The 144,179-nt window shown below is 51.3% G+C and overlaps 1 protein-coding gene across 1 annotated transcript; it reads right to left on the bottom strand.

Moving 5' to 3' along the window:
- Nucleotides 1-33,041: 33,041 nt before the first annotated feature.
- Nucleotides 33,042-136,066, bottom strand: LOC141107346 (uncharacterized). The gene is made up of 7 exons (XM_073598034.1): nucleotides 135,825-136,066; nucleotides 117,087-118,083; nucleotides 115,281-116,840; nucleotides 114,276-114,794; nucleotides 110,588-111,279; nucleotides 37,606-39,025; nucleotides 33,042-33,098 (listed from the first exon to the last, which is right to left on the bottom strand). Exons 1-7 carry the CDS (start codon nucleotides 136,064-136,066, stop codon nucleotides 33,042-33,044), a joined length of 5,487 nt encoding a protein of 1,828 aa, XP_073454135.1.
- Between the last annotated feature and the right edge of the window lie 8,113 nt (nucleotides 136,067-144,179).

The raw sequence follows: 144,179 nt of genomic DNA, 5'->3' as shown, positions 1-144,179 counted from the left end.
AGGAAGAGGACGAGGAGGAAGAGGAGGAGGAGGAAGATTGTGTCAGTATGGAGGTGGAGCCTGGCACTCAGCATCAGCAGCAGTCTTTAAGGGATCAGTCCCAAGAAACACATGGACTTGTACGTGGCTGGGAGGAGGTGGCTGCGGACCATGTCGTTCTTAGTGACCCAGAGGACTCCGGACCGAATGCCTCAGCAAACCTACGCTGCATGGCCTCCCTGATCCTGCAAAGCCTGCGTAAGGATCCTCGTATTCGTGGTATCAAGGAGAAGGACCAATACTGGCTGGCAACCCTCCTTGATCCACGTTACAAGGGTAAGGTTGCGGACCTTATCTTGCCATCGCAGAGGGAACAGAGGATGAAACATCTTCGGGAGGCCTTGCAGAAAGGTCTGTGCAACGCGTTCCCAGAGACTGGGAGGTTACAAACTCCTGTTTCTGGACAACGTGTTGCTGAGGCTTCGGTCAGTCAAAGAAGGAGCGGTGGAGAAGGTGGCCGTCTGACCGATGCGTTCAGACAATTTTTTGGTCCGCAGCCCCAAGGTATGATCGGTTCCAGCAACCATCGCCAGCGTCTGTTTTACATGGTGCAGGAATACCTAGGGGCAAGATCAGACTTGGACACCTTTCCCACCGAAAATCCTCTGGGTTACTGGGTCTTGAGGATGGATCACTGGCCAGAGCTTGCACAGTATGCAATTGAGCTACTGGCCTGTCCTGCATCCAGCGTTCTTTCGGAACGCACATTCAGTGCTGCTGGAGGCGTGGTAACCGATCACAGGGTGCGTCTGTCCACCGACTCGGTCGATCGGCTGACCTTCATAAAAATGAATGAGTCTTGGATCACCACCAGCTACCAAGCACCTGATGCTGATGTAACCGAATAATTTTTTTTGAAATCTCAGATCCCTTCAAAGACTGCCTATGCTGATGCTGAGTGACTATCCCTGAGTAATTATCCTCTTCCTCCTCAATCATCACGCTGATAGCTTGTAAGAACATTTTTGGTTCTGGGCGCCACCACCAGTGCCTAAGGCACAATTTTTCAGCCCCTGTTTAACAGGGGCGTGTAATTACAATTTTTGATGTAATACTTTGCAGCAGGGCTCGTTCCTGCATTCCAACTAGAGTGTCTGTGAGGGGTTGCAGTGTTGTGGCACCAGCACCAGTGCCTAGGGCCCAATTTTTCTGCCCCTGTCTAACAGGGGCGTGTAATTACAATTTTTGATGCAATACTTTGCAGCAGGGCTCGTTCCTGCGTTCCAACTAGAGTGTCTGTGAGGGGTTGCAGTGTTGTGGCACCAGCACCAGTGCCTAAGGCCTAATTTTTCAGCTCCTGTTCAACAGGGGCATGTAATTACAATTCTTGATCTAATATTTCACAGCAGGGCCCTGTGAGGGCTTACAGTGTTGTGGCCACAGCAACACCTAAGGCCCAAATTTCTGCAGAGTATATAGGGCAGGACCCTACTTTCAAACATCTAACTTACAAACGACTCCTACTTGCAAACGGAAGGAGACAACAGGAAGTGAGATGAAATCTACCCCTAGGAAGGGAAATTCTCTCCTGTAAGAGTTAATATGGGAAAACAATTTCTCCTTTCCACTGATGCTTTCCAATCCTTGTTCCACAAAAAAACCCAAATTTTCAAAAAACATTTTTCATTGGGACAAAAAAGTGAGGTGAAATCTTCTGAAGAGGAGGAAAGACAGCAAAACAAATGTCACAGGGGTGATAACCCTTCCCTATGTTTTCCAAAAAGCTTAGAAAAGATTTTTTGGCTGGAGCTAAACACGTTAAAAATGTTCAAAATTACAAACAGATTCTACTTCACAACAAACCTACAGTCCCTGTCTTGTTTGCACCGCCTGTATACTGCTGTTCAGAGTATATAGGGCCTGGTGGCCCCACACCTTTCCTTATTTTAATTTGGGTGCGGGGTTCCCCTTAATATCCATACAAGACCCAAAGGGCCTGGTAATGGACTGGGGGGTACCCATGCCGTTTGTCTCACTGATTTTCATCCATATTGCCAGGACCCGACATGACATTAAACCCGCAAGCAGTTTTAAATGAGATTTTTTCCTTTAAAAATGTCATTTTGTGCAGGGACTGTTCTAAACACGGGAAACACGCGCCACTTTACAGGCATACTATAGACACCCCTCAGGTACGATATTTAAAGGAATATTTCACTTTTTTTTTTTACTTTAAGCATCATTAAAATCACTGCTCCCGAAAAAACGGCCGTTTTTAAAAGTTTTTTTTGCATTGATACATGTCCCCTGGGGTAGGACCCGGGTCCCCAAACCCTTTTTAGGACAATACCATGCAAATTAGTCTTTAAAATGAGCACTTTTGATTTCGAACGTTCGAGTCCCATAGACGTCAATGGGGTTCTAACGTTCGTGCGAACTTTCGGTCCGTTCGCGGGTTCTGGTGCGAACCGAACCGGGGGGTGTTCGGCTCATCCCTAGTGGGCACTGATTACATGGCTGGATGTCCCCTGTGAGGAGATGCCACTGATCGACTCTCCTCTCACTTTGTCAGTGTGAGGCGATGAGAGACGATTACCGGTACTCGCGTGTTTACATGTGACCGGCTGTGATTGGACATAGAAGATCACATGAGCTGAGCTCTTTACAAAGATCTGGGTCGCGCCGAGATTGGGGTCTTAACAACACGGCACCGGCGGCAGCGGTGGGCACACAAGAGTGGTCGTTTTGGGATGACATCATATGATGGCGGGCGGCAAGCGGTTAAAAATCTACATTTAATGCAAGTTCTCACACCTTATACAAGTAGCTGTGACATCATCACTGAACTGTACATGGCCTGTGCAGAGAGCCGAGCTGTGGGAGGGGCTCAGAAGGCTCCACCCACTGAAGAAAACTACAGGAGGGGGCAGAGACAAGACCAGTCCCCCTTCACAAGGAGAGAGATCAGCAGTGGGCGGTCTTTGTTCCAGGAAGTCTCACCCGAGATGACAGCACAGATCTGGAAGGAACACACAACATGCCAATGACATTTTTAACTTCATTTTTTATTTTCATTACATTGGCATCACCGGGTCTCTGTGCTTCTCTATGCAATGCAGGCAGATCATGGCTGGTGGGAGGAGCCATCAGGGGGCTGTACATCGCTTCCTGATAACATCCCAGCCCCCGGCCTCACTACTCTCAGGAGCCCTCAGTCCTGATGAAAAAAGTGGGAGGAGTTATGCAAATATCAAAATGCCTTGATGGGTGGGTGTCAGTCTGGAGGAGTGGGCATTCCCAGACAGGGTGTATTCGCATAGGTAACGCCCACATGTGATGCTGAACCTCCATGATTGACAGAACTGAAATCCAATGAATGAAAGGGGCGTGGCGAGGGACACTCAGGGTGAGGAGGAAAGCGCTAGATGATGCTGGACGTCCTCCAGCCAAGAAATGAGGTGGGCTCTATCTTCTAATGTACATGGTGAAAAGCTCACAGTGTGCAGTGAAATCAGAGGGAGGTGTTACATTCCAGGAAGGGGCGGTACTCCTGTGTAAGACTGAAGGGGGAGGAGCCGATACTGAAGGGGAGGCCGGGGGATAATTTGGCGGCGCTGCACTCTAGTCATATATTTTTCTCCAGTTGTGACTTGGAGTTCACAATGAGGATGAGACCCAGGTACCCCCATCTACTGTCCAGAGAAGTCTGGAGAAAACCAGTGGGACCCAGGTACCCCCATCTACTGTCTGGAGAAGTCTGGAGGAAACCAGTGGGACCCAGGTACCCCCATCTACTGTCCAGAGAAGTCTGGAGGAAACCAGTGGGACCCAGGTACCCCATCTACTGTCCAGAGAAGTCTGGAGGAAACCAGTGGGACCCAGGTACCCCCATCTATTGTCCAGAGAAGTCTGGAGGAAACCAGGGGGACCCAGGTACCCCCATCTACTGTCCAGAGAAGTCTGGAGGAAACCAGTGGGACCCAGGTACCCCCATCTACTGTCCAGAGAAGTCTGGAGGAAACCAGTGGGACCCAGGTACCCCCATCTACTGTCCAGAGAAGTCTGGAGGAAACCAGTGGGGCCCAGGTACCCCCATCTACTGTCCGGAGAAGTCTGGAGGAAACCAGTGGGACCCAGGTACCTCCATCTACTGTCCGGAGAAGTCTGGAGGAAACCAGTGGGACCCAGGTACCTCCATCTACTGTCCAGAGAAGTCTGGAGGAAACCAGTGGGACCCAGGTACCCCCATCTACTGTCCAGAGAAGTCTGGAGAAAACCAGTGGGACCCAGGTACCCCCATCTACTGTCCAGAGAAGTCTGGAGAAAACCAGTGGGACCCAGGTACCCCCATTTACTGTCCTGAGAAGTCTGGAGGAGACCAGTGGGACCCAGGTACCCCCATCTACTGTCCAGAGAAGTCTGGAGGAAACCAGTGGAACCCAGGTACCCCCATCTACTGTCCAGAGAAGTCTGGAGGAAACCAGTGGGACCCAGGTACCCCCATCTATTGTCTCTATTGTCCAGAGAAGTCTGGAGGAAACCAGTGGGACCCAGGTACCCCCATCTACTGTCCGGAGAAGTCTGGAGGAAACCAGTGGGACCCAGGTACCCCCATCTACTGTCTGGAGAAGTCTGGAGGAAACCAGTGGGACCCAGGTACCCCCATATACTGTCTGGAGAAGTCTGGAGGAAACCAGTGGGACCCAGGTACCCCATCTACTGTCCAGAGAAGTCTGGAGGAAACCAGTGGGACCCAGGTACCCCCATCTACTGTCCAGAGAAGTCTGGAGGAGACCAGTGGGACCCATGTACCCCCATCTACTGTCCAGAGAAGTCTGGAGGAAACCAGTGGGACCCAGGTACCCCCATCTATTGTCTGGAGAAGTCTGGAGGAGACCAGTGGGACCCAGGTACCCCATCTACTGTCCAGAGAAGTCTGGAGGAAACCAGTGGGACCCAGGTACCCCCATCTATTGTCTCTATTGTCCAGAGAAGTCTGGAGGAAACCAGTGGGACCCAGGTACCCCCATCTACTGTCCGGAGAAGTCTGGAGGAAACCAGTGGGACCCAGGTACCCCCATCTACTGTCTGGAGAAGTCTGGAGGAAACCAGTGGGACCCAGGTACCCCCATATACTGTCTGGAGAAGTCTGGAGGAAACCAGTGGGACCCAGGTACCCCATCTACTGTCCGGAGAAGTCTGGAGGAAACCAGTGGGACCCAGGTACCCCCATCTACTGTCCAGAGAAGTCTGGAGGAGACCAGTGGGACCCAGGTACCCCCATCTACTGTCCAGAGAAGTCTGGAGGAAACCAGTGGGACCCAGGTACCCCCATCTATTGTCTGGAGAAGTCTGGAGGAGACCAGTGGGACCCAGGTACCCCATCTACTGTCCAGAGAAGTCTGGAGGAAACCAGTGGGACCCAGGTACCCCCATCTACTGTCCAGAGAAATCTGGAGGAGACCAGTGGGACCCAAGTACCTCCATCTACTGTCTGGAGAAGTCTGGAGGAAACCAGTGGGGCCCAGGTACCCCCATCTATTGTCCAGATAAGTCTGAAGGAGACCATTGGGACCCAGGTACCTCCATCTACTGTCCAGAGAAGTCTGGAGGAAACCAGTGGGGCCCAGGTACCCCTATCTATTGTCTGGAGAAGTCTGGAGGAGACCAGTGGGACCCAAATACCCCCATCTACTGTCTGGAGAAGTCTGGAGGAAACCAGTGGGGCCCAGGTACCCCCATCTATTGTCCAGATAAGTCTGAAGGAGACCATTGGGACCCAGGTACCTCCATCTACTGTCTGGAGAAGTCTGGAGGAGACCAGTGGGACCCAAGTACCCCCATCTACTGTCTGGAGAAGTCTGGAGGAAACCAGTGGGGCCCAGGTACCCCCATCTATTGTCCAGATAAGTCTGAAGGAGACCATTGGGACCCAGGTACCTCCATCTACTGTCTGGAGAAGTCTGGAGGAGACCAGTGGGACCCAAGTACCCCCATCTACTGTCTGGAGAAGTCTGGAGGAAACCAGTGGGGCCCAGGTACCCCCATCTACTGTCTGGAGAAGTCTGGAGGAAACCAGTGGGACCCAAGTACCCCCATCTACTGTCTGGAGAAGTCTGGAGGAAACCAGTGGGGCCCAGGTACCCCCATCTATTGTCCAGATAAGTCTGAAGGAGACCATTGGGACCCAGGTACCTCTATCTACTGTCTGGAGAAGTCTGGAGGAGACCAGTGGGACCCAGGTACCCCCATCTACTGTCTGGAGATATCTAACCAGAAGAGTTACCACCAAAAAGCCTCCGATGTGGAAACAAGGCTAAGCGACTCAACTATGCAGGAAAACATAGGAACTGGGGAGCAGAAAAGTGGCAGCAGGTGCTCCGGACTGAAGAAATGAATTATTCCCGTGCTACCTGTGGCTATAGGGATGAGGATACTAGTTGCCAGTGATGTATAGAAGGTGATGTAAGAACCAAAATAAATAGAAAGTGGACACATATATAAGATCAAGTCCTAAATTCTAATCAAACAACCACTAAAGATGAATACATTCTAATGTATAAAGTGATAAAAGTGACATTTAATCCTAATAAAATCCACGTAATTAAAAATGTCCAAACATAAAACTCTTCAAATAGATATAAAAGAATATTGTCCATAGAGGCGAGTGAACTGAAGCTGTGAAGTTCTGCTCTCTGTGCAGAGAACGGTGACGGTGGATTTCTTCAGTGCAATTATTACACCTTTATGTGGATTGGCCCCTCACCTTACCCCTGTAAGGTAACAGCGTGAGGAATTAACATAACAAGGTGCTCTGTACTGAGGAGTCACAATGTGAAGTATTTAGCTGTAGCAGGAGGTAGTTTGTTGGGGAAATGGCTGGAGAACGGTACAATAATTTGTTTCTGCAGGCAACTGTGAAGCATGGTGGAGGTTACTTGCAAGTTTGGGGCTGAATTTCTGTGAAGGGAGTTTGAGATCTGATCAGGGTCAATGGTGTTCTCAATGCTGAAAAATCCAGACAGATACTTCTCCATCATGCCATACTATCAGGGAGGCGTATGATTGGCCCCAAATTTATTCTGCAGCAGGACAACCCCCCGAAACATCCAGCCAATGTCATTAAGAACTATCTTCAGTGTAAAGAAGAAGAAGCAGTCATGGAAGTGATGGTTTGGCCCTGACAGAGCCCTGATCTTCCAATCATGGAGTCTGTCTGGGATGAATGATTGCAGGCAGCCGACATCCACAGAAGATCTGTACTTAGTTCTCCAAGATGTACAACCTACCTGCTATAGAACAACCTACCTGCTATAGAACAACCTACCTGCTATAGAACAGCCTACCTGCTATAGAACAACATACCTGCCATAGAACAACCTACCTGCCATAGAACAACCTACCTGCCATAGAACAGCCTACCTGCCATAGAACAGCCTACCTGCCACAAAACAACCTACCTGCCATAGAACAGCCTAGAGCCCAGAGGACTGTGGGGACAGTTCTCCTCTGAGGTTAGGACTGTGGAGAGGATATTGGGGTGTGCATTTTTATGGCACTCGGCTGAAGTTGTTATGAGAATGTGACTATATTACCTGCCATAGAACAACCTACCTGCCATAGAACAGCCTACCTGCCATAGAACAACCTACCTGCCATAGAACAACCTACCTGCCATAGAACAGCCTACCTGCCATAGAACAACCTACCTGACATAGAACAACCTACCTGCCATAGAACAGCCTACCTGCCATAGAACAACCTACCTGCCATAGAACAACCTACCTGCCATAGAACAGCCTACCTGCCATAGAACAACCTACCTGCCATAGAACAACCTACCTGTCATAGAACAGCCTTCCTGCCATAGAACAACCTACCTGCCATAGAACAGCCTACCTGCCATAGAACAACCTACCTGTCATAGAACAACCTACCTGCCATAGAACAGCCTACCTGCCATAGAACAACCTACCTGCCATTGAACATCCAACCTGTCATAGAACAACCTACCTGTCATAGAACAGCCTTCCTGCCATAGAACAACCTACCTGACATAGAACAACCTACCTGCCATAGAACAGCCTACCTGCTATAGAACAACCTACCTGCCATAGAACAACCTACCTGTCATAGAACAGCCTTCCTGCCATAGAACAACCTACCTGCCATAGAACAGCCTACCTGCTATAGAACAACCTACCTGACATAGAACAACCTACCTGCCATAGAACAGCCTACCTGCCATAGAACAACCTACCTGACATAGAACAACCTACCTGCCATAGAACAGCCTACCTGCTATAGAACAACCTACCTGCCATAGAACAACCTACCTGACATAGAACAACCTACCTGCCATAGAACAGCCTACCTGCTATAGAACAACCTACCTGCCATAGAACAACCTACCTGCTATAGAACAACCTACCTGCCGTAGAACAACCTACCTGCCATAGAACAACCTACCTGCTATAGAACAGCCTACCTGTTATAGAACAACCTACCTGCTATAGAACAACCTACCTGCCATAGAACAACCTACCTGCTATAGAACAGCCTACCTGTTATAGAACAACCTACCTGCCATAGAACAGCCTACCTGCCATAGAACAACCTACCTGCCATAGAACAGCCTACCTGCCATAGAACAGCCTACCTGCCATAGAACAACCTACCTGCCATAGAACAACCTACCTGCCATAGAACAGCCTACCTACTGAGTTCCTTTGAAAACAATTCTTAATTTACAGCATCTTTTCACACCTGCCTATAACTTTTGCACAGTAGTGTACAATCTGCGGTCAGGTGACCATGTCCTGCATTCACCTCTCACGTATGATCAGCTGTACAGCCTCGTGCCCCTTTGTCCTTGTGTCCCCTTTAGCACTTTGTACGCAGGGCAGAGCTGGCACAGGGCTCTGGCACGGTACAGTGACGGTTTTGGCCGGTCATACAATCACCGGGACTCTATTAAATTATCCCCCGCACTTTGTGAACCTCTCAGGTTGGATTATAGAGACAATCCCGCTCAGATGGCGTCAAGCTGAGCGACAAGAAACGCGTGGAGGGCCGCCGTACACCACAATATGGTTCTTATTACTCCTCTACAGCTGCATTTTTATGGCGCTCGGCTGAAGTTGTTATGAGAATGTGACTATATTACTTCCAATAAATCTCAGACTCACACTTTATATTTCATGGATAGAAAAGATTTACCTCTGGGATTACCGAAGACAAGACAATCTCATCTGCCGGAGGAGTCGTTACGGGGCGAGTGTAGACAATGGCTGGGGGGGTTGTACTATATGTGCATCACCTTCACCGATATCCCACCTCCACCACCACACATCAGACCAATCACCAGACCTGCAGATCACTGGAGGGCGATAATCAGATCTTAGAATTCCCTATGGTGGAGGAGTTGGAGGGGGAAAGTACACTGGCACCACCCTATATATAAGATAAAGGATATATGTTATCAATGGGTGAAGGGAGGGAATCCTAAAACCCATAAACATGCTGGAAGGAAAATGGCCCTGGTGTTTTAGATATTAGAGCATGCACTTCTCTGAGGTTAGGACTGTGGAGAAGATATTGGAGTGTGCACTCCTCTGGGGTGGGGACTGTGGAGAGGATATTGGAGTGTGCATTCCTCTGGGGTGGGGACTGTGGAGAGGATATTGGAGTGTGCACTCCTCTGGGGTTAGGACTTTGGAGAGGATATTGAAGTGTGCACTCCTCTGAGGTTAGGACTGTGGAGAGGATATTGGAGTGTGCACTTCTCTGGGGTGGGGACTGTAGGGAGGATATTGGAGTGTGCACTCCTCTGAGGTTAGGACTGTGGAGAGGATATTAGAGTGTGCACTTCTCTGAGGTTAGGACTGTGGGGAGGATATTGGAGTGTGCACTTCTCTGAGGTTAGGACTGTGGAGAGGATATTGGAGTATGCACTCCTCTGGGGTGGGGACTGTGGAGAGGATATTGGAGTGTGCACTTCTCTGAGGTTAGGACTGTGGAGAAGATATTGGAGTGTGCACTTCTCTGAGGTTAGGACTGTGGAGAAGATATTGGAGTGTGCACTCCTCTGGGGTGGGGACTGTGGAGAGGATATTGGAGTGTGCACTCCTCTGAGGTTAGGACTGTGGAGAGGATATTGGAGTGTGCACTTCTCTGAGGTTAGGACTGTGGAGAGGATCTTGGAGTGTGCACTTCTCTGGGTGGGGACTGTGGAGAGGATATTGAAGTGTGCACTCCTCTGAGGTTAGGACTGTGGAGAGGATATTGGAGTGTGCACTCCTCTGAGGTTAGGACTGTGGAGAGGATATTGGAGTGTGCACTCCTCTGAGGTTAGGACTGTGGAGAGGATATTGGAGTGTGCACTTCTCTGAGGTTAGGACTGTGGAGAGGATATTGGAGTGTGCACTCCTCTGGGGTGGGGACTGTGGAGAGGATATTGGAGTGTGCACTTCTCTGAGGTTAGGACTGTGGAGAGGATATTGGAGTGTGCACTTCTCTGAGGTTAGGACTGTGGAGAGGATATTGGAGTGTGCACTCCTTTGGGGTGGGGACTGTGGAGAAGATATTGGAGTGTGCACTTCTCTGGGGGGGGGGACTGTGGAGAGGATATTGGAGTGTGCACTCCTCTGGGGTGGGGACTGTGGAGAGGATATTGGAGTGTGCACTTCTCTGGGGTTGGGACTGAGGAGAGGATATTGAAGTGTGCACTCCTCTGAGGTTAGGACTGTGGAGAGGATATTGGAGTGTGCACTTCTCTGGGGTGGAGACTGTGGAGAGGATATTGGAGTGTGCACTTCTCTGGGGTGGGGACTGTGGAGAGGATATTGGAGTGTGCATTCCTCTGAGGTTGGGACTGTGGAGAGGATATTGGAGTGTGCAGTTCTCTGGGGTGGGGACTGTGGAGAGGATATTGGAGTGGGCACTCCTCTGGGGTGGGGACTGTGGAAAAGATATTGCAGTGTGCACTTCTCGGGGGTGGGGACTGTGGAGAGGATATTGGAGTGTGCACTCCTCTGGGGTGGGGACTGTGGAGAGGATATTGGAGTGTGCACTCCTCTGAGGTTAGGACTGTGGAGAGGATATTGGAGTGTGCACTTCTCTGGGGTGGGGACTGTGGAGAGGATATTGGAGTGTGCACTCCTCTGGGGTGGGGACTGTGGAGAGGATATTGGAGTGTGCACTCCTCTGGGGTGGGGACTGTGGAGAGGATATTGGAGTGTGCACTCCTCTGAGGTTAGGACTGTGGAGAGGATACTGGAGTGTGCACTCCTCTGAGGTTAGGACTGTGGAGAGGATATTGAAGTGTGCACTCCTCTGAGGTTAGGACTGTGGAGAGGATATTGGAGTGTGCACTCCTCTGAGGTTAGGACTGTGGAGAGGATATTGGAGTGTGCACTCCTCTGAGGTTAGGACTGTGGAGAGGATATTGGAGTGTGCACTTCTCTGAGGTTAGGACTGTGGAGAGGATATTGGAGTGTGCACTCCTCTGGGGTGGGGACTGTGGAGAGGATATTGGAGTGTGCACTTCTCTGAGGTTAGGACTGTGGAGAGGATATTGGAGTGTGCACTTCTCTGAGGTTAGGACTGTGGAGAGGATATTGGAGTGTGCACTCCTTTGGGGTGGGGACTGTGGAGAAGATATTGGAGTGTGCACTTCTCTGGGGGGGGGGACTGTGGAGAGGATATTGGAGTGTGCACTCCTCTGGGGTGGGGACTGTGGAGAGGATATTGGAGTGTGCACTTCTCTGGGGTTGGGACTGAGGAGAGGATATTGAAGTGTGCACTCCTCTGAGGTTAGGACTGTGGAGAGGATATTGGAGTGTGCACTTCTCTGGGGTGGGGACTGTGGAGAGGATATTGGAGTGTGCACTTCTCTGGGGTGGGGACTGTGGAGAGGATATTGGAGTGTGCATTCCTCTGAGGTTGGGACTGTGGAGAGGATATTGGAGTGTGCAGTTCTCTGGGGTGGGGACTGTGGAGAGGATATTGGAGTGGGCACTCCTCTGGGGTGGGGACTGTGGAAAAGATATTGCAGTGTGCACTTCTCGGGGGTGGGGACTGTGGAGAGGATATTGGAGTGTGCACTCCTCTGGGGTGGGGACTGTGGAGAGGATATTGGAGTGTGCACTCCTCTGAGGTTAGGACTGTGGAGAGGATATTGGAGTGTGCACTTCTCTGGGGTGGGGACTGTGGAGAGGATATTGGAGTGTGCACTCCTCTGGGGTGGGGACTGTGGAGAGGATATTGGAGTGTGCACTCCTCTGGGGTGGGGACTGTGGAGAGGATATTGGAGTGTGCACTCCTCTGAGGTTAGGACTGTGGAGAGGATACTGGAGTGTGCACTTCTCCGAGGTTAGGACTGTGGAGAGGATATTGGAGTGTGCAGTTCTCTGGGGTGGGGACTGTGGGGAGGATATTGGAGTATGCACTCCTCTGGGGTGGGGACTGTGGAGAGGATATTGGAGTGTGCACTTCTCTGAGGTTAGGACTGTGCAGAGGATATTGGAGTGTGCACTCCTCTGGGTGGGGACTGTGGAGAGGATATTGGAGTGTGCACTCCTCTGAGGTTAGGACTGTGGAGAGGATATTGGAGTGTGCACTCCTCTGAGGTTAGGACTGTGGAGAGGATATTGGAGTGTGCACTTCTCTGGGGTGGGGACTGTGGAGAGGATATTGGAGTGTGCACTCCTCTGGGGTGGGGACTGTGGAGAGGATATTGGAGTGTGCATTCCTCTGAGGTTAGGACTGTGGAGAGGATATTGGAGTGTGCACTTCTCTGAGGTTAGGACTGCGGAGAGGATATTGGAGTGTGCACTTCTCTGAGGTTAGGACTGTGGAGAGGATATTGGAGTGTGCACTTCTCTGGGGTGGGGACTGTGGAGAGGATATTGGAGTGTGCACTTCTCTGGGGTGGGGACTGTGGAGAGGATATTGGAGTGTGCATTCCTCTGAGGTTGGGACTGTGGAGAGGATATTGGAGTGTGCAGTTCTCTGGGGTGGGGACTGTGGAGAGGATATTGGAGTGTGCACTCCTCCGGGGTGGGGACTGTGGAAAAGATATTGCAGTGTGCACTTCTCGGGGGTGGGGACTGTGGAGAGGATATTGGAGTGTGCACTCCTCTGGGGTGGGGACTGTGGAGAGGATATTGGAGTGTGCACTCCTCTGAGGTTAGGACTGTGGAGAGGATATTGGAGTGTGCACTTCTCTGGGGTGGGGACTGTGGAGAGGATATTGGAGTGTGCACTCCTCTGGGGTGGGGACTGTGGAGAGGATATTGGAGTGTGCACTCCTCTGGGGTGGGGACTGTGGAGAGGATATTGGAGTGTGCACTCCTCTGAGGTTAGGACTGTGGAGAGGATACTGGAGTGTGCACTTCTCTGAGGTTAGGACTATGGAGAGGATATGGGAGTGTGCAGTTCTCTGGGGTGGGGACTGTGGGGAGGATATTGGAGTATGCACTCCTCTGGGGTGGGGACTGTGGAGAGGATATTGGAGTGTGCACTTCTCTGAGGTTAGGACTGTGCAGAGGATATTGGAGTGTGCACTCCTCTGGGTGGGGACTGTGGAGAGGATATTGGAGTGTGCACTTCTCTGAGTTTAGGACTGTGGAGAGGATATTGGAGTGTGCACTTCTCTGGGGTGGGGACTGTGGAGAGGATATTGGAGTGTGCACTCCTCTGGGGTGGGGACTGTGGAGAGGATATTGGAGTGTGCATTCCTCTGAGGTTAGGACTGTGGAGAGGATATTGGAGTGTGCACTTCTCTGAGGTTAGGACTGCGGAGAGGATATTGGAGTGTGCACTTCTCTGAGGTTAGGACTGTGGAGAGGATATTGGAGTGTGCACTTCTCTGGGGTGGGGACTGTGGGGAGGATATTGGAGTGTGCACTCCTCTGAGGTTAGGACTGTGGAGAGGATATTGGAGTGTGCACTCCTCTGAGGTTAGGACTGTGGAGAGGATATTGGAGTGTGCACTCCTCTGGGGTGGGGACTGTGGAGAAGATATTGGAGTGTGCACTTCTCTGGGGTGGGGACTGTGGAGAGCATATTGGAGTGTGCACTTCTCTGGGGTGGGGACTGTGGGGAGGATATTGGAGTGTGCACTCCTCTGAGGTTGGGACTGTGGAGAGGATATTGGAGTGTGCACTCCTCTGGGGTGCGGGCTGTGGAGAAGATATTGGAGTGTGCACTTCTCTGGGGTGGGGACTGTGGAGAGGATATTGGAGTGTGCACTCCTCTGAGGTTAGGACTGTGGAGAGGATATTGGAGTGTGCACTTCTCTGGGGTGGGGACTGTGGAGAGGATATTGGAGTGTGCATTCCTCTGAGGTTGGGACTGTGGAGAGGATATTGGAGTGTGCAGTTCTCTGGGGTGGGGACTGTGGGGAGGATATTGGAGTGTGCACTCCTCTGGGGTGGGGACTGTGGAGAAGATATTGGAGTGTGCACTTCTCTGGGGTGGGGACTGTGGAGAGGATATTGGAGTGTGCACTCCTCTGGGGTGGGGACTGTGGAGAGGATATTGGAGTGTGCAGTTCTCTGGGGTGGGGACTGTGGGGAGGATATTGGAGTGTGCAGTTCTCTGGGGTGGGGACTGTGGAGAAGATATTGGAGTGTCCACTTCTCTGGGGTGGGGACTGTGGAGAGGATATTGGAGTGTGCACTTCTCTGGGGTGGGGACTGTGGAGAGGATACTGGAGTGTGCATTCCTCTGGGGTGGGGACTGTGGAGAGGATATTGGAATGTGCACTCTTCTGGGGTGGGGACTGTGGAGAGGATATTGGAGTGTGCACTTCTCTGGGGTTGGGACTGTGAAGAGGATATTGGAGTGTGCAGTTCTCTCGGATGGGGACTGTGGAGAGGATATTGGAGTGTGCACTCCTCTGGGGTTGGGACTGTGGAGAGGATATTGGAGTGTGCATTCCTCTGAGGTTAGGACTGTGGAGAAGATATTGGAGTGTGCACTCCTCTGGGTGGGAACTGTGGAGAGGATATTGGAGTGTGCACTCCTCTGGGGCGGGGACTGTGGAGAGGATATTGGAGTGTGCACTCCTCTGAGATTGGGACAGTGGAGAGGATATTGGAGTGTGCACTGCTCTGGGTGGGGACTGTGGAGAGGATATTGGAGTGTGCACTCCTCTGGGGTGGGGACTGTGGAGAGGATATTGGAGTGTTCATTCCTCTGTGGTGGGGACAGTGGAGAAGATATTGGAGTGTGCACTCCTCTGAGGTTGGGACAGAGGAGAGGATATTGGAGTGTGCACTGCTCTGGGTGGGGACTGTGGAGAGGATATTGGAGTGTGCATTCTTCTGGGGTGGGGACTGTGGAGAGGAAATTGGAGTGTGCACTCCTCTGAGGTTGGGACTGTGGAGAGGATATTGGAGTGTGCACTCCTCTGGGGTGGGGACTGTGGAGAGGATATTGGAGTGTGCACTCCTCTGGGGTGGGGACTGTGGAGAGGATATTGGAGTGTTCATTCCTCTGGGGTGGGGACAGTGGAGAAGATATTGGAGTGTGCACTCCTCTGAGGTTGGGACAGTGGAGAGGATATTGGAGTGTGCACTCCTCTGGGTGGGGACTGTGGAGAGAATATTGGAGTGTGCATTTTTCTGGGGTGGGGACTGTGGAGAGGATATTGAAGTGTGCACTCCTCTGGGGTTGGGACTGTGGAGAGGATATTGGAGTGTGCATTCCTCTGGGGTGGGGACTGTGGAGAGGATATTGGAGTGTGCACTCCTGTGGGTGGAGACTGTGGGTAGGATATTGGAGTGTGCACTCCTCTGAGGTAGGGACTGTGGAGAGGATATTGAAGTGTGGACTCCTCTGGTGTGGGGACTGTGGAGAGGACATTGAAGTGTGCACTCCTCTGGGGTGGGGACTGTGGAGAGGATATTGAAGTGTGCACTCCTCTGGGGTGGGGACTGTGAAGAGGATATTGAAGTGTGCACTCCTCTGGGGTGGGGACTGTGGAGAGGATATTGGAGTGTGCACTCCTCTGGGGTGGGGACTGTGGAGAGGATATTGAAGTGTGCATTCCTCTGGGTGGAGACTGTGGAGAGGATATTGGAGTGTGCACTGCTCTGGGGTGGGGACTGTGGAGAGGATATTGAAGTGTGCATTTCTCTGAGGTTAGGACTGTGGAGAGGATATTGGAGTGTGCACTCCTCTGGGTGGGGACTGTGGAGAGGATATTGCAGTGTGCATTCCTCTGGGGTGGGGACTGTGGAGAGGATATTGGAGTGTGCATTCCTCTGGGTGGGGACTGTGGAGAGGATATTGGAGTGTGCATTCCTCAGGGGTGGGGACTGTGGAGAGGATATTTGAGTGTGCATTCCTGTGGGGTGGAGACTGTGGAGAGGATATTGGAGTGTGCATTCCTCAGGGGTGGGGACTGTGGAGAGGATATTGGAGTGTGCACTCCTCTGGGTGGGGACTGTGGAGAGGATATTGGAGTGTGCACTCCTCTGAGGTTGGGACTGTGGAGAGGATATTGGAGTGTGCACTCCTCTGAGGTTGGGACTGTGGAGAGGATATTGGAGTGTGCACTCCTCTGAGGTTGGGACTGTGGAGAGGATATTGGAGTGTGCACTCCTCTGGGTGGGGTCTGTGGAGAGGATATTGGAGTGTGCACTCCTCTGAGGTTGGGACTGTGGAGAGGATATTGGAGTGTGCACTCCTCTGAGGTTGGGACTGTGGAGAGGATATTGGAGTGTGCACTCCTCTGAGGTTGGGACTGTAAAGAGGATATTGGAGTGTGCACTCCTCTGGGTGGGGACTGTGGAGAGGATATTGTAGTGTGCACTCCTCTGAGGTTGGGACTGTGGAGAGGATATTGGAATGTGCACTCCTCTGAGGTTGGGACTGTGGAGAGGATATTGGAGTGTGCACTCCTCTGAGGTTGGGACTGTGGAGAGGATATTGGAGTGTGCACTCCTCTGGGTGGGGACTGTGGAGAGGATATTGGAGTGTGCACTCCTCTGGGGTGGGGACTGTGGAGAGAATATTGGAGTGTGCACTCCTCTGGGTGGGGACTGTGGAGAGGATATTGGAGTGTGCACTCCTCTGGGTGGGGACTGTGGAGACGATATTGAAGTGTGCATTCCTCTGAGGTTAGGACTGTGGAGAGGATATTGGAGTGTGCACTCATCTGGGGTGGGGACTGTGGAGAGGATATTGGAGTGTGCACTTCTCTGGGTTGGGATTGTGGAGAGGATATTTGAGTGTGCATTCCTCTGGGGTGGGGACGGTGGAGAGGATATTGGAGTGTGCACTCTTCTGGGGTGGGGACTGTGGAGAGGGTATTGGAGTGTGCACTTCTCTGGGGTTGGGACTGTGGGGAGGATATTGGAGTGTACATTCCTCTGAGGTTGGGACTGTGGAGAGGATATTGGAGTGTGCACTCTTCTGGGGTGGGGACTGTGGAGAGGATATTGGAGTGTGCACTTCTCTGGGTTGGGACTGTGGAGAGGATATTGGAGTGTGCATTCCTCTGGGGTGGGGACGGTGGAGAGGATATTGGAGTGTGCACTCTTCTGGGGTGGGGACTGAGGAGAGGGTATTGGAGTGTGCACTTCTCTGGGGTTGGGACTGTGGAGAGGATATTGGAGTGTGCACTCCTCTGGGTGGGGACTGTGCAGAAGATATTGGAGTGTGCATTCCTCTGAGGTTGGGACTGTGGAGAGGATATTGGAGTGTGCACTCCTCTGGGTGGGGACTGTGGAGAGGATATTGGAGAGTGCATTCCTCTGAGGTTGGGACTGTGGAGAGGATATTGGAGTGTGTACTCCTCTGGGGTGGGGACTGTGGAGAGGATATTGGAGTGTGCACTTCTCTGGGGTTGGGACTGTGGAGAGGATATTGGAGTGTGCACTCCTCTGGGTGGGGACTGTGGAGAGGATATTGGAGTGTGCATTCCTCTGAGGTTGGGACTGTGGAGAGGATATTGGAGTGTGTACTCCTCTGGGGTGGGGACTGTGGAGAGGATATGGGAGTGTGCATTCCTTTCGGGAGGGGTCTGTAGAGAGGATAGTGGGATGTGCACTCCTCTGGGGTGGGAACTGTGTAGAGGATAGTGTCATGTGTACTCCTCTGGGGTGGGGACTGTGTAGAGGATAGTGGAGTGTGCACTCCTCTAAGGTTGGGACTGTGGAGAGGATATTGGAGTGTGCACTCCTCTGAGGTTGGGACTGTGGAGAGGATATTGGAGTGTGCACTTCTCTGGGGTGGGCACTGTGGGGAGGATATTGGAGTGTGCACTCCTCTGAGGTGGGGACTGTGGAGAGGATATTGGAGTGTGCATTCCTCTGAGGTGGGGACTGTGGAGAGGATATTGGAGTGTGCATTCCTTTGGGGAGGGGACTGTGGAGAGGATAGTGGGATGTGCGCTCCTCTGGGGTGGGAACTGTGTAGAGGATAGTGTCATGTGTGCTCTTCTGGGGTGGGGACTGTGTAGAGGATAGTGGAATATGCACTCTTTTGGGGTGGGGACTGTGTAGAGGATAGTGGAATATGCACTCTTTTGGGGTGGGCACTGTGTAGAGGATAGTGAAATATGCACTCTTTTGGGGTGGGGACTGGGTAGAGCATAGTGGAATGTTTGCTCCTCTGGGGTGGGGACTGTGGAGAGGATATTGGAGTGTGCACTCTTCTGGGTGGGGACTGTGGAGAGGATATTGAAGTGTGCATTCCTCTGAGGTTAGGACTGTGGAGAGGATATTGGAGTGTGCACTCATCTGGGGTGGGGACTGTGGAGAGGATATTGGAGTGTGCACTTCTCTGGGTTGGGATTGTGGAGAGGATATTTGAGTGTGCATTCCTCTGGGGTGGGGACGGTGGAGAGGATATTGGAGTGTGCACTCTTCTGGGGTGGGGACTGTGGAGAGGGTATTGGAGTGTGCACTTCTCTGGGGTTGGGACTGTGGGGAGGATATTGGAGTGTGCACTCCTCTGGGTGGGGACTGTGGAGAGGATATTGGAGTGTGCATTCCTCTGAGGTTGGGACTGTGGAGAGGATATTGGAGTGTGCACTCTTCTGGGGTGGGGACTGTGGAGAGGATATTGGAGTGTGCACTTCTCTGGGTTGGGACTGTGGAGAGGATATTGGAGTGTGCATTCCTCTGGGGTGGGGACGGTGGAGAGGATATTGGAGTGTGCACTCTTCTGGGGTGGGGACTGTGGAGAGGGTTTTGGAGTGTGCACTTCTCTGGGGTTGGGACTGTGGAGAGGATATTGGAGTGTGCACTCCTCTGGGTGGGGACTGTGGAGAGGATATTGGAGTGTGCACTCCTCTGGGGTGGGGATGGTGGAGAGGATATTGGAGTGTGCACTCTTCTGTGGTGGGGACTGTGTAGAGGGTATTGGAGTGTGCACTTCTCTGGGGTTGGGACTGTGGAGAGTATATTGGAGTGTGCACTCCTCTGGGTGGGGACTGTGGAGAGGATATTGAAGTGTGCACTCCTCTGGGTGGGGACTGTGGAGAGGATATTGGAGTGTGCATTCCTCTGAGGTTGGGACTGTGGAGAGGATATTGGAGTGTGCACTCCTCTGGGTGGGGACTGTGGAGAGGATATTGGAGTGTGCATTCCTCTGAGGTTGGGACTGTGGAGAGGATATTGGAGTGTGTACTCCTCTGGGGTGGGTACTGTGGAGAGGATATTGGAGTGTGCACTTCTCTGGGGTTGGGATTGTGGAGAGGATATTGGAGTGTGCACTCCTCTGGGTGGGGACTGTGGAGAGGATATTGGAGTGTGCATTCCTCTGAGGTTGGGACTGTGGAGAGGATATTGGAGTGTGTACTCCTCATGGGTGGGGACTGTGGAGAGGATATTGGAGTGTGCATTCCTTTCGGGAGGGGAATGTAGAGAGGATAGTGGGATGTGCACTCCTCTGGGGTGGGAACTGTGTAGAGGATAGTGTCATGTGTACTCCTCTGGGGTGGGGACTGTGTAGAGGATAGTGGAGTGTGCACTCCTCTAAGGTTGGGACTGTGGAGAGGATATTGGAGTGTGCACTTCTCTGGGGTGGGCACTGTGGGGAGGATATTGGAGTGTGCACTCCTCTGAGGTGGGGACTGTGGAGAGGATATTGGAGTGTGCATTCCTCTGAGGTGGGGACTGTGGAGAGGATATTGGAGTGTGCACTTCTCTAGGTTGGGGACTGTGTAGGGGATGGTGGAGTGTGCGCTCCTCTTAGATGGGGACTGGGTAGAGGATAGTGGAATGTGTGCTCCTCTGGGATGGGGACTGTTTAGAGGATATTGTAATGAACGCTCCTCTGGGGTGGGGACTGCGTGGAAGATATTGTAATGTACGCTCCTGTGGGGTGGGGATCGTGTAGAGGATAGTGGAATGTGCGCTCCTCTGGGATGGGGACTGTGTAGATGATATTGTAATGTGCGCTCCTCTGGGGCAGGGACTGTGTAGAGGATATTGTAATGTGCGATCCTCTGGGGCAGGGATTGTGTAGAAGATATTGTAACGTGCACTCGCCTGGTGTGGGAACTGTGTGGAGGATATTGTAATGTACGCAACTCTGGGGTGGGGACTGGGTAGAGGATAGTGGAATGTGCTCTCCCCTGGGGTGGGGACCATGTAGAGTATAGTGGAATGTGCACCCCTCTGGGGTGGGGACTGTGTGGAGGATATTGTAATGTGCACTCCTCTGGGGTGGGGACTGTGTAAAGGATATAGTAATGTATGCTCCTGTGGGGTGGGGATGGTGTAGAGGATAGTGGAATGTGCGCTCCTCTGGGGTGTGGACTGGGTTGAGGATAGTGGAATGTGCACTCGTCTGGGGTGGGGATTGTGTAGAGGATATTGTAATGTGTGCTACTCTGGAGCAGGGACTGTGTAGAGTATAGTGCAATGTGTGCTCCTCTGTGGTGGGGACTGTGTAGAGGATAGTGGAATGTTTGCTCCTCTGGGGTGGGGATTGTGTAGAGAATATTGTAATGTGCACTCATCTGGGGCGGGGACTGTGTAGAGGATAGTGCAATGTGTGCTCCTCTGGTGCGGGGACTGTGTAGAGGATATTGTAACGTGCGCTCCTCTGGAGTGGGGACTGTGTGGAGGATATTGTGATGTGCACTCCTCTGGGATGGGGACTGTGTAGAGGATAGTGGAAAGTTCGCTCCTCTGTGGTGGGGACTGTGTTGAGGATAGTGGAATGTTTGCTCCTCTGGGGCGGGGACTGTGTAGAGGATAGTGGAATGTGCGCTCCTCTGTGGTGGGGACTGTGTAGAGGATATTGTAATGTGCGCTCCTCTGGGTCGGGGACTGTGTAGAGGATAGTGGAATGTGCGCTCCTCTGGAGTGGGGACTGTATAGATGATATTGTAATGTGCGCTCCTCTGGGGTGGGGACTATGTGGAGGATATTTAAATGTGCGCTCCTCTGGGTCGAGGACTGTGTAGAGGATAGTGTAATGTGTGCCCCTCGGGGTGGGAACTGTGTAGAGGATATTGTAATGTGAGGTCCTCGTGGGTGGGGACTGTGTAGAGGATATTGTAATGTGCGCTCCTCTGGGTTGGGGACTGTGTAGAGGATAGTGTAATGTGCGCTCCTCTGGGGTGGGGACTGTGTAGAGGATAGTGGAATGTTTGCTCCTCTGGGGCGGGGACTGTGTAGAGGATAGTGGAATTTGCGTTCCTCTAGGGTGGGGACTGTGTAGAGGATAGTGTAATGTGTGCTCCTCTAGGGCAGGAACTCTGTAGAGGATATTGGAATGTGCGTTCCTCTGGGGTGGAGACTTTGTAGAGGCTAGTGTAAAGTGCGCTCCTCTGGTGAGGGGACTGTGTAGAGGATATTGTAATGTACGCTCCTCTGGGGTGGGGACTGTGTAGATGATATTGTAATGTGCGATCCTCTGGGGTGGGGACTGTGTAGAGGATAGTGGAAAGTTTGCTCCTCTGGGGCGGGGACTGTGTAGAGGATATTGTAACGTGCGCTCCTCTGGAGTGGGGACTGTGTGGAGGATATTGTGATGTGTGCTCCTCTGGGATGGGGACTGTGTAGAGGATAGTGGAAAGTTCGCTCCTCTGTGGTGGGGACTGTGTTGAGGATAGTGGAATGTTTGCTCCTCTGGGGCGGGGACTGTGTAGAGGATAGTGGAATGTGCGCTCCTCTGTGGTGGGGACTGTGTAGAGGATATTGTAATGTGCGCTCCTCTGGGTCGGGGACTGTGTAGAGGATAGTGGAATGTGCGCTCCTCTGGAGTGGGGACTGTATAGATGATATTGTAATGTGCGCTCCTGTGGGGTGGGAACTGTGTGGAGGATATTTAAATGTGCGCTCCTCTGGGTCGAGGACTGTGTAGAGGATAGTGTAATGTGTGCCCCTCGGGGTGGGAACTGTGTAGAGGATATTGTAATGTGAGGTCCTCGTGGGTGGGGACTGTGTAGAGGATATTGTAATATGCGCTCCTCTGGGTTGGAGACTGTGTAGAGGATAGTGTAATGTGCGCTCCTCTGGGGTGGGGACTGTGTAGAGGATAGTGGAATGTTTGCTCCTCTGGGGCGGGGACTGTGTAGAGGATAGTGGAATGTGCGTTCCTCTAGGGTGGGGACTGTGTAGAGGATAGTGTAATGTGTGCTCCTCTGGGGCAGGAACTGTGTAGAGGATATTGGAATGTGCGTTCCTCTGGGGTGGAGACTGTGTAGAGGCTAGTGTAAAGTGCGCTCCTCTGGGGAGGGGACTGTGTAGAGGATATTGTAATGTACGCTCCTCTGGGTTGGGGACTGTGTAGAGGATATTGTAATGTGCGATCCTCTGGGGTGGGGACTGTGTAGAGGATAGTGGAAAGTTCGCTCCTCTGTGGTGGGGACTGTGTTGAGGATAGTGGAATGTTTGCTCCTCTGGGGCGGGGACTGTGTAGAGGATAGTGGAATGTGCGCTCCTCTGTGGTGGGGACTGTGTAGAGGATATTGTAATGTGCGCTCCTCTGGGTCGGGGACTGTGTAGAGGATAGTGGAATGTGCGCTCCTCTGGAGTGGGGACTGTATAGATGATATTGTAATGTGCGCTCCTGTGGGGTGGGAACTGTGTGGAGGATATTTAAATGTGCGCTCCTCTGGGTCGAGGACTGTGTAGAGGATAGTGTAATGTGTGCCCCTCGGGGTGGGAACTGTGTAGAGGATATTGTAATGTGAGGTCCTCGTGGGTGGGGACTGTGTAGAGGATATTGTAATATGCGCTCCTCTGGGTTGGAGACTGTGTAGAGGATAGTGTAATGTGCGCTCCTCTGGGGTGGGGACTGTGTAGAGGATAGTGGAATGTTTGCTCCTCTGGGGCGGGGACTGTGTAGAGGATAGTGGAATGTGCGTTCCTCTAGGGTGGGGACTGTGTAGAGGATAGTGTAATGTGTGCTCCTCTGGGGCAGGAACTGTGTAGAGGATATTGGAATGTGCGTTCCTCTGGGGTGGAGACTGTGTAGAGGCTAGTGTAAAGTGCGCTCCTCTGGGGAGGGGACTGTGTAGAGGATATTGTAATGTACGCTCCTCTGGGTTGGGGACTGTGTAGAGGATATTGTAATGTGCGATCCTCTGGGGTGGGGACTGTGTAGAGGATAGTGGAATGTTTGCTCCTCTGGGGTGGGGACTGTGTAGAGGATAGTGGAATGTTTGCTCCTCTGGGGCGGGGACTGTGTAGAGGATATTGTAATGTATGCTCCTCTGGGGTGGGGACTGTGTAGAGGATATTGTAATGTGCGATCCTCTGGGGTGGGGACTGGGTAGAGGATAGTGGAATGTTTGCTCCTCTGGGGCAGGGACTGTGTAGAGGATAGTGGAATGTGCGTTCCTCTGTGGTGGGGACTGTGTAGAGGATAGTGGAATGTGTGCTCCTCTGGGGTGGGGACTGTGTAGAGTATAGTAGAATGTGTGCTTCTATGGAGCGGGGACTGTGTAGAGGATAGTGGAAAGTTCGCTCCTCTGTGGTGGGGACTGTGTTGAGGATAGTGGAATGTTTGCTGCTCTGGGGCGGGGACTGTGTAGAGGATAGTGGAATGTGCGCTCCTCTGGGATGGGGACTGTGTGGAGGATATTGTAATGTGTGCTCCTCTGGGTCGGGGACTGTGTAGAGGATAGTGTAATGTGGGTTCCTCTGGGATGGGGACTGTGTAGAGGATAGTGTAATGTGCGTTCCTCTGGGGTGGGGACTGTGTAGAGGATAGTAGAATGTGCGTTCCTCTAGGGTGGGGACTGTGTAGAGGATATTGTAATGTGAGCTCCTCGTGGGTGGGGACTGTGTAGAGGATATTATAATGTGCGCTCCTCTGGGGTGGGGACTGTGTAGAGGATATTGTAATGTGCGCTCCTCTGGGTCGGGGACTTTGTAGAGGATATTGTAATGTGCGCTCCTCTGGGGTGGGGACTGTGTGGAGGATATTGTAATGTGTGCTCCTCTGGGGCAGGGACTGTGTAGAGGATAGTGTAATGTGCGTTCCTCTGGGGTGGGGACTGTGTAGAAGATAGTGGAATGTGCGTTCCTCTAGGGTGGGGACTGTGTAGAGGATAGTGTAATGTGTGCTCCTCTGTGGCAGGAACTGTGTAGAGGATATTGGAATGTGTGTTCCTCTGGGGTGGAGACTGTGTAGAGGCTAGTTTAAAGTGCACTCCTCTGGGGAGGGGACTGTGTAGAGGATATTGTAATGTGCGTTCCTCTGGGATGGGGACTGTGTAGAGGATATTGTAATGTGCGCTCCTCTGGGGTGGGGACTGTGTAGAGGATAGTGGAATGTTTGCTCCTCTGGGACGGGGACTGTGTAGAGGATAGTGGAATGTGTGTTCCTCTGTGGTAGGGACTGTGTAGAGGATAGTGGAATGTTTGCTCCTCTGGAGCGGGGACTGTGTAGAGGATATTGTAATGTGCAATCCTCTGGGATGGGGACTGTGTAGAGGATAGTGGAATGTTTGCTCCTATGGCGTGGGGACTGTGTAGAGGATAGTGGAATGTGCGTTCCTCTGTGGTGGGGACTGTGTAAAGGATAGTGGAATGTGTGCTCCTCTGTGGTGGGGACTGTGTAGAGGATATTGTAATGTGCGCTCCTCTGGGGTGGGGACTGTGTGGAGGATATTGTAATGTGCGCTCCTCTGGGTCGGGGACTGTGTAGAGGATAGTGTAATGTGCGCTCCTCTGGGATGGGGACTGTGTAGAGGATAGTGGAATGTTTGCTCCTCTGGAGCGGGGACTGTGTAGAGGATATTGTAATGTGCAATCCTCTGGGGTAGGGACTGTATAGAGGATAGTGGAATGTTTGCTCCTCTTGGGTTGGGACTGTGTAGAGGATAGTGGAATGTGCGTTCCTCTGGGGTGGGGACTGTGTAGAGGATAGTAGAATGTGCGTTCCTCTAGGGTGGGGCTTATGTAGAGGATATTGTAATGTGAGCTCCTCGCGGGTGGGGACTGTGTAGAGGATATTATAATGTGAGCTCCTCTGTGGTGGGGACTGTGTAGAGGATAGTGGAATGTGTACTCCTCTTGGGCTGGGATTGTGTAGAGGATATTGTAATGTGAGCTCCTCTGGGTCGGGGACTGTGTAGAGGATATTGTAATGTGCGCTCCTCTTGGATGGGGACTGTGTAGAGGATATTGTAATGTGAGCTCCTCTGGGTCGTGGACAGTGTAGAGGATATTGTAATGTGAGCTCCTCTGGGGAGGGGACTGTGTAGAGGATATTGTAATGTGCGCTCCTCTGGGATGGGGACTGTGTGGAGGATATTGTAATGTGCGCTCCTCTGGGTCAGGGACTGTGAAGAGGATAGTGTAATGTGCGCTCCTCTGGGATGGGGACTGTGTAGAGGATAGTGTAATGTGCGTTCCTCTGGGGTGGGGACTGTGCAGAGGATAGTAGAATGTGCGTTCCTCTAGGGTGGGGACTGTGTAGAGGATATTGTAATGTGAGCTCCTCGTGGGTGGGGACTGTGTAGAGGATATTGTAATGTGCGCTCCTCTGGGATGGGGACTGTGTGGAGGATATTGTAATGTGCGCTCCTCTGGGTCAGGGACTGTGAAGAGGATAGTGTAATGTGCGCTCCTCTGGGATGGGGACTGTGTAGAAGATAGTGTAATGTGCGTTCCTCTGGGGTGGGGACTGTGCAGAGGATAGTAGAATGTGCGTTCCTCTAGGGTGGGGACTGTGTAGAGGATATTGTAATGTGAGCTCCTCGTGGGTGGGGACTGTGTAGAGGATATTATAATGTGCGCTCCTCTGGGGTGGGGACTGTGTAGAGGATATTGTAATGTGCGCTCCTCTGGGTCAGGGACTTTGTAGAGGATATTGTAATGTGCGCTCCTCTGGGGCAGTGACTGTGTAGAGGATAGTGTAATGTGCGTTCCTCTGGGGTGGGGACTGTGTACAGGATAGTGGAATGTGCGTTCCTCTAGGGTGGGGACTGTGTAGAGGATAGTGTAATGTGTGCTCCTCTGTGGCAGGAACTGTGTAGAGGAAGTTGGAATGTGCGTTCTTCTGGGGTGGGGACTGTGTGGAGGATATTGTAATGTGCGCTCCTCTGGGCCGGGGACTGTGTAAAGGATAGTGTAATGTGCACTCCTCTGGGATGGGGACTGTGTAGAGGATAGTGGAATATTGCTCCTCTGGAGCGGGGACTGTGTAGAGGATATTGTAATGTGCAATCCTCTGGGGTGGGGACTGTGTAGAGGATAGTGGAATGTTTGCCCCTCTGGGGTTGGGACTGTGTAGAGGATAGTGGAATGTGCGTTCCTCTGGGGTGGGGACTGTGTAGAGGATAGTAGAATGTGCGTTCCTCTAGGGTGGGGCTTGTGTAGAGGATATTGTAATGTGAGCTCCTCGCGGGTGGGGACTGTGTAGAGGATATTATAATGTGAGCTCCTCTGTGGTGGGGACTGTGTAGAGGATAGTGGAATGTGTACTCCTCTGGGGCGGGGACTGTGTAGAGGATATTGTAATGTGAGCTCCTCTGGGGAGGGGACTGTGTAGAGGATATTGTAATGTGCACTCCTCTGTGATGGGGACTGTGTAGAGGATATTGTAATGTGAGCTAATCTGGGTCGGGGACTGAGTAGAGGATATTGTAATGTGAGCTCCTCTGGGGAGGGGACTGTGTAGAGGATATTGTAATGTGCGCTCCTCTGGGATGGGGACTGTGTGGAGGATATTGTAATGTGCGCTCCTCTGGGTCGGGGACTGTGTAGAGGATAGTGTAATGTGCGTTCCTCTGGGGTGGGGACTGTGGAGAGGATATTGGAGTGTGCACTCCTCTGGGTGGGGACTGTAGAGAGGATATTGGAGTGTGAACTCCTCTGGGGTGGGTACTGTGGAGAGGATATTGGAGTGTGCACACCTCTGGGTGGGGACTGTGGAGAGGATATTGGAGTGTGCACTCCTCTGGGTGGGGAATGTGGAAAGCATATTGGAGTGTGCACTCCTCTGGGGTGAGGACTGTGGAGAGGATATCGAAGTGTGCACTCCGCTGGGGTGTGGACTGTGGAGAGGATATTGAAGTGTGCACTTCTCTGGGGTGGGGACTGTGGAGAGGATATTGAAGTGTGCACTCCTCCGGGGTGGGGACTGTGGAGAGATTATTTGAGTGTGCACTCCTCTGAGTGGGGACTGTGGAGAGAATATAGAAGTGTGCACTCCTCTGGGGTGGGGACTGTGGAGAGGATATTGTAATGTGCGCTCCTCTGGGCCGGGGACTGTGTAAAGGATAGTGTAATGTGCACTCCTCTGGGATGGGGACTGTGTAGAGGATAGTGGAATATTGCTCCTCTGGAGCGGGGACTGTGTAGAGGATATTGTAATGTGCAATCCTCTGGGGTGGGGACTGTGTAGAGGATAGTGGAATGTTTGCCCCTCTGGGGTTGGGACTGTGTAGAGGATAGTGGAATGTGCGTTCCTCTGGGGTGGGGACTGTGTAGAGGATAGTAGAATGTGCGTTCCTCTAGGGTGGGGCTTGTGTAGAGGATATTGTAATGTGAGCTCCTCGCGGGTGGGGACTGTGTAGAGGATATTATAATGTGAGCTCCTCTGTGGTGGGGACTGTGTAGAGGATAGTGGAATGTGTACTCCTCTGGGGCGGGGACTGTGTAGAGGATATTGTAATGTGAGCTCCTCTGGGGAGGGGACTGTGTAGAGGATATTGTAATGTGCACTCCTCTGTGATGGGGACTGTGTAGAGGATATTGTAATGTGAGCTAATCTGGGTCGGGGACTGAGTAGAGGATATTGTAATGTGAGCTCCTCTGGGGAGGGGACTGTGTAGAGGATATTGTAATGTGCGCTCCTCTGGGATGGGGACTGTGTGGAGGATATTGTAATGTGCGCTCCTCTGGGTCGGGGACTGTGTAGAGGATAGTGTAATGTGCGCTCCTCTGGGATGGGGACTGTGTAGAGGATAGTGTAATGTGCGTTCCTCTGGGGTGGGGACTGTGGAGAGGATATTGGAGTGTGCACTCCTCTGGGTGGGGACTGTAGAGAGGATATTGGAGTGTGAACTCCTCTGGGGTGGGTACTGTGGAGAGGATATTGGAGTGTGCACACCTCTGGGTGGGGACTGTGGAGAGGATATTGGAGTGTGCACTCCTCTGGGTGGGGAATGTGGAAAGCATATTGGAGTGTGCACTCCTCTGGGGTGAGGACTGTGGAGAGGATATCGAAGTGTGCACTCCGCTGGGGTGTGGACTGTGGAGAGGATATTGAAGTGTGCACTTCTCTGGGGTGGGGACTGTGGAGAGGATATTGAAGTGTGCACTCCTCTGGGGTGGGGACTGTGGAGAGATTATTTGAGTGTGCACTCCTCTGAGTGGGGACTGTGGAGAGAATATAGAAGTGTGCACTCCTCTGGGGTGGGGACTGTGGAGAGGATATTGGAGTGTGCACTCCTCTGGGTGGGGACTGTGGAGAGGATATTGGAGTGTGCACTCCTCTGAGGTTGGGACTGTGGAGAGGATATTGGAGTGTGCATTCCTCTGAGGTTGGGACTGTGGAGAAGATATTGGAGTGTGCATTCCTCTGAGGTTGGGACTGAGAGAGGATATTGGAGTGTTCATTTCTCTGAGGTTGGGACTGTGGAGAGGATATTGGAGTGTGCACTCCTCTGGGTGGGGACTGTGGAGAGAATATAGAAGTGTGCACTCCTCTGGGGTGGGGACTGTGGAGAGGATATTGGAGTGTGCATTCCTCTGGGGTGGGGACTGTGGAGAGGATATTGGAGTGTGCACTCCTCTGAGGTAGGGACTGTGGAGAGGATATTGGAGTATGCACTCCTCTGAGGTTGGGACTGTGGAGAGGATATTGGAGTGTGCACTCCTCTGGAGTGGGGACTGTGGAGAGGATATTGGAGTGTGCACTCCTCTGGGGTGGGGACTGTGGAGAGGATATTGGAGTGTGCACACCTCTGGGGTGGGGACTGTGGAGAGGATATTGGAGTGTTCATTCCTCTGTGGTGGGGACAGTGGAGAGGATATTGGAGTGTGCACTCCTCTGAGGTTGGGACAGTGGAGAGGATATTGGAGTGTGCACTGCTCTAGGTGGGGACTGTGGAGAGGATATTGGAGTGTGCATTCTTCTGGGGTGGGGACTGTGGAGAGGATATTGGAGTGTGCACTCCTCTGAGGTTTGGACTGTGGAGAGGATATTGGAGTGTGCACTCCTCTGGGGTGGAGACTGTGGAGAGGATATTGGAGTGTGCACTCCTCTGGGGTGGGGACTGTGGAGAGGATATTGTAGTGTTCATTCCTCTGGGGTGGGGCCTGTGGAGAGGATATTGGAGTGTGCATTCCTCTGAGGTTGGGACTGTGGAGAGGATATTGGAGTGTGTACTCCTCTGGGGTGGGGACTGTGGAGAGGATATTGGAGTGTGCATTCCTTTCAGGAGGGGTCTGTAGAGAGGATAGTGGGATGTGCACTCCTCTGGGGTGGGAACTGTGTAGAGGATAGTGTCATGTGTACTCCTCTGGGGTGGGGACTGTGTAGAGGATAGTGGAGTGTGCACTCCTCTAAGGTTGGGACTGTGGAGAGCATATTGGAGTGTGCACTCCTCTGAGGTTGGGACTGTGGAGAGGATATTGGAGTGTGCACTTCTCTGGGGTGGGCACTGTGGGGAGGATATTGGAGTGTGCACTCCTCTGAGGTGGGGACTGTGGAGAGGATATTGGAGTGTGCATTCCTCTGAGGTGGGGACTGTGGAGAGGATATTGGAGTGTGCATTCCTTTGGGGAGGGGACAGTGGAGAGGATAGTGGGATGTGCGCTCCTCTGGGGTGGGAACTGCGTAGAGGATAGTGTCATGTGTGCTCTTCTGGGGTGGGGACTGTGTAGAGGATAGTGGAATATGCACTCTTTTGGGGTGGGGACTGTGTAGAGGATAGTGGAATATGCACTCTTTTGGGGTGGGGACTGTGTAGAGGATAGTGAAATATGCAATCTTTTGGGGTGGGGACTGGGTAGAGCATAGTGGAATGTTTGCTCCTCTGGGGTGGGGACTGTGGAGAGGATATTGGAGTGTGCACTCTTCTGGGTGGGGACTGTGGAGAGGATATTGAAGTGTGCATTCCTCTGAGGTTAGGACTGTGGAGAGGATATTGGAGTGTGCACTCATCTGGGGTGGGGACTGTGGAGAGGATATTGGAGTGTGCACTCCTCTGGGGTGGGGACTGTGGAGAGGATATTGGAGTGTGCACTCCTCTGGGTGGGGACTGTGGAGAGGATATTGGAGTGTGCACTCCTCTGAGGTTGGGACTGTGGAGAGGATATTGGAGTGTGCATTCCTCTGAGGTTGGGACTGAGAGAGGATATTGGAGTGTTCATTCCTCTGAGGTTGGGACTGTGGAGAGGATATTGGAGTGTGCACTCCTCTGGGTGGGGACTGTGGAGAGAATATAGAAGTGTGCACTCCTCTGGGGTGGGGACTGTGGAGAGGATATTGGAGTGTGCATTCCTCTGGGGTGGGGACTGTGGAGAGGATATTGGAGTGTGCACTCCTCTGAGGTAGGGACTGTGGAGAGGATATTGGAGTGTGCACTCCTCTGAGGTTGGGACTGTGGAGAGGATATTGGAGTGTGCACTCCTCTGGAGTGGGGACTGTGGAGAGGATATTGGAGTGTGCACTCCTCTGGGGTGGGGACTGTGGAGAGGATATTGGAGTGTGCACTCCTCTGGGGTGGGGACTGTGGAGAGGATATTGGAGTGTTCATTCCTCTGTGGTGGGGACAGTGGAGAGGATATTGGAGTGTGCACTCCTCTGAGGTTGGGACAGTGGAGAGGATATTGGAGTGTGCACTGCTCTAGGTGGGGACTGTGGAGAGGATATTGGAGTGTGCATTCTTCTGGGGTGGGGACTGTGGAGAGGATATTGGAGTGTGCACTCCTCTGAGGTTGGGACTGTGGAGAGGATATTGGAGTGTGCACTCCTCTGGGGTGGAGACTGTGGAGAGGATATTGGAGTGTGCACTCCTCTGGGGTGGGGACTGTGGAGAGGATATTGGAGTGTTCATTCCTCTGGGGTGGGGACTGTGGAGAGGATATTGGAGTGTGCATTCCTCTGAGGTTGGGACTGTGGAGAGGATATTGGAGTGTGTACTCCTCTGGGGTGGGGACTGTGGAGAGGATATTGGAGTGTGCATTCCTTTCGGGAGGGGTCTGTAGAGAGGATAGTGGGATGTGCACTCCTCTGGGGTGGGAACTGTGTAGAGGATAGTGTCATGTGTACTCCTCTGGGGTGGGGACTGTGTAGAGGATAGTGGAGTGTGCACTCCTCTAAGGTTGGGACTGTGGAGAGGATATTGGAGTGTGCACTCCTCTGAGGTTGGGACTGTGGAGAGGATATTGGAGTGTGCACTTCTCTGGGGTGGGCACTGTGGGGAGGATATTGGAGTGTGCACTCCTCTGAGGTGGGGACTGTGGAGAGGATATTGGAGTGTGAATTCCTCTGAGGTGGGGACTATGGAGAGGATATTGGAGTGTGCATTCCTTTGGGGAGGGGACAGTGGAGAGGATAGTGGAATGTTTGCCCCTCTGGGGTTGGGACTGTGTAGAGGATAGTGGAATGTGCGTTCCTCTGGGGTGGGGACTGTGTAGAGGATAGTAGAATGTGCGTTCCTCTAGGGTGGGGCTTGTGTAGAGGATATTGTAATGTGAGCTCCTCGCGGGTGGGGACTGTGTAGAGGATATTATAATGTGAGCTCTTCTGTGGTGGGGACTGTGTAGAGGATAGTGGAATGTGTACTCCTCTGGGGCGGGGACTGTGTAGAGGATATTGTAATGTGCGCTCCTCTGGGATGGGGACTGTGTAGAGGATATTGTAATGTGAGCTCCTCTGGGTTGGGGACTGTGTAGAGAATATTGTAATGTGAGCTCCTCTGGGGAGGGGACTGTGTAGAGGATAGTGGAATGTGAGCTCCTCTGGGTCGGGGACTGTGTAGAGGATATTGTAATGTGCGCTCCTCTGGGATGGGGACTGTGTAGAGGATGTTGTAATGTGAGCTCCTCTGGGTCAGGGACTGTGTAGAGGATATTGTAATGTGAGCTCCTCTGGGGAGGGGACTGTGTAGAGGATATTGTAATGTGAGCTCCTCTGGGACGGGGACTGTGTAGAGGATATTGTAATGTGCGCTCCTCTGTGGTGGGGACTGTGTAGAGCATATTGTAATGTGAGCTCCTCTGGGATGGGGACTGTGTAGAGGATATTGTAATGTGCACTCCTCTGTGGTGGGGACTGTGTAGAGGATAGTGGAATGTGTGCTCCTCTGGGGCGGGGACTGTGTAGAGGATATATCTCAGGATGTTATCTTGCTCACTTGATGTGTCAGTTTATCACAATAACTCTCATCACTCAGCTCTTATGTGTAAGGCCCCTGCATTGTGCTCTCTGGGTGCGTCACATGGCGGTGTCAGGCAGGATCACTCTCCGGTGTTCTCTGCCATTGTCCTGCATTTCCTTGTTTGGTGTAACCGGAGCCGCTGGCTGACATTTGTTGTGAATTAGCGTCCAGGTGATTTTTGGCTCCGCCACCCTGACACACAGAATGGGCCAATTAAAGGGGATTGATTTTTATTCTTGGCTAAACTTCACACATCATCGGCGGCATTAGAATTCTCCCCGGGTGGACGATGCGGGGCCGGAGCCTACAATGGAGGGAATTCGGATCAGATGTGAATTACAATCACCGGAGAAACGTCATTAATCTCTCTAAGCCGTGTTTGTATTCTGTGTAGACGCAGCGCTCTGCGGGGGTGTGTGGGGGTCATCATCTACCAGCTGGGGGGGAGGTGTGTGGAGTGTGGGGGTGTGTGTGGAAGGTGTGTGTAGGGGGGTGGGGGTGAGGTGTGGGGGGTGTGGGGGAGGTGTGTGGGTGGTGGGGGTGATGTGTGTGGGGGAGGTGTGTTGGGATGGTGTGGGGGAGGTGTGTGGGGGAGGTGTGTTGGGATGGTGTGGGGTGAGGTGTGTAGGGGGTGGGGGGAGGTGTGTGGGGGGGTGGGGGAGGTGTGGGGGGAAGTGTGTGGGGGGGTGGGGGAGGTGTGGGGGAAGGTGTGTGGGGGTGTGTGGGGGGAGGTTTTTGAATTGTGGGGGGGTGGGGGAGGTGTGTGGGGGGTATGGGAGGTATGTGGAGGGGTAGGGGTGAGGTATGGGGGGTGTGAGGGAGGTGTGTGGGGGTGTGGTGGAGGTGTGTGGGGGGAGGAGTGTGGGGGGTGGTGGAGGTGTGTGGGGGGTGGGGGGAGGTGTGTGTGGGGGGTGTGGGGGGAGGTGTTTGAATTGTGGGGGGTGTGGGGGAGGTATGTGGGGGGTGGGGGGGAGGTGTGTAGGGGTGGGGGTGATGTGTGTGGGGGGATGTGTGTGTGTTGGGTGTGTGGGGGGTGGGGGGAGGTGTTTGAATTGTGGGGGGGTGGGGGAGGTGTGTGGGGAAGTTATGTGGGGGTGTAGGGGTGATGTGTGTGGGGGGTGGGGGATGTGGTGGAGGTGTGGGGGGTGTGGGGGAGGTGTGGGGGATGAGGGAAGGTGTGTGGGGGGAGGTGTGGGGGTGTGGGGGAGGTGTGGGGGAGGTGTGGGGGATGAGGGAAAGTGTGTGGGGGGAGGTGTGGGGTTTGTGGGGGGGTGGTGTGTGGGGGGGTGGTGTGTGGGGGTGGGGGAGGTGTGTGGGGGGTGGGGGAAGGTGTTTGAATTGTGGGGGGTGGGGGAGGTGTGTGGGGGAGGTCTGTGAGGGGTAGGGGTGATGTCCGTAGGGGATGGGGGGAGGTATGTAGGGGGTGGTGTGTGGGGGGTGGGGGAGGTGTGTGGGGGGATGTGGTGGAGGTGTTTGAATTGTGGGGGGGTGGTGGAGGTGTGTGGGAGGGTGGGGGGAGGTGTGTGAGGGGTGGGGGATGGGGGAGGTGTGGAGGGGTGGGGGAGGTGTGTGGGGGGAGGTGTGGGGGGGTGGGGGAGGTGTGTGGGGGTGGGGGACGTCATCTCTTAAGGGAGGACTCTGCAGACTCTGATATAAGGGAGGACTCTGCAGACTCTGATATAAGGGGGGACTCTGCAGACTCTGATATAAGGGAGGACTCTGCAGACTCTGATATAAGGGAGGACTCTGCAGACTCTGATATAAGGGAGGACTCTGCAGACTCTGATATAAGGGAGGACTCTGCAGACTCTGATATAAGGGAGGACTCTGCAGACTCTGATATAAGGGAGGACTCTGCAGACTCTGATATAAGGGAGGACTCTGCAGACTCTGATATAAGGGAGGACTCTGCAGACTCTGATATAAGGGGGACTCAGGACTCTGATATAAGGGAGGACTCTGCAGACTCTGATATAAGGGAGGACTCTGCAGACTCTGATATAAGGGAGGACTCTGCAGACTCTGATATAAGGGGGACTCAGGACTCTGATATAAGGGAGGACTCTGCAGACTCTGATATAAGGGAGGATTCTGCAGACTCTGATATAAGGGAGGACTCTGCAGACTCTGATATAAGGGGGGACTCTGAGGACTCTGATATAAGGGGGGACTCTGAGGACTCTGATATAAGGGAGGACTCTGCAGACTCTGATATAAGGGGGGACTCTGCAGACTCTGATATAAGGGAGGACTCTGCAGACTCTGATATAAGGGGGGACTCTGAGGACTCTGATATAAGGGAGGACTCTGAGGACTCTGATATAAGGGAGGACTCTGCAGACTCTGATATAAGGGGGGACTCTGAGGACTCTGACATAAGGGAGGACTCTGCAGACTCTGATATAAGGGAGGACTCTGCAGACTCTGATATAAGGGAGGACTCTGCAGACTCAGATATAAGGGGGGACTCTGAGGACTCTGATATAAGGGAGGACTCTGCAGACTCTGATATAAGGGAGGACTCTGCAGACTCTGATATAAGGGGGGACTCTGCAGACTCCGATATTAGGGGGGACTCTGCAGACTCTGATATTAGGGGGGACTCTGAAGACTCTGATATAAGGGGGGACTCTGCAGACTCTGATATTAGGGGGGACTCTGAAGACTCTGATATAAGGGAGGACTCTGCAGACTCTGATATAAGGAAGGACTCTGCAGACTCTGATATAAGGGAGGACTCTGAGGACTCTGATATAAGGGAGGACTCTGTAGACTCTGATATAAGGGAAGACTCTGCAGACTCTGATATAAGGGAGGACTCTGAGGACTCTGATATAAGGGGGACTCTGCAGACTCTGATATAAGGGAGGACTCTGAGGACTCTGATATAAGGGAAGACTCTGCAGACTCTGATATAAGGGAGGACTCTGCAGACTCTGATATAAGGGAAGACTCTGCAGACTCTGATATAAGGGAGGACTCTGAGGACTCTGATATAAGGGAAGACTCTGCAGACTCTGATATAAGGGAGGACTCTGAGGACTCTGATATAAGGGAAGACTCTGCAGACTCTGATATAAGGGAGGACTCTGCAGACTCTGATATAAGGGAGGACTCTGAGGACTCTGATATAAGGGAAGACTCTGCAGACTCTGACATAAGGGAGGACTCTGCAGACTCTGATATAAGGGAAGAGTCTGCAGACTCTGATATAAGGGAGGACTCTGCAGACTCTGATATAAGGGAGGACTCTGCAGACTCTGATATAAGGAAGGACTCTGCAGACTCTGATATAAGGGAGGACTCTGAGGACTCTGATATAAGGGGGGACTCTGCAGACTCTGATATAAGGGGGGACTCTGCAGACTGATATAAGGGGGGACTCTGCAGACTCTGATATAAGGGAGGACTCTGCAGACTCTGATATAAGGGGGGACTCTGCAGACTCTGATATAAGGGGGGACTCTGCAGACTCTGATATAAGGGGGGACTCTGCAGACTCTGATATAAGGGAGGACTCTGCAGACTCTGATATAAGGGAGGACTCTGATATAAGGGAGGACTCTGCAGACTGATATAAGGGAGGACTCTGCAGACTCTGATATAAGGGAGGACTCTGCAGACTCTGATATAAGGGAGGACTCTGCAGACTCTGATATAAGGGGGGACTCTGCAGACTCTGATATAAGGGGGGACTCTGCAGACTCTGATATAAGGGGGGACTCTGCAGACTCTGATATAAGGGAGGACTCTGATATAAGGGAGGACTCTGCAGACTCTGATATAAGGGAGGACTCTGCAGACTCTGATATAAGGGAGGACTCTGATATAAGGGAGGACTCTGCAGACTCTGATATAAGGGAGGACTCTGCAGACTCTGATATAAGGGAGGACTCTGCAGACTCAGATATAAGGGGGGACTCTGAGGACTCTGATATAAGGGAGGACTCTGAAGACTCTGGTATAAGGGGGGACTCTGCAGACTCTGATATTAGGGGGGACTCTGAAGACTCTGATATAAGGGAGGACTCTGCAGACTCTGATATAAGGAAGGACTCTGCAGACTCTGATATAAGGGAGGACTCTGAGGACTCTGATATAAGGGAGGACTCTGTAGACTCTGATATAAGGGAAGACTCTGCAGACTCTGATATAAGGGAGGACTCTGAGGACTCTGATATAAGGGGGACTCTGCAGACTCTGATATAAGGGAGGACTCTGAGGACTCTGATATAAGGGAAGACTCTGCAGACTCTGATATAAGGGAGGACTCTGCAGACTCTGATATAAGGGAGGACTCTGATATAAGGGAAGACTCTGCAGACTCTGATATAAGGGAGGACTCTGCAGACTCTGATATAAGGGAGGACTCTGAGGACTCTGATATAAGGGAAGAGTCTGCAGACTCTGATATAAGGGAGGACTCTGCAGACTCTGATATAAGGGAGGACTCTGCAGACTCTGATATAAGGAAGGACTCTGCAGACTCTGATATAAGGGAGGACTCTGAGGACTCTGATATAAGGGGGGACTCTGCAGACTCTGATATAAGGGGGGACTCTGCAGACTGATATAAGGGGGGACTCTGCAGACTCTGATATAAGGGGGGACTCTGCAGACTGATATAAGGGGGGACTCTGCAGACTCTGATATAAGGGAGGACTCTGATATAAGGGAGGACTCTGCAGACTCTGATATAAGGGAGGACTCTGCAGACTCTGATATAAGGGAGGACTCTGATATAAGGGAGGACTCTGCAGACTCTGATTCCCTTTAGGGTCGGTTCACACTGGGACGACTTGGGATCCGACTTGGAGGACGAGGATGAAGGAGGCCGAGGATGAAGCAGGCCGAGGATGAAGGAAGCCGAGGATGAAGGATGACGAGGATGAAGCAGGCCGAGGATGAAGGAAGCCGAGGATGAAGGAGGCCGAGGATGAAGGAGGAGGAGGATGAAGGAGGCCGAGGATGAAGGAGGACGAGGATGAAGGAAGCCGAGGATGAAGGATGACGAGGATGAAGGAGGCCGAGGATGAAGGAGGACGAGGATGAAGGAAGCCGAGGATGAAGGATGACGAGGATGAAGGAGCCCGAGGATGAAGGAGGAGGAGGATGAAGGAGGCCGAGGATGAAGGAGGCCGAGGATGAAGGACGAGGATGAAGGACGAGGATGAAGGAGGCCGAGGATGAAGGAGGCCGTGGATGAAGGACGAGGATGAAGGAGGCCATGGATGAAGGAGGCCGAGGATGAAGGAGGCCGAGGATGAAGGAGGCCGAGGATGAAGGACGAGGATGAAGGAGGCCGAGGATGAAGGAGGCCGAGGATGAAGGAGGCCGAGGATGAAGGACGAGGATGAAGGAGGCCGAGGATGAAGGAGGCCGAGGAAGAAGGAGGCCATGGATGGCGGATGAAGGAGGCCGAGGATGAAGGAGGCCATGGATGGAGGATGAAGGAGGCCGAGGATGAAGGAGGATGAAGGAGGCCGAGGATGAAGGAGGCCATGGACGGAGGATGAAGGAGGCCGAGGATGAAGGAGGATGAAGGAGGATGAAGGAGGCCGAGGATGAAGGAGGCCGAGGAAGAAGGAGGCCATGGATGGCGGATGAAGGAGGCCGAGGATGAAGGAGGCCATGGATGGAGGATGAAGGAGGCCATGGATGGCGGATGAAGGAGGCCGAGGATGAAGGAGGCCATGGATGGAGGATGAAGGAGGCCGAGGATGAAGGAGGCCGAGGATGAAGGAGGCCGAGGATGAAGGACGAGGATGAAGGAGGCCGAGGATGAAGGAGGCCGAGGAAGAAGGAGGCCATGGATGGCGGATGAAGGAGGCCGAGGATGAAGGAGGCCATGGATGGAGGATGAAGGAGGCCGAGGATGAAGGAGGATGAAGGAGGCCGAGGATGAAGGAGGCCATGGACGGAGGATGAAGGAGGCCGAGGATGAAGGAGGATGAAGGAGGATGAAGGAGGCCGAGGATGAAGGAGGCCGAGGAAGAAGGAGGCCATGGATGGCGGATGAAGGAGGCCGAGGATGAAGGAGGCCATGGATGGAGGATGAAGGAGGCCATGGATGGCGGATGAAGGAGGCCGAGGATGAAGGAGGCCATGGATGGAGGATGAAGGAGGCCGAGGATGAAGGAGGATGAAGGAGGCCATGGCCCAGTGATTGAGAATCCATCAATAAATGAACCTCGAATAAAGAGGGGGAGGGGAGTTTTGGGATTGTCCCAGCTGTCAACATTATTCAAAGCTTCAGCTTAATATTCGGTGGGAGTGTTTTGGGGGATTTATGCCCCTCCCCCCGTGCCGCCATTTTGGATCCCCTCTGCATTCATTTATCTTTTCATAGATATTTATAACTTTGTGTTTCTCCTGATGAACTAGACGAAACGCGTCGAGACGTCATATAATACAATTTACAATCATATGTTTGAGATTCTCCCGGATTACACATTTTATTCACAATGTTTTATTCTTCAATCAATGAACTTCATATCGATATGTCGATCGGTATTGTGGATGGTGGTGAGACGTTCGTTCTCAATCTTCCATCATTTTCCGTTCTTCATACAAAGTCCCACCAAACCCTCCTTATTGTCAATGTGATCAAATCATTTCTAATGACTCCGCCCATTGGGGGCGTGTCCAGGAAGGGCGCACTTCGCTGGTTTATATGTAGATTTGGGCGGAGTTGGTGGACTTCCTCCCGGTGGTCTCCATCTTTGACTTCTCCTCACAACATAAGACAATGAGAAGTTCATAAATCGGAGAAATCCGGCAATCCCCCCACTCGGGAAATCTCCGGCTAGAAGAGCGGGGGAGGGGCGGTCTGATGGACGGACGCTTCCAGAACATTTTCTATAAATAGACCCCAAATCCAGATTGATTCACTTTATTCCCGATCGTCTCTCCGTCTGAATATCATTAAATTCCTTATCAAGATAGAAAGTCTTTGGTGGTAATCGGATCCACATCACACGGAATGAGTCACCTCCCCCGCCGGCCCCCCGAAATCCCCATCATTTCTAGGTCTGGGGACCATGGTGGAGTCACCTGAGGCCAAAACCCACCCCTCCCCCATAGGTTGCACCTTATAGCGCCCCCTCCTGCTAAAGTTCCTATGGTGGCCGCCTCTTCTGCCTACCTCCCGGCCCAGTCCAGTATGGAGTGTTTTATTGTGGCAGCCCATAGGACCCCAAAGGACCCCATAGTACCCCAAAGGACCAAAGAGACCCCATAGGATCCCAAAGGACCCCATAGTACCCCAAAGGACCAAAGAGACCCCATAGGATTCCAAAGGGCCCCATAGTACCCCAAAGGACCCCATGGTACCCCAAAGGACCAAAGGGACCCCAAAAGACCCCATAGTACCCCAAAGGACCCCATAGGACCCCAAAGGACCCCATAGTACCCCAAAGGACCAAAGAGACCCCATAGGATCCCAAAGGACCCCATAGTACCCCAAAGGACCCCATGGTACCCCAAAGGACCAAAGGGACCCCAAAAGACCCCATAGTACCCCAAAGGACCCCATAGGACCCCAAAGGACCCCATAGTACCCCAAAGGACCTCAAAGGACCAAAGGGGCCCCATAGGACCCCCCCAAAGGACCCCATGGTACCCCAAAGGACCAAAGGGACCCCAAAAGACCCCATAGTACCCCAAAGGATCCCATAGTACCTCATGGCACCCCAAAGGACCCCATAGTACCCCAAAGGACCAAAGGGACCCCATGGTACCCCAAAGGATCCCATAGTACCCCAAAGGACCCCAAAGGACCAAAAGGACCCCATAGGACCCCATAGTACCCCAAAGGACCAAAAAGACCCCATAGAACCCCAAAGGACCCCATAGTACCCCAAAGGACCTCAAAGGACTAAAGGGACCCCATAGGACCCCCCCAAAGGACCCCATGGTACCCCAAAGGACCAAAGGGACCCCAAAAGACCCCATAGTACCCCAAAGGACCCCATAGTACCCCAAAGGACCAAAGGGACCCCATAGTACCCCAAAGGATCCCATAGTACCTCATGGCACCCCAAAGGACCCCATAGTACCCCAAAGGACCAAAGGGACCCCATGGGACCCCAAAGGATCCCATAGTACCCCAAAGGACCCCAAAGGACCAAAAGGACCCCATATGACCCCATAGTACCCCAAAGGACCAAAAAGACCCCATAGAACCCCCAAAAACATTGGACTCCATAGGACCCCAAAGGACCAAAAGGACCCCATAGCACCCCAAAGGACCAAAAAGACCCCATAGATCCCCCCAAAAAACAGGACCCAATGGGACTCCAAATGACTCCAAAGGACCCCATAGGACCCCAAAGGACTAAAAAGACCCCATGGGACCCCAAAAAACTCCATAGGACTCCAAAGGACCCCATAGGACCCAATAGGACCCCAAAGAACCAAAAGGACCCAAAAGGACCCCAAAGCACCCCATAGGACTCCATAGGACTTCAAAGGACCCCATAGGACCCCAAAGGAACAAAGGGACCCAAAAGGCCCCCAAAGCACCCCATAGGACTCCAAAGGACCAAAAGAACCCCAAAGGATCCAAAAGGACCAAAAAGACCCCATAGGACTAAAAAAAACCCATAGGACCCCATAGGACTTCAAAGGACCCCATAGGACCCAATAGAACCCCATAGGACCCAATAGGATCCAATAGGACCCCAAAGGACCCCATAGGTCCCCAAAGGACCCTGCACATAACAAGGGGCCTATTTATAAAGAGATACAAAATAATTATTTGATTTTCTACGTTCTCGTCTGTTAGATATTTTTTTTCAATTTAGAAAAGCTCATGATGGACGGAGGAGACCTCCGATGGTGGAGATTGGGCGGACTGAAATAAACACGGCGTTCCAATGACGCCATCTTTAGGGTTGATGCTTCTCCTTCCCTCCAATGAAGAGAATCGGATAATAAATGAATTTGTAGACAACCGAAAATAATGTGAAAAAAGTTCAATGTCTTTGCGGTCCAATTATAGAAAACTTGCAGGACGAATGTTACAACCATCACAAATTCTGACCACGCGTTTCAGAATCCATCGATTTTCTGTGATCGTCAGCTCCACCTGGTGGATAGAATGTGGTATTTTCTTTGATTGAGGTATTTCAGGAAATAATACCGCGTTATGGCCACTAGATGGAGCTCATGGGAAATCAACGTATTAAGCAAAATATGGTCAGAATTTGTGACGACGACTGAACAAATCTCGTCGTTTGTCCATTGAATTCTTTATAAAGGGACTTAATTATTAGGGATTGTCTGTGCCCAACTGCAGTGTGATGGTGACCGATCGTGTCATGTGATCGCTCAAAGCCAATGTACAGGAAGCTGGAAGAGTGGTGATTATTCACAGCCAATGTGGTGAAAGGATAATGAGGCCATGTGATCTCGGTAGAGCGAGGATCGATCACTCAATCTATTATTCTCAGTGGCGGGGGAAGGCGGAGGGGGCGAGCGAAGTCACCCGGGTGTGGACCGAGTACCCGCTCCCTCCCGAAAGGAGCCAAATGTGGCAGTGGAGGGGGAGGGGGGCAAACATCTGCAATTCTTTTCATTCCAAATTCATTTTTTTAAACAAATTTCAACAAATTCAGACATTCGGAAATATCCGAATGAATGAAAACTCGCTTAACGAATTTTTCCAAATATTTGTAAATGCAAATATTCGAAAATTCCGAATTTATGAATTTTCAAATATTCGAATTTTTGATCATAATGAATGGCCCAAAAAAACAAAAACAAAAAACGAATGAAACGAAAGTGGCCATGATGCAGTATTTTCACGGATTATAATTACAGAGAATATATCCTGAGAACGTTCGATTTTGCCCGGTTCGCACAGAACAAATTCCAGATACACCATGACATACACCATGCTAAGCAAGCATTCATTAGTATATCGACCCCGCGGTATACGATCGATTTATAAAGAAGAACATCATTAGAACCACCTGAACTACACTGAGGAATAAGGCAGAGATATGACGATCCTCTTTATTGGTCTCTGGACAGGATTAGATGCATCGCCTCCGACTTCATAGAATGGGATCTCATTAGCGCCGATCGTTCACTCAATGAGGGCGAGTCGATGAAAAGCTGATTGGGTTTTATGAAGACATCGGCCTGCCAGAGCTGCACATGGCGGAGGATTTCATTAATAGCGTTGATCCCCCTGACCGATCGGACGCGGCGTGGAGTGAGCTCAGACTATGAGACTCAGCAGCCCAGCGGTGACCTCACAGAGCTGCAATGTGGAGAGTGATTAATTCCATCAACATGGAGGAGAAACGACAACATCAGAGGACGCAGCTCCGAGGCGCAGATCCAGAGCTAATGAAATCATTATCCCGCGGGTTTCACACATCCACAACATACTGGCGTCCCTTCTAAGCGGGAATTATCGCCAAATTTTATACGTTGCACGTGAACCTTCGTAATATGAACGAGTCACACGGCCTGCAGCTATGAAAGACCTTCCTTTACCCCCCGAGCCCCACCACCCCACCATAATGAGAAGACCTTTCTGTACCCCCCACCGCCGTGCCACCATAATGAGAAGATCTTCCTGTACCCCCCACCATAATGAGAAGACCTTCCTGTACCCCCCACCGCCATCCCACCATAATGAGAATACCTTCCTGTACCCCCCATCGCCACCCCACCATAATGAGAAGACCTTCCTGTACCCCCCACCGCCGTCCCACCATAATGAGAAGATCTTCCTGTACCCCCCACCATAATGAGAAGACCTTCCTGTACCCCCCACCGCCGCCCCACCATAATGAGAAGACCATCCTATACCCCCCACTGCTGCCCCACCATAATGAGAAGACCATCCTATACCCCCCACAGCTGCCCCACCATAATGAGAACACCATCCTATACCCGCCACCCCACCATAATGAGAAGACCATCCTATACCCTCCACCGCCGCCCCACCATAATGAGAAGACCTTCCTGTACCCCCCACCACCACCCCACCATAATGAGAAGACCATCCTATACCCCCCACCGCTGCCCCACCATAATGAGAAGACCTTCCTGTACCCCCATCGCCACCCAACCGTAATGAGATCTTCCTGTACCCCCCATCGCCACCCCACCATAATGAGAAGACCTTCCTGTACCTCCCACCACCACCCCACCATAATGAGAAGACCATCCTTCACCTTCCCGCTCCGCCACCCCACCATAATGAGAAGACCTTCCTGTACCCCCATCGCCACCCAAACGTAATGAGAAGACCGCCTGTACCCCCCACCACCAACCCACCATAATGAAAAGACTGCCTGTACCCCCCACCACCATGCCACCATAATGAGAAAACCTTCCTGTGCCCCCCACTGCCACCCCACCATAATGAGAAGACCCTTCTGTACCCCACACCTCCGTCCCACCATAATGAGAAGACTTTCCTGTACCTCCCACCGCCATCCCACCATAATGTGAAGACCTTCCTGTACCCCACACCCCCACCCCACCATAATGAGAAGACCTTCCTGTACCCCCCATCGCCACCCAACCATAATGAGAAGACCTTCCTGTACCCCACACCACCACCCCACCATAATGAGAAGATGTTCTTGTACCCCCATCGCCACCCCACCATAATGAGAAGACCCTCCTGTACCCCACACCTCCGCCCCACCATAATGAGAAGACTTTCCTGTACCTCCCACCGTCATCCCACCATAATGTGAAGACCTTCCTGTACCCCACACCCCCACCCCACCATAATGAGAAGACCTTCCTGTACCCCCCATCTCCACCCAACCGTAATGAGAAGACCTTCCTGTACCCCACACCCCCACCCCACCATAATGAGAAGACCTTCCTGTACCCCCCATCGCCACCCAACCGTAATGAGAAGACCTTCCTGTACCCCACACCACCACCCCACCATAATGAGAAGATGTTCCTGTAACCCCATCGCCACCCCACCATAATGATAAGACCTTCCTGTACCCCCCATCGCCACCCCACCATGAGAAAAACTTCCTGTACCCCCCACTGCCACCCCACCATAATGAGAAGACCCTCCTGTACCCCACATCTCCGCCCCACCATAATGAGAAGACCTTCCTGTACCCCCATCGCCACCCAAACGTAATGAGAAGACCACCTGTACCCCCCACCACCACCCCACCATAATGAGAAGACTGCCTGTACCCCCCACCACCATGCCGCCATAATGAGAAAACCTTCTCGTACCCCCCATCGCCACCCCACCATAATGAGAAAACCTTCCTGTACCCCCCACTGCCACCCCACCATAATGAGAAGACCCTCCTGTACCCCACACCTCCACCCCACCATAATGAGAAGACCTTCCTGTACCCCCACCATAATGAGAAGACCTTCCTGTACCCCCCACCGCCATCCCACCATAATGTGAAGACCTTCCTGTACCCCACACCCCCACCCCACCATAATGAGAAGACCTTCCTGTACCCCCCATCGCCACCCAACTGTAATGAGAAGACCTTCCTGTACCCCAAACCACCACCCCACCACAATGAGAAGATCTTCCTGTACCCCCCATCGCCACCCCAACATAATGATAAGACCTTCCTGTACCCCCCATCGCCACCCCACCATAATGAGAAGACCCTCCTGTACCCCACACCACCACCCCACCATAATGAGAAGACATTCCTGTACCCCCCACCGCCATCCCACCATAATGTGAAGACCTTCCTGTACCCCACACCCCCACCCCACCGTAATGAAAAGACCTTCCTGTACCCCCCATCGCCACCCCACCATAATGAGAAGACCCTCCTGTACCCCACACCACCACCCCACCATAATGAGAAGACCTTCCTGTACCCCCCACCACCATCCCACCATAATGTGAAGACCTTCCTGTACCCCACACCCCCACCCCACCGTAATGAGAAGACCTTCCTGTACCCCCATCGCCACCCAACCGTAATGAGTAGACCTTCCTGTACCCCACACCACCACCCCACCATAATGAGAAGACCTTCCTGTACCTCCCACCACCACCCTACCATAATGAGAAAACGTTCTGGTACTCCCCACTGCCACCCCACCATAATGAGAAGACCTTCCTTTACCCCCCCGCCACCCCAAGATAATGAGAAGACCTTCCTGTACCCCCATCCCCACCCAAACGTAATGAGAAGACTGCCTGTACCCCACCACCACCCCACCATAATGAGAAGACCGCCTGTACCCCCCACCACCACCCCATCATAATGAGAAGACCTTCCTGTACCTCCCACCACCACCCCACCATAATGAGAAAACCTTCTTGTACTCCCCACTGCCACCCCACCATAATGAGAAGACCTTCCTTTACCCCCCCGCCACCCCAAGATAATGAGAAGACCTTCTTGTACCCCCATCCCCACCCAAACGTAATGAGAAGACTGCCTGTACCCCCCACCACCCCACCATAATGAGAAGACCGCCTGTACCCCCCACCACCACCCCACCATAATGAGAAAACCTTCCTGTACCCCCCATGGCCACCCCACCATAATGAGAAAACCTTCCTGTACCCCCCACTGCCACCCCACCATAATGAGAAGACCCTCCTGTACCCCACACCTCCGCCCCACCATAATGAGAAGACCTTCCTGTACCCCCCCACCCCGTCATAATGAGAGACCTTCCTGTACCCCCATCGCCACCCAACCATAATGAGAAGACCTCCTGTACCCCCCACTGCCACCCCACCATAATGAGAAGACCTTCCTGTACCCCCCACCGCCGCCCCACCATAATGAGAAGACCTTCCTGTACCCCCCCACCGCCACCACACCATAATGAGAAGACCTTCCTATACCCCCCACCGCCACCCCACCATAATGAGAAGACCTTCCTGTACCCCACACCGTTATCCCACCATAATGAGAAGACCTTCCTGTACCCCCCACCACCCCACCGTAATGAGAAGACCTTCCTGTACCCCCATCGCCACCCAACTGTAATGAGAAGACCTCCTGTACCCCCACTGCTACCCCACCATAATGAGAAGACCTTCCTGTACCCCCCACTGCAGCCCCACCATAATGAGAAGACCTGCCTGTATCCCCCCACCGCCACCCCACCATAATGAGAAGACCTTCCTGTACCCCCCACCGCCGCCCCACCATGATGAGAAGACCTTCCTGTACCCCCCCACCGCCGCCCCACCATAATGAGAAGACCTTCCTGTACCCCCCCACCACCGCCACACCATAATGAGAAGACCTTTCTGTACCACCCATCACCACCCAACCGTAATGAGAAGACCTTCCTGTACCACACACCACTGCCGCCCCACCATAATGAGAAGACCTTCCTATACCCCCCCACCCCGCCATAATGAGAAGACCTTCCTGTACCCCCATCGCCACCCAACTGTAATGAGAAGAGCTCCTGTACCCCCCACTGCCCCCCACCATAATGAGAAGACCTTCCTGTACCCCCCCACTGCCACCCCACCATAATGAGAAGACTTGCCTGTACCCCCCCACCGCCACCCCACCATAATGAGAAGACCTTCTTGTACCCCCTCACCGCCGCCCCTCCATAATGAGAAGACCTTCCTGTACCCCCCACCGCCACCCCACCATAATGAGAAGACCTTCCTGTACCCCCCATCACCACCCCATCATAATGAGAAGACCTTCCTGTACCCCCCCACCGCCGCCCCACCATAATGAGAAGACCTTCCTGTAACCCCCCACCGCCACCCCACCATAATGAGAAGACCTTCCTATACATCCCACCGCCACCCCACCATAATGAGAAGACCTTCCTGTAACCTCCCACCGCCACCCCACCATAATGAGAAGACCTTCCTATACCCCCCACCACCACCCCACCGTAATGAGAAGACCTTCCTGTACCGCCCATCACCACCCCACCGTAATGAGAAGACCTTCCTGTACCACACACCACTGCCGCCCCACCAAAATGAGAAGACCTTCCTATACCCCCCACCCCACCATAATGAGAAGACCTTCCTCGCCACCCAACCGTAATGAGAAGACCTCCTGTACCCCCCACTGCCATCCCACCATAATGAGAAGACTTTCCTGTACCCCCCACCGCCGCCCCACCACAATGAGAAGACCTGCCTGTACCCCCCCACCGCCGCCCCACCATAATGAGAAGACCTTCCTGTACCCCCCATCGCCACCCAACCGTAATGAGAAGACCTTCCTGTACCCCCCACCGCCGCCCCACCATAACGAAAAGACCTTCCTGTACCCCCATTACCACCCCACCATAATGAGAAGACCTTCCTGTACCCCCCCACCGCCGCCCCACCATAATGAGAAGACCTTCCTGTACCCCCCCACCGCCGCCCCACCATAATGAGAAGACCTTCCTGTACCCCCCCACCGCCACCCCAGCATAATGAGAAGACCTTCTTATAACCCCCCACCGCCACCCCACCACAATGAGAAGACCTTCGTGTACCTCACACCGGCATCCCACCATAATGAGAAGACCTTCCTGTACCCCCCCACCACCACCCCACCGTAATGAGAAGACCTTCCTGTACCACACAACACTGCCACCCCACCAAAATGAAAAGACCTTCCTGTAACCCCCACCACCACCCCACCGTAATGAGAAGACCTTCCTGTACCACACACCACCACCACCCCACCATAATGAGAAGACCTTCCTGTACCCCCCACCGCCACCCCACCATAATGAGAAGACCTTCCTGTACCCCCCCACCACCACCCCACCATAATGAGAGGACTGCCTGTACCCCCCACCACCACCCCACCATAATGAGAAAACCTTCCTGTACCCCCCATCGCCACCCCACCATAATGAGACCTTCCTGTACCCCCCACCCTGCCATAATGAGAAGACCTTCCTGTACCCCCCATCGCCACCCAACCGTAATGAGAAGACAGCCTGTACCCCCAACTGCCACCCCACCATTATGAGAAGACCTTCCTGTACCCCCCACCGCTGCCCCACCATAATGAGAAAACCTTCTTGTACCCCTCAAAGGCCACCCCACCGTAATGAGAAGACCTTCCTGTACCCCCCCACCGCCGCCCCACCATAATGAGAAGACCTTCCTGTACCCCACACCGCCATCCCACCATAATGAGAAGACCTTCCTGTACCCCCCACCACCCCACCGTATTGAGAAGACCTTCCTGTACCACACACCACTGCTGCCCCACCAAAATGAGAAGACCTTCCTGTACCCCCCACCACCACCCCACCGTAATGAGAAGACCTTCCTGTACCACACACCATTGCCGCCCCACCAAAATGAAAAGACCTTCCTGTACCCCCCATAACCACCCCATCATAGTGAGAAGAACTTCCTGTACCCCCCATCGCCACCCCACCATAATGAAAAGACCTTCCTGTACCCCCCACCACCACCCCACCGTAATGAGAAGACCTTCCTGTACCACACACCACTGCCTCCGCACCAAAATGAGAAGATCTTCCTGTACCCCCCTACAACCACCCACCATAGTGAGAAGAACTTCCTGTACCCCCCACTGCCATCCCACCATAATGAGAAGACCTTGCTGTACCCCACACCACCACCGCCCCACCATAATGAGAAGACCTTCCTGTACCCCACACCGCCACCCCACCATAATGAGAAGAAGACCTTCCTGTACCCCCCACTGCCATCCCATCATAATGAGAAGACCACCTGTACCCCCCACTACCACCCCACCATAATGAGAAGACCCCCCTACCGCCGCCCCACCATAATGAGAAGACCTTCCTGTACCCCCCACCGCCACCCCACCGTAATGAGAAGACCTTCCTGTACCCCCCCACCACCATAATGAGAAGACCATCCTGTACCCTCCACCGCCGCCCCACCATAATGAGAAGACCTTCCTGTACCCCACACCGCCATCCCACCATAATGATAAGATCTTCCTGTACCCACCACCCCACCTTAATGAGAAGACCTTCCTGTACCCCCCACCACCCCACCGTAATGTGAAGACCTTCCTGTACCCCCCACCACCACCCCACCGTAATGAGAAGACCTTCCTGTACCCCCCACCACCACCCCACCGTAATGAGAAGACCTTCCTGTACCACACACCACTGCTGCCCCACCAAAATGAGAAGACCTTCCTGTACCCCCCACCACCACCCACCGTAATGAGAAGACCTTCCTGTACCACACACCACTGCCGCCCCACCAAAATGAAAAGACCTTCCTGTACCCCCCCACCGCCGCCCCACCATAATGAGAAGACCTTCCTGTACCCCCCCCACAACCACCGCACCATAGTGAGAAGAACTTCCTGTACCTCCCACTGCCATCCCACTATAATGAGAAGACCTTCCTGTACCCCCCCCACAACCACCGCACCATAGCGAGAAGAACTTCCTGTACCTCCCACTGCCATCCCACCATAAAGAGAAGACCTTCCTGTACCCCCCATCGCCACCCCTCCAAAGTGAGAAAAACTTCCTGTACCCCCTCTCTTGTCACCCATCAGTAATCAGAGTGAAGGAAAATTATCATTTTTGTTTTTGACAAAATTTGGCCAAATATTGAGAATTTTGATTTTACATGAAAGCAGCAAAAATCTGGAGCTCCGCCCCCCAGGAAGTGGTTATAGACGAGAGCGTCAACTTTTAAAAAAGTTTGATGTCGTCCTCAGGAAGCCGAATATAGAAATCTATGGAGACTATTGGAGGATCCCACAGGCTGGAGCCGGGTCTTCATTCCGGCCCATAAACCACAGAAGATTCACATTGTCAGCGGGGTTCAAATCTCCTCATTTCTTTTTGTGAATGTTTTTCATTTTTTGGGTGTATTTTATTTCTATAAGATTTTTTCTCCACAATAAATTACACATAAAATAAGGAAACCGCAAATGGATTATCCTGTTTATTTTTGTAGATTTTTTGTCTTACTGTAAAAAAAAGCCAAATAATGAAATAAACTCAAAAAAGCAAAAACACAGAAAAGAACAAAGATTTTTATTTGAATATTTTTTGCGTTATTTATTTTGTTATTATAAAATATTTTAGTGACAAATCCATCTGACCTCCATGTCCTCGTCCTGCAGCGCGGCACGCAGTGGGCGGGTTTAAAGAGGAATCATTTTTATAAAATGAAATTTGTCCCAAAATAATCCCAAAATAATCTCAGCAAAGACAAAAACAGAAAAATCAAGTTTTCTGAATTTACTCATCACTCATGGTGAAGACCCACCTGCCCCCCACCACCCAACAGCAATAGGAAGACCCACCTGCCCACCACCAAACAAGGACAATGGGAAAACCAACCTGCCCCCCACCACCCAAGTGCAATAGGAAGACCCACCTGCCCCCCACCACCCAACAGCAATAGGAAGACCCACCTGCTCCCCACTACCCAAGAACAATAGGAAGACCCACCTTCCCACCACCAACCAAGGGCATTAGGAAGACCCACCTGCCCCCCACCACCCAAGGGCAATAGGAAGACCCACCTGCCCCCCACCACCCAAGAACAATAGGAAGACCCACGTGCCCCCCACCACCCAAGGGCAATAGGAAGACCCACCTTCCCCCTATCACCCAAGGGCAATAGGAAGACCCACCTGCCCCCCACCACCCAAGGGCAATAGGAAGACCCACCACCAACCAAGGGCATTAGGAAGACCCACCTGCCCCCCACCACCCAAGGGCAATAGGAAGACCCACCTGCCAGCCACCACCCAAGGGCAATAAGAAGACCCACCTGCCCCCCACCACCCAATGGCAATACAAAGGCCCACCTGCCCCCTACCAGGAATGGGAAGACCCACTTGCCTCCCTACCACCCAATGGCAATAGGAAGACCCACCTGCCCACCACCAAACAAGGACAATGGGAAAACCAACCTGCCCCCCACCACCCAACAGCAATAAGAAGATCCACCTTCCCCCCACCACCCAACAGCAATAAGAAGACTCACCTGCCCCCACCACTCAACAGCATTAGGAAGACCCACCTGCCCACCACCAAACAAGGGCAATGGGAAAACCAACCTGCCCCCCACCACCCAAGTGCAATAGGAAGACCCACCTGCCCCCCACCACCCAAGTGCAATAGGAAGACACACCTGCCCCCCACCACCCAACAGCAATAAGAAGACCCACCTTCCCCCCACCACCCAAGGGCAATAGGAAGACCCACCTTCCCCCACCACCCAAGGGCAATAGGAAGACCCACCTGCCCCCGACCACCCAAGAGCAATAGGAAGACCCACCTGCCCCCGACCACCCAACAGCAATAGGAAGACCCACCTGCCCCCCACCACCCAAGGGCAATAGGAAGACCCACCTGCCCCCCACCACCCAAGGGCAATAGGAAGACCCACCTGCCCCCGACCACCCAAGAGCAATAGGAAGACCCACCTGCCCCCGACCACCCAACAGCAATAGGAAGACCCACCTGCCCCCCACCACCCAAGGGCAATAGGAAGACTCACCTGCCCCCCCACCGAATGGCAATACAAAGACCCACCTGCCCCCTACCAGGGATAGGAAGACCCACTTGCCTCCCTACCACCCAATGGCAATACAAAGACCCACCTGCCCCCCACCACCCAAGGGCAGTAGGAAGACCCACCTGCCCCCCACCACCCAAGGGCAATAGGAAGACCCACCTGCTCCCCACCACCCAAGAACAATAGGAAGACCCACCTTCCCACCACCAACCAAGGGCATTAGGAAGACCCACCTGCCCCCCACCACCCAAGGGCAATAGGAAGACCCACCTGCCCCCCACCACCCAAGAACAATAGGAAGACCCACGTGCCCCCCACCACCCAAGGACAATAGGAAGACCCACCTTCCCCCTACCACCCAAGGGCAATAGGAAGACCCACCTGCCCCCCACCACCCAAGGGCAATAGGAAGACTCACCTGCCCCCCCACCGAATGGCAATACAAAGACCCACCTGCCCCCTACTAGGGATAGGAAGACCCACTTGCCTCCCTACCACCCAATGGCAATACAAAGACCCGCCTGCCCCCCACCACCCAAGGGCAGTAGGAAGACCCACCTGCCCCCCACCACCCAAGGGCAATAGGAAGACCCACCTGCTCCCCACTACCCAAGAACAATAGGAAGACCCACCTTCCCACCACCAACCAAGGGCATTAGGAAGACCCACCTCCCCCCCACCACCCAAGGGCAATAGGAAGACCCACCTGCCCCCCACCACCCAAGAACAATAGGAAGACCCACGTGCCCCCCACCACCCAAGGGCAATAGGAAGACCCACCTTCCCCCTACCACCCAAGGGCAATAGGAAGACCCACCTGCCCCCCACCACCCAAGGGCAATAGGAAGACCCACCACCAACCAAGGGCATTAGGAAGACCCACCTGCCCCCCACCACCCAAGGGCAATAGGAAGACCCACCTGCCAGCAACCACCCAAGGGCAATAAGAAGACCCACCTGCCCCCCACCACCCAATGGCAATACAAAGGCCCACCTGCCCCCTACCAGGAATGGGAAGACCCACTTGCCTCCCTACCACCCAATGGCAATACAAAAAACCATCTGCCCCCCACCACCCAATGGCAATAGGAAAAACCATCTGCCCCCCCACCACCCAATGGCAATAGGAAAACCCACCTGCCCTCCACCACCCAATGGCAATAGGAAGACCCATCTGCCCCCCACCACCATACAATGGCAATAGGAAGACCCACCTGCCCCCACACCCAATGGCAATACAAAGACCCACCTGCCTCCCACCACCCAATGGCAATAGGAAGACCCACTTGTCCCCCACCACCCAATGGCAATACAAAGACCCACCTGCCCCCCACCACCCAATGGCAATAGGAAGACCCACTTGTCCCCCACCACCCAATGGCAATACAAAGACCCACCTGCCCCCCTATCACCTAAAAGCAATGGAAGGACCTTCCTGCCTTCCTACCACCCAGCAGTAATGGGAAGACCCACCTGACTTCCTACCACCCAACAGGGATGGGTGGACCTTCCTGCCTTCCTGCCAGCCAACAGTATTGGGAAGACCCAACTGCCTTCCTACCACCCAACAGTAATGGGAAGACCTTCCTGACTTCCTACCAACCAACAGTAATGGGCAGATCTTCCTGCCTTCCTACCACCCAACAGTAATGGGAGGACCTTCTTGCCTTCCTACCACCCAACAGCAATGGGAGGTCTTTCCGGCCTTCCTACCACCCAACAGTAATGGGAGGCCCTTCCTGCCTTCCTGCCAGCCAACAGTATTGGGAAGAACCAACTGCCTTCCTACCACCCAACAGTAATGGGAAGACCTTCCTGACTTCCTACCAACCAACAGTAATGGGCAGATCTCCCTGCCTTCCTACCACCCAACAGTAATGGGAGGCCCTTCCTGCCTTCCTGCCAGCCAACAGTATTGGGAAGAACCAACTGCCTTCCTACCACACAACAGTAATGGGAAGACCTTCCTGACTTCCTACCACCCAACAACAATGGGAGGTCCTTCCTGCCTTCCTACCACCCAACAGTAATGGGGGGATCTTCCTGCCTTCCAACCACCCAACAGTAATGGGGGGGATCTTCCTGCCTTCCAACCACCCAACAGTAATGGGAGGACCTGTGATCGGTGTGTCCCTGTGATCGGTGTGTTCCTGTGATCGGTGTATTCCTGTGATCGGTGTGTCCCTGTGATCGGAGTGTCCCTGTGATCGGTGTGTTCCTGTGATCGGTTGGTGTGTTCCTGTGATCGGTGTGTCCCTGTGATCGGTCAGTGTGTTCCTTAGATCGGTGTGTCCCTGTGATCGGTGTGTTCCTGTGATCGGTGTGTCCCTGTGATCGGTGTGTCCCTGTGATCGGTGTGTCCCTGTGATCGGTGTGTCCCTGTGATCGGTGTGTCCCTGTGATCGGTGTGTTCCTGTGATCGGTGTGTTCCTGTGATCGGTGTGTCCCTGTGATCGGTGTGTTCCTGTGATCGGTGTGTCCCTGTGATCGGTGTGTTCCTGTGATCGGTGTGTTCCTGTGATCGGTGTGTCCCTGTGATCGGAGTGTCCCTGTGATCGGTGTGTTCCTGTGATCGGTTGGTGTGTTCCTGTGATCGGTGTGTCCCTGTGATTGGTCAGTGTGTTCCTGTGATCGGTGTGTCCCTGTGATCGGTGTGTCCCTGTGATCGGTGTGTTCCTGTGATCGGTGTGTCCCTGTGATTGGTCAGTGTGTTCCTGTGATCGGTGTGTCCCTGTGATCGGTGTGTCCCTGTGATCGGTGTGTTCCTGTGATCGGTGTGTTCCTGTGATCGGTGTGTTCCTGTGATCGGAGTGTCCCTGTGATCGGTGTGTCCTTGTGATCGGTGTGTTCCTGTGATCGGTGTGTCCCTGTGATCGGTTGGGGTGTCCCTGTGATCGGTGTGTTCCTGTGATCGGTGTGTTCCTGTGATCGGAGTGTCCCTGTGATCGGTGTGTCCCTGTGATCGGTGTGTCCCTGTGATCGGTGTGTTCCTGTGATTGGTGTGTCCCTGTGATCGGTGTGTTCCTGTGATCGGTGTGTCCCTGTGATCGGTGTGTCCCTGTGATCGGTGTGTTCCTGTGATCGGTGTGTCCCTGTGATCGGTGTGTCCCTGTGATCGGTGTGTTCCTGTGATCGGTGTGTCCCTGTGATCGGTGTGTCCCTGTGATCGGTGTGTTCCTGTGATCGGTGTGTTCCTGTGATCGGTGTGTCCCTGTGATCGGTGTGTTCCTGTGATCGGTGTGTCCCTGTGATCGGTGTGTCCCTGTGATCGGTGTGTTCCTGTGATCGGTGTGTTCCTGTGATCGGTGTGTCCCTGTGATCGGTGTGTTCCTGTGATCGGTGTGTTCCTGTGATCGGTGTGTTCCTGTGATCGGTTGGTGTGTCCCTGTGATCGGTGTGTCCCTGTGATCGGTTGGTGTGTCCCTGTGATCGGTGTGTTCCTGTGATCGGTGTGTCCCTGTGATCGGTGTGTCCCTGTGATCGGTGTGTCCCTGTGATCGGTGTGTTCCTGTGACCGGTGTGTCCCTGTGATCGGTCGGTGTGTTCCTGTGATCGGTGTGTCCCTGTGATCGGTGTGTCCCTGTGATCGGTGTGTTCCTGTGATCGGTGTGTCCCTGTGATCGGTGTGTCCCTGTGATCGGTGTGTTCCTGTGATCGGTGTGTTCCTGTGATCGGTGTGTTCCTGTGATCGGTGTGTCCCTGTGATCGGTGTGTTCCTGTGATCGGTGTGTGGGGGGGTACAGGAAGGTCTTTTCATTTTGGTGGGGCGGCAGTGGTGTGTGGTACAGGAAGGTCTTCTCATTACGGTGGGTGGTGGTGGGGGGTACAGGAAGGTCTTCTCATTTTGGTGGGGCAGCAGTGGTGTGTGGTACAGGAAGGTCTTCTCACCTGCCCCCTACCAGGAATGGGAAGACCCACTTGCCTCCCTACCACCCAATGGCAATAGGAAGACCCACCTGCCCCCCACCACCCAACAGCAATAAGAAGATCCACCTTCCCCCCACCACCCAACAGCAATAAGAAGACTCACCTGCCCCCACCACTCAACAGCATTAGGAAGACCCACCTGCCCACCACCAAACAAGGGCAATGGGAAAACCAACCTGCCCCCCACCACCCAAGTGCAATAGGAAGACCCACCTGCCCCCCACCACCCAAGTGCAATAGGAAGACACACCTGCCCCCCACCACCCAACAGCAATAAGAAGACCCACCTTCCCCCCACCACCCAAGGGCAATAGGAAGACCCACCTTCCCCCACCACCCAAGGGCAATAGGAAGACCCACCTGCCCCCGACCACCCAAGAGCAATAGGAAGACCCACCTGCCCCCGACCACCCAACAGCAATAGGAAGACCCACCTGCCCCCCACCACCCAAGGGCAATAGGAAGACCCACCTGCCCCCCACCACCCAAGGGCAATAGGAAGACTCACCTGCTCCCCCACCGAATGGCAATACAAAGACCCACCTGCCCCCTACCAGGGATAGGAAGACCCGCTTGCCTCCCTACCACCCAATGGCAATACAAAGACCCACCTGCCCCCCCACCACCCAAGGGCATTAGGAAGACCCACCTGCCCCCCACCACCCAAGGGCAATAGGAAGACTCACCTGCCCCCCCACCGAATGGCAATACAAAGACCCACCTGCCCCCTACCAGGGATAGGAAGACCCACTTGCCTCCCTACCACCCAATGGCAATACAAAGACCCACCTGCCCCCCACCACCCAAGGGCAGTAGGAAGACCCACCTGCCCCCCACCACCCAAGGGCAATAGGAAGACCCACCTGCTCCCCACCACCCAAGAACAATAGGAAGACCCACCTTCCCACCACCAACCAAGGGCATTAGGAAGACCCACCTGCCCCCCACCACCCAAGGGCAATAGGAAGACCCACCTGCCCCCCACCACCCAAGAACAATAGGAAGACCCACGTGCCCCCCACCACCCAAGGACAATAGGAAGACCCACCTTCCCCCTACCACCCAAGGGCAATAGGAAGACCCACCTGCCCCCCACCACCCAAGGGCAATAGGAAGACTCACCTGCCCCCCCACCGAATGGCAATACAAAGACCCACCTGCCCCCTACTAGGGATAGGAAGACCCACTTGCCTCCCTACCACCCAATGGCAATACAAAGACCCGCCTGCCCCCCACCACCCAAGGGCAGTAGGAAGACCCACCTGCCCCCCACCACCCAAGGGCAATAGGAAGACCCACCTGCTCCCCACTACCCAAGAACAATAGGAAGACCCACCTTCCCACCACCAACCAAGGGCATTAGGAAGACCCACCTCCCCCCCACCACCCAAGGGCAATAGGAAGACCCACCTGCCCCCCACCACCCAAGAACAATAGGAAGACCCACGTGCCCCCCACCACCCAAGGGCAATAGGAAGACCCACCTTCCCCCTACCACCCAAGGGCAATAGGAAGACCCACCTGCCCCCCACCACCCAAGGGCAATAGGAAGACCCACCACCAACCAAGGGCATTAGGAAGACCCACCTGCCCCCCACCACCCAAGGGCAATAGGAAGACCCACCTGCCAGCAACCACCCAAGGGCAATAAGAAGACCCACCTGCCCCCCACCACCCAATGGCAATACAAAGGCCCACCTGCCCCCTACCAGGAATGGGAAGACCCACTTGCCTCCCTACCACCCAATGGCAATACAAAAAACCATCTGCCCCCCACCACCCAATGGCAATAGGAAAAACCATCTGCCCCCCCACCACCCAATGGCAATAGGAAAACCCACCTGCCCTCCACCACCCAATGGCAATAGGAAGACCCATCTGCCCCCCACCACCATACAATGGCAATAGGAAGACCCACCTGCCCCCACACCCAATGGCAATACAAAGACCCACCTGCCTCCCACCACCCAATGGCAATAGGAAGACCCACTTGTCCCCCACCACCCAATGGCAATACAAAGACCCACCTGCCCCCCACCACCCAATGGCAATAGGAAGACCCACTTGTCCCCCACCACCCAATGGCAATACAAAGACCCACCTGCCCCCCTATCACCTAAAAGCAATGGAAGGACCTTCCTGCCTTCCTACCACCCAGCAGTAATGGGAAGACCCACCTGACTTCCTACCACCCAACAGGGATGGGTGGACCTTCCTGCCTTCCTGCCAGCCAACAGTATTGGGAAGACCCAACTGCCTTCCTACCACCCAACAGTAATGGGAAGACCTTCCTGACTTCCTACCAACCAACAGTAATGGGCAGATCTTCCTGCCTTCCTACCACCCAACAGTAATGGGAGGACCTTCTTGCCTTCCTACCACCCAACAGCAATGGGAGGTCTTTCCGGCCTTCCTACCACCCAACAGTAATGGGAGGCCCTTCCTGCCTTCCTGCCAGCCAACAGTATTGGGAAGAACCAACTGCCTTCCTACCACCCAACAGTAATGGGAAGACCTTCCTGACTTCCTACCAACCAACAGTAATGGGCAGATCTCCCTGCCTTCCTACCACCCAACAGTAATGGGAGGCCCTTCCTGCCTTCCTGCCAGCCAACAGTATTGGGAAGAACCAACTGCCTTCCTACCACACAACAGTAATGGGAAGACCTTCCTGACTTCCTACCACCCAACAACAATGGGAGGTCCTTCCTGCCTTCCTACCACCCAACAGTAATGGGGGGATCTTCCTGCCTTCCAACCACCCAACAGTAATGGGGGGGATCTTCCTGCCTTCCAACCACCCAACAGTAATGGGAGGACCTGTGATCGGTGTGTCCCTGTGATCGGTGTGTTCCTGTGATCGGTGTATTCCTGTGATCGGTGTGTCCCTGTGATCGGAGTGTCCCTGTGATCGGTGTGTTCCTGTGATCGGTTGGTGTGTTCCTGTGATCGGTGTGTCCCTGTGATCGGTCAGTGTGTTCCTTAGATCGGTGTGTCCCTGTGATCGGTGTGTCCCTGTGATCGGTGTGTTCCTGTGATCGGTGTGTCCCTGTGATCGGTGTGTCCCTGTGATCGGTGTGTCCCTGTGATCGGTGTGTCCCTGTGATCGGTGTGTTCCTGTGATCGGTGTGTCCCTGTGATCGGTGTGTCCCTGTGATCGGTGTGTTCCTGTGATCGGTGTGTTCCTGTGATCGGTGTGTCCCTGTGATCGGTGTGTCCCTGTGATCGGAGTGTCCCTGTGATCGGTGTGTTCCTGTGATCGGTGTGTCCCTGTGATTGGTCAGTGTGTTCCTGTGATCGGTGTGTCCCTGTGATCGGTGTGTCCCTGTGATCGGTGTGTTCCTGTGATCGGTGTGTCCCTGTGATTGGTCAGTGTGTTCCTGTGATCGGTGTGTCCCTGTGATCGGTGTGTCCCTGTGATCGGTGTGTTCCTGTGATCGGTGTGTTCCTGTGATCGGAGTGTCCCTGTGATCGGTGTGTCCTTGTGATCGGTGTGTCCCTGTGATCGGTGTGTCCCTGTGATCGGTGTGTCCCTGTGATCGGTCGGTGTGTTCCTGTGATCGGTGTGTCCCTGTGATCGGTGTGTCCCTGTGATCGGTGTGTTCCTGTGATCGGTGTGTCCCTGTGATCGGTTGGGGTGTCCCTGTGATCGGTGTGTTCCTGTGATCGGTGTGTCCCTGTGATCGGTGTGTCCTGTGATCGGTGTGTCCCTGTGATCGGTGTGTTCCTGTGATCGGTGTGTCCCTGTGATCGGTGTGTCCCTGTGATCGGTGTGTTCCTGTGATCGGTGTGTCCCTGTGATCGGTGTGTCCCTGTGATCGGTGTGTCCTGTGATCGGTGTGTTCCTGTGATCGGTGTGTTCCTGTGATCGGTGTGTCCCTGTGATCGGTGTGTCCCTGTGATCGGTGTGTCCTGTGATCGGTGTGTTCCTGTGATCGGTGTATTCCTGTGATCGGTGTGTTCCTGTGATCGGTGTGTCCCTGTGATCGGTGTCTTCCTGTGATCGGTGTCTTCCTGTGATCGGTGTCTTCCTGTGATCGGTGTCTTCCTGTGATCGGTGTCTTCCTGTGATCGGTGTCTTCCTGTGATCGGTGTGTCCCTGTGATCGGTGTGTCCCTGTGATCGGTGTGTTCCTGTGATCGGTGTGTTCCTGTGATCGGTGTGTTCCTGTGATCGGTGTGTCCCTGTGATCGGTGTGTTCCTGTGATCGGTGTGTTCCTGTGATCGGTGTGTCCCTGTGATCGGTGTGTTCCTGTGATCGGTGTGTTCCTGTGATCGGTGTGTTCCTGTGATCGGTGTGTTCCTGTGATCGGTGTGTCCTTGTGATCGGTGTGTCCCTGTGATCGGTGTGTCCTTGTGATCGGTGTGTTCCTGTGATCGGTGTGTCCCTGTGATCGGTGTGTCCCTGTGATCGGTGTGTTCCTGTGATCGGTGTGTTCCTGTGATCGGTGTGTTCCTGTGATCGGTGTGTTCCTGTGATCGGTGTGTCCCTGTGATCGGTGTGTTCCTGTGATCGGTGTGTCCCTGTGATCGGTGTGTCCCTGTGATCGGTGTGTTCCTGTGATCGGTGTGTTCCTGTGATCGGTGTGTCCCTGTGATCGGTGTGTCCCTGTGATCGGTCGGTGTGTCCCTGTGATCGGTGTGTCCCTGTGATCGGTGTGTTCCTGTGATCGGTGTGTCCCTGTGATCGGTGTGTTCCTGTGATCGGTGTGTCCCTGTGATCGGTGTGTCCCTGTGATCGGTGTGTTCCTGTGATCGGTGTGTTCCTGTGATCGGTGTGTTCCTGTGATCGGTGTGTTCCTGTGATCGGTGTGTTCCTGTGATCGGTGTGTTCCTGTGATCGGTGTGTCCCTGTGATCGGTGTGTTCCTGTGATCGGTGTGTTCCTGTGATCGGTGTGTTCCTGTGATCGGTGTGTTCCTGTGATCGGTGTGTCCCTGTGATCGGTGTGTTCCTGTGATCGGTGTGTTCCTGTGATCGGTGTGTTCCTGTGATCGGTGTATTCCTGTGATCGGTGTGTTCCTGTGATCGGTGTGTTCCTGTGATCGGTGTGTTCCTGTGATCGGTGTGTCCCTGTGATCGGTGTGTCCCTGTGATCGGTGTGTCCCTGTGATCGGTGTGTCCCTGTGATCGGTGTGTTCCTGTGATCGGTGTGTTCCTGTGATCGGTGTGTTCCTGTGATCGGTGTATTCCTGTGATCGGTGTGTTCCTGTGATCGGTGTGTTCCTGTGATCGGTGTGTCCCTGTGATCGGTGTGTCCCTGTGATCGGTGTGTCCCTGTGATCAGTCGGTGACGGCGATCGATGTGAAGGAATGATGAAGAATGACATAAAGTTACAGAAATCGGTGGATCGATCTGACCGCCAAGCGCGGTGATTCCCTCCGGTGACACCAAATACCGGTGTGGTAGAAATGTGAGTGAAGAGGAAAGGTCGGGATCCTGGGCGGCGCCCCCACCTGATCGTTCGGCGTATGTTCCCGATAATCACAGCTGACATTTGGGGGTTAATCGCATTGACCTCCAATTTCCATTCCAGGCGTATCTCCCCCGGCGATGGGAAGACATCTGTTCTCCGATCGGCAGACGTTCGGGGGTGGGGGGGCAGATCTACACAAAGAGAACCCATCATGGTCGAGACTTCCACCCAAAGCTGACATCATGGATGGGGCGGATTCAGGGGCGTGCCCAACCAGCTCTCTATTATTTTATATGAAAAGGAAAGCTCCGCCCACTGTAGGGTGCAGGGCGGGGCCGAGGGGTGGCAGAAGAGGCAGCCGCCTGGGGCGCTCAGCAGCAGAAGAATGCAAAAAGGGCGGGACCTGCAACCCAGCACATGGGGCGGGGCGCACTGCCGGTCCTCTCATTGGCTGTTTATAAACACATGGATACATTGTATCATCTTTTGAAAGGAAGGGGAGGGGCTACATGTCATGATGTTAGTAGAGGAGGAGCTCAGCTGATTCCCCTTTCTGTATTAGGACCGCCCATTTACTTTAGGGTGGTCACTCTGCACACACCACAGCCCATTCATTAAATGCTGCCCCAGCTCCTCCCTCTTTTTACGTCGTAGCCCTCTCCTCTTCTGGGAGTGACTTATTACTGTCTGTGCTGCCCAAGCTCCTCCCTCTTTGTATACGTTGTAACCCTCTCCTCTTCTGGGAGTGACTTATTACTGTCTGTGCTGCCCCAGCTCCTCCCTCTTTTTACGTCGTAGCCCTCTCCTCTTCTGGGAGTGACTTATTACTGTCTGTGCTGCCCCAGCTCCTCCCTCTTTTTACGTCGTAGCCCTCTTCTCTTCTGGGAGTGAATTATTACTGTCTGTGCTGCCCCAGCTCCTCCCTCTTTTTACGTCGTAGCCCTCTCCTCTTCTGGGAGTGAATTATTACTGTCTGTGCTGCCCCAGCTCCTCCCTCTTTTTACGTCGTAGCCCTCTTCTCTTCTGGGAGTGACTTATTACTGTCTGTGCTGCCCCAGCTCCTCCCTCTTTTTACGTCGTAGCCCTCTCCTCTTCTGGGAGTGACTTATTACTGTCTGTGCTGCCCTAGCTCCTCCCTCTTTTTATGTCATAGCCCTCTCCTCTTCTGGGAGTGGCTCATTACTGTCTGTGCTGCCCCAGCTCCTCCCTCTTTGTACCTCACAGCCCTCTCCTCTTCTGGGAGTGGCTTATTACTTTCTGTGCTGCCCCAGCTCCTCCCTCTTTGTACATCATAGCCCTCTCCTCTTGTGGGAGTGGCTTATTACTCTCTGTGCTGCCCCAGCTCCTCCCTCTCTCAGTAGAGGATTGGAGTTTGGTGTGCAAGGAGGGAGGAGCTAGGTCAGCACAGACAGTAGGAAGATATTTGGATTGAATGGTCTGATGATGGGGTCACTTTAATGCAGAAAAGAGCCCTGTGATTGGAGGAGAGCCGTGTCAGTTGTGTGTATTGGGGGACACAGCGCCTCCTGGTGGTCATTTCCAGAAGTAGTCCAGTGATGACGCCCCGTATTCCTCTTATATTTATTACTATATAAGGGGTCACGGCTTTTATCATCGGACATACGTTCTCATGTGAGGTGCCGAGTCATGTGACCCCCTCCGGGGATTTATTTCCTCTCACAGAGATCACAGGACTCCCCTCGACAAGGACTTCATCTCATCTCCTCTCCAGAAGGACGACGCCATCTTTTTTCAGGTGTCACAACCTACTACCAGGACTGAGGTGTCGGCTCAGAGATGACACACTGATGTAAATCCCAGGTCCTGTGCAGTTCCTGGTTGTGTTCACAAATGTCTGACACAGATCAGCCCCCCGCTGTAGCTTCTCACCTTGTTATAAATGTAAAATGTTAATTGTTAAAAAGTTACAATGTACAGTCTGATCACTGGGGGAGGGGAGACTGAGAAAATGCTCTCTGCTGCCTGCAGCAGACTGATGACATCATCTCAACCTAGACAAAGTCGCTAACTGGAGGTCAAGAAATACCAAATGTCTAATCTAAGTGTCCCCCCACCACCACCAACCCCCCCAGTAATCTTCTGGTACTGCGGGGGTTAATACGAGTGCTATCACTAAAGCTTCCATCCATGAATGGAGGAGGGGCAGATGAATGAAAGGTCCCCCTCCTCCATTCATAGAATTCTGATTGTGGGGAGTATGAATGGAGGGGGGGTATAGTCAGAATGTATTACCCCTCACAGCGCTGTAAGATTATCACTGCGGGGTAAAGGGGGATGTGGGGGGTCTCAGGACTTCAGATTTCAACTACGCCAGCCGGCATAAGGGACCTTTCCCATAACACCTAGGGACCGTCCCTTATCCAGATTTTTTATTTGTTTTAAAGTTTACCTAAGTGTAAGTTTTACCCCCCCCGGTTCCTTTCTGCTCCCTAATTACAACCCCGGTCACCAGTAAGAAGCCTCCTCTGAGGGTCAAGGACAGAGGAGAGGCTGAGGAGAGGCTGAAGAGAGGCTATGGAGGGGCTGAGGAGAGGCTATGGAGGGGCTGAGGAAAGGCTATGGAGAGGCTGAAGAGAGGCTATGGAGGGGCTGAGGAGAGGCTGAGGAGAGGCAATGGAGGGGCTGAGGAGAGGTTATGGAGGGGCTGAAGAGAGGCTATGGTGGGGCTGAGGAGAGGCTGAGGAGAGGCTATGGAGGGGCTGAGGAAAGGCTATGGAGGGGCTGAGGTGAGGATATGGATGGGCTGAAGAGAGTCTATGGAGAGGCTGAGGAGAGGCTATGGAGAGGCTGAAGAGAGGCTATGGAGGGGATGAGGAGAGGCTGAGGAGAGGCTATGGAGGGGCTGAGGAAAGGCTATGGAGGGGCTGAGGTGAGGATATGGATGGGCTGAAGAGAGTCTATGGAGAGGCTGAGGAGAGGCTATGGAGAGGCTGAAGAGAGGCTATGGAGGGGCTGAGGAGAGGCTGAGGAGAGGCTATGGAGGGGCTGAGGAGAGGCTATGGAGGGGCTGAAGAGAGTCTATGGAGGGGCTGAGGAAAGGCTATGGAGGGGCTGAGGAAAGGCTATGGAGGGGCTGAGGAAAGGCTATGGAGGGGCTGAGGAGAGGCTATGGAGGGGCTGAGGAAAGGCTATGGAGGGGCTGAGGAAAGGCTATGGAGGGGCTGAGGAAAGGCTATGGAGGGGCTGAGGAAAGGCTATGGAGGGGCTGAGGAGAGGCTATGGAGGGGCTGAGGAAAGGCTATGGAGAGGCTGAGGAGAGACTATGGAGGGGCTGAGGAGAGTCTATGGAGAGGCTATGGAGAGGCTGAAGAGAGGCTATGGAGGGGCTGAGGAGAGGCTATGGAGGGGCTGAGGAGAGGCTATGGAGAGGCTGAGGAGAGGCTATGGAGAGGCTATGGAGGGGCTGAGGAGAGGCTATGGAGAGGCTGAAGAGAGGCTGAGGAGAGGCTGAGGAGAGGCTATGGAGGGGCTGAGGAGAGGCTATGGAGGGGCTGAGGAGAGGCTATGGAGGGGCTGAGGAAAGGCTATGAAGGGGCTGAGGAGAGGCTGAGGAGAGGTTGAGGACCAGCTGGGGGAGGCTGAGAAGAGGTTGAGGACCGGCTGGGGGAGGCTGAGAAGAGGTTGAGGACCGGCTGGGGGAGGCTGAGAAGAGGTTGAGGACCGGCTGGGGAGGCTATGGAGAGGCTATGGAGAGGCTATGGAGGGGCTGAGGAGAGGCTATGGAGGGGCTGAGGAGAGGCTATGGAGGGGCTGAGGAGAGGCTATGGAGGGGCTGAGGAGAGGCTATGAAGAGGCTGAGGAGAGGCTATGGAGGGGCTGAGGAGAGGCTATGAAGAGGCTGAGGAGAGGCTATGGAGGGGCTGAGGAGAGGCTGAGAAGAGGTTGAGGACCGGTTGGGGGAGGCTGAGAAGAGGTTGAGGACCGGCTGGGGGAGGCTACGGTGATGTTGATGTGAGGTTGACGTGAGGCTGAGATCAGACTGAGAATGGCCTGGGATGAGGCTGAGGAGAAGCCAAGGACAAGATGAGAAGAATCTGGGTGGAGGCCTACAGACAAACCTCAATGGAGGCTGAATGAGCCAGAAGGTGGAAGGGAGTCTAACCCCCTGTGCATTGTTTTGCTCCCTCATTACAATCCGGGGTCACATCGCCCAGGTTTCTCAGTCTGGGGCACCCAGGAGAACCTCTGCAATCACTGAGATACGTCCTCCTGCGAGGCCCAGCGACACCCTCCCCGCTCCAGGAATCTAATGACAAATTGCTTCCACACCGCACTCCAGCCGGAAAATCTGTCAGGGCCAAAAGTTAACCAACTTAAATGTTTAAAAAGTCATGAAATTCGGCGTTTCCGCCTCCCATCTGGATCTTATCAATATTTAGTTGCTCTCAGAAGGAAGGCTACACAACCAAAAATACACAAAAATCTCCTTACCCAGATAATTCAATTTAGCAAATGAATGGCTTATGGCTCTATCGGAAAACACATTCCACCTCGGCAAAATATACGACGAGCTCCGGAGGGGGAGGGGGGAGAAAACTTCACCTGGCAAAACCCATTAAGACGGCGAGAAAGTGAAAACACTCCGCCCTGCCACTTCGCATTACTGCGTCCCCACCACTCCGAGGGCTGCTCTGTGTTATTAAGATTAAATATTGTCTTACCTTCCGGGCTACTCTATAAATATATATATATACACATACCGCTCCGCTAGATGGAAAATACAGACCCCTCTGTAACAAGGCAGGAAACATTTACAGGGGCTTCTGGGAAATATAAAATTAAAGGTCAACTTCACCAAAAACTGAAATTTCAAAAAAACATTTATATGGCTGTGCTGAATTACCTGGCGGATTTTCTCCACCCCTCCCACAATGGGGAGATTTCCTGCAGTAGTTTGTGTCTGCCCCTCCCACAATGGGGAGATTTCCCCCAGTAGTTTGTGTCTCTGCCACTCCCACAATGGGGAGATTTCCCCCAGTAGTTTGTGTCTCTGCCCCTCCCACAATGGGGAGATTTCCTGCAGTAGTTTGTGTCTCTGCCCCTCCCACAATGGGGAGATTTCCCCCAGTAGTTTGTGTCTCTGCCACTCCCACAATGGGGAGATTTCCCCCAGTAGTTTGTGTCTCTGCCCCTCCCACAATGGGGAGATTTCCTGCAGTAGTTTGTGTCTCTGCCCCTCCCACAATGGGGAGATTTCCCCCAGTAGTTTGTGTCTCTGCCCCTCCCACAATGGGGAGATTTCCCCCAGTAGTTTGTGTCTCTGCCACTCCCACAATGGGGAGATTTCCCCCAGTAGTTTGTGTCTCTGCCACTCCCACAATGCGGAGATTTCCCTGCAGTTGTTTGTGTCTCTGCCCCTCCCACAGTGGGTAGATTTCTCTGCAGTAGTTTGTGTCTCTGCCCCTCCCACAATGGGGAGATTTCCCCCAGTAGTTTGTGTCTCTGCCACTCCCACAATGGGGAGATTTCCCCCAGTAGTTTGTGTCTCTGCCACTCCCACAATGCGGAGATTTCCCTGCAGTTGTTTGTGTCTCTGCCCCTCCCACAGTGGGTAGATTTCTCTGCAGTAGTTTGTGTCTCTGCCCCTCCCACAATGGGGAGATTTCCCCCAGTAGTTTGTGTCTCTGCCCCTCCCACAATGGAGAGATTTCCCGCAGTAGTTTGTATCTCTGCCCATTGTGGGAGGGGCAGAGACACAAACTACTGTGGGAAATCTCCCCATTATGGGAGGGGCAGAGACACAAACTACTGCAAGAAACCTCCCCATTGTGAGAGGGGCAGAGACAATGGGGAGATTTCCCAGAGCAGTTTGTGTCTCTGCCCCTCCCACAATGGGGAGATTTCCCGCAGTAGTTTGTGTTTCTGCCCCTCCCACAATGGGGAGATTTCCCCCAGTAGTTTGTGTCTCTGCCCCTCCCACAATGGGGAGATTTCTCTGCAGTAGTTTTGTGTCTCTGACCCCCCCACAATGGGGAGATTTCCCGCAGTAGTTTGTGTCTCTGCCCCCCCACAATGGGGAGATTTCCTGCAGTAGTTTGTGTCTCTGCCCCTCCCACAATGGGGAGATTTCCTGCAGTAGTTTGTGTCTCCACCCCTCCCACAATGGGGAGATTTCCCGCAGTAGTTTGTGTCTCCGCCCCTCCCACAATGGGGATATTTCCTGCAGTAGTTTGTGTCTCTGCCCCTCCCACAATGGGGATATTTCCCCCAGTAGTTTGTGTCTCTGCCCCTCCCACAATGGGGAGATTTCTCTGCAGTAGTTTGTGTCTCTGTCCCTCCCACAATGGGGAGATTTCCTGCAGTAGTTTGTGTCTCTGCCCCTCCCACAATGGGGAGATTTCCTGCAGTAGTTTGTGTCTCTGCCCCTCCCACAATGGGGAGATTTCCCGCAGTAGTTTGAGTCTCTGCCCCTCGCACCATGGGGAGATTTCCCCCAGTAGTTTGTGTCTCTGCCCCTCCCACAATGGTGAGATTTCTCTGCAGTAGTTTGTGTCTCTGCCCCTCCCACAATGGGGAGATTTCCCCCAGTAGTTTGTGTCTCTGCCCCTCCCACAATGGGGAGATTTCCCCCAGTAGTTTGTGTCTCTGCCCCTCCCACAATGGGGAGATTTCCCGCAGTAGTTTGTGTCTCTGCCCATTGTGGGAGGGGCAGAGACACAAACTACTGGGGAAAATCTCCCCATTGTGGGAGGGGCAGAGACACAAACTACTGTGGGAAATCTCCCCATTGTGGGAGGGGCAGAGACACAAACTACTGGGGGAAATCTCCCCATTGTGGGAGGGGCAGAGACACAAACTACTGGGGGAAATCTCCCCATTGTGGGAGGGGCAGAGACACAAACTACTGGGGGAAATCTCCCCATTGTGGGAGGGGCAGAGACACAAACTACTGCAGAGAAATCTCACCATTGTGGGAGGGGCAGAGACACAAACTACTGGGGGAAATCTCCCCATGGCTGGCAGGAAACATTTACAGGGGCTTCTGGGAAATATAAAATTAAAGGTCAACTTCACCAAAAACTGAAATTTCAAAAAAACATTTATATGGCTGTGCTGAATTACCTGGCGGATTTTCTCCACCCCTCCCACAATGGGGAGATTTCCTGCAGTAGTTTGTGTCTGCCCCTCCCACAATGGGGAGATTTCCCCCAGTAGTTTGTGTCTCTGCCACTCCCACAATGGGGAGATTTCCCCCAGTAGTTTGTGTCTCTGCCCCTCCCACAATGGGGAGATTTCCTGCAGTAGTTTGTGTCTCTGCCCCTCCCACAATGGGGAGATTTCCCCCAGTAGTTTGTGTCTCTGCCACTCCCACAATGGGGAGATTTCCCCCAGTAGTTTGTGTCTCTGCCCCTCCCACAATGGGGAGATTTCCTGCAGTAGTTTGTGTCTCTGCCCCTCCCACAATGGGGAGATTTCCCCCAGTAGTTTGTGTCTCTGCCCCTCCCACAATGGGGAGATTTCTCTGCAGTAGTTTGTGTCTCTGTCCCTCCCACAATGGGGAGATTTCCCCCAGTAGTTTGTGTCTCTGCCACTCCCACAATGGGGAGATTTCCCCCAGTAGTTTGTGTCTCTGCCACTCCCACAATGCGGAGATTTCCCTGCAGTTGTTTGTGTCTCTGCCCCTCCCACAGTGGGTAGATTTCTCTGCAGTAGTTTGTGTCTCTGCCCCTCCCACAATGGGGAGATTTCCCCCAGTAGTTTGTGTCTCTGCCACTCCCACAATGGGGAGATTTCCCCCAGTAGTTTGTGTCTCTGCCACTCCCACAATGCGGAGATTTCCCTGCAGTTGTTTGTGTCTCTGCCCCTCCCACAGTGGGTAGATTTCTCTGCAGTAGTTTGTGTCTCTGCCCCTCCCACAATGGGGAGATTTCCCCCAGTAGTTTGTGTCTCTGCCCCTCCCACAATGGAGAGATTTCCCGCAGTAGTTTGTATCTCTGCCCATTGTGGGAGGGGCAGAGACACAAACTACTGTGGGAAATCTCCCCATTATGGGAGGGGCAGAGACACAAACTACTGCAAGAAACCTCCCCATTGTGAGAGGGGCAGAGACAATGGGGAGATTTCCCAGAGCAGTTTGTGTCTCTGCCCCTCCCACAATGGGGAGATTTCCCGCAGTAGTTTGTGTTTCTGCCCCTCCCACAATGGGGAGATTTCCCCCAGTAGTTTGTGTCTCTGCCCCTCCCACAATGGGGAGATTTCTCTGCAGTAGTTTTGTGTCTCTGACCCCCCCACAATGGGGAGATTTCCCGCAGTAGTTTGTGTCTCTGCCCCCCCACAATGGGGAGATTTCCTGCAGTAGTTTGTGTCTCTGCCCCTCCCACAATGGGGAGATTTCCTGCAGTAGTTTGTGTCTCCACCCCTCCCACAATGGGGAGATTTCCCGCAGTAGTTTGTGTCTCCGCCCCTCCCACAATGGGGATATTTCCTGCAGTAGTTTGTGTCTCTGCCCCTCCCACAATGGGGATATTTCCCCCAGTAGTTTGTGTCTCTGCCCCTCCCACAATGGGGAGATTTCTCTGCAGTAGTTTGTGTCTCTGTCCCTCCCACAATGGGGAGATTTCCTGCAGTAGTTTGTGTCTCTGCCCCTCCCACAATGGGGAGATTTCCTGCAGTAGTTTGTGTCTCTGCCCCTCCCACAATGGGGAGATTTCCCGCAGTAGTTTGAGTCTCTGCCCCTCGCACCATGGGGAGATTTCCCCCAGTAGTTTGTGTCTCTGCCCCTCCCACAATGGTGAGATTTCTCTGCAGTAGTTTGTGTCTCTGCCCCTCCCACAATGGGGAGATTTCCCCCAGTAGTTTGTGTCTCTGCCCCTCCCACAATGGGGAGATTTCCCCCAGTAGTTTGTGTCTCTGCCCCTCCCACAATGGGGAGATTTCCCGCAGTAGTTTGTGTCTCTGCCCATTGTGGGAGGGGCAGAGACACAAACTACTGTGGGAAATCTCCCCATTATGGGAGGGGCAGAGACACAAACTACTGCAAGAAACCTCCCCATTGTGAGAGGGGCAGAGACAATGGGGAGATTTCCCAGAGCAGTTTGTGTCTCTGCCCCTCCCACAATGGGGAGATTTCCCGCAGTAGTTTGTGTTTCTGCCCCTCCCACAATGGGGAGATTTCCCCCAGTAGTTTGTGTCTCTGCCCCTCCCACAATGGGGAGATTTCTCTGCAGTAGTTTTGTGTCTCTGACCCCCCCACAATGGGGAGATTTCCCGCAGTAGTTTGTGTCTCTGCCCCCCCACAATGGGGAGATTTCCTGCAGTAGTTTGTGTCTCTGCCCCTCCCACAATGGGGAGATTTCCTGCAGTAGTTTGTGTCTCCACCCCTCCCACAATGGGGAGATTTCCCGCAGTAGTTTGTGTCTCCGCCCCTCCCACAATGGGGATATTTCCTGCAGTAGTTTGTGTCTCTGCCCCTCCCACAATGGGGATATTTCCCCCAGTAGTTTGTGTCTCTGCCCCTCCCACAATGGGGAGATTTCTCTGCAGTAGTTTGTGTCTCTGTCCCTCCCACAATGGGGAGATTTCCTGCAGTAGTTTGTGTCTCTGCCCCTCCCACAATGGGGAGATTTCCTGCAGTAGTTTGTGTCTCTGCCCCTCCCACAATGGGGAGATTTCCCGCAGTAGTTTGAGTCTCTGCCCCTCGCACCATGGGGAGATTTCCCCCAGTAGTTTGTGTCTCTGCCCCTCCCACAATGGTGAGATTTCTCTGCAGTAGTTTGTGTCTCTGCCCCTCCCACAATGGGGAGATTTCCCCCAGTAGTTTGTGTCTCTGCCCCTCCCACAATGGGGAGATTTCCCCCAGTAGTTTGTGTCTCTGCCCCTCCCACAATGGGGAGATTTCCCGCAGTAGTTTGTGTCTCTGCCCCTCCCACAATGGGGAGATTTCCCCCAGTAGTTTGTGTCTCTGCCCCTCCCACAATGGGGAGATTTCCCCCAGTAGTTTGTGTCTCTGCCCCTCCCACAATGGGGAGATTTCCCTGCAGTAGTTTGTGTCTCTGCCCCTCCCACAATGAGGAGATTTCCCACAGTAGTTTGTGTCTCTGCCCCTCCCACAATGGGGAGATTTCCCACAGTAGTTTGTCTCTCTGCCCCACCCACAATGGGGAGATCTACCGCAGTAATTTGTGTCTCTGCCCCTCCCACAATGGGGAGATTTCCCCCAGTAGTTTGTGTCTCTGCCACTCCCACAATGGGGAGATTTCCCTGCAGTAGTTTGTGTCTCTGCCCCTCCCACAATCAGGAGATTTCCTGCAGTAGTTTGTGTCTCCACCCCTCCCACAGTGGGGAGATTTCCTGCAGTAGTTTGTGTCTCCGCCCCTCCCACAATGGGGAGATTTCCTGCAGTAGTTTGTGTCTCTGCCCCTCCCACAATGGGGAGATTTCCCCCAGTAATTTGTGTCTCTGCCCCTCCCACAATGGGGAGATTTCCCGCAGTAGTTGGTGTCTCTGCCCCTCCCACAATGGGGTGATTTCCCCCAGTAGTTTGTGTCTCTGCCACTCCCACAATGGGGAGATTTCCCCCAGTAGTTTGTGTCTCTGCCCCTCCCACAATGGGGAGATTTCCCTCAGTAGTTTGTGTCTCTGCCCCTCCCACAATGCGGAGATTTCCCTGCAGTAGTTTGTGTCTCTGCCCCTCCCACAATGGGGAGATTTCTCTGCAGTAGTTTTGTGTCTCTGCCCCCCCACAATGGGGAGATTTCCCGCAGTAGTTTGTGTCTCTGCCCCTCCTACAATGGGGAGATTTCCTGCAGTAGTTTGTGTCTCTGCCCCTCCCACAATGGGGAGATTTCCTGCAGTAGTTTGTGTCTCTGCCCCTCCCACAATGGGGTGAATTCCCACAGTAGTTTGTGTCTCTGCCCCTCCCACAATGGGGAGATTTCCTGCAGTAGTTTGTGTCTCTGCCCCTCCCACAATGGGGAGATTTCCCCCAGTAGTTTGTGTCTCTGCCCCTCCCACAATGGGGAGATTTCCCCCAGTAGTTTGTGTCTCTGCCACTCCCACAATGGGGAGATTTCCCTGCAGTAGTTTGTGTCTCTGCCCCTCCCACAATGAGGAGATTTCCCCCAGTAGTTTGTGTCTCTGCCACTCCCACAATGGGGAGATTTCCCTGCAGTAGTTTGTGTCTCTGCCCCTCCCACAATGAGGAGATTTCCTGCAGTAGTTTGTGTCTCCGCCCCTCCCACAATGGGGATATTTCCTGCAGTAGTTTGTGTCTCTGCCCCTCCCACAATGGGGAGATTTCCCCCAGTAGTTTGTGTCTCTGCCCCTCCCACAATGGGGAGAATTCTCTGCAGTAGTTTGTGTCTCTGTCCCTCCCACAATTGGGAGATTTCCTGCAGTAGTTTGTGTCTCTGCCCCTCCCACAATGGGGAGATTTCCTGCAGTAGTTTGTGTCTCTGCCCCTCCCACAATGGGGAGATTTCCCGCAGTAGTTTGAGTCTCTGCCCCTCGCACAATGGGGAGATTTCCCCCAGTAGTTTGTGTGTCTGCCCCTCCCACAATGGGGAGATTTCTCTGCAGTAGTTTGTGTCTCTGCCCCTCCCACAATGGGGAGATTTCCCCCAGTAGTTTGTGTCTCTGCCCCTCCCACAATGGGGAGATTTCCCCCAGTAGTTTGTGTCTCTGCCCCTCCCACAATGAGGAGATCTCCTGCAGTAGTTTGTGTCTCTGTCCCTCCCACAATGGGGAGATTTCCTGCAGTAGTTTGTGTCTCTGCCCCTCCCACAATGGGGAGATTTCCCGCAGTAGTTTGTGTCTCTGCCCCTCCCACAATGGGGAGATTTCCCCCAGTAGTTTGTGTCTCTGCACTCCCACAATGGGGAGATTTCCCTGCAGTAGTTTGTGTCTCTGCCCCTCCCACAATGAGGAGATTTCCCACAGTAGTTTGTGTCTCTGTCCCTCCCACAATGGGGAGATTTCCCACAGTAGTTTGTCTCTCTGCCCCTCCCACAATGGGGAGATCTCCCGCAGTAATTTGTGTCTCTGCCCCTCCCACAATGGGGAGATTTCCCCCAATAGTTTGTGTCTCTGCCACTCCCACAATGGGGAGAATTCCCTGCAGTAGTTTGTGTCTCTGCCCCTCCCACAATGAGGAGATATCCCGCAGTAGTTTGTGTCTCTGCCCCTCCCACAATGGGGAGATTTCCCACAGTAGTTTGTGTCTCTGCCCCTCCCACAATGGGGAGATTAAACGCAGTAGTTTGTGTTTCTGCCCCTCCCACAATGGGGAGATTTCCCCCAGTAGTTTGTGTCTCTGCCCCTCCCACAATGTGGAGATTTCTCTGCAGTAGTTTGTGTCTCTGCCCCTCCCACAATGGGGAGATTTCTCTGCAGTAGTTTGTGTCTCTGCCCCCCCCACAATGGGGAGATTTGCAGCAGTAGTTTGTGTCTCTGCCCCTCCCACAATGGGGAGATTTCCCCCAGTAGTTTGTGTCTCTGCCCCTCCCACAATGGGGAGATTTCCCGCAGTAGTTTGTGTCTCTGCCCCTCCCACAATGGGGAGATTTCCCCCAGTAGTTTGTGTCTCTGCCACTCCCACAATGGGGAGATTTCCCCAGTAGTTTGTGTCTCTGCCACTCCCACAATGGGGAGATTTCACTGCAGTAGTTTGTGTCTCTGCCCCTCCCAAAGTGGGGAGATTTCCTGCAGTAGTTTGTGTCTCTGCCCCTCCCACAATGGGGAGATTTCCTGCAGTAGTTTGTGTCTCTTCCCCTCCCACAATGTGGAGATTTCCTGCAGTAGTTTGTGTCTCTGCCCCTCCCACAATGGGGTGAATTCCCGCAGTAGTTTGTGTCTCTGCCCCTCCCACAATGGGGAGATTTCCCGCAGTAGTTTGTGTCTCTGCCCATTGTGGGAGGGGCAGAGACACAAACTACTGTGGGAAATCTCCCCATTGTGGGAGGGGCAGAGACACAAACTACTGGGGGAAATCTCCCCATTGTGGGAGGGGCAGAGACACAAACTACTGCAGGAAATCTTCACATTGTGGGAGGGGCAGAGACAATGGGGAGATGTCCCCGAGTAGTTTGTGTCTCTGCCCCTCCCACAATGGGGAGATTTCCCGCAGTAGTTTGTGTTTCTGCCCTTCCCACAATGGGGAGATTTCCCCCAGTAGTTTGTGTCTCTGCCCCTCCCACAATGGGGAGATTTCTCTGCAGTAGTTTGTGTCTCTGCCCCCCCCACAATGGGGAGATTTCCCACAGTAGTTTGTGTCTCTGCCCCTCCCACAATGGGGAGATTTCCTGCAGTAGTTTGTGTTTCTGCCCCTCCCACAATGGGGTGAATTCCCACAGTAGTTTGTGTCTCTGCCCCTCCCACAATGGGGTGAATTCCCACAGTAGTTTGTGTCTCTGCCCCTCCCACAATGGGGAGCTTTCCCGCAGTAGTTTGTGTCTCTGCCCCTCCCACAATGGGGAGATTTGCCCCAGTAGTTTGTGTCTCTGCCCCTTCCACAATGGGGAGATTTCCCCGAGTAGTTTGTGTCTCTGCCACTCCCACAATGGGGAGATTTCCCTGCAGTAGTTTGTGTCTCTGCCCCTCCCACAATGAGGAGATTTCATGCAGTAGTTTGTGTCTCCACCCCTCCCACAATGGGGAGATTTCCCGCAGTAGTTTGTGTCTCCGCCCCTCCCACAATGGGGAGATTTCCCCCAGTAGTTTGTGTCTCTGCCCCTCCCACAATGGGGAGATTTCCCCCAGTAGTTTGTGTCTCTGCCCCTCTCACAATGGGGAGATTTCTCTGCAGTAGTTTGTGTCTCTGCCCCTCCCACAATGGGGAGATTTCCTGCAGTAGTTTGTGTCTCTGCCCCTCCCACAATGGGGAGATTTCCCCCAGTAGTTTGTGTTTCTGCCCCTCCCACAATGGGGAGATTTCCGCAGTAGTTTGTGTCTCTGCCCCTCCCACAATGGGGAGATTTCCCCCAGTAGTTTGTGTCTGTGCCACTCCCACAATGGGGAGATTTCCCTGCAGTAGTTTGTGTCTCTGCCCCTCCCACAATGGGGAGATTTCCCACAGTAGTTTGTGTTTCTGCCCCTCCCACAATGGGGAGATTTCCGCAGTAGTTTGTGTCTCTGCCCCTCCCACAATGGGGAGATTTCCCCCAGTAGTTTGTGTCTGTGCCCCTCCCACAATGAGGAGATTTCCTGCAGTAGTTTGTGTCTCTGCCCCTCCCACAATGGGGAGATTTCCCACAGTAGTTTGTGTCTCTGCCCCTCCCACAATGGGGAGATTTCCCGCAGTAGTTTGTGTCTCTGCCCCTCCCACAATGGGGAGATTTCCCCCAGTAGTTTGTGTCTCAGCCACTCCCACAATGGGGAGAATTCCCTGCAGTAGTTTGTGTCTCTGCCCCTCCCACAATGAGGAGATTTCCCACAATAGTTTGTGTCTCTGCCCCTCCCACAATGCGGAGATTTCCCACAGTAGTTTGTGTCTCTGCCCCTCCCACAATAGGGAGATTTCCCGCAGTAGTTTGTGTCTCTGCCCCTCCCACAATGGGGAGATGTCCCCCAGTAGTTTGTGTCTCTGCCCCTCCCACAATGGGGAGATTTCCTGCAGTAGTTTGTGTCTCTGCCCCTCCCACAATGGGGAGATTTCCTGCAGTAGTTTGTGTCTCTGCCCCTCCCACAATGGGGAGATTTCCTGCAGTAGTTTGTGTCTCTGCCCCTCCCACAATGGGGAGATTTCCAGCAGTAGTTTGTGTCTCTGCCCCTCCCACAATGTGTTGATTTCCCGCAGTAGTTTGTGTCTCCTGCAGTAGTTTGTGTCTCTGCCACTCCCACAATGGGGTGAATTCCCACAGTAGTTTTTGTCTCTGCCCCTCCCACAATGGGGAGATTTCCAGCAGTAGTTTGTGTCTCTGCCCTTCCCACAATGGGGAGATTTCCTGCAGTAGTTTGTGTCTCTGCCCCTCCCACAATGGGGAGATTTCCTGCAGTAGTTTGTGTCTCTGCCCCTCCCACAATGGGGAGATTTCCTGCAGTAGTTTGTGTCTCTACCCCTCCCACAATGGGGTGAAATCCCGCAGTAGTTTGTGTCTCTGCCCCTCCCACAATGGGGAGATTTCCAGCAGTAGTTTGTGTCTCTGCCCCTCCCACAATGTGGAGATTTCCCGCAGTAGTTTGTGTCTCCTGCAGTAGTTTGTGTCTCTGCCCCTCCCACAATGGGGTGAATTCCCGCATTAGTTTGTGTCTCTGCCCCTCCCACAATGGGGAGATTTCCCGCACTAGTTTGTGTCTCTGTCCCTCCAACAATGGGGAGATTTCCCCCAGTAGTTTGTGTCTCTGCCCCTCCCACAATGGGGAGATTTCTCTGCAGTAGTTTGTGTCTCTGCCCCTCCCACAATGGGGAGATTTCCCCCAGTAGTTTGTGTCTCTGCCCCTCCCACAATGGGGAGATTTCCCCCAGTAGTTTGTGTCTCTGCCCCTCCCACAATGGGGAGATTTCCCGCAGTAGTTTGTGTCTCTGCCCCTCCCACAATGGGGAGATTTCCCCCAGTAGTTTATTGTCTCTGCCACTCCCACAATAGGGAGATTTCCCTGCAGTAGTTTGTTTCTCTGCCCCTCCCACAATGAGGAGTTTTCCCGCAGTAGTTTGTGTCTCTGCCCCTCCCACAATGGGGTGAATTCCCGCAGTAGTTTGTGTCTCTGCCACTCCCACAATGGGGAGATTTCCAGCAGTAGTTTGTGTCCCTGCCCCTCCCACAATGGGGTGAATTCCCGCAGTAGTTTGTGTCTCTGCCACTCCCACAATGGGGAGATTTCCTGCAGTAGTTTGTGTCTCTGCCCCTCCCACAATGGGGTGAATTCCCGCAGTAGTTTGTGTCTCTGCCACTCCCACAATGGGGAGATTTCCAGCAGTAGTTTGTGCCTCTGCCCCTCCCACAATGTGGAGATTTCCCGCAGTAGTAATTCCCGCAGTAGTTTGTGCCTCTGCCCCTCCCACAATGTGGAGATTTCCCGCAGTAGTAATTCCCGCAGTAGTTTGTGTCTCTGCTCCTCCCACAATGGGGAGATTTCCCCCAGTAGTTTGTGTCTCTGCCCCTCCCACAATGGGGAGATTTCTCTGCAGTAGTTTGTGCCTCTGCCCCTCCCACAATGAGGAGATTTCCTGCAGTAGTTTGTGTCTCTGCCCCTCCCACAATGGGGAGATTTCACCCAGTAGTTTGTGTCTCTGCCCCTCCCACAATGGGGAGAGTTCCCGCAGTAGTTTGTGTCTCTGCCCCTCCCACAATGGGGAGATTTCCTGCAGTAGTTTGTATCTCTGCCCCTCCCACAATAGGGAGATTTCCCTGCAGTAGTTTGTGTCTCTGCCCCTCCCACAATGTGGAGATTTCCCGCAGTAGTAATTCCCGCAGTAGTTTGTGCCTCTGCCCCTCCCACAATGTGGAGATTTCCCGCAGTAGTAATTCCCGCAGTAGTTTGTGTCTCTGCTCCTCCCACAATGGGGAGATTTCCCCCAGTAGTTTGTGTCTCTGCCCCTCCCACAATGGGGAGATTTCTCTGCAGTAGTTTGTGCCTCTGCCCCTCCCACAATGAGGAGATTTCCTGCAGTAGTTTGTGTCTCTGCCCCTCCCACAATGGGGAGATTTCACCCAGTAGTTTGTGTCTCTGCCCCTCCCACAATGGGGAGAGTTCCCGCAGTAGTTTGTGTCTCTGCCCCTCCCACAATGGGGAGATTTCCTGCAGTAGTTTGTATCTCTGCCCCTCCCACAATAGGGAGATTTCCCTGCAGTAGTTTGTGTCTCTGCCCCTCCCACAATGGGGAGATTTCCCTTAGTAGTTTGTGTCTCTGCCCCTCCCACAATGAGGAGATTTCCCGCAGTAGTTTGTGTCTCTGCCCCTCCCACAATGGGGAGATTTCCCACAGTAGTTTGTGTCTCTGCCCCTCCCACAATGGGGAGATTTCCCACAGTAGTTTGTGTCTCTGCCCCTCCCACAATGGGGAGATTTCCCCCAGTAGTTTGTGTCTCTGCCCCTCTCACAATGGGGAGATTTCTCTGCAGTAGTTTGTGTCTCTGCCCCTCCCACAATGGGGAGATTTCCTGCAGTAGTTTGTGTCTCTGCCCCTCCCACAATGGGGAGATTTCCCCCAGTAGTTTGTGTCTCTGCCCCTCCCAAAATGGGGAGATTTACCTCAGTAGTTTGTGTCTCTGCCCCTCCCACAATGGGGAGATTTTCTGCAGTAGTTTGTGTCTCTGCCCCTCCCACAATGGGGAGATTTCCTGCAGTAGTTTGTGTCTCTGCCCCTCCCACAATGGGGAGATTTCTCTGCAGTAGTTTGTGTCTCTGCCCCTCCCACAATGGGGAGATTTCTCTGCAGTAGTTTGTGTCTCTGCCCCTCCCACAATGGGGAGATTTCTCTGCAGTAGTTTGTGTCTCTGCCCCTCCCACAATGGGGAGATTTCCTGCAGTAGTTTGTGTCTCTGCCCCTCCCACAATGGGGAGATTTCTCTGCAGTAGTTTGTGTCTCTGCCCCTCCCACAATGGGGAGATTTCTCTGCAGTAGTTTGTGTCTCTGCCCCTCCCACAATGGGGAGATTTCTCCCAGTAGTTTGTGTCTCTGCCCCTCCCACAATGGGGAGATTTCTCTGCAGTAGTTTGTGTCTCTGCCCCTCCCACAATGGGGAGATTTCCTGCAGTAGTTTGTGTCTCTGCCCCTCCCACAATGGGGAGATTTCCCCCAGTAGTTTGTGTCTCTGCCCCTCCCAAAATGGGGAGATTTACCTCAGTAGTTTGTGTCTCTGCCCCTCCCACAATGGGGAGATTTCCTGCAGTAGTTTGTGTCTCTGCCCCTCCCACAATGGGGAGATTTCCTGCAGTAGTTTGTGTCTCTGCCCCTCCCACAATGGGGAGATTTCCTGCAGTAGTTTGTGTCTCTGCCCCTCCCACAATGGGGAGATTTCCTGCAGTAGTTTGTGTCTCCTGCAGTAGTTTGTGTCTCTGCCCCTCCCACAATGGGGTGAATTCCCCAGTAGTTTGTGTCTCTGCCCCTCCCACAATGGGGAGATTTCCCGCAGTAGTTTGTGTCTCTGCCCCTCCCACAATGGTGAGATTTCCCGCAGTATTTTGTGTCTCTGCCCCTCCCACAATGGAGAGATTTCCTGCAGTAGTTTGTGTCTCTGCCCCTCCCACAATGGGGAGATTTCCTGCAGTAGTTTGTGTCTCTGCCCCTCCCACAATGTGGAGATTTCCTGCAGTAATTTGTGTCTCTTCCCCTCCCACAATGGGGAGCTTTCCTGCCGTAGTTTGTGTCTCTGCCCCTCAAACAATGGGGAGATTTCCTGCAGTAGTTTGTGTCTCTCCCCCTCCCACAATGGGGTGAATTCCCGCAGTAGTTTGTGTCTCTGCCCCTCCCACAATGGGGAGATTTCCAGCAGTAGTTTGTGTCTCTGCCCCTCCCACAATGTGGAGATTTCCCGCAGTAGTTTGTGTCTCCTGCAGTAGTTTGTGTCTCTGCCCCTCCCACAATGGGGAGATTTCCTGCAGTAGTTTGTCTCTCTGCCCCTCCCACAATGGGGAGATTTCCTGCACTAGTTTGTGTCTCTGCCCCTCCCACAATGGGCAGATTTCCTGCAGTAGTTTGTGTCTCTGCCCCTCCCACAATGGGGAGATTTCCTGCAGTAGTTTGTGTCTCTGCCCCTCCCACAATGGGGAGATTTCCTGCAGTAGTTTGTGTCTCTGCCCCTCCCACAATGGGGTGAATTCCCGCAGTAGTTTGTGTCTCTGCCCCTCCCACAATGGGGAGATTTCCAGCAGTAGTTTGTGTCTCTGCCCCTCCCACAATGGGGAGATTTCCCGCAGTAGTTTGTGTCTCTGCCCCTCCCACAATGGGGTGAATTCTGGCAGTAGTTTGTGTCTCTACTCCTCCCACAATGGGGAGATTTCCCCCAGTAGTTTGTGTCTCTGCCCCTCCCACAATGGGGAGATTTCCCTGCAGTAGTTTGGGTCTCTGCCCTTCACACAATGGGGAGATTTCTCTGCAGTAGTTTGGGTCTCTGCCCCTCCCACAATGGGGAGATTTCCTGCAGTAGTTTGGGTCTCTGCCCCTCCCACAATGAGGAGATTTCCTGCAGTAGTTTGGGTCTCTGCCCCTCCCACAATGAGGAGATTTCCTGCAGTAGTTTGGGTCTCTGCCCTTCACACAATGGGGAGATTTCTCTGCAGTAGTTTGGGTCTCTGCCCCTCCCACAATGGGGAGATTTCCTGCAGTAGTTTGGGTCTCTGCCCCTCCCACAATGGGGAGATTTCTTGCAGTAGTTTGTGTCTCTGCCCCTCCCACAATGGGGAGATTTCCTGCAGTAGTTTGTGTCTCTGCCCATTGTGGGAGGGGCAGAGACACAAACTAGTGTGGGAAATCTCCCCATTGTGGGAGGGGCAGAGACACAAACTACTGCAGGAAATCTCCCCATTGTGGGAGGGGCAGAGACAATGGGGAGATTTCCCCCAGTAGTTTGTGTCTCTGCCTCTCCCACAATGGGGAGATTTCCCGCAGTAGTTTGTGTTTCTTCCCCTCCCACAATGGGGAGATTTCCCCCAGTAGTTTGTGTCTCTGCCCCTCCCACAATGGGGAGATTTCTCTGCAGTAGTTTGTGTCTCTGCCCCCCCCAACAATGGGGAGATTTCCTGCAGTAGTTTGTGTCTCTGCCCCTCCCACAATGGGGAGATTTCCTGCAGTAGTTTGTGTCTCTGCCCCTCCCACAATGGGGAGATTTCTCTGCAGTAGTTTGTGTCTCTGCCCCACAATGGGGAGATTTCCCCCAGTAGTTTGTGTCTCTGCCCCTCCCACAATGAGGAGATTTCCTGCAGTAGTTTGTGTCTCTGCCCCTCCCACAATGGGGAGATTTCCCGCAGTATTTTGTGTCTCCGCCCCTCCCACAATGGGGAGATTTCCCGCAGTAGTTTGTGTTTCTGCCCCTCCCACAATGGGGAGATTTCCCCCAGTAGTTTGTGTCTCTGCCCCTCCCACAATGGGGAGATTTCCTCCAGTAGTTTGTGTCTCTGCCCCTCCCACAATTAGGAGATTTCCTGCAGTAGTTTGTGTCTCTGCCCCTCCCACAATGGGGAGATTTCCCCCAGTAGTTTGTGTCTCTGCCCCTCCCACAATGGGGAGATTTCCTGCAGTAGTTTGTGTCTCTCCCCCTCCCACAATGGGGAGATTTCCCCCAGTAGTTTGTGTCTCTGCCCCTCCCACAATGGGGGGATTTCCCCCAGTAGTTTGTGTCTCTGCCCCTCCCACAATGAGGAGATTTCCTGCAGTAGTTTGTGTCTCTGCCCCTCCCACAATGGGGAGATTTCCCCCAGTAGTTTGTGTCTCTGCCCCTCCCACAATGGGGAGATTTCCCGCAGTAGTTGTGTCTCTGCCCCTCCCACAATGGGGAGATTTCCTGCAGTAGTTTGTGTCTCTGCCCCTCCCACAATAGGGAGATTTCCCTGCAGTAGTTTGTGTCTCTGCCCCTCCCACAATGGGGAGATTTCCCCCAGTAGTTTGTGTCTCTGCCCCTCCCACAATGAGGAGATTTCCCGCAGTAGTTTGTCTCTGCCCCTCCCAGAATGGGGAGATTTCCTGCAGTAGTTTGTGTCTCTGCCCCTCCCACAATGGGGGGATTTCCCCCAGTAGTTTGTGTCTCTGCCACTCCCACAATGGGGAGATTTCCCCCAGTAGTTTGTGTCTCTGCCCCTCCCACAATGAGGAGATTTCCTGCAGTAGTTTGTGTCTCTGCCCCTCCCACAATGGGGAGATTTCACCCAGTAGTTTGTGTCTCTGCCCCTCCCACAATGGGGAGATTTCCCGCAGTAGTTTGTGTCTCTGCCCCTCCCACAATGGGGAGATTTCCTGCAGTAGTTTGTATCTCTGCCCCTCCCACAATAGGGAGATTTCCCTGCAGTAGTTTGTGTCTCTGCCCCTCCCACAATGAGGAGATTTCCCGCAGTAGTTTGTGTCTCTGCCCCTCCCACAATGGGGAGATTTCCCACAGTAGTTTGTGTCTCTGCCCCTCCCACAATGGGGAGATTTCCCACAGTAGTTTGTGTCTCTGCCCCTCCCACAATGGGGAGATTTCCCCCAGTAGTTTGTGTCTCTGCCCCTCTCACAATGGGGAGATTTCTCCCAGTAGTTTGTGTCTCTGCCCCTCCCACAATGGGGAGATTTCTCTGCAGTAGTTTGTGTCTCTGCCCCTCCCACAATGGGGAGATTTCCTGCAGTAGTTTGTGTCTCTGCCCCTCCCACAATGGGGAGATTTCCCCCAGTAGTTTGTGTCTCTGCCCCTCCCAAAATGGGGAGATTTACCTCAGTAGTTTGTGTCTCTGCCCCTCCCACAATGGGGAGATTTCCTGCAGTAGTTTGTGTCTCTTCCCCTCCCACAATGGGGAGATTTCCTGCAGTAGTTTGTGTCTCTGCCCCTCCCACAATGGGGAGATTTCCTGCAGTAGTTTGTGTCTCTGCCCCTCCCACAATGGGGAGATTTCCTGCAGTAGTTTGTGTCTCCTGCAGTAGTTTGTGTCTCTGCCCCTCCCACAATGGGGTGAATTCCCCAGTAGTTTGTGTCTCTGCCCCTCCCACAATGGGGAGATTTCCCGCAGTAGTTTGTGTCTCTGCCCCTCCCATAATGGGGAGATTTCCTGCAGTAGTTTGTGTCTCTGCCCCTCCCACAATGGGGAGATTTCCTGCAGTAATTTGTGTCTCTGCCCCTCCCACAATGGGGAGATTTCCTGCAGTAGTTTGTGTCTCTGCCCCTCCCACAATGGGGAGATTTCCTGCAGTAGTTTGTGTCTCTGCCCCTCAAACAATGGGGAGATTTCCTGTAGTAGTTTGTGTCTCTCCCCCTCCCACAATGGGGTGAATTCCCGCAGTAGTTTGTGTCTCTGCCCCTCCCACAATGGGGAGATTTCCTGCAGTAGTTTGTGTCTCTGCCCCTCCCACAATGGGGAGATTTCCCCCAGTAGTTTGTGTCTCTGCCCCTCCCACAATGGGGAGATTTCCTGCAGTAGTTTGTGTCTCTGCCCCTCCCACAATGGGGAGATTTCCTGCAGTAGTTTGTCTCTGCCCCTCCCACAATGGGGAGATTTCCTGCAGTAGTTTGTGTCTCTGCCCCTCCCACAATGAGGAGATTTCCCGCAGTAGTTTGTCTCTGCCCCTCCCACAATGGGGAGATTTCCTGCAGTAGTTTGTGTCTCTGCCCCTCCCACAATGGGGAGATTTCCCCCAGTAGTTTGTGTCTCTGCCCCTCCCACAATGAGGAGATTTCCCGCAGTATTTGTCTCTGCCCCTCCCACAATGGGGAGATTTCCTGCAGTAGTTTGGGTCTCTGCCCCTCCCACAATGGGGAGATTTCCTGCAGTAGTTTGTGTCTCTGCCCCTCCCACAATGGGGAGATTTCCCCCAGTAGTTTGTGTCTCTGCCCCTCCCACAATGAGGAGATTTCCCGCAGTAGTTTGTGTCTCTGCCCCTCCCACAATGGGGAGATTTCCTGCAGTAGTTTGGGTCTCTGCCCCTCCCACAATGGGGAGATTTCCCCCAGTAGTTTGTGTCTCTGCCCCTCCCACAATGGGGAGATTTCCTGCAGTAGTTTGTGTCTCTGCCCCTCCCACAATGGGGAGATTTCCCCCAGTAGTTTGTGTCTCTGCCCCTCCCACAATGAGGAGATTTCCCGCAGTAGTTTGTCTCTGCCCCTCCCACAATGGGGAGATTTCCTGCAGTAGTTTGGGTCTCTGCCCCTCCCACAATGGGGAGATTTCCTGCAGTAGTTTGTGTCTCTGCCCCTCCCACAATGGGGAGATTTCCCCCAGTAGTTTGTGTCTCTGCCCCTCCCACAATGGGGAGATTTCCTGCAGTAGTTTGTGTCTCTGCCCCTCCCACAATGGGGAGATTTCCTGCAGTAGTTTGTGTCTCTGCCCCTCCCACAATGGGGAGATTTGCTTCTGTGGGGTCTATTGTTGCTGGGTTATCTGCAATTGAGGGTAGGGTCTCCTGATGTTGGCTGCTGAGGGATTTTTTGCTGCTGTCAGAGATCTATTGTTGCTGGAAGGGGTCTATTGTTGCTGGGGTATTTATTGTTGTTGGGGAGGGGTCATTGTTGCTAATGTCTATTGTTGCTAGGGGGCTCCTGTTGCTGGGATGGGGTCTATTGTTGCTGGGGGAGTCTATTGTTGCTAGGAAGGGGACTATTGTTGCTGAGAAGGAGTCTATTGTTGCTGGGGGGTCTATTGTTTTGGGAGGGGTCTATTGTTGATAGGGGGGTCTATTGTTTCTGGGGGGTCTATTGTTGATGGGGGGTCTATTGTTTTGGGAGGGGTTTATTGTTGATAGGGGGGTCTATTGTTGCTGGGGGGGTCCATTGTTGCTGGGGATCTATTGTTTTGGGAGGGGTCTATTGTTGATAGGGGGGTCTATTTTTGCTGGGGGGTCTATTGTTGCTGGGGGGTCTATTGTTTCTGGGGTGGTTTATTGTTGCTGGTGATCTATTGTTTTGGGAGGGGTCTATTGTTGATAGGGGGGTCTATTGTTGCTGGGGGGGTCTGTTGTTGCTGGGTGGGTCTGTTGTTGCTGGGGTGGTTTATTGTTGCTGGGGGGTGTATTGTTGCTGGTAAGGGGTCTATTGTTGTTGGGGTGGTTTATTATTGCTGGGGGGGGTCTATTGTTGCTGGGGGGTCTATTGTTGCTGGGGGTCTATTGTTTTGGGAGGGGTCTATAGCTACTAGGGGGGTCAATTGTTGCTGGGGGTCTCTTGTTGCTGGGGAGGGGTCTATTGTTGCTGGGGATCTATTGTTGTTGGGGAGGTGTCTATTGTTGTTGGGGGTCTATTGTTGCTTGGGGGATCTACTTTTCCAGGGGGATCTATTGTTGCTGGGGGGTCTATTGTTGCGGAGGGATCTATTGTTGCTGGGAGTCTATTGTTTGTAAATGTGGTACAGCGCTGCGCTAAAAACAAACTGGGGGAGCAGCCAACACACCCGTAGACTCAAGGGCAGAAATACCAACGAAAAAATATATAAAGTGTGGCGCTAATAGTAGCAATATATGAAACTAAGCATTGGGTAATATCACACAATAAAAATGTGAAACAGAATTAACACGTGAGCACAAATGACAGTGACTAATGAACAGAGATAATAAGTAAATATATGTGTTCAATGCAAATATTAAATATAATCTAAAGCAATAAGGGAAATATGTGATAACAGTGCATGAACAGTTATCTAATGTAAAGTCCAAAACACTAAAAAAACGTGACAGCAGTGCATGAACAATATTAGGCAGGTGTTTTCTCATATGTGTAGAAAAACTTTCAATCCAGTAGCCTGGTAGGTACGTAGACTATAGATGGGCCCATATATATAGATATAATCTTTCGCATGGTCTACGGTGGTATATCTATCAATGTGGAAGTCTTGTTGACTGATTCTTCCTCCCCATGGTTTGTGTGACGATAACTCCTGACCGGATAATACGTCTAGACCTGTTGGTCACTAAGCCTTTTTGACCTGTATGGCATACGCCATTTCAGGCCATACCTTCCGGTAAGCCTCCATAACTTCTGGTGATGGTCCTGGCACTGTTTCCAAACTTCCGTGCACCTCGGGTCCTCTATAGTCTACGTACCTACCAGGCTACTGGATTGAAAGTTTTTCTACACATATGAGAAAACACCTGCCTAATATTGTTCATGCACTGCTGTCACGTTTTTTTAGTGTTTTGGACTTTACATTAGATAACTGTTCATGCACTGTTATCACATATTTCCCTTATTGCTTTAGATTATATTTAATATTTGCATTGAACACATATATTTACTTATTATCTCTGTTCATTAGTCACTGTCATTTGTGCTCACGTGTTAATTCTGTTTCACATTTTTATTGTGTGATATTACCCAATGCTTAGTTTCATATATTGCTACTATTAGCACCACACTTTATATATTTTTTCGTTGGGAGTCTATTGTTGCTTGGAGGATCTATTGTTCCAGGGGGATCTATTGTTGCTGGGGGGTCTATTGTTGCTGGGAGGAGTCTATTGTTGCTGGGAGGGGTCTACTGTTGCTGGGGAGGGGTCTATTGTTGCTAGGGGGTCTATTGTTGCTGGGGGGTCTATTGTTGCTTGGGAGGGGTCTATTGTTGCTGGGGAGGGATCTATTGTTGCTAGGGGTCTATTGTTGCTTTGGGATCTACTTTTCCAGGGGGATCTATTGTTGCTGGGGGGGGGGTCTATTATTGCGGAGGGGTCTATTGTTGCTGGGAGGGGTCTATTGTTGCTTGGGAGGGGTCTATTGTTGCTGGGGAGGGATCTATTGTTGCTAGGGGTCTATTGTTGCTTTGGGATCTACTTTTCCAGGGGGATCTATTGTTGCTGGGGGGGGTCTATTATTGCGGAGGGGTCTATTGTTGCTGGGAGGGGTCTATTGTTGCTGGGGAGGGGTCTATTGTTGCTGGGGGGTCTATTGTTGTGGAGGGGTCTATTGTTGCTGGGAGGGGTCTATTGTTGCTGGGGAGGGGTCTATTGTTGCTGGGGGGTCTATTGTTGCGGAGGGATCTATTGTTGCTGGGGGGGTCTATTGTTGCTAGGGGGTCTATTGTTGCTGGGGAGGGGTTTATTGTTGCTGGGGAGGGGTCTATTGTTGCTAGGGGTCTATTGTTGCTGGGGGCGTCTATTGTTGCGGAGGGGTCTATTGTTGCTGGGGAGGGTTCTATTGTTGCTGGGGAGGGGTCTATTGTTGCTGGGGAGGGGTCTATTGTTGCTGGGGGCGTCTATTGTTGCGGAGGGGTCTATTGTTGCTGGGGAGGAGTCTATTGTTGCTGGGGAGGGGTCTATTGTTGCTTGGGGGATCTACTTTTCCAGGGGGGTCTATTGTTGCTGTGGTAAGACATAATAATAATTGGTTATGTATTCTGTAAAAGGGGCGGTGCTGGGAGGAGGGGGTGGAACCAAGGAATGGTACTGGGAGGTCGGTAGGGGGCGGAGACAAGGGGGTGACTTGGAATGGGGGGAGGGGGTTATTTCTTATCTCCCTCTGAAGAGTGAAGGATTACATAGTTACATAGAAGGTGAAAAAAGACACAAGTCCATCAAGTCCAACCTATGTTGTGTGATTATATGTCATATTACATTATATATCTCTGTATGTTGTGTGATTATATGTCATATTACATTATATATCCTGTATGTTGTGTGATTATATGTCATATTACATTATATATCTCTGTATGTTGTGTGATTATATGTCATATTACATTATATATCTCTGTATGTTGTGTGATTATATGTCATATTACATTATATATCTCTGTATGTTATGTGATTATATGTCATATTACATTATATATCCTGTATGTTGTGTGATTATATGTCATATTACATTATATATCTCTGTATGTTGTGTGATTATATGTCATATTACATTATATATCCTGTATGTTGTGTGATTATATGTCATATTACATTATATATCTCTGTATGTTGTGTGATTATATGTCATATTACATTATATATCCTGTATGTTGTGTGATTATATGTCATATTACATTATATATCTCTGTATGTTGTGTGATTATATGTCATATTACATTATATATCTCTGTATGTTGTGTGATTATATGTCATATTACATTATATATCTCTGTATGTTGTGTGATTATATGTCATATTACATTATATATCTCTGTATGTTGTGTGATTATATGTCATATTACATTATATATCTCTGTATGTTGTGTGATTATATGTCATATTACATTATATATCCTGTATGTTGTGTGATTATATGTCATATTACATTATATATCTCTGTATGTTGTGTGATTATATGTCATATTACATTATATATCCTGTATGTTGTGTGATTATATGTCATATTACATTATATATCTCTGTATGTTATGTGATTATATGTCATATTACATTATATATCTCTGTATGTTGTGTGATTATATGTCATATTACATTGTATATCCTGTATGTTGTGTGATTATATGTCATATTACATTATATATCTCTGTATGTTGTGTGATTATATGTCATATTACATTATATATCTCTGTATGTTGTGTGATTATATGTCATATTACATTATATATCCTGTATGTTGTGTGATTATATGTCATATTACATTATATATCTCTGTATGTTATGTGATTATATGTCATATTACATTATATATCTCTGTATGTTGTGTGATTATATGTCATATTACATTATATATCTCTGTATGTTGTGTGATTATATGTCATATTACATTATATATCCCTGTATGTTGTGTGATTATATGTCATATTACATTATATATCTCTGTATGTTGTGTGATTATATGTCATATTACATTATATATCCTGTATGTTGTGTGATTATATGTCATATTACATTATATATCTCTGTATGTTGTGTGATTATATGTCATATTACATTATATATCTCTGTATGTTGTGTGATTATATGTCATATTACATTATATATCTCTGTATGTTGTGTGATTATATGTCATATTACATTATATATCTCTGTATGTTGTGTGATTATATGTCATATTACATTATATATCTCTGTATGTTGTGGGATTATATGTCATATTACATTATATATCTCTGTATGTTGTGTGATTATATGTCATATTACATTATATATCTCTGTATGTTGTGTGATTATATGTCATATTACATTATATATCTCTGTATGTTGTGTGATTATATGTCATATTACATTATATATCTCTGTATGTTGTGGGATTATATGTCATATTACATTATATATCCTGTATGTTGTGTGATTATATGTCATATTACATTATATATCTCTGTATGTTGTGTGATTATATGTCATATTACATTATATATCTCTGTATGTTGTGTGATTATATGTCATATTACATTATATATCTCTGTATGTTGTGTGATTATATGTCATATTACATTATATATCCTGTATGTTGTGTGATTATATGTCATATTACATTATATATCCTGTATGTTGTGTGATTATATGTCATATTACATTATATATCTCTGTATGTTGTGTGATTATATGTCATATTACATTATATATCTCTGTATGTTGTGTGATTATATGTCATATTACATTATATATCTCTGTATGTTGTGTGATTATATGTCAGTATTACATTATATATCTCTGTATGTTGTGTGATTATATGTCATATTACATTATATATCTCTGTATGTTGTGTGATTATATGTCATATTACATTATATATCTCTGTATGTTGTGTGATTATATGTCATATTACATTATATATCTCTGTATGTTGTGTGATTATATGTCATATTACATTATATATCTCTGTATGTTGTGTGATTATATGTCATATTACATTATATATCCCTGTATGTTGTGTGATTATATGTCATATTACATTATATATCTCTGTATGTTATGTGATTATATGTCATATTACATTATATATCCTGTATGTTGTGTGATTATATGTCATATTACATTATATATCCTGTATGTTGTGTGATTATATGTCATATTACATTATATATCTCTGTATGTTGTGTGATTATATGTCATATTACATTATATATCCTGTATGTTGTGTGATTATATGTCATATTACATTATATATCCTGTATGTTGTGTGATTATATGTCATATTACATTATATATCCTGTATGTTGTGTGATTATATGTCATATTACATTATATATCTCTGTATGTTGTGTGATTATATGTCATATTACATTATATATCTCTGTATGTTGTGTGATTATATGTCATATTACATTATATATCCTGTATGTTGTGTGATTATATGTCATATTACATTATATATCTCTGTATGTTGTGTGATTATATGTCATATTACATTATATATCTCTGTATGTTGTGTGATTATATGTCATATTACATTATATATCCTGTATGTTGTGTGATTATATGTCATATTACATTATATATCTCTGTATGTTGTGTGATTATATGTCATATTACATTGTATATCTCTGTATGTTGTGTGATTATATGTCATATTACATTATATATCTCTGTATGTTGTGTGATTATATGTCATATTACATTATATATCTCTGTATGTTGTGTGATTATATGTCATATTACATTATATATCTCTGTATGTTGTGTGATTATATGTCATATTACATTATATATCTCTGTATGTTGTGTGATTATATGTCATATTACATTATATATCTCTGTATGTTGTGTGATTATATGTCATATTACATTATATATCCTGTATGTTGTGTGATTATATGTCATATTACATTATATATCTCTGTATGTTGTGTGATTATATGTCATATTACATTATATATCCTGTATGTTGTGTGATTATATGTCATATTACATTATATATCTCTGTATGTTGTGTGATTATATGTCATATTACATTATATATCTCTGTATGTTGTGTGATTATATGTCATATTACATTATATATCTCTGTATGTTGTGTGATTATATGTCATATTACATTATATATCCTGTATGTTGTGTGATTATATGTCATATTACATTATATATCTCTGTATGTTGTGTGATTATATGTCATATTACATTATATATCCTGTATGTTGTGTGATTATATGTCATATTACATTATATATCTCTGTATGTTGTGTGATTATATGTCATATTACATTATATATCTCTGTATGTTGTGTGATTATATGTCATATTACATTATATATCCTGTATGTTGTGTGATTATATGTCATATTACATTATATATCTCTGTATGTTGTGTGATTATATGTCATATTACATTATATATCTCTGTATGTTGTGTGATTATATGTCATATTACATTATATATCTCTGTATGTTGTGTGATTATATGTCATATTACATTATATATCCTGTATGTTGTGTGATTATATGTCATATTACATTATATATCTCTGTATGTTGTGTGATTATATGTCATATTACATTATATATCTCTGTATGTTGTGTGATTATATGTCATATTACATTATATATCCCTGTATGTTGTGTGATTATATGTCATATTACATTATATATCCCTGTATGTTGTGTGATTATATGTCATATTACATTATATATCTCTGTATGTTGTGTGATTATATGTCATATTACATTATATATCCTGTATGTTGTGTGATTATATGTCATATTACATTATATATCTCTGTATGTTGTGTGATTATATGTCATATTACATTATATATCTCTGTATGTTGTGTGATTATATGTCATATTACATTATATATCCTGTATGTTGTGTGATTATATGTCATATTACATTATATATCTCTGTATGTTGTGTGATTATATGTCATATTACATTATATATCTCTGTATGTTGTGTGATTATATGTCATATTACATTATATATCCTGTATGTTGTGTGATTATATGTCATATTACATTATATATCCCTGTATATTGTGGTCATTCAGGTGATTATCTAATAGTTTCTTGAAGCTATCAATGCTCCCCGCTGAGACCACCGCCTGTGGAAGGGAATTCCACATCCTTGCCGCTCTTACAGTAAAGAACCCTCTACGTAGTTTAAGGTTAAACCTCTTTTCTTCTAATTGTAATGAGTGGCCACGAGTCTTATTAAACTCTCTTCTGCGAAAAAGTTTTATCCCTATTGTGGGGTCACCAGTCCGGTATTTGTATATTGTGGGGTCACCAGTCCGGTATTTGTATATTGTGGGGTCACCAATCCGGTATTTATATATTGTGGGGTCACCAGTCCGGTATTTGTATATTGTGGGGTCACCAGTCCGGTATTTATATATTGTGGGGTCACCAGTCCGGTATTTGTATATTGTGGGGTCACCAGTCCGGTATTTATATATTGTGGGGTCACCAGTCCGGTATTTGTATATTGTGGGGTCACCAGTCCGGTATTTATATATTGTGGGGTCACCAGTCCGGTATAATTATATATTGGGGGGTCACCAGTCCGGTATTTATATATTGTGGGGTCACCAGTCCGGTATTTATATATTGTGGGGTCACCAGTCCGGTATTTATATATTGTGGGGTCACCAGTCCGGTATTTGTATATTGTGGGGTCACCAGTCCGGTATTTGTATATTGTGGGGTCACCAGTCCGGTATTTATATATTGTGGGGTCACCAGTCCGGTATTTGTATATTGTGGGGTCATCAGTCTGGTATTTATATATTGTGGGGTCACCAGTCCGGTATTTGTATATTGTGGGGTCTCCAGTCCGGTATTTATATATTGTGGGGTCACCAGTCCAGTATTTATATATTGTGGGGTCACCAGTCCGGTATTTATATATTGTGGGGTCACCAGTCCGGTATTTATATATTGTGGGGTCACCAGTCCGGTATTTATATATTGTGGGGTCACCAGTCTGGTATTTATATATTGTGGGGTCACCAGTCCGGTATTTGTATATTGTGGGGTCACCAGTCCGGTATTTGTATATTGTGGGGTCACCAGTCCGGTATTTGTATATTGTGGGGTCACCAGTCAGGTATTTATATATTGTGGGGTCACCAGTCCGATATTTGTATATTTTGGGGTCACCAGTCCAGTATTTATATATTGTGGGGTCACCAGTCCGGTATTTATATATTGTGGGGTCACCAGTCCGGTATTTATATATTGTGGGGTCACCAGTCCGGTATTTGTATATTGTGGGGTCACCAGTCCGGTATTTGTATATTGTGGGGTCACCAGTCCGGTATTTATATATTGTGGGATCACCAGTCCGGTATTTGTATATTGTGGGGTCACCAGTCCGGTATTTGTATATTGTGAGGTCACCAGTCCGGTATTTATATATTGTGGGGTCACCAGTCCGGTATTTATATATTGTGAGGTCACCAGTCCGGTATTTATATATTGTGGGGTCACCAGTCCGGTATTTGTATATTGTGGGGTCACCAGTCCGGTATTTATATATTGTGGGGTCACCAGTCCGGTATTTATATATTGTGGGGTCACCAGTCCGGTATTTATATATTGTGGGGTCACCAGTCCGGTATTTGTATATTGTGGGGTCACCAGTCCGGTATTTATATATTGTGGGGTCACCAGTCCGGTATTTGTATATTGTGGGGTCACCAGTCCGGTATTTATATATTGTGGGGTCACCAGTCCGGAATTTATATATTGTGGGGTCACCAGTCCGGTATTTATATATTGTGGGGTCACCAGTCCAGTATTTATATATTGTGGGGTCACCAGTCCGGTATTTGTATATTGTGGGGTCACCAGTCCGGTATTTGTATATTGTGGGGTCACCAGTCCGGTATTTATATATTGTGGGGTCACCAGTCCGGTATTTATATATTGCGGGGTCACCAGTCCGGTATTTGTATATTGTGGGGTCACCAGTCTGGTATTTATATATTGTGGGGTCACCAGTCCGGTATTTGTATATTGTGGGGTCACCAGTCCGGTATTTGTATATTGTGGGGTCACCAGTCCGGTATTTGTATATTGTGGGGTCACCAGTCAGGTATTTATATATTGTGGGGTCACCAGTCCGGTATTTGTATATTGTGGGGTCACCAGTCCAGTATTTATATATTGTGGGGTCACCAGTCCGGTATTTATATATTGTGGGGTCACCAGTCCGGTATTTATATATTGTGGGGTCACCAGTCCGGTATTTATATATTGTGGGGTCACCAGTCCGGTATTTGTATATTGTGGGGTCACCAGTCCGGTATTTATATATTGTGGGGTCACCAGTCCGGTATTTGTATATTGTGGGGTCACCAGTCCGGTATTTGTATATTGTGGGGTCACCAGTCCGGTATTTGTATATTGTGGGGTCACCAGTCCGGTATTTATATATTGTGGGGTCACCAGTCCGGTATTTATATATTGTGGGGTCACCAGTCCGGTATAATTATATATTGGGGGGTCACCAGTCCGGTATTTATATATTGTGGGGTCACCAGTCCGGTATTTATATATTGTGGGGTCACCAGTCCGGTATTTGTATATTGTGGGGTCACCAGTCCAGTATTTATATATTGTACGGTCACCAGTCCGGTATTTGTATATTGTGGGGTCACCAGTCCGGTATTTATATATTGTGGGGTCACCAGTCCGGTATTTGTATATTGTGGGGTCACCAGTCCGGAATTTATATATTGTGGGGTCACCAGTCCGGTATTTATATATTGTGGGGTCACCAGTCCGGTATTTATATATTGTGGGGTCACCAGTCCGGTATTTATATATTGTGGGGTCACCAGTCCGGTATTTGTATATTGTGGGGTCACCAGTCCGGTATTTGTATATTGTGGGGTCACCAGTCCGGAATTTATATATTGTGGGGTCACCAGTCCGGTATTTATATATTGTGGGGTCACCAGTCGGGTATTTATATATTGTGGGGTCACCAGTCCGGTATTTGTATATTGTGGGGTCACCAGTCCGGTATTTATATATTGTGGGGTCACCAGTCCAGTATTTATATATTGGGGGGTCACCAGTCCGGTATTTGTATATTGTGGGGTTACCAGTCCAGTATTTATATATTGTACGGTCACCAGTCCGGTATTTGTATATTGTGGGGTCACCAGTCCGGTATTTGTATATTGTGGGGTCACCAGTCCGGTATTTGTATATTGTGGGGTCACCAGTCAGGTATTTATATATTGTGGGGTCACCAGTCCGGTATTTGTATATTGTGGGGTCACCAATCCGGTATTTATATATTGTGGGGTCACCAGTCCGGTATTTGTATATTGTGGGGTCACCAGTCCGGTATTTATATATTGTGGGGTCACCAGTCTGGTATTTGTATATTGTGGGGTCACCAGTCCGGTATTTATATATTGTGGGGTCACCAGTCCGGTATTTGTATATTGTGGGGTCACCAGTCCGGTATTTATATATTGTGGGGTCACCAGTCCGGTATAATTATATATTGGGGGGTCACCAGTCCGGTATTTATATATTGTGGGGTCACCAGTCCGGTATTTATATATTGTGGGGTCACCAGTCCGGTATTTATATATTGGGGGGTCACCAGTCCGGTATTTATATATTGTGGGGTCACCAGTCCGGTATTTATATATTGTGGGGTCACCAGTCCGGTATTTATATATTGTGGGGTCACCAGTCCGGTATTTGTATATTGTGGGGTCACCAGTCCGGTATTTGTATATTGTGGGGTCATCAGTCCGGTATTTATATATTGTGGGGTCACCAGTCCGGTATTTGTATATTGTGGGGTCTCCAGTCCGGTATTTATATATTGTGGGGTCACCAGTCCAGTATTTATATATTGTGGGGTCACCAGTCAGGTATTTATATATTGTGGGGTCACCAGTCCGGTATTTGTATATTTTGGGATCACCAGTCCAGTATTTATATATTGTGGGGTCACCAGTCCGGTATTTATATATTGTGGGGTCACCAGTCCGGTATTTGTATATTGTGGGGTCACCAGTCCGGTATTTGTATATTGTGGGGTCACCAGTCAGGTATTTATATATTGTGGGGTCACCAGTCCGGTATTTGTATATTTTGGGATCACCAGTCCAGTATTTATATATTGTGGGGTCACCAGTCCGGTATTTATATATTGTGGGGTCACCAGTCCGGTATTTATATATTGTGGGGTCACCAGTCCGGTATTTGTATATTGTGGGGTCACCAGTCCGGTATTTGTATATTGTGGGGTCACCAGTCCGGTATTTATATATTGTGGGGTCACCAGTCCGGTATTTGTATATTGTGGGGTCACCAGTCCGGTATTTGTATATTGTGAGGTCACCAGTCCGGTATTTATATATTGTGGGGTCACCAGTCCAGTATTTATATATTGTGGGGTCACCAGTCCGGTATTTATATATTGTGAGGTCACCAGTCCGGTATTTATATATTGTGGGGTCACCAGTCCGGTATTTGTATATTGTGGGGTCACCAGTCCGGTATTTATATATTGTGGGGTCACCAGTCCGGTATTTATATATTGTGGGGTCACCAGTCCGGTATTTATATATTGTGGGGTCACCAGTCCGGTATTTGTATATTGTGGGGTCACCAGTCCGGTATTTATATATTGTGGGGTCACCAGTCCGGTATTTGTATATTGTGGGGTCACCAGTCCGGTATTTATATATTGTGGGGTCACCAGTCCGGAATTTATATATTGTGGAGTCACCAGTCCGGTATTTATATATTGTGGGGTCACCAGTCCAGTATTTATATATTGTGGGGTCACCAGTCCGGTATTTGTATATTGTGGGGTCACCAGTCCGGTATTTGTATATTGTGGGGTCACCAGTCCGGTATTTATATATTGTGGGGTCACCAGTCCGGTATTTGTATATTGTGGGGTCACCAGTCCGGTATTTATATATTGTGGGGTCACCAGTCCGGTATTTGTATATTGTGGGGTCACCAGTCCGGTATTTATATATTGTGGGGTCACCAGTCCGGTATAATTATATATTGGGGATCACCAGTCCGGTATTTATATATTGGGGGGTCACCAGTCCGGTATTTATATATTGGGGGGTCACCAGTCCGGTATTTATATATTGTGGGGTCACCAGTCCGGTATTTATATATTGTGGGGTCACCAGTCCGGTATTTGTATATTGTGGGGTCACCAGTCCGGTATTTGTATATTGTGGGGTCACCAGTCCGGTATTTATATATTGTGGGGTCACCAGTCCGGTATTTGTATATTGTGGGGTCATCAGTCCGGTATTTATATATTGTGGGGTCACCAGTCCGGTATTTGTATATTGTGGGGTCTCCAGTCCGGTATTTATATATTGTGGGGTCACCAGTCCAGTATTTATATATTGTGGGGTCACCAGTCCGGTATTTATATATTGTGGGGTCACCAGTCCGGTATTTATATATTGTGGAGTCACCAGTCCGGTATTTATATATTGTGGGGTCACCAGTCTGGTATTTATATATTGTGGGGTCACCAGTCCGGTATTTGTATATTGTGGGGTCACCAGTCCGGTATTTGTATATTGTGGGGTCACCAGTCCGGTATTTGTATATTGTGGAGGTCACCAGTCAGGTATTTATATATTGTGGGGTCACCAGTCCGGTATTTGTATATTGTGGGGTCACCAGTCTGGTATTTATATATTGTGGGGTCACCAGTCCGGTATTTGTATATTGTGGGGTCACCAGTCCGGTATTTGTATATTGTGGGGTCACCAGTCCGGTATTTGTATATTGTGGGGTCACCAGTCAGGTATTTATATATTGTGGGGTCACCAGTCCGGTATTTGTATATTGTGGGGTCACCAGTCCGGTATTTATATATTGTGGGGTCACCAGTCCGGTATTTATATATTGCGGGGTCACCAGTCCGGTATTTGTATATTGTGGGGTCACCAGTCTGGTATTTATATATTGTGGGGTCACCAGTCCGGTATTTGTATATTGTGGGGTCACCAGTCCGGTATTTGTATATTGTGGGGTCACCAGTCAGGTATTTATATATTGTGGGGTCACCAGTCCGGTATTTGTATATTGTGGGGTCACCAGTCCAGTATTTATATATTGTGGGGTCACCAGTCCGGTATTTATATATTGTGGGGTCACCAGTCCGGTATTTGTATATTGTGGGGTCACCAGTCCAGTATTTATATATTGTGGGGTCACCAGTCCGGTATTTTTATATTGTGTGGTCACCAGTCCGGTATTTGTATATTGTGGGGTCACCAGTCCGGTATTTATATATTGTGGGGTCACCAGTCCGGTATTTATATATTGTGGGGTCACCAGTCCGGTATTTGTATATTGTGGGGTCACCAGTCCGGTATTTATATATTGTGGGGTCATCAGTCCGGTATTTATATATTGTGGGGTCACCAGTCCGGTATTTATATATTGTGGGGTCACCAGTCCGGTATTTATATATTGTGGGGTCACCAGTCCGGTATAATTATATATTGGGGGGTCACCAGTCCGGTATTTATATATTGTGGGGTCACCAGTCCGGTATTTATATATTGTGGGGTCACCAGTCCGGTATTTATATATTGTGGGGTCACCAGTCCGGTATTTGTATATTGTGGGGTCACCAGTCCGGTATTTATATATTGTACGGTCACCAGTCCGGTATTTGTATATTGTGGGGTCACCAGTCCAGTATTTATATATTGTGGGGTCACCAGTCCGGTATTTGTATATTGTGGGGTCACCAGTCCGGAATTTATATATTGTGGGGTCACCAGTCCGGTATTTATATATTGTGGGGTCACCAGTCCGGTATTTATATATTGTGGGGTCACCAGTCCGGTATTTGTATATTGTGGGGTCACCAGTCCAGTATTTGTATATTGTGGGGTCACCAGTCCGGAATTTATATATTGTGGGGTCACCAGTCCGGTATTTATATATTGTGGGGTCACCAGTCCGGTATTTGTATATTGTGGGGTCACCAGTCCGGTATTTATATATTGTGGGGTCACCAGTCCGGTATTTATATATTGTGGGGTCACCAGTCCGGTATTTGTATATTGTGGGGTCACCAGTCCGGTATTTATATATTGTGGGGTCACCAGTCCGGTATTTATATATTGTGGGGTCACCAGTCCGGTATTTATATATTGCGGGGTCACCAGTCCGGTATTTGTATATTGTACAGTCACCAGTCCGGTATTTGTATATTGTGGGGTCACCAGTCCGGTATTTGTATATTGTGGGGTCACCAGTCCGGTATTTATATATTGTGGGGTCACCAGTCCGGTATTTATATATTGTGGGGTCACCAGTCCGGTATTTGTATATTGTGGGGTCACCAGTCCGGTATTTGTATATTGTGGGGTCACCAGTCCGGTATTTATATATTGTGGGGTCACCAGTCCGGTATTTGTATATTGTGGGGTCACCAGTCCGGTATTTATATATTGTGGGGTCACCAGTCCGGTATTTGTATATTGTGGGGTCACCAGTCCGGTATTTGTATATTGTGGGGTCACCAGTCCAGTATTTATATATTGTGGGGTCACCAGTCCGGTATTTATATATTGTGGGGTCACCAGTCCGGTATTTATATATTGTGGGGTCACCAGTCCGGTATTTGTATATTGTGGGGTCACCAGTCCGGTATTTGTATATTGTGGGGTCACCAGTCCGGTATTTATATATTGTGGGGTCACCAGTCCGGTATTTATATATTGTGGGGTCACCAGTCCGGTATTTATATATTGCGGGGTCACCAGTCCGGTATTTATATATTGTACAGTCACCAGTCCGGTATTTGTATATTGTGGGGTCACCAGTCCGGTATTTGTATATTGTGGGGTCACCAGTCCGGTATTTATATATTGTGGGGTCACCAGTGCGGTATTTATATATTGTGGGGTCACCAGTCCGGTATTTGTATATTGTGGGGTCACCAGTCCGGTATTTGTATATTGTGGGGTCACCAGTCCAGTATTTGTATATTGTGGGGTCACCAGTCCGGTATTTGTATATTGTGGGGTCACCAGTCCGGTATTTATATATTGTGGGGTCACCAGTCCGGTATTTATATATTGTGTGGTCACCAGTCCGGTATTTGTATATTGTGGGGTCACCAGTCCGGTATTTATATATTGTGGGGTCACCAGTCCGGTATTTGTATATTGTGGGGTCACCAGTCCGGTATTTGTATATTGTGGGGTCACCAGTCCGGTATTTGTATATTGTGGGGTCACCAGTCCAGTATTTGTATATTGTGGGGTCACCAGTCCGGTATTTGTATATTGTGGGGTCACCAGTCCGGTATTTATATATTGTGGGGTCACCAGTCCGGTATTTATATATTGTGGGGTCACCAGTCCGGTATTTATATAATGAAATCATATCCCCTCTCAAGCGTCTCTTCTCCAGAGAGAATAAGTTCAGAGCTCACAACCTTTCCTCATAACTAAGATCCTCCAGACCCTTTATTAGCTTTGTTGCCCTTCTTTGTAGTCGCTCCATTTCCAGTACATCCTTCCTGAGGACTGATTGAGGAGGAATAGTGGAAGTGCTGAGCGGTTGGGTTTTGGGTGGAGTGTTCCTTTAAGTGGGAGGATCTCGGGACATTTTTATATTCTGGAATATCTGCAGAGAATCCATAAAACGGGAGAATGGAAGAAAAACGTTCCTGGAGATCGAATTCTCTGCAATCTGTTCAATCACTTCCAATCCGGAATGTCGGAGAAAGAAGGACGCCGCGCCAAATCCCCCCCTCCCCCCATGTGCCGAAAAATAGAAGGAGATGTGGAAACAATTTACCCCAAAAATGTTTTATTGAACGATCGCTCTACAATCAACAGGAATCACTACTACATGGAGTACTACAAAACCCCTCCCACTGATTACATATAAATTTCAGGACTACAAAGCCCCTCCCTCTAGTCAGAGGTGGCCATGCTAGTCCGAGACTAACCGCTAAATGAATGGAATGGGAAAAGAGGGAGGAGTGGAGGTCCTTTAAGAGTTCTTCTGCCGGATATTGTTGAGGTCCAGCATGCAGTGTGGGATGGTAAGAACGCAATGTCTAAGGTGGAGGAGGGGTATAAATGTAGAGTAGGCGGGGCACAGAGGTCTTGTGGTGGGAAGCTGGGGGTGAGAGGTCCCTCAGCCTATCTGTGGCCCAATCACAGCAGCCCGTGTTCTGCGACAAGGGGCATCACCTTGTCTTTCCTCCTGACTGATCTCTCCCAACCCTTATCCTGTGTCATAGCAGAAGGGGAGGAGTCTGATCCCAGACTGGTGACCCCACAATATACAAATACCGGATTGGTGACCCCACAATATACAAATACCGGACTGGTGACCCCACAATATATAAATACCGGACTGGAGACCCCACAATATATAAATACCGGACTGGTGACCCACAATATACAAATACCGGACTGGTGACCCCACAATATACAAATACCGGACTGGTGACCCCACAATATATAAATACTGGACTGGTGACCCCACAATATACAAATACCGGACTGGTGACCCCACAATATACAAATACCGGACTGGTAACCCCACAATATACAAATACCGGACTGGTGACCCCACAATATATAAATACCGGACTGGTGACCCCACAATATATAAATACCGGACTGGTGACCCCACAATATAGAAATACCGGACTGGTGACCCCACAATATAGAAATACCGGACTGGTGACCCCACAATATATAAATACCGGACTGGTGACCCCACAATATACAAATACCGGACTGGTGACCCCACAATATACAAATACCGGACTGGTGACCCCACAATATACAAATACCGGACTGGTGACCCCACAATATACAAATACCGGACTGGTGACCCCACAATATACAAATACCGGACTGGTGACCCCACAATAGGGATAAAACTTTTTCGCAGAAGAGAGTTTAATAAGACTCGTGGCCACTCATTATAATTAGAAGAAAAGAGGTTTAACCTTAAACTATGTAGAGGGTTCTTTACTGTAAGAGCGGTAAGGATGTGGAATTCCCTTCCACAGGTGGTGGTCTCAGCGGGGAGCATTGATAGCTTCAAGAAACTATTAGATAATCACATGAATGACCACAATATACAGGGATATATAATGTAATATGACATATAATCACACAACATACAGAGATATATAATGTAATATGACATATAATCACACAACATACAGAGATATATAATGTAATATGACATATAATCACACAACATACAGAGATATATAATGTAATATGACATATAATCACACAACATACAGAGATATATAATGTAATATGACATATAATCACACAACATACAGGATATATAATGTAATATGACATATAATCACATAACATACAGGATATATAATGTAATATGACATATAATCACACAACATACAGAGATATATAATGTAATAGTGATATATAATCACACAACATACAGAGATATATAATGTAATATGACATATAATCACACAACATACAGAGATATATAATGTAATATGACATATAATCACACAACATACAGGGATATATAATGTAATATGACATATAATCACACAACATACAGAGATATATAATGTAATATGACATATAATCACACAACATACAGAGATATATAATGTAATATGACATATAATCACACAACATACAGGATATATAATGTAATATGACATATAATCACACAACATACAGGATATACAATGTAATATGACATATAATCACACAACATACAGGATATATAATGTAATACTGACATATAATCACACAACATACAGAGATATATAATGTAATATGACATATAATCACACAACATACAGAGATATATAATGTAATATGACATATAATCACACAACATACAGAGATATATAATGTAATATGACATATAATCACACAACATACAGGATATATAATGTAATATGACATATAATCACACAACATACAGGATATATAATGTAATATGACATATAATCACACAACATACAGAGATATATAATGTAATATGACATATAATCACACAACATACAGAGATATATAATGTAATATGACATATAATCACACAACATACAGGATATATAATGTAATATGACATATAATCACACAACATACAGAGATATATAATGTAATATGACATATAATCACACAACATACAGAGATATATAATGTAATATGACATATAATCACACAACATACAGAGATATATAATGTAATATGACATATAATCACACAACATACAGAGATATATAATGTAATATGACATATAATCACACAACATACAGAGATATATAATGTAATATGACATATAATCACACAACATACAGGATATATAATGTAATATGACATATAATCACACAACATACAGGGATATATAATGTAATATGACATATAATCACACAACATACAGGATATATAATGTAATACTGACATATAATCACACAACATACAGAGATATACAATGTAATATGACATATAATCACACAACATACAGAGATATATAATGTAATATGACATATAATCACACAACATACAGAGATATATAATGTAATATGACATATAATCACACAACATACAGAGATATATAATGTAATATGACATATAATCATACAACATACAGGATATACAATGTAATATGACATATAATCACACAACATACAGGATATATAATGTAATACTGACATATAATCACACAACATACAGAGATATATAATGTAATATGACATATAATCACACAACATACAGAGATATATAATGTAATATGACATATAATCACACAACATACAGAGATATATAATGTAATATGACATATAATCACACAACATACAGAGATATATAATGTAATATGACATATAATCACACAACATACAGAGATATATAATGTAATATGACATATAATCACACAACATACAGAGATATATAATGTAATATGACATATAATCACACAACATACAGGATATATAATGTAATATGACATATAATCACACAACATACAGAGATATATAATGTAATATGACATATAATCACACAACATACAGAGATATATAATGTAATATGACATATAATCACACAACATACAGGATATATAATGTAATATGACATATAATCACACAACATACAGGGATATATAATGTAATATGACATATAATCACACAACATACAGGATATATAATGTAATACTGACATATAATCACACAACATACAGAGATATATAATGTAATATGACATATAATCACACAACATACAGAGATATATAATGTAATATGACATATAATCACACAACATACAGGATATATAATGTAATATGACATATAATCACACAACATACAGAGATATATAATGTAATATGACATATAATCACACAACATACAGAGATATATAATGTAATATGACATATAATCACACAACATACAGAGATATATAATGTAATATGACATATAATCACACAACATACAGAGATATATAATGTAATATGACATATAATCACACAACATACAGAGATATATAATGTAATATGACATATAATCACACAACATACAGAGATATATAATGTAATATGACATATAATCACACAACATACAGAGATATATAATGTAATATGACATATAATCACACAACATACAGAGATATATAATGTAATATGACATATAATCACACAACATACAGAGATATATAATGTAATATGACATATAATCACACAACATACAGGATATATAATGTAATATGACATATAATCACACAACATACAGAGATATATAATGTAATATGACATATAATCACACAACATACAGAGATATATAATGTAATATGACATATAATCACACAACATACAGAGATATATAATATAATATGACATATAATCACACAACATACAGGATATATAATGTAATATGACATATAATCACACAACATACAGAGATATATAATGTAATATGACATATAATCACACAACATACAGAGATATATAATGTAATACTGACATATAATCACACAACATACAGAGATATATAATGTAATATGACATATAATCACACAACATACAGAGATATATAATGTAATATGACATATAATCACACAACATACAGAGATATATAATGTAATACTGACATATAATCACACAACATACAGAGATATATAATGTAATATGACATATAATCACACAACATACAGAGATATATAATGTAATATGACATATAATCACACAACATACAGAGATATATAATGTAATATGACATATAATCACACAACATACAGAGATATATAATGTAATATGACATATAATCACACAACATACAGGATATATAATGTAATATGACATATAATCACACAACATACAGAGATATATAATGTAATAGTGATATATAATCACACAACATACAGAGATATATAATGTAATATGACATATAATCACACAACATACAGAGATATATAATGTAATAGTGATATATAATCACACAACATACAGAGATATATAATGTAATAGTGATATATAATCACACAACATACAGAGATATATAATGTAATATGACATATAATCACACAACATACAGAGATATATAATGTAATATGACATATAATCACACAACATACAGGGATATATAATGTAATATGACATATAATCACACAACATACAGGATATATAATGTAATATGACATATAATCACACAACATACAGAGATATATAATGTAATATGACATATAATCACACAACATACAGAGATATATAATGTAATATGACATATAATCACACAACATACAGGATATATAATGTAATATGACATATAATCACACAACATACAGAGATATATAATGTAATATGACATATAATCACACAACATACAGAGATATATAATGTAATATGACATATAATCACACAACATACAGGGATATATAATGTAATATGACATATAATCACACAACATACAGGATATATAATGTAATATGACATATAATCACACAACATACAGAGATATATAATGTAATATGATATATAATCACACAACATACAGAGATATATAATGTAATATGACATATAATCACACAACATACAGAGATATATAATGTAATATGACATATAATCACACAACATACAGAGATATATAATGTAATAGTGATATATAATCACACACGGGTTGGACTTTCTATATTCTCAGTAATAATTCTGGAGTTTTGGTTCCTAAATCTCGCGGTTTCGGGTCATGAAGCGGGACAATGAGGGATGATCGCCATTCTCACGGATCGCACAGCGCAGTATAAATCACGGAGTGGTGAGAATACGGCGAGCCCCCGGCGGACGCTCCCATCTGGTGCGGAATTAATTTGCGTTGGATTTGTAATAATTGAGGATCTGATGATGAAATAATTGGGACATCTGGAATTGCTGTACGGCGGGGGAGGGGATCACTTCATTGTATTGCGGTGAAGGGAAATTTACTTTGTATTTTGAGGGAATTTTTATTTATTTTATACATTTTTCATTTAAACAAAATACATTTAAAAAAATGGAGAAAAAGGAATGATTCTATATAATAAAATATTTCCCCCCCTCCCCCCCAGATCCGACATTCGGTGATTTCTTATCATTAATAAATGTTAAAGTTCTTTGCAGGTTTCAGAAAAATCCTCATCCAAAAAAAATGGATTCCTCAAAGTATCCATAAAACTTCGATCGCCCCGCCCATCTATAAATAGGATATCCATTGTGTATAAATTTTATATCCATATTCCAAGTATTGATCGAATAATATTATATCAAATGTCCTTCACACACCGAGATCGACATTCAAAAGACAAACAGACCCAACTTATATTACACATGAGAGGGGAGGGACCCAGAGGAGGGGGGAGGGACCCAGAGGGGGCGGGGACCCAGAGGAGTGGGGAGGGACCCAGAAGAGGGGAGGGACCAAGAGGGGGCGGGGACCCAGAGGAGGGGAGGGACCCAGAGGGGGTGGGGACCCAGAGGAGGGGAAGAGACCCAGAGGAGGGGGGAGGGACCCAGAGGAGGTGAGGGACCCAGAGGGGGCGGGGACACAGAGGAGGGGGAGGGACCCAGAGGGGGCAGGGACCCAGAGCAGGGGGAGGGAGCCAGAGGAGGGGGGAGGGACCCAGAGGAGGGGGAGGGAGCCAGAGGAGGGGGGAGGGACCCGGAGGAGGGGAAGGGAGCCAGAGGGAGCGGGGACCCAGAGGAGGGGGAGGGACCCAGAGGAGGGAAGGGACCCAGGAGGGGCGGGGACCCAGAGGAGGGGGGAGGGATCCAGAGGGGGGACCCAGAGGAGGGGGGACCCAGAAGAGGGGAGGGACCCAGAGGGGGCGGGGACCCAGAGGAGGGGGGAGGGACCCAGAGGAGGGGGAGGGAGCCAGAGGAGGGGGGAGGGACCCAGAGAAGGGGAGGGACCCAGAGGGGGCGGGGACCCAGAGGAGGGGGAGGGACCCAGAGGAGGGGGGAGGAAGCCAGAGGAGGGGGAGGGACCCAGAGGAGGGGGAGGGAGCAAAAGGGGGCAAGGACCCAGAGGAGGAGGAGGGAGCCAGAGGGGGCAAGGACACAGAGGGGGGAGGGACCCAGAGGAGGGGAGGGACCCAGAGGAGGGGGAGGGACCCAGAGGAGGGGAGGGACCCAGAGGGGGCGGGAACCCAGAGGAGGGGAAGGGACCCAGAGGAGGGGAGGAACCCAGAGGAAGGGGAGGGACCCAGAGGAGGGGGGAGGAACCCAGAGGAGGGGGGAGGGATCCAGAGGGGGGGACCCAAAGGAGGGGGGACCCAGAGGAGGGGAGGGACCCAGAGGGGGCAGGGACCCAGAGGAGGGGGGAGGGACCCAGAGGAGGGGAGGGACCCAGAGGGGGCGGGGACCCAGAGGAGGGGAGGGGACCCAGAGGGGGCGGGGACCCAGAGGAGGGGAGGGACCCAGAGGAGGGGAGGGACCCAGAGGGGGCGGGGACCCAGACGAGGGAGGAGGGACCCAGAGGGGGGGACCCAGAGGAGGGGAGGGACCCAGAGCGGGGGAGGGACCCAGAGGGGGCAGGGACCAAGAGGAGGGGAGGGACCCAGAGGAGGGGAGGGACCTAGAGGGGGCAGGGACCAAGAGGAGGGGAGGGATCCAGAGGGAGGTGGGGACCCAGAGGAGGGGAGGGACCCAGAGGAGGGGGAGGGACCCAGAGGAGAGGAGGGACCCAGAGGATGAGGGACCCAGAGGGGGGCGGGGACCCAGAGGAGGGGAGGGGACCCAGAGGGGGCGGGGACCCAGAGGAGGGGAGGGACCCAGAGGGGGAGGGACCCAGAGGGAGGCGGGGACCCAGAGGGGAGAGGGACCCAGAGGAGGGGGGACCCAGATGCGGGGGAGGGTCCCAGAGGAGGGGGAGGGACCCAGAGGAGAGGGAGGGACCCAGAGGAGAGGGAGGGACCCAGAAGAGGGGGAGGGACCCGGAGGGAGGCAGGGACCCAGAGGGGGGAGGGACCCAGAGGAGGGGGAGGGACCCAGAGGGGGCGGGGACCCAGAGGGGGAGTAGGGATCGCACATCCCCCGTCTCGCACACCCATTCTGTCATTGAGGGGTCTGTTGCTTTCTGACAATTTCTGGCTATAACCGCCCACACCACAGTGAGCTCGTGTCTTAAAATATCTTTTTTTTTATCGATTTTATTGAACCAGGAATAATTGATCGCTCAGAATCAGATATATCTGGTTCTGGATTTTGTCATTTTCTCATGTATGATAAAAATCTTTGACCAGAATAATACCAAATGTGAGACTTTGTACCGGTTGGAGGGAATTTTTATCTTAAGCTACTTTCAGACTGGGGCATTGGGGGCGTTAGTTTTTGTGCAGGTTTTCGGCCATTAGCGGGAGAAAAAGGGTTAAAACCGCCCGCAAAGCACCACAAAGTGGTGCTATGCCAGAGGTTCGACGGCGCTGCCCATTGATTTCAATGGGCAGGGGCAGTGGAGGAGGGGCGGCAGAGGAGGGGCGGCAGAGGTCCCTCCCCCCCAGTGTGAAAGGGCTTTTAGAGAAGGAGGTGAAACAAAGTAACAATTCAACGCAAAGCACAGCCAATCAGGTGCAAGGAAACATGAGAAAAGCAGGATGCTTACTCGAACACGATTGGATGACTGAAGTCAGCATCACTTCACCTCATTTACACGAGAAGGTGTGTCTGAGCGCATGAGGGGGGAGGGGTTTCTGCGTTCACACGTGTCATGTATAGAAATAAATGGCCTGCCCAACGCAAGGAAACACATAAAAAGTAATGCAGTGACTCCAGTGTACCCAGTGACTCCAGTGTACCCAGTGACTCCAGTGCACCCAGTGACTCCAGTGCTCCCAGTGACTCCAGTGCTCCCAGTGACTCCAGTGCACCCAGTGACTCCAGTGTACCAGTGACTCCAGTGTACCAGTGACTCCAGTGTACCAGTGACTCCAGTGACTCCAGTATAAACAGTGACTCCAGTGCACCCAGTGACTCCAGTGCTCCCAGTGACTCCAGTGCTCCCAGTGACACCAGTGTACTCAGTGACTCCAGTGCTCCCAGTGACTCCAGTGCTCCCAGTGACACCAGTGTACTCAGTGACTCCAGTGCTCCCAGTGACTCCAGTGTACCCAGTGACTCCAGTGCTCCCAGTGACTCCAGTGTACCAGTGACTCCAGTGTACCAGTGACTCCAGTGACTCCAGTATAAACAGTGACTCCAGTGCACCCAGTGACTCCAGTGCTCCCAGTGACTCCAGTGCTCCCAGTGACACCAGTGTACTCAGTGACTCCAGTGCTCCCAGTGACTCCAGTGTACCCAGTGACTCCAGTGCTCCCAGTGACTCCAGTGTACCAGTGACTCCAGTGTACCAGTGACTCCAGTGACTCCAGTATAAACAGTGACTCCAGTGCACCCAGTGACTCCAGTGCTCCCAGTGACTCCAGTGCTCCCAGTGACACCAGTGTACTCAGTGACTCCAGTGCTCCCAGTGACTCCAGTGTACCCAGTGACTCCAGTGCTCCCAGTGACTCCAGTGTACCAGTGACTCCAGTGTACCAGTGACTCCAGTGACTCCAGTATAAACAGTGACTCCAGTGCACCCAGTGACTCCAGTGCTCCCAGTGACTCCAGTGCTCCCAGTGACACCAGTGTACTCAGTGACTCCAGAGCTCCCAGTGACTCCAGTGTACCCAGTGACTCCAGTGCTCCCAGTGACTCCAGTGTACCAGTGACTCCAGTGTACCAGTGACTCCAGTGACTCCAGTATAAACAGTGACTCCAGTGCACCCAGTGACTCCAGTGCTCCCAGTGACTCCAGTGCTCCCAGTGACACCAGTGTACTCAGTGACTCCAGTGCTCCCAGTGACTCCAGTGTACCCAGTGACACCAGTGCTCCCAGTGACTCCAGTGTACTCAGTGACTCCAGTGCTCCCAGTGACTCCAGTGCTCCCAGTGACTCCAGTGTACCAGTGACTCCAGTGTACCAGTGACTCCAGTGTACCAGTGACTCCAGTGACTCCAGTATAAACAGTGACTCCAGTGTACCCAATGACTCCAGTGCTCCCAGTGACTCCAGTGCTCCCAGTGACTCCAGTGCACCCAGTGACTCCCGTGTACCCAGTGACTCCAGTGCTCCCAGTGACTCCAGTGTACCCAGTGACTCCAGTGCTCCCAGTGACTCCAGTGACTCCAGTGCACCCAGTGACTCCAGTGTACCCAGTGACTCCAGTGCACCCAGTTATTCCAGTGCTCCCAATGACTCCAGTGCTCCCAGTGACTCCAGTGTACCCAGTGACTCCAGTGCACCCAGTGATTCCAGTGCTCCCAGTGACTCCAGTGCACCGAGTGTACCCAGTGACTCCAGTGTACCCAGTGACTCCAGTGCACCGAGTGTACCCAGTGACTCCAGTGTTCTCAGTGACTCCAGTATACCCAGTGACTCCATTGCTCCCAGTGACTCCAGTGCTCCCAGTGACTCCACTGCTCCCAGTGACTCCAGTATACCCAGTGACTCCAGTGCTCCCAGTGACTCCAGTGCTCCCAGTGACTCCAGTGACTCCAGTGCTCCCAGTGACTCCAGTGTACCGAGTGACTCCAGTGCACCCAGTGATTCCAGTGCTCCCAGTGACTCCAGTGCTCCCAGTGACTCCAGTGTACCCAGTGACTCCAGTACACCCAGTGACTCCAGTGCTCCCAGAGACTCCAGTGCTCCCAGTGACTCCAGTGTACCCAGTGACTCCAGTATACCCAGTGACTCCAGTGCTCCCAGTGACTCCAGTGCACCCAGTGACTCCAGTGCACCCAGTGACTCCAGTGTACCCAGTGACTCCAGTGCTCCCAGTGACTCCAGTGCTCCCAGTGACTCCAGTGTACCCAGTGGCTCCAGTGCTCCTAGTGACTCCAGTGCACCCAGTGACTCCAGTGTACCCAGTGACTCCAGTGTACCCAGTGACTCCAGTACTCCCAGTGACTCCAGTGCTCCCAGTGACTCCAGTGTACCCAGTGACTCCAGTGCTCCCAGTGACTCCAGTGTCTCGAGGGGGCTCCCAGTGACTCCAATGTATCCAGTGACTCCAGTGACCCAGTGACTCCAGTGCACCCAGTGACTCCAGTGTACCCAGTGACTCCAGTGCTCCCAGTGACTCCAGTGCACAGAGTGTAACCAGTGACTCCAGTGTACCCAGTGACTCCAGTGCACCCAGTGAGTCCAGTTTACCCAGTGACTCCAGTGCACCCAGTAAGTCCATTTCACCCAGGGACTCCAGTGTACCCAGTGACTCCAGTGCACCGAGTGTACCCAGTGATTCCAGTGTACCCAGTGACTCCAGTGCACCCAGTAACTCCAGTGCACCCAGTGACTCCAGTGTACCCAGTGACTCCATTTTACACTGTGACTCCATTGCTCCCAGTGACTCCATTGCTCCCAGTGAATCCAGTGCTCCCAGTGACTCCAGTGTACCCAGTGACTCCAGTGCTCCCAGTGACTCCAGTGCTCCCAGTGACTCCAGTGACTCCAGTGCTCCCAGTGACTCCAGTGTACCCAGTGACTCCAGTGCACCCAGTGATTCCAGGGCACCCAGTGATTCCAGTGCTCCCAGTGATTCCAGTGCTCCCAGTGACTCCAGTGCTCCCAATGACTCCAGTGCTCCCAGTGACTCCAGGGCACCCAGTGATTCCAGTGCTCCCAGTGACTCCAGTGCACCTAGTGACTCCAGTGCTTCCAGTGACTCCCGTGCTCCCAGTGACTCCAGTGTACCCAGTGACTCCAGGGCACCCAGTGACTCCAGTGTACCCAGTGACTCCAGCGCTCCCAGTGACTCCAGTGCACAGAGTGTACACAGTGTCTCCAGTGTACCCAGTGACTCCAGTGCACCGAGTGTACCCTGTGACTCCAGTGTACCCAGTGACTCCAGTGCACCCAGTGACTCCAGTGCATCCAGTGATTCCAGTGTACCCAGTGACTCCAGTGCACCCAGTAACTCCAGTATACCCAGTGACTCCAGTGCACCCAGTGACTCCAGTATACCCAGTGACTCCAGTGCTCCCAGTGACTCCAGTGTACCCAGTGACTCCATTGCTCCCAGTGACTCCAGTGCTCCCAGTGACTCCAGTGCTCCCAGTGACTCCAGTATACCCAGTGACTCCAGTGCTCCCAGTGACTCCAGTGCTCCCAGTGACTCCAGTGTACCCAGTGACTCCAGGGCACCCAGTGACTCCAGTGTACCCAGTGACTCCAGCGCTCCCAGTGACTCCAGTGCACAGAGTGTACACAGTGTCTCCAGTGTACCCAGTGACTCCAGTGCTCCGAGTGTACCCTGTGACTCCAGTGTACCCAGTGACTCCAGTGCACCCAGTGACTCCAGTGCATCCAGTGATTCCAGTGTACCCAGTGACTCCAGTGCACCCAGTAACTCCAGTATACCCAGTGACTCCAGTGCACCCAGTGACTCCAGTATACCCAGTGACTCCAGTGCTCCCAGTGACTCCAGTGTACCCAGTGACTCCAGTACACCCAGTGACTCCAGTGCTCCCAGAGACTCCAGTGCTCCCAGTGACTCCAGTGTACCCAGTGACTCCAGTATACCCAGTGACTCCAGTGCTCCCAGTGACTCCAGTGCACCCAGTGACTCCAGTGCACCCAGTGACTCCAGTGTACCCAGTGACTCCAGTGCTCCCAGTGACTCCAGTGCTCCCAGTGACTCCAGTGTACCCAGTGGCTCCAGTGCTCCTAGTGACTCCAGTGCACCCAGTGACTCCAGTGTACCCAGTGACTCCAGTGTACCCAGTGACTCCAGTACTCCCAGTGACTCCAGTGCTCCCAGTGACTTCAGTGTACCCAGTGACTCCAGTGCTCCCAGTGACTCCAGTGTCTCGAGGGTGCTCCCAGTGACTCCAATGTATCCAGTGACTCCAGTGACCCAGTGACTCCAGTGCACCCAGTGACTCCAGTGTACCCAGTGACTCCAGTGCTCCCAGTGACTCCAGTGCACAGAGTGTAACCAGTGACTCCAGTGTACCCAGTGACTCCAGTGCACCCAGTGACTCCAGTTTACCCAGTGACTCCAGTGCACCCAGTAAGTCCAGTTCACCCAGGGACTCCAGTGTACCCAGTGACTCCAGTGCACCGAGTGTACCCAGTGATTCCAGTGTACCCAGTGACTCCAGTGCACCCAGTAACTCCAGTGCACCCAGTGACTCCAGTGTACCCAGTGACTCCATTGTACACAGTGACTCCATTGCTCCCAGTGACTCCATTGCTCCCAGTGAATCCAGTGCTCCCAGTGACTCCAGTGTACCCAGTGACTCCAGTGCTCCCAGTGACTCCAGTGCTCCCAGTGACTCCAGTGACTCCAGTGCTCCCAGTGACTCCAGTGTACCCAGTGACTCCAGTGCACCCAGTGATTCCAGGGCACCCAGTGATTCCAGTGCTCCCAGTGATTCCAGTGCTCCCAGTGACTCCAGTGCTCCCAGTGACTCCAGTGCTCCCAGTGACTCCAGTGTACCCAGTGACTCCAGTATAAACAGTGACTCCAGTGCTCCCAGTGACTCCAGTGCTCCCAGTGACTCCAGTATACCCAGTGACTCCAGTATACCCAGTGACTCCAGTGCACCCAGTGACTCCAGTATACCCAGTGACTCCAGTGCACCCAGTGACTCCAGTGCTCCCAGTGACTCCACTATACCCAGTGACTCCAGTATATCCAGTGACTCAAGTGCACCCAGTGACTCCAGTATACCCAGTGACTCCAGTGCACCCAGTGACTCCAGTGCTCCCAGTAACTCCAGTATACCCAGTGACTCCAGTATACCCAGTGACTCCAGTGCTCCCAGTGACTCCAGTGACTCCAGTGACTCCAGTGCTCCCAGTGACTCCAGTGCTCCCAGTGACTCCAGTGCTCCCAGTGACTCCAGTATACCCAGTGACTCCAGTATACCCAGTGACTCCAGTGCACCCAGTGACTCCAGTATACCCAGTGACTCCAGTGCACCCAGTGACTCCAGTGCTCCCAGTGACTCCAGTATACCCAGTGACTCCAGTATACCCAGTGACTCCAGTGCTCCCAGTGACTCCAGTGACTCCATTGACTCCAGTGCTCCCAGTGACTCCAATGACTCCAGTGACTCCAGTGCTCCCAGTGACTCCAGTGCTCACAGTGACTCCAGTGTACCCATCAACTCCAGTGCTGCCAGTGACTCCAGTGTACCCAGTGACTCCAGTGACCCCAGTGACTCCAATGACTCCAGTGACTCCAGTGCTCCCAGTGACTCCAGTGCTCCCAGTGACTCCAGTGTACCCATCAACTCCAGTGCTGCCAGTGACTCCAGTGTACCCAGTGACTCCAGTGACCCCAGTGACTCCAGTGTACCCAGTGTCTCCAGTGTACCCAGTGTCTCCAGTGTACCCAGTGACTCCAGTGTACCCAGTGACTCCAGTGCTCCCAGTGACTCCAGTGTAACCAGTGACTCCAGTGCTCCCAGTGACTCCAGTGCTCCCAGTGACTCCAGTGTACCGAGTGACTCCAGTGCTCCCAGTGACTCCAGTGTACCCAGTGACTAGAGTGCTCCCAGTGACTCCAGTGCTCCCAGTGACTCCAGTGCTCCCAGTGACTCCAGTGTATCCAGTGACTCCAGTGACTCCAGTGTACCCAGTGACTCCAGTGCTCCCAGTGACTCCAGTGCTCCCAGTGACACCAGTGCTCCCAGTGACTCCAGTGCACCCAGTGACTCCAGTGTTCCCAGTGACTCCAGTGCTCCCAGTGACTCCAGTGCTCCCAGTGACTCCAGTGTACCCAGTGACTCCAGTGCTCCCAGTGACTCCAGTGACTCCAGTGACTCCAGTGTACCCAGTGACTCCAGTGCTCCCAGTGACTCCAGTGACTCCAGTGCTCCCAGTGACTCCAGTGCTCCCAGTGGCTCCAGTGTACCCAGCAACTCCAGTGCTCCCAGTGACTCCAGTGTACCCAGTGACTCCAGTGACCCCAGTGACTCCAGTATAAACAGTGACTCCAGTGCTCCCAGTGACTCCAGTGTACCCAGTGACTCCAGTGCTCCCAGTGACTCCAGTGACTCCAGTGCTCCCAGTGACTCCAGTGCTCCCAGTGACTCCAGTGTACCCAGTGACTCCAGTGTACCCAGTGACTCCAGTATAAACTGTGACTCCAGTGCTCCCAGTGACTCCAGTGTACCCAGTGACTCCAGTGCTCCCAGTGACTCCAGTGTACTCAGTGACTCCAGTGCTCCCAGTGACTCCAGTGCTCCCAGTGACTCCAGTGTACCCAGTGACTCCAGTATAAACAGTGACTCCAGTGCTCCCAGTGACTCCAGTGCTCCCAGTGACTCCAGTATACCCAGTGACTCCAGTATACCCAGTGACTCCAGTGCACCCAGTGACTCCAGTATACCCAGTGACTCCAGTGCACCCAGTGACTCCAGTGCTCCCAGTGACTCCAGTATACCCAGTGACTCCAGTATACCCAGTGACTCCAGTGCACCCAGTGACTCCAGTATACCCAGTGACTCCAGTGCACCCAGTGACTCCAGTGCTCCCAGTGAGTCCAGTATACCCAGTGACTCCAGTATACCCAGTGACTCCAGTGCTCCCAGTGACTCCAGTGACTCCAGTGAATCCAGTGCTCCCAGTGACTCCAGTGCTCCCAGTGACTCCAGTATACCCAGTGACTCCAGTATACCCAGTGACTCCAGTGCACCCAGTGACTCCAGTATACCCAGTGACTCCAGTGCACCCAGTGACTCCAGTGCTCCCAGTGACTCCAGTATACCCAGTGACTCCATTATACCCAGTGACTCCAGTGCTCCCAGTGACTCCAGTGACTCCAGTGCTCCCAGTGACTCCAGTGACTCCAGTGACTCCAGTGCTCCCAGTGACTCCAGTGCTCCCAGTGACTCCAGTGTACCCATCAACTCCAGTGCTGCCAGTGACTCCAGTGTACCCAGTGACTCCAGTGACCCCAGTGACTCCAGTGTACCCAGTGTCTCCAGTGTACCCAGTGACTCCAGTGTACCCAGTGACTCCAGTGCTCCCAGTGACTCCAGTGTACCCATCAACTCCAGTGCTGCCAGTGACTCCAGTGTACCCAGTGACTCCAGTGACCCCAGTGACTCCAGTGACCCCAGTGACTCCAGTGTACCCAGTGACTCCAGTGTAACCAGTGACTCCAGTGCTCCCAGTGACTCCAGTATACCCAGTGACTCCAGTGCACCCAGTGACTCCAGTGCTCCCAGTGAGTCCAGTATACCCAGTGACTCCAGTATACCCAGTGACTCCAGTGCTCCCAGTGACTCCAGTGACTCCAGTGAATCCAGTGCTCCCAGTGACTCCAGTGCTCCCAGTGACTCCAGTATACCCAGTGACTCCAGTATACCCAGTGACTCCAGTGCACCCAGTGACTCCAGTATACCCAGTGACTCCAGTGCACCCAGTGACTCCAGTGCTCCCAGTGACTCCAGTATACCCAGTGACTCCATTATACCCAGTGACTCCAGTGCTCCCAGTGACTCCAGTGACTCCAGTGCTCCCAGTGACTCCAGTGACTCCAGTGACTCCAGTGCTCCCAGTGACTCCAGTGCTCCCAGTGACTCCAGTGTACCCATCAACTCCAGTGCTGCCAGTGACTCCAGTGTACCCAGTGACTCCAGTGACCCCAGTGACTCCAGTGTACCCAGTGTCTCCAGTGTACCCAGTGACTCCAGTGTACCCAGTGACTCCAGTGCTCCCAGTGACTCCAGTGTACCCATCAACTCCAGTGCTGCCAGTGACTCCAGTGTACCCAGTGACTCCAGTGACCCCAGTGACTCCAGTGACCCCAGTGACTCCAGTGTACCCAGTGACTCCAGTGTAACCAGTGACTCCAGTGCTCCCAGTGACTCCAGTGCTCCCAGTGACTCCAGTGTACCGAGTGACTCCAGTGCTCCCAGTGACTCCAGTGTACCCAGTGACTAGAGTGCTCCCAGTGACTCCAGTGCTCCCAGTGACTCCAGTGCTCCCAGTGACTCCAGTGTATCCAGTGACTCCAGTGACTCCAGTGTACCCAGTGACTCCAGTGCTCCCAGTGACTCCAGTGCTCCCAGTGACACCAGTGCTCCCAGTGACTCCAGTGCACCCAGTGACTCCAGTGCTCCCAGTGACTCCAGTGCTCCCAGTGACTCCAGTGCTCCCAGTGACTCCAGTGTACCCAGTGACTCCAGTGCTCCCAGTGACTCCAGTGACTCCAGTGCTCCCAGTGAATCCAGTGCTCCCAGTGACTCCAGTGACCCCAGTGACTCCAGTGCACCCAGTGGCTCCAGTGTACCCAGCAACTCCAGTGCTCCCAGTGACTCCAGTGTACCCAGTGACTCCAGTGACCCCAGTGACTCCAGTATACACAGTGACTCCAGTGCACTCAGTGTCTCCAGTGTACCCAGTGACTCCAGTGTACACAGTGACTCCAGTGCTCCCAGTGACTCCAGTGTACCCAGTGACTCCAGTGCTCCCAGTGATTCCAGTGTACCCAATGACTCCAGTGCTCCCAGTGACTCCAGTGTACCCAGTGACTCCAGTGTACCCAGTGACTCCAGTGCTCCCAGTGACTCCAATGCTCCCATGAACCCCAGTGCTCCCAGTGACACCAGTGTACCCAGTGATTCCAGTGCTCCCAGTGACTCCAGTGCTCCCAGTGACTCCAGTGTACCCAGTGACTGCAGTGCTCCCAGTGACTCCAGTGCACCCAGTGACTCCAGTGTACCCAGTGACTCCAGTGCACTCAGTGACTCCAGTGTACCCAGTGAGTCCAGTGCACCCAGTGACTCCAGTGCACCCAGTGACTCCAGTGTACCCATTGACTCCAGTGCACCCAGTAACTCCAGTATACCCAGTGACTCCAGTGCTCCCAGTGACTCCAGTGTACCCAGTGACTCCAGTGCTCCCAGTGACTCCAGTGTACTCAGTGAATCCAGTGTACCCAGTGACTCCAGTGCTCCCAGTGACTCCAGTGTACCCAGTGACTCCAGTGCTCCCAGTGACTCCAGTGTACCCAATGACTCCAGTGCTACCAGTGACTCCAGTGCTCCCAGTGACTCCAGTGCTTCCAGTGACTCCAGTGCACCCAGTGACTCCAGTGCTCCCAGTGACTCCAGTGTACCCAATGACTCCAGTGCTCCCAGTGACTCCAGTGCTCCCAGTGACTCCAGTGCACCCAGTGACTCCCGTGTACCCAGTGACTCCAGTGCTCCCAGTGACCCCAGTGTACCCAGTGACTCCAGTGCTCCCAGTGACTCCAGTGACTCCAGTGCACCCAGTGACTCCAGTGTACCCAGTGACTCCAGTGCACCCAGTGACTCCAGTGTACCCAGTGACTCCAGTGCACCCAGTTATTCCAGTGCTCCCAATGACTCCAGTGCTCCCAGTGACTCCAGTGTACCCAGTGACTCCAGTGCACCCAGTGATTCCAGTGCTCCCAGTGACTCCAGTGCACCCAGTGACTCCAGTGCACCCAGTGACTCCAGTGCACCGAGTGTACCCAGTGACTCCAGTGTACCCAGTGACTCCAGTGCACCGAGTGTACCCAGTGACTCCAGTGTTCCCAGTGACTCCATTGTAAACAGTGACTCCATTGCTCCCAGTGACTCCAGTGCTCCCAGTGACTCCAGTGCTCCCAGTGACTCCAGTATACCCAGTGACTCCAGTGCTCCCAGTGACTCCAGTGTACCCAGTGACTCCAGTGCTCCCAGTGACTCCAGTGCTCCCAGTAACTCCAGTGACTCCAGTGCTCCCAGTGACTCCAGTGTACCCAGTGACTCCAGTGCACCCAGTGACTCCAAGGCACCCAGTGATTCCAGTGCTCCCAGTGATTCCAGTGCTCCCAGTGACTCCAGTGCTCCCAGTGACTCCAGTGTACCCAGTGACTCCAGGGCACCCAGTGATTCCAGTGCTCCCAGTGACTCCAGTGCACCTAGTGACTCCAGTGCTTCCAGTGACTCCAGTGCTCCCAGTGACTCCAGTGTACCCAGTGACTCCAGGGCACCCAGTGACTCCAGTGCTCCCAGTGACTCCAGTGCTCCCAGTGACTCCAGTGTACCCAGTGACTCCAGCGCTCCCAGTGACTCCAGTGCACTGAGTGTACCCTGTGACTCCAGTGTACCCAGTGACTCCAGTGCACCCAGTGACTCCAGTGCACTCACTGACTCCAGTGTACCCAGTGACTCCAGTGCACCCAGTGACTCCAGTGCACCCAGTGATTCCAGTGTACCCAGTGACTCCAGTGCACCCAGTAACTCCAGTATACCCAGTGACTCCAGTGCACCCAGTGACTCCAGTATACCCAGTGACTCCAGTGCTCCCAGTGACTCCAGTGTACCCAGTGACTCCAGTGCTCCCAGTGACTCCAGTGTACCCAATGACTCCAGTGCTCCCAGTGACTCCAGTGCTCCCAGTAACTCCAGTGCTCCCAGTGACTCCAGTATTCACAGTGACTCCAGTGTACCCAGTGACTCCAGTATATCCAGTGACTCCAGTGCTCCCAGTGACTCCAGTGCTCCCAGTGTCTCCAGTGTACCGAGTGACTCCAGTGCTCCCAGTGACTCCAGTGTACCCAGTGACTCCAGTGCTCCCAGTGACTCCAGTGCTCCCAGTGATTCCAGTGTACCCAGTGACTCCAGTGACTTCAGTATAAACAGTGACTCCAGTGTACCCAGTGACTCCAGTGCTCCCAGTGACTCCAGTGCTCCCAGTGACACCAGTGCTCAAAGTGACTCCAGTGCACCCAGTGACTCCAGTGTACCCAGTGACTCCAGTGCTCCCAGTGACTACAGTGACTCCAGTGACTCCAGTGCTCCCAGTGACTCCAGTGCTCCCAGTGACTCCAGTGACCCCAGTGACTCCAGTGCACCCAGTGTCTCCAGTGTACCCAGCAACTCCAGTGCTCCCAGTGACTCCAGTGTACCCAGTGACTCCAGTGACCCAAGTGACTCCAGTATACACAGTGACTCCAGTGCTCCCAGTGACCCCAGTGTACCCAATGACTCCAGTGCTCCCAGTGATTCCAGTGTACCCAATGACTCCAGTGCTCCCAGTGACTCCAGTGCACCCAGTGCTCCCAGTGACTCCAGTCCTCCCAGTGACTCCCGTGCAACGTGACTCCCGTGCACCCAGTGACTCCCGTGCACCCAGTGACTCCAGTATACCCAGTGACCCCAGTGCACCCAGTGACTCCAGTGCACCCAGTGACTCCAGTATACCCAGTGACTCCAGTGCACCCAGTGACTCCAGTGCACCCAGTGACTCCAGTGCTCCCAGTGACTCCAGTGCACCCAGTGACTCCAGTGCTCCCAGTGACTCCAGTGCACCCAGTGACTCCAGTGCTCCCAGTGACTCCAGTGCACCCAGTGACTCCAGTGCTCCCAGTGACTCCAGTGCACCCAGTGACTCCAGTGTACCCTCCTAATATCCCCCTGCTGCCCCCCTACCCTCAGGTACCCTCGACTGCCCCGCATACCCCGGACTGCCCCCCTCTTAGTGGATCCGCCCCCTCCCCCCTCCATGATGCACACTGGCCTAACTAAAAAAGGAATCTTTTCTTATAGTATATTTTATTCCTGAACATAAAGATATAAACCAATAAAACTTGATATTCCCTTCCCTCTGACCATTCCTAATATACAGGCGATGCCCATCCAGCCCCTCCTCCACCATTGTCGCTGATCTCATTCTCAGCTGTCGCTCTCCTTGCGTTGGTAATTGGATAATTATGATCCGTCGCGGGGCAGGAAGAGCTCCGATTACCTCCAAACTGGAGAAAATTAGCGCTGATTAAAGCCTTTCCCGCACGCAGCGCTCCAGGTGAACTCAGCTCCTTGATTGGCGTTCCGTGAATCTGGCAGCCATGACGGTTGGATGGGACAGAGAGCTGGGAGGTTGTAATTAAATGCTGACAACCAATTATTTCCAGCTTGTCTCCTCACATCTGCGCCAACGTGCGTCCGCCATGCCGCACCGCACATGTCAGGATCAATAACGCCGCCACATGAATGACAGCCAATCGTCCTTCACAGAAAACATGGAGGCCCCAAATTAGAGGAGATTGTAACCGGCCGCAATCCGACGGCATGATCGCCTTTCACCGACAATTATGCGGTTTGGCATTTAAAAGGAAGTTTATTGCCAAAATGATCCGAGATGAGGAAACAATTCATCTCTGCACCCCACCTGGGAATGTCTGAGGAACTGGGGTCACTGTACATCACAAGGACTGTAAATGTCCCCTCTGGGGTCACCGTACATCACAAGGACTGTATATGTCCCCTCCGGGGTCACCGTACATCACAAGGACTGCATATGACCCCCCGGGGTCACTGTACATCACAAGGAGTGTAAATGGCCCCCCCGGGGTCACCGTACATCACAAGGACTGTATATGTCCCCTCCGGGGTCACCGTACATCACAAGGACTGCATATGACCCCCCGGGGTCACTGTACATCACAAGGACTGTATATGTCCCCCCAGGGTCACCGTATATCACAAGGACTGTATACGTCCCCTCTGGGGTCACCATACATCACAAGGACTGCATATGACCCCCCGGGGTCACTGTACATCACAAGGACTGTATATGTCCCCCCCGGGGTCACCGTACATCAAAAGGACTGTAAATGTCCCCCCCAGGGTCACCATACATCACAAGGACTGTATATGTCCCCTCCGGGGTCACTGTACATCACAAGGACTTTATATGTCCCCCTGGGGTCACCGTACATCACAAGGACTGCATATGACCCCCCGGGGTCACCGTACATCACAAGGACTGTATATGTCCCCCCCGGGGTGACCGTACAACACAAGGGCTGTATATGTCCCCTCCGGGGTCACCATACATCACAAGGACTGTATATGTCCCCCCCGGGGTGACCGTACAACACAAGGGCTGTATATGTCCCCTCCGGGGTCACCGAACATCACAAGGACTGTATATGTCCCCCCCCGGGGTGACCGTACAACACAAGGGCTGTATATGTCCCCTCCGGGGTCACCATACATCACAAGGACTGTATGTGTCCCCCCCGGGGTCACCGTACATCACAAGGACTGTATATGTCCCCCGGGGTCACCGTACATCACAAGGACTCTATATGTCCCCCCCGGGGTCACCATACATGACAAGGATTGTATATGTCCCCCGGGGTCACCGTACATCACAAGGACTCTATATGCCCCCCCGGGGTCACCGAACAACACAAGGGCTGTATATGTCCCCTCCGGGGTCACCGTACATCACAAGGACTGTATGTGTCCCCCCCAGGGTCACCGTACATCACAAGGACTGTAAATGTCCCCCCGGGGTCACCGTACATCACAAGGACTCTATATGTCCCCCCCGGGGTCACCGAACATCACAAGGACTGTATATGTCCCCCCCCGGGGTCACCGTACATCACAAGGACTGTATATGTCCCTCCCGGGGTCACCGTACATCACAAGGACTGTATATGTCTCCCCGGGGTCACCGTACATCACAAGGACTGTATATGACCCCCTCGGGGTCACCATACATCAGGAGGATTGTATATGACCCCCGGGGTTACCGTACATCACAAGGACTGTATATGTCCCCCCGGGGTCACCGTACATCACAAGTACTGTAAATGTCCCCCCGGGGTCCCTGTACATCACAAGGACTGTATATGACCCCCGGGGTCACCGTGCATCACAAGGACTGTATATGTCCCCCCGGGGTCACCGTACATGACAAGGACTGTATATGACCCCCCGGGGTCACCGTGCATCACAAGGACTGTATATGTCCCCCCGGGGTCACCGTACATCACAAGGACTGTATATGTCCCCCCGGGGTCACCATACATCACAAGGACTGTATATGTCCCCCCGGGGTCACCGTACATCACAAGGACTGTATATCTTCCCCTGGAGTAACCGTACATCGCAAGGACTGTATATGTCCCCCCCTGGGGTCACCGTACATCAAAAGGACTGTAAATGTCCCCCCGGAGTCACCGTACATCACAAGGACTGTATATGTCCCCCCCGGGGTCACCGTACATCACAAGGACTGTACATGTCCCCCCGGGGTCACCGTACATCACAAGGACTGTATATTTCCCCCCCAGGGTCACCATACATCACAAGGACTGTATAAGTCCCCCCCGGGGTCACCGTACATGACAAGGACTGTATATGACCCCCCCGGGGTCACCGTACATCACAAGGACTGTATATGTCCCCCCCCGGGGTCACCGTACATCACAAGGACTGTATATGTCCCCCCGGGGTCACCGTACATCACAAGGACTGTATATCTTCCCCTGGAGTCACCGTACATCGCAAGGACTGTATATGTCCCCCCCGGGGTCACCGTACATCACAAGGACTGTAAATGTCCCCCCAGAGTCACCGTACATCACAAGGACTGTATATGTCCCCCCGGGGTCACCGTACATCACAAGGACTGTATATGTCCCCCCCCCGGGGTCACTGTACATCACAAGGACTGTATATGTCCCCCCGGGGTCACCGTACATCAAGAGGACTGTATATGTCCCCCCCAGGGTCAACATACATCACAAGAGCTGTATATGTCCCCCCCAGGGTCACCGTACATCACAAGGACTGTATAAGTCCCCCCGGGGTCACCGTACATCACAAGGACTGTATATGTGCCCCCGGGGTCACTGTACATGTCCCCCCCGGGGTCACTGTACATCACAAGGACTGTATATGTACCCCCGGGGTCACCGTACATCACAAGGACTGTATATGTCCCCCCCGGGGTCACAGTACATCACAAGGACTGTATATGTCCCCCCTGGGGTCACTGTACATCACAAGGACTGTATATGACCCCGGGGTCACCGTACATCACAAGGACTGTATATGTTCCCCCGGGGTCACCGGACATCACAAGGACTGTATATGTCCCCCCCGTGGTCTCCGTACATCACAAGGACTATATACGTCCCCCCGGGGTCACCATTCATCACAAAGACTGTATATGCTCCATCTGGGTCACTGTACATCACAAGGACTGTATATGCTCCATCTGGGTCACTGTACATCACAAGGACTGTATATGTCCCCCCGGGGTCACCGTACATCACAAGGACTGTATATGTCCCCCCCGGGGTTACCGTACATCACAAGGACTGTATATGACCACCCGGGGTCACCGTACATCACAAGGACTGTATATGACCCCCCTGGGGTCACCGTACATCACAAGGACTGTATATGTCCACCTGGGGTCACCGTGCATCACAAGGACTGTATACGTCCCCCTCAGGGTAACCGTACATCACAAGGACTGTATATGTCCCTCCCAGGGTCACCATACATCACAAGGACTGTATATGACCCCGGGGTCACTATACATCACAAGGAATGTATATGTCCACCTTGGGGTCAACCTACATCACAAGGACTGTATATTACCCTGGGGTCACCGTACATCACAAGGACTGTATATGTCCCCCCGGGGTCACCGTACATCACAAGGACTGTATACATCCCCCCGGGGTCACCGTACATCACAAGGATTGTATATGACTCCCAGGGTCACTGTACATCACAAGGACTGTATATGTCCCCTTGGGGTCACCGTACATCACAAGGACTTTATATGGTCAATCGGGGACACCGTACATCACAAGGACTGTATATGTCCCCCCGGGGTCACCGTACATCACAAGGACTATATACGTCCCCCCGGGGTCACCATTTATCACAAAGACTGTATATGGTCCATCGGGGTCACCGTACATCACAAGGACTGTATATGCTCCATCTGGGTCACTGTACATCACAAGGACTGTATATGACCCCGGGGTCACCGTACATCACAAGGACTGTATATGTTCCCCCGGGGTCACCGTACATCACAAGGACTGTATATGACCCCGGGGTCACTGGACATCACAAGGACTATATACGTCCCCCTGGGGTCACCATTCATCACAAAGACTGTATATGGTCCATCGGGGTCACTGTACATCACAAGGACTGTATATGCTCTATCTGGGTCACTGTACATCACAAGGACTGTATATGGTCCATCGGGGTCACCGTACATCACAAGGAATGTATATGTCCCCCCGGGGTCACCGTACATCACAAGGACTGTATATGTGCCCCCGGGGTCACTGTACATGTCCCCCCCGGGTCACTGTACATCACAAGGACTGTATATGTACCCCCGGGGTCACCGTACATCACAAGGACTGTATATGTCCCCCCCGGGGTCACAGTACATCACAAGGACTGTATATGTCCCCCCTGGGGTCACTGTACATCACAAGGACTGTATATGACCCCGGGGTCACCGTACATCACAAGGACTGTATATGTTCCCCCGGGGTCACCGGACATCACAAGGACTGTATATGTCCCCCCCGTGGTCTCCGTACATCACAAGGACTATATACGTCCCCCCGGGGTCACCATTCATCACAAAGACTGTATATGGTCCATCGGGGTCACCGTACATCACAAAGACTGTATATGCTCCATCTGGGTCACTGTACATCACAAGGACTGTATATGCTCCATCTGGGTCACTGTACATCACAAGGACTGTATATGTCCCCCCGGGGTCACCGTACATCACAAGGACTGTATATGACCCCCCTGGGGTCACCGTACATCACAAGGACTGTATATGTCCACCTGGGGTCACCGTGCATCACAAGGACTGTATACGTCCCCCTCAGGGTAACCGTACATCACAAGGACTGTATATGTCCCTCCCAGGGTCACCATACATCACAAGGACTGTATATGACCCCGGGGTCACTATACATCACAAGGAATGTATATGTCCACCTTGGGGTCAACCTACATCACAAGGACTGTATATTACCCTGGGGTCACCGTACATCACAAGGACTGTATATGTCCCCCCGGGGTCACCGTACATCACAAGGTCTGTATATGACTCCCAGGGTCACTGTACATCACAAGGACTGTATATGTCCCCTTGGGGTCACCGTACATCACAAGGACTTTATATGGTCAATCGGGGACACCGTACATCACAAGGACTGTATATGTCCCCCCGGGGTCACCGTACATCACAAGGACTATATACGTCCCCCCGGGGTCACCATTTATCACAAAGACTGTATATGGTCCATCGGGGTCACCGTACATCACAAGGACTGTATATGCTCCATCTGGGTCACTGTACATCACAAGGACTGTATATGACCCCGGGGTCACCGTACATCACAAGGACTGTATATGTTCCCCCGGGGTCACCGTACATCACAAGGACTGTATATGACCCCGGGGTCACTGGACATCACAAGGACTATATACGTCCCCCTGGGGTCACCATTCATCACAAAGACTGTATATGGTCCATCGGGGTCACTGTACATCACAAGGACTGTATATGCTCTATCTGGGTCACTGTACATCACAAGGACTGTATATGGTCCATCGGGGTCACCGTACATCACAAGGAATGTATATGACCCCCCGGGGTCACCATACATCACAAGGACTGTATATGTCCCCCCGGGGTCACCGTACATCACAAGGACTGTATATGTCCCCCCGGGGTTACCGTACATCACAAGGACTGTATATGACCACCCGGGGTCACCGTACATCACAAGGACTGTATATGACCCCCCTGGGGTCACCGTACATCACAAGGACTGTATATGTCCACCTGGGGTCACCGTGCATCACAAGGACTGTATACGTCCCCCTCAGGGTAACTGTACATCACAAGGACTGTATATGTCCCTCCCAGGGTCACCGTACATCACAAGGACTGTATATGACCCCGGGGTCACTATACATCACAAGGAATGTATATGTCCACCTTGGGGTCAACCTACATCACAAGGACTGTATATTACCCTGGGGTCACCGTACATCACAAGGACTGTATATGTCCCCCTGGGGTCACCGTACATCACAAGGACTGTATACATCCCCCAGGGGTCACTGTACATCACAAGGACTGTATATGACCCCCAGGGTCACCGTACATCACAAGGACTTCATATGGTCCATCGGGGTCACCGTACATCACAAGGACTGTAAATGGCCCCCGGGGTCACCGTACATCACAGGGACTGTATATGACCCCCGGGGTCACCGTACATCACAAGGACTGTATATGACCCCCAGGGTCACCGTGCATCACAAGGACTGTATATGCCCCCCGGGGTCACCGTACATCACAAGGACTGTATATGACCCCCAGGGTCACCGTACATCACAGGGACTGTATATGACCCCCGGGGTCACCGTACATCACAAGGACTGTACATGACCCCCAGGGTCACCCTACATCACAAGGACTGTATATGGTCCAGCGGGGTCACCGTACATTACAAGGACTGTAAATGGCCCCCCGGGGTCACCGTACATCACAAGGACTGTATATGACCCCCAGGGTCACCGTGCATCACAAGGACTGTATATGCCCCCCGGGGTCACCGTACATCACAAGGACTGTATATGACCCCCAGGGTCACCGTACATCACAGGGACTGTATATGACCCCCGGGGTCACCGTACATCACAAGGACTGTACATGACCCCCAGGGTCACCCTACATCACAAGGACTGTATATGGTCCAGCGGGGTCACCGTACATTACAAGGACTGTAAATGGCCCCCCGGGGTCACCGTACATCACAAGGACAGTATATGTCCCCCTGTGGTCACCGTACATCACAAGGACTGTATATGTCCCCCCCGGGGTCGCCATACATCACAAGGACTGTATATGGCCCCCGGGGTCACCGTACATCACAAGGACTGTATATGTTCCCCGGGGTCATCGTACATCACAAGGACTGTATATGTCCCCGCCGGGGTCACCGTACATCACAAGGACTGTATATGACCCCCGGGGTCACCGTACATCGCATGCACTGTATAATTCCCCCCGGGGTCACCGTACATCACAAGGACTTCATATGGTCCATCGGGGTCACCGTACATCACAAGGACTGTATATGGCCCCCTGGGTCACCGTACATCACAAGGACTGTATATGTCCCCCGGGGTCACCATACATCACAAGGACTGTATATGACCCCCGGGGTCACCGTACATCACAAGGACCGTATATGACCCCCAGGGGCACCCTACATCACAAGGACTGTATATGTCCGCCCCGGGGTCACCGTACAGCACAAGGACTGTATATGACCCCCGGGCTCACCGTACATCACAAGGACTGTATATGACCCCCCGGGGACACCGTACAGCACAAGGACTGTATATGTCCCCCATGGGGTCACCGTACATCACAATGACTGTATATGACCCCCGGGCTCACCGTACATCACAAGGACTGTATATGACCCCCCGGGGACACCGTACATCACAATGACTGTATATATCCCCCGGGATCACCTTACATCACAAGGACTGTATATGTCCATTTGGGGTCACCGTACATCACAAGGACTGTATATGTACCCCGGGGTCACCGTACATCACAAGGACTGTATATGTCCCCCGGGGTCACCGTACATCACAAGGACTGTATATGACCCCCTCGGGGTCACCATACATCAGGAGGACTGTATATGACCCCCGGGGTCACCGTACATCACACGGACTGTATATGTCCCCTGGGGTCACGGTACATCACAAGGACTGTAAATGTCCCCCCGGGGTCACCGTACATCACAAGGACTGTATATGTCCCCCGGGGTCACCGTACATCACAAGGACTGTATATGTCCCCCGGGGTCACTGTACATCACAAGGACTGTATATGTCCCCCCGGGGTCACCGTACATCACAAGGACTGTATATGACCCCCCTGGGGTCACCGTACATCACAAGGACTGTATATGACCCCCCTGGGGTCACCGTACATCACATGGACTGTATATGTCCCCTGGGGTCACCGTACATCACAAGGACTGTATATGTCCCCTGGGGTCACCGTACATCACAAGGACTGTATATGACCCCCCTGGGGTCACCGTACATCACAAGGAATGTATATGTCCTCTGGGGTCACCGTACATCACAAGGAATGTATATGTCCCCTGGGGTCACCTTACATCGCAAGGACTGTATATGACCCCCCTGGGGTCACCGTACATCACAAGGACTGTATATGTCCCCTGGGGTCACCGTACATCACAAGGACTGTATATGTCCCCTGGGGTCACCATACATCACAAGGACTGTATATGTCCTCCCCAGAGGTCACCGTACATCACAAGGACTGTAAATGTCCCCTGGGGTCACCGTACATCACAAGGACTGTATATGTCCCCCTGGGGTCACCGTACATCACAAGGACTGTATATGTCCCCCCGGGGTCACCATACATCACAAGGACTGTATATGTCCCCCCGGGGTCACCGTACATCACAAGGACTGTATATGTCCCCCCGGGGTCACCGTACATCACAAGGACTGTATATGTCCCCTGGGGTCACGGTACATTACAAGGACTGTATATGTCCCCCGGGGTCACCGTACATCACAAGGACTGTATATGTCCCCCCGGGGTCACCGTACATCACAAGGACTGTATATGTCCCCTGGGGTCACGGTACATCACAAGGACTGTAAATGTCCCCCCCGGGGTCACGGTACATCACAAGGACTGTATATGTCCCCCCAGTGTCACCGTACATCACAAGGACTGTATATGTCCCCCGGGGTCACTGTACATCACAAGGACTGTATATGACCCCCCTGGGGTCACCGTACATCACAAGGACTGTATATGACCCCCCTGGGGTCACCGTACATCACAGGGACTGTATATGACCCCCAGGGTCACCGTACATCACAATGACTGTACATGACCCCCAGGGTCACCGTACATCACAGGGACTGTATATGACCCCCGGGGCCACCGTACATCACAAGGACTGTACATGACCCCCAGGGTCACCCTACATCACAAGGACTGTATATGGTCCAGCGGGGTCACCGTACATTACAAGGACTGTAAATGGCCCCCCCGGGGTCACCGTACATTACAAGGACTGTAAATGGCCCCCCCGGGGTCACCGTACATCACAAGGACTGTATATGTCCCCCGGGGTTACCGTACATCACAAGGACTGTATATGTCCCCCCCGGGGTCGCCATACATCACAAGGACTGTATATGGCCCCCGGGGTCACCGTACATCACAAGGACTGTATATGTTCCCCGGGGTCACCGTATATCACAAGGACTGTATATGTCCCCCCAGGGTCACCGCATATCACAAGGACTGTATACGTCCCCTCTGGGGTCACCATACATCACAAGGACTGCATATGACCCCCAGGGGTCACTGTACATCACAAGGACTGTATATGTCCCCCCCGGGGTCACCGTACATCAAAAGGACTGTAAATGTCCCCCCCGGGGTCACCATACATCACAAGGACTGTATATGTCCCCCCGGGGTCACTGTACATCAAGAGGACTGTATATGTCCCCCCCGGGGTCACCATACATCACAAGGACTGTATATGTCCCCTCCGGGGTCACTGTACATCACAAGGACTGTATATGTCCCCCTGGGGTCACCGTACATCACAAGGACTGCATATGAACCCCCGGGGTCACCGTACATCACAAGGACTGTATATGTCCCCCAGGGGTCACCGAACATCACAAGGACTGTATATGTCCCCTCCGGGGTCACCGTACATCACAAGGACTCTATATGTCCCCCCTGGGGTCACCGTACATGACAAGGATTGTATATGTCCCCCGGGGTCACCGTACATCACAAGGACTCTATATGTCCCCCCTGGGGTCACCGTACATGACAAGGATTGTATATGTCCCCCGGGGTCACCGTACATCACAAGGACTCTATATTCCCCCCCGGGGTCACCGAACAACACAAGGGCTGTATATGTCCCCTCCGGGGTCACCGTACATCACAAGGACTGTATGTGTCCCCCCCGGGGTCACCGTACATCACAAGGACTGTAAATGTCCCCCCGGGGTCACCGTACATCACAAGGACTCTATATGTCCCCCCCGGGGTCACCGAACATCACAAGGACTGTATATGTCCCCCCCCCGGGGTCACCGTACATCACAAGGACTGTATATGTCCCTCCCGGGGTCACCGTACATCACAAGAACTGTATATGTCTCCCCGGGGTCACCGTACATCACAAGGACTGTATATGTCCACCTGGGGTCACCGTGCATCACAAGGACTGTATATGTGCCCCCGGGGTCACTGTACATCACAAGGACTGTATATGTCCCCCCGGAGTCACCGTACATCACAAGGACTGTATATGTCCCCCCCGGGGTCACAGTACATCACAAGGACTGTATATGTCCCCCCTGGGGTCACTGTACATCACAAGGACTGTATATGACCCCGGGGTCACCGTACATCACAAGGACTGTATATGTTCCCCCGGGGTCACCGGACATCACAAGGACTGTATATGTCCCCCCCGTGGTCTCCGTACATCACAAGGACTGTATATGGTCCATCGGGGTCACCGTACATCACAAGGAATGTATATGACCCCCCCGGGGTCACCATACATCACAAGGACTGTATATGTCCCCCCGGGGTCACCGTACATCACAAGGACTGTATATGTCCCCCCCGGGGTTACCGTACATCACAAGGACTGTATATGACCACCCGGGGTCACCGTACATCACAAGGACTGTATATGACCCCCCTGGGGTTACCGTACATCACAAGGACTGTATATGACCCCCCTGGGGTCACCGTACATCACAAGGACTGTATATGACCCCCCTGGGGTCACCGTACATCACATGGACTGTATATGTCCCCTGGGGTCACCGTACATCACAAGGAATGTATATGTCCCCTGGGGTCACCGTACATCACAAGGAATGTATATGTCCCCTGGGGTCACCGTACATCGCAAGGACTGTATATGACCCCCCTGGGGTCACTGTACATCACAAGGACTGTATATGACCCCCCTGGGGTCACCGTACATCACAAGGACTGTATATGTCCCCTGGGGTCACCGTACATCACAAGGACTGTATATGTCCCCTGGGGTCACCATACATCACAAGGACTGTATATGTCCTCCCCAGAGGTCACCGTACATCACAAGGACTGTAAATGTCCCCCTGGGGTCACCGTACATCACAAGGACTGTATATGTCCCCCTGGGGTCACCGTACATCACAAGGACTGTATATGTCCCCCCGGGGTCACCATACATCACAAGGACTGTATATGTCCCCCCGGGGTCACCGTACATCACAAGGACTGTATATGTCCCCCCGGGGTCACCGTACACCACAAGGATTGTATATGTCCCCCCCGGGGTCACCGTACATCACAAGGACTGTATATGTCCCCTGGGGTCACGGTACATTACAAGGACTGTATATGTCCCCCGGGGTCACCGTACATCACAAGGACTGTATATGTCCTCCCCAGAGGTCACCGTACATCACAAGGACTGTAAATGTCCCCTGGGGTCACCGTACATCACAAGGACTGTATATGTCCCCCTGGGGTCACCGTACATCACAAGGACTGTATATGTCCCCCCGGGGTCACCATACATCACAAGGACTGTATATGTCCCCCCGGGGTCACCGTACATCACAAGGACTGTATATGTCCCCCTGGGGTCACCGTACACCACAAGGATTGTATATGTCCCCCCCGGGGTCACCGTACATCACAAGGACTGTATATGTCCCCTGGGGTCACGGTACATTACAAGGACTGTATATGTCCCCCGGGGTCACCGTACATCACAAGGACTGTATATGTCCCCCCGGGGTCACCGTACATCACAAGGACTGTATATGTCCCCTGGGGTCACGGTACATCACAAGGACTGTAAATGTCCCCCCGGGGTCACGGTACATCACAAGGACTGTATATGTCCCCCCCCGTGTCACCGTACATCACAAGGACTGTATATGTCCCCCGGGGTCACTGTACATCACAAGGACTGTATATGTCCCCCCGGTGTCACCGTACATCACAAGGACTGTATATGACCCCCCTGGGGTCACCGTACATCACAGGGACTGTATATGACCCCCAGGGTCACCGTACATCACAATGACTGTACATGACCCCAAGGGTCACCGTACATCACAGGGACTGTATATGGTCCAGCGGGGTCACCGTACATTACAAGGACTGTAAATGGCCCCCCCGGGGTCACCGTACATTACAAGGACTGTAAATGGCCCCCCCGGGGTCACCGTACATGACAAGGACTGTATATGTCCCCCGGGGTTACCGTACATCACAAGGACTGTATATGTCCTCCCCGGGGTCGCCATACATCACAAGGACTGTATATGGCCCCCGGGGTCACCGTACATCACAAGGACTGTATATGTTCCCCGGGGTCACCGTACATCACAAGGACTGTATATGTCCCCCCAGGGTCACCGCATATCACAAGGACTGTATACGTCCCCTCTGGGGTCACCATACATCACAAGGACTGCATATGACCCCCAGGGGTCACTGTACATCACAAGGACTGTATATGTCCCCCCCGGGGTCACCGTACATCAAAAGGACTGTAAATGTCCCCCCCGGGGTCACCATACATCACAAGGACTGTATATGTCCCCCCGGGGTCACTGTACATCAAGAGGACTGTATATGTCCCCCCCGGGGTCACCATACATCACAAGGACTGTAAATGTCCCCTCCGGGGTCACTGTACATCACAAGGACTGTATATGTCCCCCTGGGGTCACCGTACATCACAAGGACTGCATATGACCCCCCGGGGTCACCGTACATCACAAGGACTGTATATGTCCCCCAGGGGTCACCGAACATCACAAGGACTGTATATGTCCCCCAGGGGACACCGAACATCACAAGGACTGTATATGTCCCCTCCGGGGTCACCGTACATCACAAGGACTCTATATGTCCCCCCTGGGGTCACCGTACATGACAAGGATTGTATATGTCTCCCGGGGTCACCGTACATCACAAGGACTCTATATGCCCCCCCGGGGTCACCGAACAACACAAGGGCTGTATATGTCCCCTCCGGGGTCACCATACATCACAAGGACTGTATGTGTCCCCCCCGGGGTCACCGTACATCACAAGGACTGTAAATGTCCCCCCGGGGTCACCGTACATCACAAGGACTCTATATGTCCCCCCCGGGGTCACCGAACATCACAAGGACTGTATATGTTCCCCCCCGGGGTCACCGTACATCACAAGGACTGTATATGACCCCCGGGGTTACCGTACATCACAAGGACTGTATATGTCCCCCCGGGGTCACCGTACATCACAAGTACTGTAAAAGTCCCCCCGGGGTCCCTGTACATCACAAGGACTGTATATGACCCCCGGGGTCACGGTGCATCACAAGGACTGTATATGTCCCCCCGGGGTCACCATACATCACAAGGACTGTATATGTCCCCCCGGGGTCACCGTACATCACAAGGACTGTATATCTTCCCCTGGAGTAACCGTACATCGCAAGGACTGTATATGGTCCCCCGGGGTCACCGTACATCAAAAGGACTGTAAATGTCCCCCCGGAGTCACCGTACATCACAAGGACTGTATATGTCCCCCCCGGGGTCACCGTACATCAGAAGGACTGTATATGTCCCCCCGGGGTCACCGTACATCACAAGGACTGTATATTTCCCCCCCAGGGTCACCATACATCACAAGGACTGTATAAGTCCCCCCCCGGGGTCACCGTACATGACAAGGACTGTATATGACCCCCCGGGGTCACCGTACATCACAAGGACTGTATATGTCCCCCCCCGGGGTCACCGTACATCACAAGGACTGTATATGTCCCCCCGGGGTCACCGTACATCACAAGGACTGTATATCTTCCCCTGGAGTCACCGTACATCGCAAGGACTGTATATGTCCCCCCCGGGGTCACCGTACATCACAAGGACTGTAAATGTCCCCCCGGAGTCACCGTTCATCACAAGGACTGTATATGTCCCCCCGGGGTCACCGTACATCACAAGGACTGTATATGTCCCCCCCCCGGGGTCACCGTACATCACAAGGACTGTATATGTCCCCCCCGGGTCACCGTACATCAAGAGGACTGTATATGTCCCCCCCCCCGGGGTCAACATACATCACAAGAGCTGTATATGTCCCCCCCAGGGTCACCGTACATCACAAGGACTGTATAAGTCCCCCCCGGGGTCACCGTACATCACAAGGACTGTATATGTGCCCCCGGGGTCACTGTACATCACAAGGACTGTATATGTCCCCCCGGGGTCACCGTACATCACAAGGACTGTATATGTCCCCCCCGGGGTCACAGTACATCACAAGGACTGTATATGTCCCCCCTGGGGTCACCGTACATCACAAGGACTGTATATGTTCCCCCGGGGTCACCGGACATCACAAGGACTGTATATGTCCCCCCCGGGGTCACCATTCATCACAAAGACTGTATATGGTCCATCGGGGTCACTGTACATCACAAGGACTGTATATGGTCCATCGGGATCACCATTCATCACAAAGACTGTATATGGTCCATCGGGGTCACCATTCATCACAAAGACTGTATATGGTCCATCTGGGTCACTGTACATCACAAGGACTGTATATGGTCCATCGGGATCACCGTACATCACAAGGAATGTATATGACCCCCCCGGGGTCACCATACATCACAAGGACTGTATATGTCCCCCCGGGGTCACCGTACATCACAAGGATTATATACGTCCCCCCGGGGTCACCATTCATCACAAAGACTGTATATGGTCCATCGGGGTCACCGTACATCACAAGGACTGTATATGCTCCATCTGGGTCACTGTACATCACAAGGACTGTATATGGTCCATCGGGGTCACCGTACATCACAAGGAATGTATATGACCCCCCCGGGGTCACCATACATCACAAGGACTGTATATGTCCCCCCGGGGTCACCGTACATCACAAGGACTGTATATGTCCCCCCCGGGGTTACCGTACATCACCAGGACTGTATATGACCACCCGGGGTCACCGTACATCACAAGGACTGTATATGACCCCCCTGGGGTCACCGTACATCACAAGGACTGTATATGTCCACCTGGGGTCACCGTGCATCACAAGGACTGTATACGTCCCCCTCAGGGTAACCGTACATCACAAGGACTGTATATGTCCCTCCCAGGGTCACCGTACATCACAAGGACTGTATATGACCCTGGGGTCACTATACATCACAAGGACTGTATATGTCCCCCCGGGGTCACCGTACATCACAAGGACTGTATATGTCCCCCCGGGGTCACCGTACATCACAAGGACTGTATACATCCCCCCGGGGTCACCGTACATCACAAGGATTGTATATGACTCCCAGGGTCACTGTACATCACAAGGACTGTATATGTCCCCTTGGGGTCACCGTACATCACAAGGACTTTATATGGTCAATCGGGGACACTGTACATCACAAGGACTGTATATGTCCCCCCGGGGTCACCGTACATCACAAGGACTATATACATCCCCCCGGGGTCACCATTCATCACAAAGACTGTATATGGTCCATCGGGGTCACCGTACATCACAAGGACTGTATATGCTCCATCTGGGTCACTGTACATCACAAGGACTGTATATGACCCCGGGGTCACCGTACATCACAAGGACTGTATATGTTCCCCCGGGGTCACCGTACATCACAAGGACTGTATATGACCCCGAGGTCACTGGACATCACAAGGACTGTATATGTCCCCCCCGGGGTCACCGTACATCACAAGGACTATATACGTCCCCCCGGGGTCGACATTCATCACAAGGACTGTATATGCTCTATCTGGGTCACTGTACATCACAAGGACTGTATATGGTCCATCAGGGTCACCGTACATCACAAGGAATGTATATGACCCCCCGGGGTCACCGTACATCACAAGGACTGTATATGTCCCCCCGGGGTCACCGTACATCACAAGGACTGTATATGTCCCCCCGGGGTTACCGTACATCACAAGGACTGTATATGACCACCCGGGGTCACCGTACATCACAAGGACTGTATATGTCCCCCTGGGGTCACCGTACATCAGAAGGACTGTATATGTCCACCTGGGGTCACCGTGCTTCACAAGGACTGTATACGTCCCCCTCAGGGTAACTGTACATCACAAGGAATGTATATGTCCACCTTGGGGTCAACCTACATCACAAGGACTGTATATTACCTTGGGGTCACCGTACATCACAAGGACTGTATATGTCCCCCTGGGGTCACCGTACATCACAAGGACTGTATACATCCCCCAGGGGTCACCGTACATCACAAGGACTGTATATGACCCCCAGGGTCACCGTACAACACTAGGACTTCATATGGTCCATCGGGGTCACCGTACATCACAGGGACTGTATATGACCCCCGGGGTCACCGTACATCACAAGGACTGTATATGACCCCCAGGGTCACCGTACATCACAAGGACTGTATATGCCCCCCGGGGTCACCGTACATCACAAGGACTGTATATGACCCCCAGGGTCACCGTACATCACAGGGACTGTATATGACCCCCGGGGTCACCGTACATCACAAGGACTGTACATGACCCCCAGGGTCACCCTACATTACAAGGACTGTATATGGTCCAGCGGGGTCACCGTACATTACAAGGACTGTAAATGGCCCCCCCGGGGTCACCATACATTACAAGGACTGTAAATGGCCCCCCCGGGTCACCGTATATGACAAGGACTGTATATGTCCCCGGGGTCACCGTACATCACAAGGACAGTATATGTCCCCCTGTGGTCACCGTACATCACAAGGACTGTATATGGCCCCCGGGGTCACCGTACATCACAAGGACTGTATATGTTCCCCGGGGTCACCGTACATCACAAGGACTGTATATGTCCCCGCCGGGGTCACCGTACATCACAAGGACTGTATATGACCCCCGGGGTCACCGTACATCACATGGACTGTATAATTCCCCCCGGGGTCACCGTACATCACAAGGACTTCATATGGTCCATCGGGGTCACCGTACATCACAAGGACTGTATATGTCCCCCGCGGTCACTGTACATCACAAGGACTGTATATGTCCCCCCGGGCTCACCGTACATCACAAGGACTGCATATGTCCCCCGCGGTCACTGTACATCACAAGGACTGTATATGTCCCCCCGGGCTCACCGTACATCACAAGGACTGTATATGACCCCCCGGGATCACCTTACATCACAAGGACTGTATATGTCCCCCTGGGGTCACCGTACATCACAAGGACTGCATATGTCCCCCGCGGTCACTGTACATCACAAGGACTGTATATGTCCCCCCGGGCTCACCGTACATCACAATGACTGTATACATCCCCCGGGATCACCTTACATCACAAGGACTGTATATGTCCCCCTGGGGTCACCGTACATCACAAGGACTGTATATGCTCTATCTGGGTCACTGTACATCACAAGGACTGTATATGGTCCATCAGGGTCACCGTACATCACAAGGAATGTATATGACCCCCCGGGGTCACCGTACATCACAAGGACTGTATATGTCCCCCCGGGGTCACCGTACATCACAAGGACTGTATATGTCCCCCCCGGGGTCACCGTACATCACAAGAACTGTATATGTCCCCTGGGGTCACCGTACATCAGAAGGACTGTATATGTCCACCTGGGGTCACCGTACATCACAATGACTGTATACATCCCCCGGGATCACCTTACATCACAAGGACTGTATATGTCCCCCTGGGGTCACCGTACATCACAAGGACTGTATATGTCCCCCGGGGTCACCGTACATCACAAGGACTGTATATGACCCCCTCGGGGTCACCGTACATCAGGAGGACTGTATATGACCCCCGGGGTCACCGTACATCACAAGGACTGTATATGTCCCCTGGGGTCACCGTACATCACAAGGACTGTAAATGTCCCCCTGGGGTCACCGTACATCACAAGGACTGTATATGTCCCCCGGGGTCACCGTACATCACAAGGACTGTATATGTCCCCTGGGGTCACCGTACATCACAAGGACTGTATATGACCCCCCTGGGGTCACTGTACATCACAAGGACTGTATATGTCCCCCCGGGGTCACTGTACATCACAAGGACTGTATATGTCCCCCGGGGTCACCGTACATCACAAGGACTGTATATGTCCCCTGGGGTCACCGTACATCACAAGGACTGTATATGACCCCCCTGGGGTCACCGTACATCACAAGGACTGTATATGACCCCCCTGGGGTCACTGTACATCACAAGGACTGTATATGTCCCCCCGGGGTCACCGTACATCACAAGGACTGTATATGACCCCCCTGGGGTCACCGTACATCACAAGGACTGTATATGTCCCCTGGGGTCACCGTACATCACAAGGACTGTATATGTCCCCTGGGGTCACCGTACATAACAAGAACTGTATATGACCCCCCTGGGGTCACCGTACATCACAAGGACTGTATATGTCCCCTGGGGTCACCGTACATCACAAGGACTGTATATGTCCTCCCCAGAGGTCACCGTACATCACAAGGACTGTAAATGTCCCCTGGGGTCACCGTACATCACAAGGACTGTATATGTCCCCCAGGTGTCACCGTACATCACAAGGACTGTATATGTCCCCCCGGGGTCACCATACATCACAAGGACTGTATATGACCCCCTGGGGTCACCGTACATCACAAGGACTGTATATGTCCCCCGGGGTCACCGTACACCACAAGGATTGTATATGTCCCCCCCGGGGTCACCGTGCATCACAAGGACTGTATATGTCCCCTGGGGTCACCGTACATCACAAGGACTGTATATGTCCCCCCGGGGACACCGAACATCACAAGGACTGTATATGTCCCCCCGGGGTCACCATACATCACAAGGACTGTATATGTCCCCCCGGGGTCACCGTACATCACAAGGACTGTATATGTCACCCCCGGGCTCACCGTACATCACAAGGACTGTATATGTCCCCTGGGGTCACGGTACATCACAAGGACTGTATATTTCCCCCCGGTGTCACCGTACATCACAAGGACTGTATATGTCCCCCGGGGTCACTGTACATCACAAGGACTGTATATGTCCCCCCGGTGTCACCGTACATCACAAGGACTGTATATGACCCCCCCGGGGTCACCGTACATCACAGGGACTGTATATGACCCCCAGGGTCACCGTACATCACAAGGACTGTATATGACCCCCAGGGTCACCGTACACCACAGGGACTGTATATGACCCCCGGGGTCACCGTACATCACAAGGACTGTATATGACCCCCAGGGTCACCGTACATTACAAGGACTGTAAATGCCCCCCCCGGGGTCACCGTACATTACAAGGACTGTAAATGGCCCCCCCGGGGTCACCGTACATCACAAGGACTGTATATGTCCCCCGGGGTCACCGTACATCACAAGGACAGTATATGTCCCCCTGTGGTCACCGTACATCACAAGGACTGTATATGTCCCCCCCGGGGTCACCGTACATCACAAGGACTGTATATGTCACCGCCGGGGTCACCGTACATCACAAGGACTGTATATGACTCCCGGGGTCACTGTACATCACATGGACTGTATAATTCCCCCCGGGATCACTGTACATCACAAGGACTTCATATGGTCCATCGGGGTCACCGTACATCACAAGGACTGTATATGGCCCCCTGGGTCACCGTACATCACAAGGACTGTATATGACCCCCGGGGTCACCGTACATCACAAGGACTGTATATGACCCCCAGGGTCACCCTACATCACAAGGACTGTATATGTCCCCCCCGGGGTCACCGTACAGCACAAGGACTGTATATGACCCCCCGGGGTCACCGTACATCACAAGGACTGTATATGTCCCCCGGGGTCACCGTACATCACAAGGACTGTATATGTCCCCCGGGGTCACCGTACATCAGGAGGACTGTATATGACCCCCGGGGTCACCGTACATCACAAGGACTGTATATGTCCCCTGGGGTCACGGTACATCACAAGGACTGTAAATGTCCTCCCCGGGGTCACCGTACATCACAAGGACTGTATATGACCCCCGGGGTCACTGTACATCACAAGGACTGTATATGTCCCCTGGGGTCACGGTACATCACAAGGACTGTAAATGTCCTCCCCGGGGTCACCGTACATCACAAGGACTGTATATGACCCCCGGGGTCACCGTACATCACAAGGACTGTATATGTCCCCTGGGGTCACGGTACATCACAAGGACTGTAAATGTCCTCCCCGGGGTCACCGTACATCACAAGGACTGTATATGACCCCCGGGGTCACCGTACATCACAAGGACTGTATATGTCCTCCCCGGGGTCACCGTACATCACAAGGACTGTATATGACCCCCGGGGTCACTGTACATCACAAGGACTGTATATGTCCCCCGGGGTCACTGTACATCACAAGGACTGTATATGTCCCCCCGGGGTCACCGTACATCACAAGGACTGTATATGACCCCCCTGGGGTCACTGTACATCACAAGGACTGTATATGACCCCCCTGGGGTCACCGTACATCACAAGGACTTTATATGTCCCCTGGGGTCACCGTACATCACAAGGACTGTATATGTCCCCTGGGGTCACCGTACATCGCAAGGACTGTATATGACCCCCCTGGGGTCACTGTACATCTCAAGGACTGTATATGACCCCCCTGGGGTCACCGTACATCACAAGGACTGTATATGACCCCCCTGGGGTCACCGTACATCGCAAGGACTGTATATGTTCCCCCGGGGTCACCATACATCACAAGGACTGTATATGACCCCCCTGGGGTCACTGTACATCTCAAGGACTGTATATGACCCCCCTGGGGTCACCGTACATTACAAGGACTGTATATGTCCCCCCCGGGGTCACCATACATCACAAGGACTGTATATGTCCTCCCCAGAGGTCACCGTACATCACAAGGACTGTAAATGTCCCCTGGGGTCACCGTACATCACAAGGGCTGTATATGTCCCCCGGGGTCACCGTACATAACAAGGACTGTATATGTCCCCCCGGGGTCACCGTACACCACAAGGATTGTATATGTCCCCCCGGGGTCACCGTACACCACAAGGATTGTATATGTCCCCCCGGGGTCACGGTACATCAAAAGGACTGTAAATGTCCCCTGGGGTCACGGTACATCACAAGGACTGTAAATGTCCCCTGGGGTCACGGTACATCACAAGGACTGTATATGTCCCCCCGGTGTCACCGTACATCACAAGGACTGTATATGTCCCCCGGTGTCACCGTACATCACAAGGACTGTATATGACCCCCCTGGGGTCACCGTACATCACAAGGACTGTATATGTCCCCTGGGGTCACCGTACATCACAAGGACTGTATATGTCCCCAGGGGTCACCGTACATCACAAGGACTGTATATGTCCCCTGGGGTCACCGTACATCACAAGGACTGTATATGTCCCCCCTGGGGTCACTGTACATCACAAGGACTGTATATGACCCCCCTGGGGTCACCGTACATCACAAGGACTGTATATGTCCCCTGGGGTCACTATACATCACAAAGACTGTATATGTCCTCCCCAGAGGTCACCGTACATCACAAGGACTGTAAATGTCCCCCCGGGGTCACCGTACATCATAAGAACTGTATATGACCCCCGGGGTCACGGTACATCACAAGGACTGTATATGATTCCCCTGGGGTCACCGTACATCACAAGGACTGTATATGTCCCTCCCGGGGTCACCGTACTTCACAAGGACTGTATATGTCCCCCCGGGGTCACCGTACATAACAAGGACAGTATATGTCCCCCGGGGTCACCGTACTTCACAAGGACTGTATATGTCCTCCCCGGGGTCACCATACATCACAAGGACTGTATATGTCCCCTTGGGGTCACCGTACATCACAAGGACTTTATATGGTCAATCGGGGACACCGTACATCACAAGGACTGTATATGTCCCCCCGGGGTCACCGTACATCACAAGGACTATATACGTCCCCCCGGGGTCACCATTCATCACAAAGACTGTATATGGTCCATCGGGGTCACCCTACATCACAAGGAATGTATATGACCCCCCCGGGGTCACCATACATCACAAGGACTGTATATGTCCCCCCGGGGTCACCGTACATCACAAGGACTGTATATGTCCCCCCGGGGTCACTGTACATCACAAGGACTGTATATGACCCCCCTGGGGTCACCGTACATCACAAGGACTGTATATGACCACCCGGGGTCACCGTACATCACAAGGACTGTATATGACCCCCCTGGGGTCACCGTACATCACAAGGACTGTATATGTCCAACTGGGGTCACCGTGCATCACAAGGACTGTATACGTCCCCCTCAGGGTAACTGTACATCACAAGGACTGTATATGTCCCTCCCAGGGTCACCGTACATCACAAGGACTGTATATGACCCCCAGGGTCACCGTACATCACAGGGACTGTATATGACCCCCAGGGTCACCGTACATCACAAGGTCTGTATATGTCCCTCCCGGGGTCACCGTACATCACAAGGACTGTAAATGGCCCCCCCGGGGTCACCGTATATGACAAGGACTGTATATGTCCCCGGGGTCACCGTACATCACAAGGACAGTATATGTCCCCCTGTGGTCACCGTACATCACAAGGACTGTATATGTTCCCCGGAGTCACCGTACATCACAAGGACTGTATATGTCCCCGC

The sequence above is a fragment of the Aquarana catesbeiana genome, linkage group LG09, assembly GCF_042186555.1.
Source record: "Aquarana catesbeiana isolate 2022-GZ linkage group LG09, ASM4218655v1, whole genome shotgun sequence".
Taxonomy (NCBI): domain Eukaryota; kingdom Metazoa; phylum Chordata; class Amphibia; order Anura; family Ranidae; genus Aquarana; species Aquarana catesbeiana.
The sequence above is the reverse complement of the archived record's forward strand: the minus strand, read 5'-3'. Positions and strand labels throughout refer to the sequence as shown.

What these genes read in the sequence shown, in the direction of transcription:
- LOC141107346 (XM_073598034.1), bottom strand. Translation starts at nt 136,066, where the DNA reads ATGTACGGTGATCCCGATGGACCATATACAGTCCTTGTGATGTACAGT. An exon ending in GAGTCACTGGCAGCACTGGA is followed by an intron (nt 116,841 to 117,086) that starts GTTGATGGGTAC and finishes TATACTGGAGTC; the next exon opens with ACTGGGTATACTGGAGTCAC. An exon ending in CCTTCATCCTCGTCCTCCAA is followed by an intron (nt 33,099 to 37,605) that starts GTCGGATCCCAA and finishes CCTCCATTGTAG; the next exon opens with GCTCCGGCCCCGCATCGTCC.